We start from the raw sequence: 144179 nt of genomic DNA, 5'->3' as shown, positions 1-144179 counted from the left end.
CTGGAGCAAATCATACTTGGTTGCAATGTATTAACCCAGTGATAACTTGTTGTAGATGTGTTGCTAAGATCTTATTTAAGATATTTGAATATACATAAGTGATAGAGATATGTCTTTAATTTTGTTTCTCTGTTTTAACTCTTCCTGGTTTAGGTATCAGCACCATATTGGTGTCATAGCAAGAGTCAGTTAGAGTTCCATCTTCACCAATTTTTCCAAATAGTTTATATAGAATTGTAAACAATTGTTCTTTAAATGTTTCATAGAATTCACTTGTGAATCCAGCTGACCCTGGAGATTTTTTCTTAGGGAGTTCAATAATGGCTTGCTGTATTTCTTTTTCTGATAGGGTTGTTTACATAATTAATTTCCTCTTCATTTTACCTGGGCAACTTATATTTTTGTAAATATTCATCCATTTGACTTAGATTATCAAATTTATTGGCATAGAGTTGGGCAAAATAATTCTAAATTATTACTTTAATTTTTCTCTTCATTGGTGGTGAATTCACCTTTTTCATTTACAATAATAGCAATTTTTTAAAATCAAATTAGCCAGAGATTTATCAATTTTATTGTTTTTTCTCTGAAAATCAAATCTTGGTTTTATTTATTAATTCAATAGTTTCCTGGCTTTCAATTTTATTAATTTCTCCATTAATTTTTAGAATTTCTAATTTGATATTGATTTGGGGGTTTTTGATTTGTCCTTTTGCTTATATTTTTAGTTGCATGCTTAGTTCATTGATTTCCTCTTTCTCTAATTTATTCTTGTAAGCATTTGAAGATATAATATATCCCCTGACAGCTCCCCTGGCTGTATCCCATAAGTTTTCATCTGTTGTTTCATTATTGTCATTAATTAGGATGAAATAATTTTTTCTATAAATTGTTGTTTGAACCACTCATTCTTTAAAATGAGTTTATTTACTTTTCAAATAGTTTTGGGTCTATACCTTCCTGTCCCAATATTGCATGTGATTTTAATTGCATTGTGATCTGAGAAAGATGTTTTCACTATTTCTGCCTCTCTGCAATTGATTATTAGGTTTTTATGCCCTAGAACCTGGTCATTTTTTATGTAAGTGCCATGTACTGCAGAAGGAAAGTATATTTCTATCTCCATTCAGTTTTCTCCCATAGGTCTATCATGTCTAGGTTTTCTAACATTCTATTTACCTCTTTAACATCCTACTTGTGCATTTTAATGGTTAGTTTTATCGAAATCTGTGAGCAGGAGGTTTTGGTCTCCCACCAGTAGAGTTTTCCTGTCTCTGTCTTCCTGTAACTCCTTAGACTTCTCTAAAAATGTGGATGCTTTATCATTGGGTGTATACATATTTTGTAATGAAATTACTTTATTGTCTATGATACCTTTAAGGAGGATATAGTTTCCTTCTTTATCATTTTTAAAAATATCTATTTTTTTTGCAGTTGCTTTGCAGATCAGGAATACTACACCTGATTGTTTTCACTTCAGCTGTAGCAAAATATCTAATATTTCAACTTTTTACCTTTACTTTATATGTATCTCTCTGCTTCAAATGCATTTCCTGTAAGCAGCATATTGGGACACTGGTTTTTGATCTACTTGGCTATTTGCTTATGTTTTAAGGCATAGTTTATCCAATTCAAATTCAGAGTCACAATTACTACCTCTTTATTGTACTTCTTGTTATCTGCCCTCTGTTTGTATTTTTCCCCCTTTTTTCCCTTTATCCATATTCCTGACTATTCTGCATTATCCACCTTCAGTGTGTTTCCCTCCTATATCCAATCCTCCCCCCTTTCTCTGCCCTTTCCCTTTGCCCCTTATCCCTTCCCTTTCTTCTTTTAGTTCTCCTTTTCCTCCTCCCTCACCTATACACCTTTCAATATTTGAAAGGTATGATAAGTTTTTTTAACTTAGTTGAGTGTATGTATGTTAACTTTAAGCCAAATCTGATGAGAGTAAGATTTAGAGGGTTCTCACCTCCTCCCTTCTTCCCCTCTATTGCAGTACATCTTTTGTACCTCTTAATGTAATGAGATTTATCCCATTCAATCCCCTCCATCTTTCCATCTCTTTACAGTCGCCCTTTAAGGAGATAATTTTTTAAATTCTTTTCTAGGTTTTTTTTTTTTTTGCAAGGCAAGGGGGTTAATTGGACTTGCCCAAGGCCACACATCTAGGTAATTATTAAGTGTCTGAGGCTGGATTTGAACTCAAGTACTCCTGACTCCAGGGCCAGTGCTCTAGCCACTGTACCACCTAGCCGCCCCCCCTAAGGAGATACTTTTTAAATAACAATTCAATCTGAGTCACAGAAAAGTCATGAGTGTCCATCAATTCTGGCTAATTACATTCTGTCTAATAGAGTTATAATTTTCAAGATGTATTAAGAATCTTTCTGCCAGGTAGGGATATAGCCAGTTTCATTTTATTGGATAGGATTTTTTTTCTTTACCCTTTTTTAAAATCTTTTCATTTGTCTCTTGGTTCTCCTTTTTGAAGAACAAGTTTTCTATTAAGCTCTGCTCAGGAAAAGGAAAAGTTGGAAGTCTCCTATTTCATTAAATGTCCATCTTTTCCCCTGGAAGCAAGGGCTCAGTTTTACCAGATAGTGCATTCTTGACTGAATTCCAAGCTTCCTTGCTTTTTGGTGCATCATTTTTCCTTACCCTTTAATCCTGTAATGTTAATGAATCCAGGTCCTGTGTAATCTTTAATGTGGCTCCTTAGTATCTAAATTGTTTCTTTCTGGCGGTTTACAGGATTTTCTCTTTTTACTTGACAGTTCTGTAATTTGGCCACAATATTACTTGTCTATTTTATTTTTGGTCCCTTTCCAGAGGGGATTGATGTATTCTTTCAATAACTATTTTGCCCTCTGGTTCCATGATATCAGGGCAATTTTCCAGCACTAAATCATGTAACATTAAGTCCAGGCTTTTTATTTTTCTCTTCAATATTTTTAGGAAGCCCAATGCTTCTTAGGTTGTCTCTTTTCAATCCAATCTTGAGGGTTTGCCAAAGAGGTAGTTTACATTTTGTTCTATTTTTTATTTTTTTGCTTTTGTTTAACATATTCTTATCTCACAGAGACATTAATTTTCACAGGTTCCACTCTTTTTTTTTAAGAGAAGAATTTCCTTTATTTACCTTTTGCACCTTCTTTTCCAGTTGGTCTGTTCTGTTTTTGAAAGCATTTTCCATTTGACCTATTGATTTTTTGAAAGAATTATATTTTTGCATTTGTCCAATTGTATTCTCTAAGGATTTGTTTTCTAGTTGTAAGGTGATAATATTCTCTCCCAGGTTTTCCAATTGATTTTTAAACTCCTTCCTGATTTCTTCAAGGAATTCTTTCTGTGCTGAAGACCAAATCATATTCTCCTCAGAGATTCTAGTTTTCTCTGAGTTAGGGTCTTTAACTTCCAGGTAATTTTCTATGGACCCCATTTACCACTGGCTTTTCTACATTTTCCTGAGATCTTGTGTTGGGGAGGGGCTAGTTCACAGAAGTTTTGTACTGAGATCCCTAGAGGCTTTATTCACTGAGTTTTATAACTCCAACTGGGCCGGCCAGGAGGGGGGTATTAGAGGTTCTGCTCACTGGGCTTAGTAACTCCAAATGGGCTGGCCAGTAGGGGGTGCTGATTATTTTCTATTGAGTGTCTGTGACCTTGATTTAAGGCACTTTCCTTTGGCCTGGAGCCATTTAGGTGGCACTCCTGCATACTTTTATCTTTGAATGCTGTAGGCTATACAGTAGGGGCAAGGTAATTACTCTCCCTATTCAGCTGAAGGAGCTCTTCTCCCCACATCTGAGGATGTTTGTTCTGGGAAGAGTACTTGGCTGAAATAAAAATATGGAATCTAAGGTCCTCCAGACCAGAGGATCCCAGTGGACTGATGTCTGTAACTCTCCACACTGGAACTCACCCTCCAGCCCTGCCAGAGCTCCCCAGACCACCAGACCCACAGCCAAAGCTTTTCCTGTCCCAGTTGGCTCTTAGACTGGGGTTCCCACAGTCAAAGACTGCACAGCTATTTCCACAGACATACTGCACTAGTTTAGTCCTGGTCTCACTCTGACCTCCCAGGCTCTCTGTACTCTGCCCTAAGCTCAGCCAGGATCCCCAAAGTCAGACCTTGAGGTAGATGTTCTTCTAGCTTCTCTTTCTGTGTTTTGTTGATACAAATTTCTGTTAAGAGGTTTGTTTCCTATTATATATGGGTGAAGATCAGGAGAGTTTAGTACAGTGCTTGTCTTCTCTCCACCATGTAGGCCAGAAGTGGGAGGTGGTACCATAAAAATTATGTGAATTGGAATTGAGTGTGGAGAGGGGGCTGTTCTAAGCCACCAGCCTCACTTTTTCCTACAGAAACATTTTGGTCCAGTGGCCAGATATGAATCAGGATGGCTGGAGATGGCCCTGAGTGTGATGCAATCAGGGTTAAGTGACTCAGCCAAGGTCAAATAGCTAGTCAGAGTCAAGTGTCTGAGACCACATTCTAATACCCACCCTCCTGACTCGAAGGCCAGTACTCTATGCACTTTGCCACCTAGCTGCCTCACCTTGAAAGAGAGAATTTATGTAGGACACTGAGTTAATGAATAAAATTAATTGACTAGGCACCAGACTTTCTGGAGTATTTATTTTGAATGGAAAATCCCTAGGAGGTAACCACTACTTAGTGTACTACTCTCTTAGGTGCTTTCTCCAAAATATTTCAAAACTCTTAAAATTATGATTCTCACTAAATTTTTGAGAGAGATAACCCACAGAAAGATCCAGTGAGGTAATTCTCCAGCCCAAGGTAACCTGGAAAATAGTGGGAAAACTGTATTCCTGAGGGTTGGAGGGGCAGTACCAGGCTGAAACAAGGAGCTTCACCCTTCCTGCGAACAGCCCCAGGGTGCAGAAGCTGTTTCCTGACCTGTACCTCAGGGAGTACCAAGTATAACTTGGAAGATCTGCAGGGAGACCTCTCCAGAGCGAGCATGAAGCCCAGGCCCTCAGCATGGCTGAGGCACTCAGTGAAGCCCAGATCCCAGGAAATGGAACAGACTCATGGATTTGCCCAGCAGAATCCTCCAGGCAGCCATTCCCTGATTGTACAGCCCACTGAATGTAAAGGAGTGAAGGGAGACTGCTGAGATCTGTCCTCTGTCCCTGTAATAGGACTCTAGGACTGTGACCACATTCACAACTTGGTTGCATTCTAGGTCCTCAAAGATCAGGGGATCCCCCCCCCACACAGCCTCTGGGGCAGAATGGTGAGCTTGTGGTCATTCATAGACCAGGAGAGCAGTCATAGTCTCACACACTGAGTTCCTTGTGGGGAGTGTCCCAATAAAAACTCAAAAGCTCAAGAAATACCCCCAAACCAGGCCCAGGTTGGAGAAATGAGTAAACAGCAAAAAAAGGATGCCTGACCATAGACAATTGCTTTGAGTCCATGAAGGATCAAAATACTCAATGTGAAGATGAGAAAGTCATCATTTCTTGGTCTTTTGGCTAAGATCAAGTGAAGATGAGAAAGTCCAAGCTTCTGCCTCTAAAAACTCCAAGAAATAGAGAAATTGGGCTCAAGCTATGACAGAACTCAAAAAAGATTTTGAAAATCAAGTAAGATAGATAGAAGAAAAAGTAGGAAAAGAAATGAGAGAGAGGTGCAGGAAAAACATGAAAATGAAATCAGTAACTTAATCAAGGAGATCCAAAAAAAATGATGAAGAAAATAAAAAGTTAAAAAACCAGCTTAGGTCAAATGTATAAAACAGATCAAAATGTGGTTAGGTTGCTCAATGGATAGAGTACCAGCACTGGAGTCAGGAGTACCTGAGTTCAAATCCAACCTCAGAAACTTAATAATTACCTAGCTGTGTGACCTTGGGCAAGCCACTTAACCCCATTGCCTTTAAAAAAAAAACTAAAATAAAATAAAAATATAAAACAGATCAAAAAGGTATTGAGGAGAAGAATGTTTTTAAAAAGTAGAACTGGTCAGATGGAAAAGGAGAAAACCCAGGAATATTATAGCCAAGTTCCTGAACACCTAAGTTAAAGAAAAAAAAATATTACCAGCAGCCAGAATTACACAATTCAAATATCGTGGAACTGCAGTTAGGATCACATAGGACTTAGCAGCAATTACATTAAGGGCTTGTAGGGCTTGGAATATAATATTCCAGTAGGCAAAAGAGCTTGGAATGCAACCAAGAATCAACTACCAAACAAAAATGAACATACTGTTCCAAGGAAAAAGATGGACTTCCAATGGAACAGGGGAATTTCTAATGTTCTTGTTGAAATGACCAGAACTGAACAGAAAATTTGAACTTCAAGTATAGGACTCAGGTGAAACATAGAGAGAGGACGAGAAGGGTAAATTAGGAGGGACTTAATGATGATGAACTGCCTTTATTCCTGCATGGAAAGATGATACTGATAATACTCATAGGAACCTTCTCATTTAAAAGGATAAGTAGAAGTAGCTTTTATAGCTGAGGCACATGAGAGAGCAAGAGAATGGAAAAGTACACTAGGCTAAGACATTTCATATAAAAGATATTTCATGAAGCTTTTGCAATGGTATGGAAGGAGGGAAGGTGAGGGGGAACGAGGGAGCCTTCTTTCTCATTGGAAATGGCTCAGAGAGGAATTATCATGCACATTGAATAGGGTATAGACATCCAAAATAAAAAGAAGAGACATGGGGTAGGGGAGGTGGGGATGTGGGTGATAGAGGAGAGGGTAGGATCATAGGAGAGGCTGGTAAGATATAGCACATTTTCTCTTTTAAATTTTTGCAAGATGCTGGGATTAGGTGGTCTGTCTGGGACCACAGGGCTGGGTGATTACTGGGTCTTTGGGGTGGGATGTAGGCTTGGGGCCTCTTGACCCCAGGGCTGGTGCTCTGTCCACTGCACCACTTGGCTGCCCCACAGCACATTTTTGAAAGAGATGGAGCGAAAAGAGAGAGAAAATATAAGAGATAGTAGTGGGGAGAAATGATGGAGGGAATTAAAATCTGCAATAGCAAATGTAGAAATATATGGAAGTAACTTCTATGATGGACTTGTGATAAAGAAAGTGATCCACCCAAGACAGAGCTGATGGTATCAGAACACAGAAAGAAACATATTTATTTCCTCTTTCTTTTACTTTATTTCTCCTGAGGTCTTATATTTTTGTGGCAGAGGGATATTATGTTTACTCTTAAATAAGAATATTTTAGTAATGTCTAAACAAATTAAAAAAAATAAAAAGAGAGGAAAAAAACATGATAAATATAGGAAAATGGACAAGTTATCCTAATCATTCAATTAAGAGTACTTTTTAAAATTCCTATCATCTTCTGCCTGTGTTAATTTTGTCCCAACAATTAACAACAAAACAGAGGTTCTTCACCAGTCAAGCACTACACAATCCATACATGGAACTATCATCAATAGAAAATAGAAAAATTTTGAATGCTGTGGATAAGTTCCCTTACATTGGCAGTATATTTTCCAGGTATGTACTGTGAACCTTAAAATTGTAAAAATCCTTAAATATAAGGTTAAAATAAAATGACAGAATAATTATGGGTTACATATTTGGACTTTTATTCTTTAAGATCTTGTCTCTAAACTATAGTTGTAGGCCATTAAGGTACTGACAAATATGAACTGGGAGGGGAGAGAAATATTTATGAAAGAACAAAGATAGGGAAATTATTAATTTCATTTGTGGTCTGATAATGAAAGTTTCACAATATCACGTTGCCCAAATTATTCATCAAATTATTCATCCTTGTATATACTATTTGATATCTTGCTTTCACTTTCTGGCAGGACATGTCTTCCAGCATCCTGATCATTCATTGTCTTCCTGAGATTTTAATTAATATAGGGAGAGATGCCCAGGAGTTTGACTTCTTATACAGTGGCAAGGTGACTGAGATGTGAAGGCTGAGTACTCTCTAAATAAACCAGACATTTCACTAAGAATATAACTTTGAGAAATTTATTATACTTTGACAGTACTTACGATTAGGTTGAAGCATGCATTGCCAGACCTGATTCAGTGTTTGAATGACTCCTAAGCAAATTGTGGAAAATTAAAGTTTGCCTATCAAACTAAAGGTTTGTTGTGCCTACTTCATTCCTGAATGCCTGTGAAACATGAACAGTATATCAGTGACATGTCAGAAAACTGAATCTCTTCCATTTGAATTGTCTTAGAAATAAGATCACTTGACAAGATAAAAGTAGTAGATGCTAAGGTTCTTTCTCAAGCTTAACTGCCAAGCCTTCAAAATCTGCTGCAAAGAATGCAACTCAGATGGGATGGTCACTTTGTTCAAATGTCAAATACATGTGTGCCTTAAAGACTATTTTATGGAGACCTCACACAAGACAAGCAATCACATGGAGATCAGAAGAAACATGCCAGAGACATTCTCAAGATCTTTCTGCAGAATTTTGAAATTGAAATTAAATATGGTAGACTCTAGCAAAGCATTTTCCATCATGATCTGCCTGCATCAAAGATTCATGAGTGAATCAGAATTGCAGTAGCTCAAAAGAAATTTTAAATTTGCAAATTTAGAGACATTTCCAGCTCAAATGTTTTTATGGAGTATTTGTGCCTGCCTTGGGGTAGAGTCTTCTGATATAATATTGATCTGTTCAGTCACAGTTCAATACCCTATAATTTGATTCTAATAATATCATTTTGGTCCTATTGAAGAAGAAAGACAACCAAGAGCTTGGTGTTGAGGATGCAATGACAAATGAAACTATTTCTGCTCTCATATAACATATATTTTGTCAGATGAGACATATAAGTACATATATGTGTAAAAATATTCCAGACAATGGCAATTACTAAAATCTAAAAAAAAGATATTGTAAAACAATTCATTTATTGAACTTCTACTATATGCTAGGCACTGTGATAAACAGTTGGAGATAGAAAGAAGTGCAAAATACAGTTCCAAATATTCCCTGCTCTCAAAAAGTTCATAATCTAATCAGGGAGACAACTTGTGAACAACCACATAATAACAAGATAGAATGAATTGGAGACAATCCCAGAAGAAAGTCATTGAGATTAAGAAGGACCAAGAAAGGCTCTTTATGGTAAATGGGATTTTAAATAGGACCTGAAGGAAACTAGAAAAATCAGGAACTAAAGATGAGGAATGATAAATAGAAGGCATAGAAGACAATCAATAAAAATGCCATAGATGAAGTGTTTGAGAAAACAAACAAAAAAAACCCTCAAAAAGACAGCAAGAGAATCAGTGTCATTGTATTTCAGAGTATATGGAGGGGAATAAGATATCAGAAGACTAGAATAACATTTAGCATCCATGTAATAAAAGCCAAAAGTTTAAAAAGTCAAAAGGAGGATTTTTACATTCAATCCTGGAAGTACCAATAATAATAAAAATAATAATAATAATAATAATAACAACAATAATAAATACCAAATATTATGCTGTGTTTTTCAAAGTACTATCTTAACTTATTTTCACAACAAAGGGTGAGGAGAGTAGGTGCTTTTATTATCCCCATTTTATAGCTAAAAAGAGATGGATTAGGGTTGGCTAGATGGCAAAATGGATAAAGCACTGGCCCTGGAGTCAGGAGTAGCTGAGTTCAAATCCAGTCTCAGACACTTAATAATTACCTAGCTGTGTGGCCTTGGGCAAGCCACTTAACCCCATTTGCTTTGCAAAAACCTAAAAAGGAGAGAAAGATGGATTAAGTAACTTGTCCAAGGTCACACAGTTAGAACTTGCCTGAAACCAAAAATCTTTGGAGTTTATGGAATAAAGGGTATGAGGTGACATAGGCTTTAATTTTAGAAAGACCTTTTTGTCAGCTTAGTAGAAAATGGACTAGAAATCGGAGATTCAAGCAAGGAACTCAACTAGCAGATTATTGCAAGCGTCTTTGGATTACATGATCAGATTCTGAACCAGAATAGTATTAGTGTCAGAGGGCAGAAGGTAGACATAGGGAAGATGATGTCATTAGAATCAAGAATGCTAAATTCTGATAAATTTTATTTAGTGAGAATCCTCTCTAGTTGAATTCAATTTATTGAAAGCTCTATTGACTGAATAAATAACAATAATAGTAATAGAAACATAAACTAGGTGTGAACAACCCAATCAAGTAATATTTGAAGGGTGTTTATGCTTATCTTCTAAGAAGTAAAGGAATCTAATATGCAGAAATGAGGAAAAAGTACATTCTAGGCATGAGGGATGCTCAGTACAAAGGCATGGAGTTAGGAAGTGAATTTTCCTTGTGAGAAAAATGGATGTGGATGTGACTAGTTAGGAGTTTGAGTGGCTTAATTCACATACAATTCTTAGAGTTAGTATTGACTCGGGAACTATCTGAAATTCTCCCATCTATTTTATGCATAGGATTATCACATAGGTAAATCTGGATAAGAGTTGTGATATATAACCTTAGTTCAAGTAAGAATCTTTTCGGGGGAAATTGTAATGTTTGTTTTCAATTGGCTTCAAAAACTGTGACTTTGTACAGTTGTAAAGAGAAACACTAGCATCATTGAGTCTTGAGGGCAAACTGTGAAACATCTTGAAAGCAATTTGTGAGAAAAGTAAATGCCTGCCCTCATGCCCTTAAGACTTTCAATGGTTTATTGATTATCAGCATTCTTCTGTCACAATCAACTACATGTTTCAGAAATGTGAAAAACATTTGGAAAAATATTTTTTTTCATTTCTAGGTGTTGCCCTCTAGAACATGATCTGATTACTGGAAACAAGTAAATGGAATATGCTTGAAATTAGAGCAAATAAGGACAATAAAAAGGAGTTATGCTTAAATTCCCTTAGTTTCTCATGCAGTTTCAGATGTTGAGCTGGATTGATACTATATTACACATAGATTCCCACTGAAAACCCATTCAGTTGTTTGTTAACAAATTTTAATCAATAATCAACTAACAGTTTTTGAAGCCAATTGAAAACAAACATCATAGAAGAATGAGAAAACAGTAGTGATGTACACTTCTTCTAGCTTGTTGCTACTTTAAAAGTCTATCAGTTCTCTCATTTGTAAAATGACTTTTAATATGTCTCCCAGTTCTTAAATACTTTGATTATATAGCTTTAAATTTTTCTAAGCATGTTGTTGTTGAGTTGTTGTTCAGTAAATGTCAGACTCTGTGAACACGTTTTGGATTTACTTGGCAAATGCTGGAGTGGGTTTGCATTTTTCTCAAGCCCAATAATATATTTATATAAAAATATGTATGTATGTATGTATGTATGTATGTATGTGTTTATGGAATGGGATTAGACCTATGATTTTTTGGTTATAAGAAGTCCCTTGGGGTGGCTAGGTGATGTAGTGGATAAAGCACCAGCCCTGGAGTGAGGAGGACCTGGGTTCAAATCCGGTCTCAGACACTTAATAATTACCTAGCTGTGTGGCCTTTGGCAAGCCACTTAATGGCATTTGCCTTGCAAAAACCTAAAAAAAAAAGTCCCTTTACTCATTCAGTTCTTCACCTTTTCTGCATAAGGTAAGAAGCCTTCTGTGGGGAAACAGTTTAAGTTTCTTGCTCAGAAATTCAAGTCTTCTTAATTCCAATTTCCAAGGCTCCTCTAGATTCATTACTATGTATGCAATGCACATTATATATACACATATATATATATATATATGTATATGTATATGTATATATATATATATAAAACATATCTTCTCCATATATACATATAGTATGCATTCATTTATATTTCTCTATGATAGCATTGTACTATAAAAATGTAGATTGATGTCATAGGCAAGATCACTTAAATTCAAGTCCCTTTTCTCTTACATACTATATGTTTCTTTGAAAGGTCATTTACCTCTCAGATCTCTTTGACCCTATAAATTGAAGAGGCAATTACCAATTTGCAGAGTTTCTTCTGCAGAAACTCCCTCCAAATATCAAATTATACATGGAAAAAACATATATGCACAAAGCTGTCTATATTGACACATGTATATAACATAAAAATGTTGATAGATATATAAGTATGTTATGATTTTATACTTCTATTACTATCTGTATGTCGATATGCAAGTTTAGTGGAAATAAGCATTTACTTTGAATAATGGTAAATTAATTTGCTAAATATGTTTATGTAAAGTCTGTCAGTCAAGACAAGAATATATAGCATATTGCTAAAGCTGATATCTGTGCTATAAAGACAGGGAACCAAAGCATAATGATCAGAATAAAATTCAAGAAATCCTTTTGATGCATTCTGGAAAAAAAACCTTAGTTTAGAGAGACACATGCATGTTTATGTGTTTTTAACTGTTTTCTTTCACATAACTAATATGGAAATGCTTTAGTATTTCTGCGTTAATGTACACATAATATGTGTTACAACAAATTTATGTTTCAAATACTTAGCTTGGGAATAAAGTATTTTATTCACGTATGCATAAGACCCATTGTAAACTGAATCTCTGATACTCTGAGGCTTATAATCAGTGGTTTTAAGGTAGAGTGAATCTAACAAGATAGTTACTTCCACCACATCAGGAAATTGAGACCTGTGCTAAAGCCATACAAGTAACAAGTAACAGAGCCTACATGTTATGATGAGATTTTATTACACTTATTCTTAATGGATAAATGAATTATTTATTGCTATTGTCATACTAAATATTTTCAAGTTGAACTTCATTTTCCTCAACTACAAAATGAGGCAGTTGATCAAATGACCAAATTTAATTTGGTAGAGAGAATTATCTCATCACATAACTTTCAATATTTTCTAGATTTTAGATAAGTTAAAGTTGGGGAGGATGGTTTATATTATATAATTTCAAGTTCCTTTTTAGATATCTTCACTTAATTTGAAGATCTGGAAATTATGAAAAGGTACTCAAGACCCGATGTTCAAATGCCTTATTTTTAGGTGCTTTTCTACCACTGACTTATTCAACTTCAGGCAAATGATTTAAATTTAGTTTCTTTCATAGTTACTTCTAGGCTATTAACCAAGGGTAATGTGAACATTACAGAAGTTGATGGTAGAGGTTTAAGACCACATTTGATGTTATTAAAATGTGAATAGTGCTTGTAATAGCAGTTTTTGACACAGAAACCATGATTGATGTGTACAATATAATCCTAAACAGGCAGTGGTATAGTCATTGGTGTTTTGTATGTGTGAAATGAACCAGCCACAATATTCCTGGTCTATCCATTGTGCCCATCTGTATGATGGATGTCAGTCAGCACATGATCACCAGCTGCTGAAATCTATTGATCCATAAAATAGCTGAAATGAGCAGATTAGATACTCCAGTCTCCTTGCCAGGTTCAATACTTAAAATTTTAAAGACTTCAGAATACTTTAAAATAGAAAGTTTTGATAAGCCACTTAGTCAATTCTCCCTTTAGTTTTACAAAGAAGAGAAGACACTTGGCTTTGTATATAAAGTTCCAGAGGAAACATCTTTAACTTGAGAACAAAGCACTAATAATGAGCAATATTTTCTTTCATTTTTTTTAGCAAGCTGGCACAGTGGAGCCTAGAGTCAGAAATACCTGAATTCCAAACCATCCTGAGAACCTACTAGGTTTGTGACCTTTGTCAAGTCACTCAAAACTGTTTGCTTCAGTTTCCTCATCTACAAAACTGAAAAGAAAAATAACAAACCACTCCTATATCTTTGCCAGGAAAACCCCAATAAAGTCTTGAACAGGACTGAAATGACTAAGCAACAAATTTACTTCATTATATTTTTCCAATTACATATATATATATATATATATATATATATATGTATGTATGTATATATACATATATATATATATATATATATATATATATATGCATGTTTTAAAATTGGGTATCAGGGGCAGCTAGGTGGTACAGTGGATAGAGCACTGGTCCTGGAGTCAGGGGTACCTGAGTTCAAATTCAGCCTCAGAGGCTTAATAATTACCTAGCTGTGTGGCCTTGAGCAAGCCATTTACCCCATTTGCCTTGCAAAAACCTAAAAACAAATTGGATTTCAAATTCTCCCTCCTTTCCCTTTCCCCTCAGTGAGGAGGTAATTTGAGAAAGGATATGCATATTTAGTTATGCAACTTTAATTCTATATTAGTTATGTTGGGAAAGAAAAACAGAAAAAAGGAATTAGATTTTTCATTTTTTACCAAGTGTCTTTTGAAATTATCTTGAATCATTTTGTTGATCAGATAAGTCTTTCACAGTGGATGATCTTTACAATATTGCTGTGCTGTGTATAGTGTTCTCCTGGTTTTGCTCATTTCAACTTGCATAAATTCAGATATGTTTATTCTTTTTTTAATCATCAAAGTCATCATTCATTATATTTCCAAAGTACTACATAATAATCATACACTACAACTTGTTCAGCCATTCCCCAAGTGAAGGGCATCCCCGTAATTTCTAGTTCTTTCCCATTACAAAAATCAGTGCTATTGAGCCAGGAGAACTTTATATGGACTAACAGCAAAATTGTGAGATGATCAACTATAGTCTACACACCTCCTCTCAGCAGTTCAGTAATGAAGTACCATTTGGAGAGACCTGTTAAGCAAAATACCATGCACATCCAGAGGGAAAAAACCTATGGATTCTCTATACAGAGCAAAACATGCTATGTTCACTTTTTAAAATTTCTTTTATGTTTTTTCCCCTGTCTTTCTCATGTTTTTCCCCTTAGTTCTAGTACTTCTTAATTAGTGTAGAAATATGTTAGCTACAATTTTGCTTGTACAACTTATAAAAAAATGTATTCTGCCATGGAGAAGGGAGTAAAAAGGGAGAGGGTAGAAAATTACTAATCTCAAATGTTTGCCCAAAGATGAATGTTGAAAATTATCTTTGCAGAGAATTGGAAAACAAAGAAATTGGGAAACAAATTAGTGCTATTAATATTTTTATTCAACAGATCTCTTTGGGATACAGATCTAGTAATGGTATTGCTGATTTTAGAGCCCTTTGGGTATAGTTCTAAATTATTCTCCAGAATGACTGGACTAGTTTACAATTCAATCGACAACAAATTGATGTCTCAATTTTTCCACATATTTTTCAGTAATTGTCATATATTTTTTCTGTCACATTAGTCAGTCTGATAACTGTGAGTTGCTATCTCACAGTTATTTCAATTGGCAACTTGTTAATCAGTAGTGATTTAGAACATTTTTCCATGTGACTATTGATAATTTTGATTTCTTAAAATAGTTTGTTCATATTATTTTCCCATTTCTCAAATAGGCAATGTTTCTTATTTCTATAAATTAGGCTAAATTTTCTACATCTGGGGCAGCTAGGTGGCACAGTGGATAAAGCACCAGCCCTATCTGCATTCGGATCCAGTCTCAGACACTTGATAATTACCTAGCTGTCTGGCCTTGGGCAAGCCACTTAACCCCATTTGCCTTGCAAAAAAAAAAAAACAAACTTCCCTACATCTTTGAAATATGAGGTCTTTATCAGAAACTTTGTCAAAATTTTCATCCAATTTTCTGTTTTCCTTCTAATTTTGACTAAATCAGTTTTGCTTTTGCACATATTTTTCTAATTTCATGTAAACAGAATAATATATCTTGCTTCTCATAATGCTGCCTCTTCTTTTGTCCTCAACTCTTCCCTTATCCATATATCTCTAATTCCCATACTTGTCTAGTTTACATATATCACCCTTTATGTTTAAATTATTCATTGATTTCTTTTTGGTATATAGTGTAAGGTATAAGTCTAATCCTGATTTCTGCCTAAATTGTTTTCCCGTTTTCCCAACAATTTTTGTCAAAGGTTGAATTCTTACCCCCAAATCCACAAAGTTTTAATCTTTGCTTTTATCAGATGTTAGATTTCTATGATCACTTTTTATCTCTTCTTCTAGATCATTGCCTTATGGCAGAGGGGCTTACATAGTTCAATAAACTATCGAATTATTTGTGTGTGCATATATATATATATATATATATATATGCATGTATTATACATGTATGTATGTATGAAGACAAATACATCTGACAAAAGTTAATACCTTGGAGAATGAAATGGAAAGCCATTTCAATATCTTTGACAAGAAAACTCCAAGGAAGGGCCTAGAGTGCTTTGGTCCTTGAGGTCATGAAGAGTCAGAAGTGACTAAACAACTTAACAGTCACATAACTGGGCTATTCAACTTATCCACCACTCTGTTTCTTAACCCATATCAGATTGATTTGCTATTGTCATTTGGGAATTTATATTGAAATCAGAAACTTCTAGGATGCTTTCCTTTACATTTCTTTCATTGATTCTCTTGATGTATTTTATCTTTTGTTTTGCCATCTTATTATTTTTCTAGCTCCCTAGAATTATTGTTTGCTAATTTGGTATAGCACTTGAATAAATAAATTAAAAGGCAGACTTGTCATTTTTATTTTAATAGCTTGAACAATTGCTATTTCACTGATAATTTATAACTATCTGCATATGTGAAAAAAAGTCTTTTTTAATTATATTCATATAATAACTGGGTTTGTCCTAGTAAATAGACTCCAAAATATATTACTGTATTTCCCCACATATAACAAGTACTCTTTTTCAAAATCTTATACAGTTGTAGATTTTTTCCTTGCATTTCCCTCCTTTTCATGCTTGAATTTACATTGTTGTTGTAGATTTTTTTACTGCATTTTCTGCTTTTTCACACTTGCTATCTTTGAGCTCATTGTTTCTCGTTTGTTACCAGTATATTAGGTTATGTTTTGCCACTTTCTGTCCAGAAATGGCTCAGATGAGAGTTTTGTACAGTGTTGGGATCATATCAAGTTTGAGATCATTGTCAAGTCATTTTAAAAGTGTGGCATTTCAAATGCCATAGATCGAATTGAGGAAGAAGCAATATAAGAAGACAGTGATTCATCATCAAACACAGATGAGGACAAGTTGATGCATAGGAGTTTTGATAGTGATGAGGTGTGGTAATGAGTTTTATGATGAATAAAACTTGAGTTCATTTTTTTTTTTTAAATTTCAGGCCCTCAAATTAAGGTGCATCTCATACATGGGGAAATAAATAAATAAATACATTATATTGTCTGCAGTGACTTTTAAATGGTGTTTCTGTTTCTATCTCTTTTTGTTGGGTTTTGTTGGTCATGTATAGAAATGCTAAATCTTTATGTAGGTTTATTATATATCCAGTAATTTTTTGAAGTGTTAATTACTTACTGTTAATTACTTAATAAGAGTTTTACTTGATATTCCAGAATTTTTTAAGTATGCCAACATATCATATGCAAAGAATGACAGCTCTGTTTCTTCATTGTCTATTATTATTTCATTTTTTCTCATCTTATTGTTATAGCTAATATTTTTAAACAATATTGAAAAAAGTGGCAGTGATGGACATCTTTGCTTTATCCTTGATCTTTCTTGAAAGGCTTCAAAGTTATAGATAATGCTTATGCTTGGTTTCAATTAGATACTACTTGCCATTGATACCTATATTGTCCTAGTATTTTAGTTTGTCAATTTTTCTGCAATTGTTTTTTTTAAAAAGTAATAGTCAATTATGCTAATATCGAACCATCCTTGCATTTTAGTCTAAATTCCTGATATAGTGTACAATCTTTGTGATATATTGCTGTAATATCCTTGCCAGCAGGATATAGCATTGTAACTTGTTTTCTCTATTTTTGTTCTCCCTAAGTATCAAAACCATAATTGCATAATTAAAGATATTTTATAGGTTTTTTTATCTATTTGTTACTGGGATTCATTGCTACTTAATTTTTTGGAATAATTAGGTTTGAAATCTATCTGGCATTGGAATAATTTTTTCTCTTCTCTTTTAAAATTTAAAATTTATATATATATATATATATTTTTCATACATTTGCTAATACATATTTTCAAGTTGCAAAATTTCCTTCCACCCTCCCCTCCCACCCCCCTCCACTCAATGGTGAACAGTTAGGTTAGCATTGTACATACATACATATTTTGATAAACATGTTTAAAGTAATCTTTAAATTGTGAGTTCACAGCTCCACCAACAATGTATTAGTGTCCTAGATTTCCTACATCCTTTCCAACATTGATCATTGTCCTTTCTGGTCATATTGGCCAGCCTGAGAAGTGTGAGGTAGTACTTCAGAGATACTTCAATTTGCAACAAATTTGTTTTCTAAGGCAAGATAATTTAAATGTTTTAATTCCTTTTCTGTTAATCTGTTAATTTAGTTTTTTGTTTAAATATTAGTCTGCCATTTAAATTATCATATTTATTAGCATATAATTGGATAAAATAGCTCCTATAATTGTTTTAATTTTATCTTCATCTGTCAGCATTCACACTATTCATTTTTTATACTATTTGGTTTTGGTTTTTTTTCTTTCTTTAAATCAAATTTATCAGTATATTTAGGATAAAGGGAAAGAAATAAATGTGACATTTTTTTAAAAAATTGAATGTAATGTTCCTCAGATTCTGAAGGATTTTTACTTTCTTTTGTTTTGTTTTTCTTCCACTGCATGGGGATAGCATTGTCTGTAGCTAGTCTAATAGGTTTGTCCTAGTTCTCTGAACTGCTGAAAGGAGTTGCATACATCAGGGTTGATCATCTCACAATGCTGTCATTGATGTGTATATTGTTCTCTTGGTTTTCCTCCCTTAGTTCATTATCAGATCCTATAATTCATTCCATCCTTCTCTAGAGTTTGACCATTTATGGCTTCTTATAGAAAAATAGTATGCCATAATATTCATTAACCATTTAACCTTTCCCCAACTGATGGACATCCTCTCAATTCCAATTCTTTGCCACTACAGAAAGAACTGCTATGAATATTCTGCAACATGTGGGACTTTCTCCATTTTTTATGATTTCTTCTGGATATAGATCTTTAATTGGAATTGCTGGAACAAAAGGTATGAGCAGTTTTATTTAAATTTGTGCATATTGCTCTCCAAAATGGGTGGACCAGATCACAACTCCGCCACCAATGCATTAATGTCCCAAACCTCCCATAATCTCTCCAACATTGATCGTTTTCCCTTTTTTGCCATCTTAGTAAATCTCTTATGTGTGAGGTGATACCTCAAAATAGTTTTAATTTGCATTTCTCTGATCAAAAATGATTTGGAACATGTTTCATATAACTATATATAGCATTAACAGCACCTAACTATCTAGGAAAATTTCAAGTATAGATCCAGTTATATATATATATATATATATATATATATATATATATATATATATATATATATATATATGTATGTATATATATACATATATATACATACATATACACACACACATATATATATATATATATGTACATATGTGTCTGTTTTCTGAGAACTGACATTACTTATAATCAATGAGGTTCAAAATTAGTTTCTAGGGAATGAGAATTCTCAGCTGCAACAATTACCTAAATAATCTTTTAAAATAAATAAGAATTGACTTCTGGCCACAATGGCAGAGAGAAGACAGGCACAGTTCTAAAGTGTCCAGATCTTTCTCCATCTATGATATGAAACAAACCTCTTAACAGAAATCTGATTAACAAAACCCAGAAAGAAGAGCCAGGAGAAAGAACATCTACCTCAGGATTTGTCTTCGGCAGTCGTGGGTGAGTCAGGGTGCCAAGGGCAGATCAGCCACGGATCAGCCTGATTAGCTACAGGGATGGAGCCCATGAGCCTGAGAGCTAGAGAGCCAGATCTGTTTAATCAACTGATGGACTGACTGCTGGGACTTGGGTCAACTAGGGAGCAGAGCCATTGTTGTTGGAGCTTACTGACAGGGCTGGGGGGAGAGTTCTGGTGCGGACATCATCCCCGGGCTTCCCTGGTTGTTGGGGGCGGGGGGAAGAGGCTTGGCGGTCGCTTAGAGGGGGAAACATAATCACCTTATAAGGGAATGTTACAGAACTCGGCCCCTCATTGAGTAAGAGTTCATGGGAGGGAGGACAGAGGGGATAAAAGTGTCTGCTGAGAGGTGGGGGGGAGCGGGAATGTGATCACAGAAGAATAAAGACTCATTACCCACCTCAGGCGCTCTGTCTGGTTCTTCCCCCATCAAAGAGTGGGGGCCGGAGGTACCCCGAAGACTCATCACGCGTTGGACTGGTGAGTAAGAGGACGGACTAGCATAAAGAAGCCGGCGTTGTAAATAAAAACCCGGCAAGTGGTGCCGAAACCCGGGACCTGATTTTGCTAGGGAACGTCTGAATCCGCTGGTCGGATTCTCCAGACAGCCTCGGTCGTTTCTGACCGGGAGGAAGGAGAGGGCGTTTACTCTCAGATATTGCCTGAGGGACATATCCCTATTGTGTTGACTATGCTTTCTTTCTCCTTCTGCTCTAATCACGCTCCTTGCCGTGCTGGCCTGTCTGATTGTGCCCTGCTGCCTCCTTCTCTTTTGCCGAACGGGAACTTTCCAGTTCTGCCACCTGTTAGGATTGCAGCCTCGGCTAGTAGACAGCATGGGGGGCCAGAATAGTATTCCCGCCTTTGAGCCGGAGGAAAAAGAGGCCGTTGCAGCGCAGCTTTATAAACTCTGCGCTAAGCATGGCCGTAAATTACCTATCAAGACGTGCCGTGCTTTTGTTGAGAATATCTGGAACATCTGCCCTTGGGTGCAACATAGTGGGATCCAACCAGATAAATGGAAGGTGGTAGGGCAGCAGATGGCCTCCTATAATGACACCTGCCCGGGAAAACTGACCCCCAAGGATTTTACAGTGTATAAGATAGTGGATGCAGCCCTGCATCCCCAGAAGGTGACTTTGGCACGAACAATCAGCACTCAGGTGGGTAGCTCGTTGGCGGGATCGGATTCAGAGGGCTCAGAGGAAGAGGGAAGGCCACCCCCTCCCCTGTATCCGTGGGAGGAACTTAGAAGAAACAATGGCGGAACAAGGGGCCCCCAGGGAGAAGAAAATGCCGCATGCCCCTCCTTACCGAGACAGAATGAAAAGGGGGAGGGCGATGAATGTGGCACACTTAGAGAGTCAGGGCCGGAAGTTTCCGAGCGCGGGAAGGGAGGGGTGCAAACAGTCCTCAGGGGTGGCAGGAAGAGGAGCGTGAGTAGGTGGGACCGGGAGGCTGCTGACGAGGAGGGAGGAGTCCGCGCTGATTGGACAGCTGCCGCGCCCCAGGCTTGGCGGCCCAGCCAGGAAACAGAGGCAAAAATCCCCCGTGTTCCTTGTCCGCCCTTCAGAGATCCCCTCAAGGGCTCCGCCCATCCGGCCTACTTGCCGCGAGTGCCTCCATAGCCATAGAGAAAGGGGAGGAGGTGGATTGGGATGACTGGGGCCTCTACCCAGTATTTACGGACCCCCTTACCGGAGCCCGAGACTACCGCCCTGTCCCTTTTAAGATGCTTAAGGAACTTAAGGAGGCCGTGACTAAATACAGCCCAAGCTCCCCTTATGTAAAAAGACTGATGCAAAACCTCTTTGCTACGCACCCTTGGACCCCTGCTGACTTTGACGAAATTGCAGCCGCGTGCCTAGATGCCTCCTTATATTTAGCTTTTAAGGCTCAGGCCCGCAGAGAGGCCTCTAAGCTGGCAAAATCCCGGGGTTATACTCCCCTGGATTTAGCCATTGACCTCCTGTGTGGAACTGGAGCCTATACCGACCCTGCTGTTCAGGCCCAGTATGGCCAGTTTGAGCTAGAGACTGTTAAAGAAACACATGTTGCAGCTTGGGATAAGATTGGAGCCATGAAAGGGGGGAGAGCCACACAGAAGTTGGTTGGGCTGAAGCAGAGAGCAGATCAGACACCCCTCTCATTTGTGAACGAGGTTAAAGAGACAGTGACTCGTATAATGGGAGACACCCCGGGATCTGATCTACTTATGAAACAATTGATTAAAGAGGGTCTTCGCCCCAAAGGGATCGCAGCCATTAGCAGCCTTCCCCCTGACGCTTCATTAGAAGGAATTGTTGACAAATTGCTGGACATGCCCAGCGAGGATTCAATTCAAGCCTTAGTGACTGCCATGGAGAACCGGGAGGATAGCCTCCTGACCGCCCTTCGCGGTATGCAGGTGAGACCCACCTGTTTTGGGTGCGGAAAGCCAGGGCACCTCAAAGCACAGTGCAGGCAGCGGCCCCCCTCCACTTCAGTTCCGACCTGTTATTCCTGTGGAAAGCCAGGTCACATAGCCAGGTTCTGCCGATCCAAAGGGAAGTCGGGAAAAGGGAAAGGGAGGGGCCCGGCCGCGGGCCCCCCCCCCCCCGTGCTCGAAGACAGCGGCCCCATCACTGTGACTATCCCCGTGAGGGTTGACTATAGAGAAGGGACACAGCAGAGAGAGATCGGGCCTTGGGAAACCTCAATGATTCCCATTGAGCTAAATATTTTCCCAGCGCTCATCACAGGGGCTGAGAGATGTGTGGACTTAGTCACCCATACCCAGGTCATTTTTGGTCCCGGAAGTCCCACATCCGTAAGGGTCACAAACCCCCACCCCTTTCCCACCTTGGTAAAACAGGGCCAAGAGGTAGGAAAGGCGCTGCCCTTGCGGACCCCTCCCGCTCATGTGAACTGGGTCCACCCGGTCAGCTCTGGGCGACCACTGTTAACCGTCACGGTGGAAAATCAGAAGCTCGAAGGGATAATTGACACTGGAGCCGATTGCTCTGTCATAAATAGGGGACAGTGGAGGCGCGAGTGGCCACTCCTACAGAGCCCTCAAGCAGTGACGGGGGTGGGGGGCAATAGATCTGCCATGAAAGCAGCACACGCCTTACGGTGGTCAGCTTTGGAAGAATCTGGACTCTTCACCCCACTGTGCCTACCCGACCTCCCTTATGCATTATGGGGTAGAGATATCTTGAGCCAGCTTAACCTGACACTTGCCACCCCTGATAGCCTGCGGGGAAATTAATTGGGGCCACTCTAGAGATGAGCTTTTCCCCCAGAATAACATGGATTAATAAGAAACCTATTTGGGTTGAGCAGTGGCCCCTGACAAAAGAAAAGCTCATCGCCCTCACAGACATAGTAATGACCCTCCTGCACGAGAACAAAGTGGAACCGTCCCTTAGCCCGTATAACTCCCCCGTCTTTGTCATAAAAAAGAAAGGGGGGAGTTGGAGAATGTTGATTGATCTTCGGGCAGTAAATGCCAACATGGTACCCATGGGGACCCTCCAACCTGGTCTCCCTATGCCCACTGCAGTCCCGCAAGGGTGGACTATTATAGTGATTGATGTTAAAGACTGCTTCTATAGCATTCCCCTCCACCCGGAGGACAAAGAAAAATTTGCCTTTTCCCTCCCCGCGATCAATTTCCAAGCCCCCAGTAAACGTTATCAGTTCACCGTCCTACCGCAGGGAATGGCCAATAGCCCCACCCTGTGCCAGCTTTACATGGATACTCTGCTACATCCTATCAGAAAAGAATTCCCGAATTGCATGCTCATACATTACATGGATGATATCTTGATTACAGCACCTTCTGTGACGGGGGCTCGGGCTTGCTTGCAACGCACCACCCATGTCCTCCGCGAGAAGGGGCTTCACATAGCCCCGGAAAAGGTACAGATGGATTTCCCCTATGATTACTTGGGGCATAGGATTTTTCCAGGAAAGATTAGTAGGGCACTTCCTCCGATCAACATCGAGGGATATACTACTCTTAATGATTTTCAGAGGCTTGTTGGCACCATACAGTGGCTGCGTCCCGCTATGCCCCTCCCATCCTCCTTAATGCAACCTCTATATGATGTCCTTAAAGGCGACTCCCATCTGTCATCCCCTAGAAGTTGGACCCCCCAGGCAAGACAGGCGCTCTCAGAAATTTTCCGCAGAACCTCTTCCTTCTTGGTTCAATACGACCCGGAGTCGCCTGTCCTCTTCCACACACTGGGGGACAGTTACCTGGGCTGGGGATGTTTATTCCAGAGACATGGATGCCTTGAATGGCTATACCCCCGGACCACTAAGAGCATCATCCGGGACCGGTGGGAGGCCCTGGCCTTATTTTGCCTTCAGGCCTCAGAGCGATGCCAGCGTCTCTTTGGCCTCTTGCCTGTCCTCAACTTTACCCTCCCAGAGGAGGTGACCCACTCGCTAGTTGATAGATCTATCGCTTGGGCCACTGTCCTGACTACCCTCTCTCAGACCAGACTCACGCCACCTCCCGTGGTTAGAGTGTTCGCTGAACTGCACCTTTCCCGCCTGCACCCTCTAGTGTCCCCAGAACCAGTGACCGGCCCTAATGTCTTCACTGACGCTACCAGGTTGGGCCGTGCTGTGGTCCATGACCCTGCTAGACCCGCCACCTGGATTTTTGATACCCCCTTTGACTCCACTCAGAAGAATGAACTATATGCTATACTTCAGGCTTTCCGTCTCTACAGAGACACCCCTTTTAATCTTATTACTGACAGTATGTATTGTGCCATGCTAATCCCTCGTTTAGAAGATGCCTTCATTTCCTCGACTTCTTCCATTAGCCCACTCCTTACACAGCTGCAATCCTCCCTCCGTGATAGAAACCACCCCCTGTTTGTTCTTCACGTGCGCTCTCACGTTTCTTCCACCGGCCCCATATTCCAGGGCAATGCGGAGGCAGATAGGGCTCTCTTGTTAAACCTGTCCACACCTGCCCAGCTGGCACATGGTAAGTATCACTTGTCATCCAGGTCGCTCCGGCGCCTATACAGCATTCCCCGGAAGGAGGCTCGCCAAATTGTGCGCTCCTGCACTTCTTGTGCTCCCTTTAGACAAGCCCTCCCCGCAGAGGGGTCTAACCCACGTGGGGACGGCCCCAATGCTCTTTGGCAGATGGACATTACTCACCTGGGTCGTAAGTACATCCATGTCTCGGTGGACACCTTCTCCTCCTTCACCTTCGCCTCTCTACAGCCAGGAGAAGCGGTTAAACACGCTCCCTCACATCTATATGCCCAGATGGCTGTCTTAGGCGTCCCCTCGGCTATCAAAACCGATAATGGGCCTGCCTACATCTCGAGAGCCTTTGCTTCCTTTTGCAAAGAATTTTCCATTTCCCATTCCACCGGGATCCCTTACAATCCCACTGGCCAAGCTTTGGTAGAAAGAGCAAATCGCACACTCAAAACTACGCTTTTTAAACAGAAAGGGGGAGTTGGCAGGTCACTGACCCATTCAGACCTGTCTCAGGTACTATTTACCATGAATTTCCTACAAGTCAGGGATGACGGCACTACAGCCGCCCAGAGATTTTTCTCCCCAAAAGGACATGCTAAGAAAGAACCAACACTCCTGCCCTCTCCCACCAAGGCCCTACCAGGCTCTAAAGTCATGTGGAGAGATGAAGAGGGAGGTTGGCATGGCCCTGTAACGGTAAAGAACAGAAGACAGGGCCACCTGTCATTTCATCCCGAGGATAAGATAGAAGAGCCAGAAAGATGGCTCCCTGTTTACAAGATAAGAGACCTTGATTAATGCCCAACCCTACGGGGTGAGAGGAATTTCTTTCTTTTTCAGGCCTTCTGATCATCATAGGGATCCTTGGAGGTGCTCCATCTGAAGGAAATCTGACATGGGGAATACTCCGAGTTATTCCCTCTCCCCTTCCGGTAGCACGGAACTCCCCGATCTACCCTCGCCTGCTAGTGACCAATACATCGATGGGGCTCCCTTCTGCCTCGGTGGGGCCCCTCATGTGTGGCCACAGGGGAAGACATCGAGGATCCCATACCATGAAGGGATTGCCAGATGGCGGGAGGATACCCCCTTGAGGGTGAACAAGGACGCTGATTCTGGGAATCACCCTACTTGTTGTCTGTTTCTGCCGCCTAGCTAGGCGACAGAGGGGCTATATGCTTCTTACTCAGAAAGCCTTCATGGCCATGGAGACGGGGGAGGATCCCCAAGTCTGGCTAGCCGCCATGCATGACGTGTGACACCTAGGGGTAAGACGAGGTAAACCCCAAGACGGGCAACTTCTCCTGACCCAGCCACCTAAGACGGGCAAGGTCCTGGGTTGAAGGAGATGACCTAAGACAGGGTTCCTCGCCCCCGGCGGATCCCCAAGTCTGGCTAGCCGCCATGCATGACATGTGACACCTAGGGGTAAGACGAGGTAAACCCCAAGACGGGCAACTTCTCCTGACCCAGCCACCTAAGACAGGCCCTGAGGGTGTTGGGCGCCTAGGACGGGCAAGGTCCTGGGTTGAAGGAAATGACCTAAGACAGGGTTCCTCGCCCCCGGCTATCAGAGGCCAGTAGAAATGACACCGCTTAAGGCTAACCTCAGCACCGCTTAAGGTCACACCAAGTGATAACCTTGTAAAAGAGAAAGGGGGAGATGTTGGGGGCGGGGGGAAGAGGCTTGGCGGTCGCTTAGAGGGGGAAACATAATCACCTTATAAGGGAATGTTACAGAACTCGGCCCCTCATTGAGTAAGAGTTCATGGGAGGGAGGACAGAGGGGATAAAAGTGTCTGCTGAGAGGTGGGGGGGAGCGGGAATGTGATCACAGAAGAATAAAGACTCATGACCCACCTCAGGCGCTCTGTCTGGTTCTTTCCCCATCAAAGAGTGGGGGCCGGAGGTACCCCGAAGACTCATCACGCATTGGACTGGTGAGTAAGAGGACGGACTAGCATAAAGAAGCCGGCGTTGTAAATAAAAACCCGGCACCTGGTCAGGAGGAACTCTAAGCCCATGCCTCCAATTAGGGCTGAAGCCTCTTCCCAGAAAAGACAAAATTACAGACTACTTCTGCAGTAGGCACAGATCTGTGAGCAGAAGAACCAACTCAGCTGACAATAGGGAGAGGGATGACCTCACCCCAAGGTAAAACACACCGTTGATTTGAGACAAAAGTATTTAACAGCTTCAATCACTACCTTCAGGCCAAGGGAGAAGGCCTCAATCAAAGTCACAGACACTCTAGATAAGCCACGAGCACCCCCTACTGGATAGTTGGAGATATTACACTCAGTGAGCAAATCCTCTAGAACCCCTTACTGGCCAGTTGGAGATATTGCACTGAGTGAGTAAAACCTCTAGAGATCCCAACACCAAACTTCTATGAACCAGCCCCTTCCCAACTCAAGGTCTTAGCAAAAAGAAAAAAGGTCAGCAGAAAGATGGATCCATAGAAAATTTCTTGGAAGGAAAAGACCCTAACTCAGAGAGACCTAAAACCTCTGAGGGGGATATGATCTGGTCTCCTGCACAGAACGACTTCCTTGAACAAATTAGGAAGGAGTTTAAAAATCAATTGGAAAATTTGGGAAAAGAAACCCAAGAGAAGATTAACACCTTGCAAAAGAAAACAAATCAGTGGAAAATAAAACTGGACAAACACAAAATAAGAATAATTCTCTCAGATCCTCAATTGGGCAAATGCAAGTAGGAAATATTTCTCTCAAAACCTCAATTGGTCAAATGGAAAGCTTTTTCAAAAATAGAATTGACCAATTGGAAAAGGAGTTGCAAAAAGTTAAATGAAGAAAACCCCTCTCTCAAAAAAAAAAAGAATGGAGTCTGTAGAAACTAATGACTTCACAAGACATCAAAAGCCTTTTTAAAAAATAGAAAAAAATAGAAGAAAATATAAAATACCTCATCAGTAAAACCACTGACCTCAAGAAAAGATCCAAGAGGGGCAACATGAGAATTACAGAACTTCATGAAAACAAAGAAGAGAAAAAAAGCCTGGATTTAATATTGCAGTATCTAATGATGGAAAATTGCCCTGATATCATGGAACCAGAGGTCAAAGCAGTTATTGAAAGAATACATCGATCCCCTACAGAAAGAGATCCTAAAATGAAAACACCAAGGAATGTTGTGGTCAAATTCCAGAACTATCAGATAAAAGAGAAAATCCTGCAACCAACCATTAAATTTAAATAAGGAGCCACAGTAAGGATTACATAGGATGTGGCTGCATCAACATTAAGGCATTGAAGAGGCTGGAACAATATATTCTGAAAAGCAAGGGAGCTTAGAATGTAACCAAGAATTCACTATCTCGCAAAGCTGAGCCTTATTTTTCAGGGGAAAAGATGGACATTTAAAGAAATAGAAGAAGTCCAAAAGTTCCTGATGAAAAGACCAGAGCTAAATAGAAAATTTGGACATCAATCAGGAATTTCAAGAGACACATGAAAAGCTAAAAAAAAAGGGGGGGGTGAAGAAAAAAACTGTTATCTAATAAGATGAAATTGACTATATCCCAATGTGGGAAAAAGATTCTCATAACTCTTGAAAATTGTAAAGCAAGCAGAGATAATACACCTAACCAGAAGTGATGGACATTCATGACTTATCCATCAGACTGCTATCCAATGGGATGAAAGTGACTATAACCCTACTTGTGAGAAAGACTCTAATAACTCTCAAGAATTGTAACTCTATTAGGTAGAACATACTTATCTAGAACTGATGGATACTCAGAATGTTCTATGACTCAGATAGAATGCTTTAAAAACACTTCCTCCTTAAAAAAGCAGATAGGAAGGAGACAGTAGGAGGGAGAGGATTAAATAGGGTAAACATCATTACATTAAGAGGTACAAAAGACCTATGGTATTAGAGGGGAAGAAGGGAGGAGATGAGAAACACCTGAATCTTCTTCTCAGTAGACATGACTTAAAGTTAAGTCATACACATTCTCAATTAACGTAAAAAAAAAAAAACTTACCTTTCCAGTATTAAAAGGAGAAAAAAGGGGTGCAGAGACAGTGAGGGAGGAAAAGTGGAACTGACAGAAGGAAAGGAAGGGGAAAAAGTAAAAGAGGAAAGAAAAGGGTGGGGTGGATATAATAGTGCAAACACACTGAAGGGGGTGGTATTCAGAAACAAAATAGTGGGGAATATGGATAAAGGTGGGCAAAAAAGGGGAAAAATACAAACAGAGGGAAGATAGCATGAACTCTCCCTTAAACCATAAGGGAATAGCATAGTGAATTAAAACCAGAATTCTACAACATGCTGCTTACAAGAAACTCATTTGAAGCATATATATATATATATATATATACAGAGAGAGAGAGAGAGAGAGAGAGAGAGAGAGAGAGAGAGAGAGAGAGAGAATAAAGGTAAAAGGTTGGAGCAAAATATATTTTGCTTCAGCTGAAGTGAAAAAAAAAACAAGGGTAGCAATCCCCATCTCAGACAAAGCAGTTGCAAAAAGAGACAGTGTTAAAAGAGATAAGGAAGGAAACTATATACTCCTAAAAGGTACCATAGACAATAAAGTAGTTTCAATACTGCATATATATATACATATATATATACACATATATATACATATATACGTATATATATATGTATATATGTGTATATATATATATATACGTATATATGTATATATACGTATATATATGCACCCAATGGGTTAGCATCCAAATTCTTAGAGGAGAAGCTGAAAGAACAACAGAAAAACATAGACAGCAAAGTTCCACTAGTGGGAGATCTCATCCTCTGGGTCTCAGATCTAAATAAATTGAATCATAAAATGAACAAGAAAGAAGTTAAAGAGGTAAATAGATTGTTACAAAAACTAGATATGATAGACTTATGGAGGAAATTGAATAGGGATAGAAAAGAATATACATTTTTCTCTGCAGGACATGGCACTCATACAAAAACTGACCATGTATTAGGGCATAAAATCCTAATGATCAACTGCAGAAAAGCAGAAAGAGTTAATATGTCTTTCTCATATCACAATACAATAAAACCATATGCAATATTGGGCCAGGGAGATATAGACCCAGAATTAATTGGAAACTGAATAATCTCATTTTAAATAGTGTGTGTATCAAACAACAAATTATAGAAAGAATTATTTTATCATATTTAATGACAATAATGAAACAACATACTAAAACCTATGGGATTCACTCAAAGTGTCTGTCAGAGGAAATATTATATCTTTAAATGCTTAAATGAATAAATTAGATAAAGAGGAAATTGATAAAATAAAAATATGCAACTAAAAAATTAGAGAAAGAAAAAAATAAAAATCCTCAATTAAATACCAAATTAGAAATTTTAAAAATTAAAGGAGAAATTAATAAAATTGAATGCAAATATACTTTTGAATTAAGAAATAAAACCAAGAGCTGGTTTTATGAAAAACCCATAAAATTGATAAACCTCTAAGAAATCTGATAAAGAAAAAGAAAGAAGAAAATGAAATTGCTAGTATCATAAATGAAAAAGGTGACCTCAACACCAAAGAAGAGGAAAATAAAGTAATAATTCAGAATTATTTTGCCCAGCTCTATGCAAATAAATTTGACAATCTAAGTGAAATGAAAGAATATTTACAAAAATATAAGTTGCCCAGCTTAAATGAAGAGCAGATTAAATACCTAAACAACCCTATCTCCGAAAAAGAAATTCAACAAGCCATCATTGAACTCCCTAAGAAAAAATCTACATGGCCTGCTTGATTCACAAGTGAATTCTACAAAACATTTAAGGAACAATTTGTTCCAATTTTTCATAAACACATTGGAAAAATAGGGGAAGACAGAACTCTGCCTAACTCTTTCTATGAAACCAATATGGTGCTGATACCTTAACCAGAAAGAGTTAAAACAGAGAAAGAAAATTAGAGACCTATCTCCCTGATAAATATAGATACAAAAAGCATAAATAAAATTTTAGCAAAACAATTACAAGTTATCACTAGGATAATATATTTTGATCAAGTAAGATTCATCCCAGGAATGCAGGGTTGGTTCAATATTAGGAAAACTATTAATATAATCAATCATATCAACAACAAACCTGTCAGAAATTATATGATCATATCAATAGATGCTGAAAAAGCTTTTGACAAAATACAGCACCCATTCCTACTAAAAACACTAAAGAGTGTAGGAATTAATGGTCTGTAACTTAGAATAATAAGCAGTATCTATCTGAAACCATCAACAAGCATATATGCAGTGGTGATAGGCTAGAGATATACCCATAAGATCAGGGGTGAAACATGGATGCCCAATATCACCACTACTATTCAATATTGTATTAGAAATTGTAAACTTCAGCAATTAGAGAAGAAAAGGAAATTGAAAGAATTAGAATCGGGAAGGAAGAGACAAAACTCTCACTCTTTGCAGATGCCATGATGGTATACCTAGAGAATCCCAAGAAATCATCAAAAAACTACTGGAAACAATTACTAATTTTAATAAAGTTGCGGGATCTAAAATAAACCCTCATAATTCCTCAGCTTTTTTAACTATGACTAGCAAGATACAGCAGAAAGAGCTTGAAAGAGAAATCCCATTCAAAGTAACCTTGGACAATATAATATACCTGGGAGTCTGTTTGCCAAGGCAGACTCAGAAACTTTTTGAAAACAGTTATAAAGCATTTCTCACACAAATTAAATCAGATTTCAATGTCAATGACTGGGCAAACATCAACTGCTCATGGATAGGTAGAGCCATTACAATAAAAATGACAATTCTAACAAAATTTAAACTACCTGTTTAGTGCCTTACTAATCAAAATTCCAAAAAATTATTTTAATGAGTTAGACAAAGTTGTAAGTAAATTCATATGGAGAAATAAAATGTCAAGAATTTCCTTGGATTTAGTGAAAAACATGCAAAAGAAGGTAGCTTAGCCCTACCTGATCTAAAATTATAATGTAAAGCATCAGTCATCAAAACTGTCTGGTACTGGCTAAGAAAAAGATTGGTAGAACAGTGGAATAGACTAGTTGTGATAGCAGGAAACAATTATAGGAATCTGCTATTTGATAAAGCCAAAGAGTCCAGTTTTTTGGATAAAAACTCTCTCTTTGATAAAATCTGCTGGGAATATTGGAAGTTAGTATGGAAGAAACTTAGATTAAGCCAACACCTCACACCCTATACCAAGATAAGACTTAAACGGATACAGGATTTAGCCATAAAAAAACGATACTATAAGCAAACTAGAAGATCAAGGACTAGTTTACCAGTCAGACCTTTGGAAAGGGAGGAAGTTTATGACTAAGGAAGAAATGGAGACCATAACTAAAAACAAACTAGGTGATTTCTATTACATTAAATTAAAAAGCTTTTGCACAGACAAAACCACTGTAACTCAGATGAAAAGAAATGTAGTAAATTAGGAAACAATCTTTTCTACTGTTTCTGACAAAGTACTCATTTCTAAAATATACACAGAACTGGGTCATATTTTTAAAAAATCCATTCCTGAATTGTCAATTGGTCAAAGGATATGCAAAGGCAATTTACAGATGAGGAGATCAAAGCAATCCATAGTCATATGAAAAATCACTCTAAATCATTACTTATTAGAGAAATGTAAATTAAAGCTTCTCTAAGTTAACACCTCACACCTCTCAGATTTGCCAATATGAACAGAAAGGATAATTATCATTGTCAGAAGGGTTGTGGGATATCTGGGACACTATTACATTGTTGGTGGAGCTGTGAACTCATCCAATCTTTCTGGAGAGAAATTTGGAACTATGTTCAAAGGGCAATAAAAATGTACATACTCTTTCATTCATCAATACCACTACTGGGTCTCTATCCTATGGCGATGATGAAAAAGGGTAAAAACATCACTTGTACAAAAGTATTCATAGCAAACCTGTTTGTGGCGGCAAAGAACTGGAAATCAAGCAAATGTCCTTTAATTGGGGAATGGTTTAGCAAACTGTGGACTATGTATGTTATGGAACACTATTGTTCTATTAGAAACTAGGAGAACTGGGAATTCAGGGAAGCCTGGAGGGATTTGCATGGACTGATGCTGAGTGAGATGAGCAGAACCAGAAAAACTATACACCCTAACAGCAACATGGGGGAGATGATCAACCTTGATGGACTCCCTCATTCCACCAGTGCACCAATCAGGGACAATTTGAGGCTATCTGCAATGGAGAATACCATCTGAATCCAGAGAAACAACTGTGGAGTTTGAACAAAGGCCAAGGAATATTTCTTTTAATTTAGAAAAAAAAAATTGATATCTTTTTTTTCTGATCTTGCTATCTCTTCTTTATGTTTCTTCTTTGAGGATATGATTTCTCTCTCATCACATTCAATTGAATCATTGTATACCATGAAAACAATGTAAAGACTGACAAATCACCTTCTGCGGGGGGAGGGGGGAGAGAAGTAAGATGAGGGAAAAATTGTAAAACTCAAAATAAATAAAATCTTTAAAAAAAAATCCTTGTAAAGAAAGACCTCATGAGAGGCTCTGACTGATCTCCTGGCCTGTGTTCTGGTCTGTGGATTGTCACAAGCACTCTCCACTTTCCTGGAGTTATGGGGAGGGTTGCTGTTCTGTTATGGTAGGCAAGGAAGTAATATCAGTGGAAAAGTTGTATAACTACAAATAAACAAAATCTTTATAAATAAAATAAAATGAAATGAAATAAAATAAAATTAATAAGAATTAAAATCTGTTGTTTAAGTAATATAATCATAGGTAATTGAATCACAGGAAGAAAACACCCCTAGCTCTTAAAAAAAAGTCATTTAGTCTATGGGTAAATGTATCTAGACAGTTAAAAATTCGTCAAAAGACTAAAGTCATGTTTCTACTTTGGAAAGTTACAATAATTGATATTTGTGATATCTAGACAGTTAAAAATTACTCAAAGACTAAAGTCATGTTTCTACTTTGGAATATTACAAAAATTGAACAAATGCCATTTTGGGAGGGAATGGTGTAATACATTTTAGAAATATTTTTTCAATAAAACAGTTAATTTTAATTCAATTAATGGAATAAATTTTAGCTATGTGATATATTATCTTATGCAAACAGTGGTGTTAAATATGTTGAAGGAATAGACTTATTCTACTTGACTGAAGATACTAGAACTCAAAACGTAGGATGGACTTTACAAAGAAGCTTTAGTTTTAATGCAAAAGAAAACTTTGTAGTAAATAGAGTCATTCTATTGTGGAGTGTACTTTTTTTTGGTCCTGACTTCCCTTAAATAGATCTTCAAGACATGCTTGTTTGAATTTTGTTGGGGATCTTGTTGATGACATTTCTGGTTGTATATATTTACACTACCTGGTATCTAATGTTCTTTGAAACCTCAGAATCCTGTGATTCTTTGATCTTTCTAACTTGACAATTCCTTCCAATGAAAGAATTTGGTCTGTGAATCCAATTCCTCAGGGTAAATAGGAGGCAAAATGACTAGAGTAACAGGCTTGAAGTTACCTTCCTAAATTCAAGTCTAGCCTCATATACATACTGGCTATGAGATCCTGGACAAGTCACTTAATCCTGTTTAACTGCGTTTTCTTACCGGAAAAGGAATTGAAGAAGGAAATGGTGAATAATTCCAGTATCTCTGCCAAGAAAACCTCAAATGGGGTAATGAAGAATTTGACAACTGAAAAGTGATTGACCAACAACAAATCCACTCCCTCTTTTTTGTTTTTGCAAGTTAATGGGGGTGGTTAAATGACTTCCCCAAGGTCACACTGCTAGATCATTATTAAGTGTCTGAGGTCAAATGTGAACTCAAGGCCCCTTGACTCCAGGGTTGGTGCTCAATCCACTGCACCACAACAATGATTTTCCTTTGTTGTTTGCATCATTTTGCTTCTCTGTTAAACAATTTAGAGAATACTAATGTATTTGAAATGTTTTAAAATTCTTTTTGAAAAAATTCCAACAATAAAAAATGTGACCTCCACATAAGCTTGTCTACATCTCTTCACTGGAGGCTTTCAAACAATCAAAACCTGGAAGCCTTCTTGCCAGTTGTATTGCAGAAAAGATTCATGATTCTTAAGATCTCACTTTTTCTATCCCTATGATGTACTTTCTCTAATGGCATTTGTTTGGGATAAATGGAAGCACAAATTGATGTGAAATATATGTAACAATGGCAATGATGTCAGCATTGTCTATAGGACACAATATTGTGTTTGCCTTGATTAATCCCTACCCTTTGTTTTACTACTTTTTAAACAAATGGATGAAAAAGATTTTCAATATTAACTGCTTGCCAAGCAATGTGTTAATTTGGCTACTGCAATGTTAACAGGTATAGAAAAAAAATTTCTGCACACATCTTTTCTCCACAACTATTACCTAACTGCCCTTTCAATGGCCACCATAAAGATGATGATTTCTCATTCAAACAACATCATTTCTTACAGTAGTTTCAAAGCACTTTATAAATATGAAGTGATTATGCAAACCTCATACATGGGAATCACTTTATTCATCAAAGAAGTGCAGTCATTTGGAAGGTGAAATGTGACTTCAACTTAATGGATGAACAAGCTTGTTCATTTTCTTTGGACAATAAATGGATTATTCTTTTTTTCCTAATTAAGTAGTTACTGATCAAATATGTATACTTTGCAATTAAACACCTTCTTGCCAGTTTTAATTGTTGGAGAAACTAGGATTTATATACCAACTATTCTGGGAACAGAAATGTCAAAAATAATTTCCAGTGAATTCATAAAAATGTAGATGGATAAGAAGCCTACTTTATCTCATCTCTCACTTGAAAGCTATCATCTTGAATGAGTGATAATAGTCTTTCACTAAAGAAAATTTATTATGAAATAAATGAATTTGCTTTTTAGAAATCCCCACATCCACACTATGAAAGCATTTATTTCAGGATATAAAGGTGAAATAGGCTTTATAATATAATCTCACTTTTTTGAGCAAATGAAGGAACCAAGTACGGCCTACTGAGACAAAGTGATTTCTCCAATGTCAAAAAGGCAGCAAGTGACATAATATGGACTTGAACTCATATATTCTGACTCTAAATCTAGGGGGCTTTCTATAAGATCAAGTTACTAGGAGACCTAGCAAAACATTTTTCTTTTACATATTGGTCTTGATCTCCCCAGAATCCATCATTTTTCCCCTACCTACTTATCCATCACATTGCCCCTATCCTATGCCCACTGCCTTATCTTTGTTCTACAAATAATTACTGTTCATAATAAAATCACCCCTTTCCTTCTGACACATGTATTGTCAAGGAGGTTTGCTAGTTACACAGAACCTTAAACCAAAAAAAAGAGGACACAATATCAAAGTGATCAAAATAAGGGTTATACTGGAGCCATTTTTAATATAAGCAAACATACTTCAAAATGTCAAACAAAATTCATATACCTCAGAACTACTCAATAGCTTCAGGGCTTGACTTATCCTTTTATTGATTGTATGGAATTAAGAAAGTGTTAATAAAGCAAATTAAACTCATCAGTCTATACAGTTAAAAAATTCTGGTTATTAAACATTTACAAGCACATTCCTATATAGTTTCATAAACATTGCTAGAGCTCAACAGCAAAAGAAGGCTCAAGACTGAAATCTGTGTGTGATGATGGTGATATTGTTGGTATGATGGTCGTGACAATGAAGGCAATGATGACATGTGTTAGACGAATATGAGGTAAACGGTGATGATGTGTGGTAGATATAGGGCCTAAAAGAAGTCAAAATCTGATTTTTAAGCCATACCTCTTCCACATATTCACTGAATGACCCTGGAGAAGCCACTTAATATCTCAGTGCCACAGCCAACTCTTAAACATATCAGAGAATGTGCTGATTTAAATGGGTAGAGAGAGAGGTTTCCCAGAAGAAGATCTTTATACCAATGAAACTCCAGACCTTCAAAGAAATTAAAGGTAGCTTAGTTATACAATAGATATTAAGGCTGAACCTTGAATCAGGTAGATCTAAGCTCAAATCTGGCCTCAGAGTCTACTAGCTGTGTGACCCACATAAAGTCACAATAATTCTCTTGGCTATAGTTTCCTTCTTTATAAAATATGAATAATAATATTAATAATACCTACTATCCAGTGGTGCTAGGAAGATAAACTGAAATAATATTTATAAATTGCTTTGCAAAACATTGAGAACTATATAAATGCTATTAACTATTATTCTCAAGCATTACCATAATCATCAAACATAATGAAAGACGTTTAAAGACCCACAAATAATCAATAACAATTGTAGAGTGAAAATTCTGGCAAGATGGCAGATTAGGTCAGAAAATTCCAAATTCTCCTGATTTCTTCCACAAATGAGACCAAAAAAAAATCACATCAGGATGAACATAGAGCTGCAAAAAATAAACAATATTTGGGCCAGAATAGTGGTTCTTCAGGGAACAACTGGAGGAGACAAAAGGAAAGATTTCAGAATAGAGGTTCACCCTAAGTGAAGTATAATCACCATTAAGCTAGTTCCTGGAACTGCAAACAACTGAGCCCTGGGGGTATATGAGTTGGGAGGTAGCCTCAGGTTTAGCCACAGGAATTCTCATCTCCTATATAATTAAGGGTATTGGCCACCCGAAAATGGAAAGAGGGAGGTCTGCTGATAAGGGATGCCCAGCTCAGCAGTGAGGCTGAGACACAGTTTTAGATGAGAAGGAACCAATACACAATGAGTGAAAATAGAACCAGTGGGTTGACCGTGAATATAGGAGAATTTAGTTCTTGGTCCTGGGTCCAGTACAGAGGGGGGAAATTGAAGTTTCTTGCCACTGAAGGGCTGTCAGAGAGTGAGATCATTTGTTGAACAGTGTATGGAAGAAAGGAATGGAGAGATTGTATCTAAGAAAAAGCTTAAAAGAGGGACCTGAGGACAGAGGAACATCACCCACACCTCAGGCTGGAGATGAATATGAAAACAAGCTACTAAAAATCGTTTGTCTTTGTGTGTGTGTTTGTGTGTGTGTGTGTGTGTGTGTGTGTGTGTGTATGTAAATGAACAGGAAAAAGAGATCACAACCATATGAAGTTACTGAAGGAATATAGAAGATCAGAGTTCATTTTCATAGGAAGATATTGGAATAAAAAAAGCTTCTCCTACAACAAGGAATAATGTCAAATGGTAACCTTCTCAAAAAAATTCATAGAAAAACTCAAAAAAAGCTTTAAAAATCAGAGAGAATGAGAGAAAATAATAATGCAAGAAAAAAAATTTGGAAATAAAGTCAGTCAATTGAAAAGGGAGATCTAGAATGTTAAGAATGAAAATAACTCCTTGAAAATTCAGACTGGACAAGGGAAAGTCAGCGAAGTTATGAGACAATGAAATTTTAAAAATTAAAGAATGAAGAAATGGAAGAAAATGTGAAAAATCTCATCATATTAAACAAGTGATCTGAAGAACAGATCAAGAAAGGAAAACATAAGAATAATCAGTTTACCTGAAATTGCTGATAAAAAAAAAATCTTGATACAATAATACAAGAAATAGGACATGGCTAGGTGGCACAGTGGATAGAGCACCAGCCCTGGAATAAGGAGTACCTGAGTTCAAATCCAGCCTCAGACACTTAATAATTACCTAGCTATGTGACTTTGGGCTAGGCTCTTAACCCCCATTGCCTCGCAAAAAACAAAAAAAAAACCCCAATAATACAAGAAATAATTGAACAAAATCATCTCAGTGTTAGAAAAAATAGGAAAGTAGAGTTAGAAAAAATTTCACCAATAATCATCTGAAAGAAATCCGAATAGAAAAATTTACAGATATATCATAAGAAAATTCTGATGCCAACCGTAAGTAGAAAATATTGAGTACAATAAGAAAAAGAAAAAATCAAATATGGAAAAATATTTGAAAAACCATAACTAGAATTATACAAAACCTAGCACAGGTTAAATTAAAAGACCACATGTCTTAGAACACTTTATAGTAAAGAGCAAAAGAACTGGGATTGCAACAAAAAATATCATATCCATTAGTTAACTATAACCCTGAATGGAAAAAAATAGATATCAATGAATTGTTAGACTTTCATAATTTTGTTGCAAAAAAAATTGAAAAGGGAAAATTTTCTGTACAAGATTAAGAGAAATATAAGGTAAGCATCAAAAAAGTAATTGGAAGGAACTTAATATCTGTTTGCTTTTTATATATAGGAAAGTAAGCCATGTGTCTAAAATTTTTATTAGTAATTAGGTAGTTTGAAAAAAGATTTGGGTAAAGATGAATAGATTGTGAATCTAAAAAATGAAATGGTGGAGGAAAAAATAAAAAGAAATCATCTTCAACATATGAGGTGTGAGAAGAAAAACTCATACACAGAAATTGGATGGAGAAGGAGGGCTGGTAGTTCTCATCAGAAATGTGGTAAAGAGGAAACTATGCACAAATACACACACACATATCTAAAGGATATAAAAGTTTTCTAAATTCAGAATGAAATAGATTACGGGGATAGGGAAGGTACTAAGTTCAAGGGTGGTGGAAAGGGATAAGAGATGGGTATAGAAGGCTGGGTGGATTAATGGTAAGCAAGGAGGTATAGAAGTATGTGTAAGGGAGGAATTCTTGGAAGGGGAGTTTAAGATATAAGAGGGCAAGGTAGCATGTTAAAGTAAAGCACAAAAGTGAAGATGGTATTGTTTTTAGGAAATTTATAAGAAAATATGCAAATTTTTGTATAAATAAAGATTAGAAGTAGAATTTATTTTGAAAATAAAAAAGCAGGAGTCAGAGCCATAATGGTAAAATGGAAGCAGATATTTCCAGAAGCCCTCCCCCAGATCATTCCAAATGCCTTAAAATTATGACTCCAACAAAATTCTAGAGTGACAGAAGACACAAAAAGATGGAATGAAACAATTTTTCAGTCCAACAATTTGGAAGATCCAGGTGAGGGATCTGTGTCTCTAGGATTGGAGTGGACCATCTCCAGGCTTCCAGGAACACCCCTTGGGGTCCCTTGGGAGAGTTAGGTTCTTGGCAGCAGAGGAAGTTCCCAAACCCCTCAGTCCAGGGATCACCAAGGACAACTTGGAAAGTCAGTGGGAAAACATTGATGCACCAGAGCGAGAATGGAATCCAAGCCAACCAGGTCTCAGTACAAAACCAGCCAAGAAACTAGAAGTGGACTTAGAGAGACACCCAACAGCTGCTTCCAGAGTGTACAACAGATAACTGGTAAGTGTGTATGGGAGATTGCAGAGATCTCTCTCCTATCTATCCTTGAAGCAGGATTCTGCTGCTTTGTCCATGCTCAGATTTATGTTGCATTCAGGACCCCATGCTACTATAGCAGAACAGCGACCCACCCCATAACTCCAAGGCAGTGGAAAGTGCTTGTACCAATCCACAGAGCAGAACACAGGCCAGAAGAGCAGTCAGAGCCTCTCATGAGGTCTTTCATTTTAAGGGTTTTATTAAGATTTTATTTATTGTGAGTTTAACAATTTTTCCCCTAATCTTACTTCCCTCCCCCATCCCCCACAGATGACTCTTTGTCAGTCTTTACATGTTTTCCATGATATACAATGATCCAAATTGAATATGAACAAAAATAAATCATATCCTTAAAAAAGAAACATAAAGAAGAGATAGCAAGATAAGACAAGATACCAGGTTTTTTTTTCTAAATTAAAAGTAATAATCCATGGTCTTTGTTCAAACTCCATAGTTGTTTCTCTGGAAATGGATGGTATTCTCCATTGCAGAGAGCCCCAAATTTCCCTCATTAGTGCACTGGTAAAATGAGTGAGTCCATCAAGGTTGATCATCACCCCCATGTTGCTGTTAGGGTGTATAATTTTTCTGGTTATGCTCATCTCAGTCAGCATCAGTTCATGCAAAACCCTCCAGGATTCCCTGACTTCCCATCCCTCCTGGTTTCCAATAGAACAAGAATGTTCCATCACATACATATACCACAGTTTGTTAAGCCATTTCCGATTGAAGGACATTCACTTAATTTCCAATTCTTTGCCACCACAAACAGGGCTGCTATGAAGATTTTTGTACAAGTGATGTTTTTACCCTTTGTCATCATCTCTTCAGGGTATCGACAAAGTAGTGGTAATTGCTAGATCAAAGGGTATGCACCATTTTTGTTGCCCTTTGAGCATAGTTCCAAATTTCTCTCCAGAAATGTTGTATGAGTTCACAGCTCCACCAACATTGTAATAATGTTCTAGATTTCCCACAATCCTTCCAAAAATGATCAATATCATTTCTGGTCATATTGGCCAGTCTTAGAGATGTGAGGTGGTAATTTATAGAAGCTTTAATTTACAGTTCTCTAATAAGTAATGATTTAGAGCAATTTTGCATATGACTATGGATTGCTTTGATCTCATCTGTAAGTTTCTTTTGCATATCCTTTAACCATTTGTTATTTGGGGATTTTTTTTCAATTTGACTCAGTTCTGTGTATATTTTAGAAATGAGTCCTTTGACAGAAACATTAGTTGTAAAGATTGTTTCCCAATTTACTACATTTCTTTTGATCTTGGTTACAGTGGTTTTGTCTGTGCGAAAGCTTTTTTAATTTAATGTAATTGTTCTTTTAAGTGATGTTCTCCATTTCTTCCTTAGTCATAAACTGCTTCCTTTTCTAAAGATCTGACAGGTAAAGTAGTCCTTGATCTTCTAGTTTGCTTATAGTATTATTTTTTTATGGTTAAATCCTGTATCCATTTAAGTCTTATCTTGGTATAGGGTGTGAGGTGTTGGTCTAAATCTAAGTTTCTTCTATACTAATTTCCCATATTCCCAGCAGTTTTTATCAAAGAGAGTGTTTTATCCCAAAATCTGGACTCTTTGGGTTTATCAAACTGCAGATTAATATAGTCATTTCCTGCTATTGCACCTAGTCTATTCCACTGGTCCACCACTCTATTTCATAGTCAATACCAGACAATTTTGATGACTGATGCTTTAAAATATAATTTTAGATTAGGTAGGGCTAAGCCAATATCTTTTGCACTTTTTCCATTAAATCCCTGGAAATTGTTGACTTATTTCTCCATATGAATTTACTTACAACTTTTTCTAACTCTTACTTTTTTGGAATTTTAATTGGTAGAGCACTAAACAGGTAGTTTTGTTAGAATTGTCATTTTTATTATACTGGTTCTACCTATGCATGAGCAGTTGATGTTTACCCAGTTATTGAAATCTGATTTAATTTGTGTGAGAAGTGCTTTATAATTATTTCCAAAAAAGTTTCTGAGTCTGCCTTGGCAAATAGATTCCCAGCTATTTTATATTGTCTGAGGTAACTTTGAATGGGATTTCTCTTTGTAGCTCTTCCTGCTGTATCTTGCTAGTCATATATAGAAAAGCTGATGATTTATGAGGGTTTATTTTATATCCCACAACTTTCCCAAAATTACTAATTGTTTCCAGTAGTTTTTTGGATGATTTCTTGGGATTCTCTAGGTATAGCATCTTGTCATTGGCAAAGAGAGTTTTGTCTCTTCCTGCCCAATTCTAATTCCTTCTATTACTTTTTCTTCTCTAATTGCTAAAGCTAGCATTTCTAATATAATATGGAATTGTAGTGGTGATAATGGGCATCCTTGTTTCACCCCTGATCTTATTGGGAATGCCTCTAGCCTCTCCCCATTGAATATAATGCTGCTTGATGGTTTCAGATAGATACTGCTTATTATTCTGGCCATATATTCCTACACTATCTAGTATTTTAGTAGGATACATGCTGTATTTTGTCAAAAGCTTTTTCAGCATCTATTGATATGATCATGTAATTTCTGGTAGGTTTGCTGTTGATATAATTGAATATACTAACAGTTTTCCTAATATTGAACCAACCCTGCATTCCTGGGATGAATCCTACTTGATCAAAATATATTATCCTAGTGATGACTTGTAATCATTTTGCTAAAATTTTATTTATGTTTTTATATCTATATTTATCAGGGAGATAGGTCTCTAATTTTCTTTCTCTGTTTTAACTCTTTCTGGTTAAGGTATCAGTACCATACTGGTTTCATAGAAAGAGTTAAACAGAGTTCTGTCTTCCTCTATTTTTCCAAAGTGTTGATGAAAAATTGATACCAATTGCTCCTTAAATGTTTGGTAGAATTCATTTGTGAATCAAGCAGGCCATGTAGATTTTTTCTTAGGGAGTTCAATGATGGCTTGTTGAATTTCTTTTTTCTGAGATAGTGTTGTTTAGGTATTTAATCTCCTCTTCATTTAACCTGGGCAATTTATAATTTTCTAAATATTCTTCCATTTCACTTAGAATGCCAAATTTATTGGCATAGAGTTGGGCAAAATAATTCCAATTAATACTTTAATTTCCTCCTTGTTGGTGGTAAGTTCACCTTTTTTATTCATAATACTAGCAATTTGGTTTTATTCTTTCTTTTTTATAATCCAATTCAGCAGAGGTTTGCCAATTTTATTGTTTCTTTCATAAAACCAGCTCTTGGTTTTTTTTTATTAATTCAATGGGTTTTTTGGCTTTAGATTTTATTGATTTCTCCTTTAATTTTTAGAATTTCTAATTTAATTGGAATTTCTAATTTGTTTCTCTAACCTTTTTAGTTGCATATATAGTTCATTGATGTCCTCTTTCTCTAATTTAAGTAAGCATTTAACGATACCATATATAATCTGACAGACACTTTTAGTGAATCCCATTCGTTTTGGAATGTTGTTTCATTATTGTCATTATCTAGGATAAAATAATTAATTCTTTCTACAATTTGTTGTTTGATCAATTCATACTTCAAAATGAGGTTATTCAGTTTCCAATTGGTTCTGAGTCTATATCTCCTTGGCCCAATATTACATATGACTTTTATTACATTATGATCTGAGAAAGATGTATTCACTATTTCTGCCTTTCTGCAGTTGGTCATTAGGTTTTTATGTCCTAGTACATGGTCAGTTTTTGTATAAGTTCGATGTACTGCAGAGAAAAAGATATATTCCTTTCTATCCCCATTCAGTTTCTGCCATAAGTCTATCATATCTAGTTTTTCTAACAATCTATTTACCTCCTTAACTTCTTTCTTGATAATTTTATGATTCAATTTACCTAGATCTGAGAGTGGGAGGATGAGGTGGTCTACTAGTAGAGTTTAGTTCTGTCTTCCTATAGTTCTTTCAGCTTCTCCTCTAAGATACTGGATGCTATCCCATTGGGTGCATATGTATTCAGTATTGAAATCATTTTATTGTATAAGGTAACTTGTACTAGGATACAGTTTCCTTCCTTATCTCTTTTAACACTATCTATTTTTGCAGCTGCTTTGTCTGAGATAAGGATTGCTACCCCTCTTTTCTTTTCCCTTCAGCTGAAGAAAAATATATTTTGCTCCAACCTGTTACCTTTACTTTATATGTATCTCTCTGCTTCAAATGTGTTTATTGTAAGCAGCATATTGTAGGATTCTTATTTTTAATCCACTCTGCTACTCATTTATGTATGAAAGGAGAGATCATCCCATTCACATTTAAAGTTATAATTACTAACTCATTATTGCCCTCCATACTATCTTTCCTCTCTTTGTATTTTTCCCTTTTACCTCCTTTATCCATATTCCTCAGGATTTTGTTTATAAATACCACACCCTTCAGTGTGTTTGCCCTCCTATATCCACTGCTTCACTTTCTTTCCCTTTAACCTCTTTCTCTTTTCCCTTCCCTGCCTTTTTTATTTCCCCTTTTTCCTGCCCCTCCCTTTCTCTGACCCCCTCCACTTTTCCCCTTTTAATACTTTAATAGTAAGATTTTTTTAAGTTAATTGAGTAAGTGTGTAAATTAACTTTAAGCCAAGTCAGATGAGAAGAAGATTCAGGTGTTTCTCATCTCTTCCCTTCTTCCCCTCTATTACCATAGGTCTTTTTGTACTTATTAATGTAATGATATTCACCCCATTTAATCCCCTCCCTCCTATTATCTCCTTCCTATACCCCCTTTTAAAGGAGGAGGTGTTTTTACATCATCCTATCTGAATCACAGAACATTCTGAGTATGCATCACTTCTAGCTAAGTATGTTCTATCTAATAAAGTTTCAGTTCTTGAGAGTTATTAGCATCTTTCTCCCAAGTAGGGTTATAGCCAGTTTCATCCTCATTGGATAGCAGTCTGATGGATAAGTCATAAGTGTCCATCACTTCTAGTTAGGTATATTCTTTCTGTTAGAGTTACAGTTCTCAAGAGTTATGAGAATCTTTTTCCCATGCTGGGATATAGCCAGTTTCATCTTATTGGATAGCAGTTTTTTTTTTTCCCTTCACCACCTTTTACTAAGCTTTTCATGTATCTCTTGAACCTCCTGATTGATGTCCAAATTTTCTATTTAGCTCTGATCTTTTCATCAGGAATTTTTGAAATTCTTCCATTTTTTAAGTGTCTTTCTTTTCCCCTGTAAAAGAAGACTCAGCTTTGTGGGATGGTGGGTTCTTGGCTGCATTCCAAGCTCTCTTGCTCTTGGGAATACCTCGTTCCAGGACCTTCGATTGCTTAATGTTGATGCATCCAGGTCCTGCCTAATACTTACTGTTGCTCCTTGGTATTTGAATTGTTTCTTTCTGGTTGGTTGCAGGATTTTCTCTTTTATCTGATAGTTCTGTAATTTTGTCACAACATTCCTTGGTGTTTTCATTTTAAGATATTTTACTGGAGGGGATGTATGTATTCTTTCAATAAATGCTTTGCTCTCTGGTTCCACGATATCAGGGCAATTTTCTATCACTAGATCCTGTAATATTAAGTAAAAACTTTTTTTTCTCTTCTCTGTTTTCAGGAAGTCCAGTAATTCTCTTGTTGCCCCTACTCAATCTGTTCTTGAGGTCAATGGTTTTGCTGAAGAGATATTTTACATTTTCTTCTATTCTTCTAATTTTGTAGAAGAAGAAGAAGAAGAAGAAGAAGAAGAAGAAGAAGAAGAAAGTTTTCTTTTTTAACAGGCTCTTGCTGTCTCATAAAGTCATTAGTTTCCACAGACTCCATTCTTTTCTTTTTTTTGAGGCAGGAGTTTTCTTCATTTACCTTTCACAACTCCTTTTCCAATTGGTCAATTCTATTTCTGAAAGAGCTTTCCATTTGACCAGTTGATGTTTTGAGAGAATTATTTTCTTTTTGAATTTGCCCAGTTGATGATCTGAGAGCGTTATTCTCATTTTGTATTTGTCCCATTGTATTTTCCAATGATTTGTTTTCTTGTTTCAAGGTGTTAATTGACTTTCCCAAATTTTCCAGTTAGTTTTTTCTTTTTTTTTATTTCTTCAAAGAAGTCTTTCCAGTTGATTTTTTCTTTTTTTTATTTCTTCAAAGAAGTCTTTCTGTGCTAGTGACCAAATCATATTCTCCTCAGAGGTTCTAGTTCTCTCTGAGTTAGGGTCTTTTCCTTCCAAGAATTTTTCTATGGATCCACCTTTCTGCTGACCTTTCTTCATTTTGCTAAGACCTTGTGTTGGGGAGGGCCTGGTTCACAGAGGTTTGGTGTTGGGATCCCTAGAGGCTTTACTCAGTGCAATATCTCCAGCTGGCCAGTAGGGGTGGGGCTAGCTATTTGCTCAGTAAGTGTAATTTTTCCAGCTGTCCAGGAGGAGGTGCTGTTGCTTTCTCTGGATAATCTGTGAGCTTGATTGAGGCCTTTTTTCTTGGCCTAGTGGGAGTGACTGAAGCTGTTAAATACTTTTGTTTTCAATCAATGGTGTGTTTTACACTGGGGTCAGGTCATCCCTCTCCCTCTTGTCAGCTGAGCTGGTAATTCTGCTCACACATCTGTGCCTGGGGCAGAAGTCTGTAATTTTGTTTGTTCTGGGAAGAGGCTTCAGCCATAATGGAGGTGTGGCCTCAGAGTTCCTCCTGACCATAGTAGCCCAGGGACAATGTCTGCAGCTCTCCCACCCTGGAACTCCCTACCCCCCCAGCCCTGTTGGCAAGTTCCAGAAGGTCAGCTCCAACACCAATGCCTCTACTCCCCAGTTGACCCAAGCTCCTGAGGCCTACCTCTGCAGCTAATCAAGCAGGTCTGGTTTGGGGCCCTCAGGCTCTCAGGGCTCCAACCCTGTTGCTAATCAGGCTGATCAGCAGCTGATCTCTCTTCTGTGTCGGGACTCAGCCACGATTGGGGAAGACAAATCCTCAGGTAGATGATCTTTCATCAGGCTTTTCTTTCCAGATTTTGTGGATAAGATTTCTATTAAGAGGTTTGTTTGCTAGGGCAGCTAAGTAGCACAGTGGATAAAGCACTGGTCTTGGAGTCAGGAGTACCTGGGTTCAAATCTGGTCTCAGAAACTTAATAATTACCTAGCTGTGTGGCCTTGGGCAAGCCACTTAAACTCATTTGCCTTGAAAAAAAAACCCTAAAAAAAGAGGTTTGTTTGCTATCATACATGGGGAAAGAATTGTGCCTGCCTTCTCTCCACCATCTTGGCCAGATGTCTATTCAGAAGGTCTTGATAGAATTGAGGTCCCTGGTGGAGTGTCCCATAATCTCTTAAAGATTGGAAAAGTTCATTAAAATCAAGTCATAGACTGGATGAATGACCAAACAATAGGAAAAAAAAAGAATCTGACCTATGTAAAGTCCCATGGAAGATCAAAATACACAATAAAAAGATGACCAAAGTCACAGTTTCTTTATCCAAAATCTCTAAGAAAAATAAAAATTGGTCTCAGGCTAAGGAAAAGTTCAAAAAGGAATTTCCAAGTCAAGTAAGGGAGGGAGAGAAAAAAAGTTCAGAAAAGAAATGAGAGCAATTCAGAAAAATCATGAAAACCAAGCCAGCAGGTTTTTAAAGGAATTACAAAAAAAAATATTGAATAAAATAACATGTTAACCAGTTTAGGTCACTTGGATAAAGCAGTTAAAAAGTTCAATGAGGAGAAGACAACCTTAAAAAGCAGAATTGGCCAGATGCAAAAGGAGATTAAAAAGCTCTCTAAATAAAATAATTACTTGAAATATAAAATGGAGCTAAGGGATGCTGATGACTTTGTGAGAAATAGAAAAAAAATAAAACAAAACTAAAAGAATGAAAAAGTAGAAGAAAAAGTGAAATATTTGAAAAAGTGAAATATCTCATTGGAAAATCAAGACCTGGAAAATCAATTCAAAGAGATAATTTAAAAATAACTGGGCTACCTGAAAGTCATGACCAGGCAAAGAGCCTAGATTCATTTTTAATGACATTCTCTAGGAAATTTTCCCTGATATCCTAGAAGTAGATGGTAAAATAGAAATTAAAGGAATCTACCAATCATCTACTAAGTTTCCAAAGCAAATACTCCAAAGAATATTAAAGTGAAATTCCAGAACTCCCAAGTCAAAGAGAAAATATTGCAAGCAACCAAGAAGGAAATAATTTAACTATCATGGAACTACAGTCAGGATTACACAGGTTTGAGCAGTGTCTACATTAAAGGTTCTTAGAGTTTGTAATATGCTAGTCTGGAAGTCAGAAGAGCTTGGATTATAACCAACAATCACTCATCCAGCAAAACTGAACATCCTCTTTCAGGGAAAAAGACAGACATTCAATGAAACAAGGGACATCCAAATTTTCCTGTTGAAATGACCAGAGCTGAACAGAAGGATTGATCTTCATGTACAGGTTTCAGGGAAAGCATAGAAAGGCTCAATGGGAAGGACAAATGATGAGGGATTTACTAATGCTGAACTGTGTTTATTCTTGCATGGGAACATGATACCATTAACTCATATGAACTTTCTCATTTATTAGATGAAGTTAGAATGAGCATATATATACATATAGATAAGGCACAGGAGGGAACTGAATATTAAGGTATAATATACTATAAAGATGGTGTCCATGGGTGAGAAAGGAAAGTACTGGGAAAAAGGGAAAGGAAAGGTCAAATGGGCTAAATATTTTTTGTAAAAGAGCCAAGGAAAAGCTTTTGCAATGGAGTGGAAGGAGGCAAGGTGAGGGGGAATGAGTAAGTCTTCATTCTAATCAGAAATGACTCAGAGAAGAAATAATATACACACTTACTAGACTATAGAAATCTATCTTACCCTAGAGGAAAAAGGAGAGGAAAGGGATGGGAGAAAGGGGAAAGGGGAAGGGAAGGGGGAAGTTTAAGGGATAGAAGAGAGGGAAGATTGTGGGAGAGGGTAGTCAGATACAGCATATTTCTGAGGAGGTACAGTGTCAAACGAGAGAGAACAGAATAAATGAGGATATGGAAGAAAAAGATGGGAGGAAAGACAGCTAGCAATGGCAACTGTGGGAAAAAAGTATTGATGCAGCTTCACTGATAGACTTATGATAAAGGATGTGATCCTAGAGACAGAGCTGATGGTAACTGAACACAACTGATATACATACTTTTTCCTCTCACTTTTGATTGAGATTTCTCTATCTTTGTGGGGGTTAGGGGAGATTGTGTTTCCTTTTACAACAAGCCTATTATAGTAATGTGAAAATAAATAAATAAAAATTAAAGAAGCAGGAATAGTAATCATGATTTCTGACAAAGTGGGAGCTAAAATTGATTTAATCAAAAGGGAAAAATAGGGAAATCCCCTTATATGTCAGTAATATCAATAAATATTATTTTAGTAGAACTTAGAGATTTTATCTTCCTTCAGCAAAACAGAAGATAAGTAGAAATAAGCATAAACTATTTATCTATGAAAGTATGTGAACACATGTTAGTATGATTGTAATTTTTTATGAATATGTACATTTATATATTTGTATATGTATATGTACATATACAATATCAGGGTGTGTATGTGTATGGGCATATATATATATATATATATATATATTTGTATGACTATTGTCTTCTTGAGAGGGAGGAAAAAAATAAAATACAAGGGCATTTCAGAAAACAACAGGAAATCAACAATAATTAAGGAAAAGAGCGACAATTTTGAACATAATTTGTAATGTGTGTCATATAGAATTTCTTTAAATGGAAATTTATTATTTTTATTTTTAATCCTCTCATGTTCTACTGGGCATATGGCAATGTTTTTCTTTTGTTTTCTTATTTTGTTTTGAAATTCACAATTAAAAATTAATTACAAATCTTTTTTACATTGACTATTGTACATTCTCAAGGAATTAAAGGAAAGCAAAGACAAGATGGTGGAGTAAAGACAAGGACTCACTGAAACCCTTCCTCAAACTACTCCAATTATGTTTAAATAATGATTACTAAATAAATTCTGGTTTGACAGAACCCACAAAAGATGGAAATAATTGCCCCTCTCATGAAAACTTGGAAAATTTGCCAGGATTCTTGGAAGTTCGTAAAGAAAAATCTGTCACACCAGGGTGACAGTAGACCACAATACAGCACTGACTTCAGCAGTGTAGACCTCACCCCAACATACCAGAAATATTCCTTGGAAGTCAGTGAATTGGAAGCAGCAGCGGCTCCCAGAGTTCTTGGCCAATAAAAAAGTAAGAGAGTTGAAAGGAGATTATAAGGGTCTCATTTCTACCACTGAGGCAGAACTCTGTTGCTTTGTCCATAGGTCTGATCTAGGTCAAAGTTTCCGTCACAGACCAAGGAAGAGGAGAAATAGCACAATAGATCTTACTGCTACAGCAGAACAGGGACTCTCTTCCCAGTTCCAGAACAGACCAGCATACAGGTTAGGAGAGTAGTAAAGAACTTCTCCTTAGATCATACCATCTTAGTAGAACTGAAAACTTGCAGATACTTAGAAGTATCTTTGTATGCAACATCAAAAAAAAGTTTGAGACAATGTGCACCCCCCCAAAAAATTAACAAAGAGTTAAATGCAAGTGTAAAGCTGAGAACAAAGCAAACAAAGCAGAAAACATATACACTTGGAAAATTACTCTGATAATAGGGAGGTTCAAAACATGCTCAAACGAAGATAAGAAGATAACAAAGTCAAAATTTCTGCATCCAAAGTCTCCAAGAAAAATATAAATTCATCTCAGTTCAAGTAAGAGCTCAACAGGATTTTGTCAAGTACGAAAGGCAAAGGAAAAACTGAAAAAAGAAATGAGAATGATCTGGGAAAATTATGAAAAATAAGTAGGAAGTTTGGAGAAAGGGGTCCCAAAAATATAGGCCAAATGGAAAAAGAAGTACAAAAGGCCAATGAGGAGAAGGCCTTAAAAGGTAAAATTGACCCAAGGGAAAGGAGTTACAAAAGTTGAATGAAGAACATTAGAATTGTGAAATGGAAAGTTGATAACTTGTGAGATGTCAAGAACAATAAAACAAAACCAAAAGAATGAAAAACTAAGAAAATGTGAAATATCTCTTTGGAAAGACAACTGATCCAGCAAAAAAGATCCAAGAGCAATAATTTTAAAATTATTAGATTACCTGAAAGCTATTATCAAAATAAAAAAAAAATTCAAGATATCATCTTTCAAGAGATTATCAAGGAAAACTGCCCTGATATTTTAGTTCTAGAGGATGAAGTCGAAATTGGAAGAATTCACCATTTACTTCTGAAAAGAGATCACTAAATGACAAGTCCCAAGAATATTATAGTAAAATTTCATAGCTCCCAGCTCATGCAGGAAATATTGCAAGCAGCCAAGAATAAACAATTCTATTATTATGGAGCCACAGTCATAATCACACAGGATTTATCAACTTCTACTTTAAAGCACCATAAGGCTTAGAAGATAATATTCCGGAGGCAATGGACTTTTGGGTTAAAATCAACTGAGCACTGGGAAAGATAGATATTCCTTTTAATAGACTCTCTAACTTTCCTCATTAAAAGACCAGAAATGACCAGAAAATTTGATCTTCACATACAAGATTCAAATGAAACATAGAAAGCTTAAGGGCTCAGACCAAGCAGGCCTCTGCCTTCCCTCTCACGGCAGCCGCATGGAGCCTTTCGTGTTTCTACCACTGAGGGAGTTGGAAGTGCGGAGAGCGAAATCCAAGCAGGTGTGGGTGTGTCCATGAGCAATAAGGGGGTCCTGGGCAACCAGGGGAGGGGGTGGGGAGGACTGTAGGAGCAGTACTAGGATGACAAAAACAGCTCACGGGTGCGCACTTGCTTCTGCAGTGTGTGTGCCCGGAGCCACTGTGGCACTGGTGTAGATACTTATGTAGGTGCCCGCGTCTGCGCCTGCGTCTACGTCTGCGCCTGCGCAGCTCCTGCTTCTGCGCCTGCGCCTGCGCAGCTCCTGCGCAGCTCCTGATCCGAGTTTGCACGCTCCTGAGCTGGGGTAAGATTTCCCGGATGAAAGGAAGTGGAAATCCTTAGAGAGAAGGGAAAGGGGCGGATGTGAAGTGGCAACTGGCATTTCTCTTTTGTTGTATGAGACTCAGTGCCAAGCTTATGGAGAAAAAGAGATGAGAAACACAGTTCCTGACTTCAACTATGATATGAAAGTGGAGAGAAAAAGACTGAACACTTACTAAACTGCTTAGAGGATGCTCGGCAGGGCACAGTGGATAAAGCACTGGGCCAGGAATCAGGCAGACTCATCTTGATTTCAAATTCTGCCCCAGATATTACCTGTGTTGTCCTGGCCAAGTCACTTGTACCTGTGTTTCTTCATTTGAAAAAAGAATCTTTGCCAAGAAAACTCCAAAAAGGGTCTGGATTAGTCAGGTTGCCATTGCTGAACTACAGGAGGACATGGTGGTTTTTACAAATATTTAATTTGCTGGAATATTGGGGACTGTACCTACATCCATCTCTTAAAAGAATGAATTGAACCCAATACTTTTAAGGTCCTTAAAATCTGCACCCTCCTAAAAAAAGGAAGTGCTTAGATTAGTTCACCTATTGTCATTATATATAGTATCATCTATGGATCTGCTACATCATTGTACTAATAATAGTCCACCCAAAACTTAACTGTGAATTAGGTTACTCTCTCCAAGGACTCTGACATATTCTTTCAGTGTCTTCGCAATGTCAATATTTTTAATGTTCAGGTCTATTTCCAAATCAGGAGGTTGCTGCAAGTTTTTAGTTTAAAATAATTATTGTAGTTTTCATACAAAGTAGAATAGGTTGATTAAGAATGGCAAATACTAAATTTTTCCATTCATTAAAAAAAGACATACAATGCAATGCATGGAAAGAAGTCAAAAGATTAAGGGAGTCATATCTATATGTGAATAGAGAAAGAACTTTTGTTTTCAATTTTTTTTAATGACTGGAAAAAAAAAACATTTTTCACTAAAATAACTGTACATGGATGTTCCCAGACAATTGAATGGTGGTATGAGACACCTTAACAGGGAAAAAAATATAATCCAAAGCAGTTCTCTGGAATTTTAGAATGATTAAAGGAACTTTCAGTTTTGTATTATTTTTATATTTTAAATTTGGCATTTGAAACCAAAGTTGTAGTGCATGGATTTTGTTGTGATCCTTCAGAGTAATCAATTGGAGGAAACACTTTAAAGGACAATGCCATATTCTCACGAGAAGCCCCTGAGACATTTCTAGAATTGAGGACATAGATAAATGAGGCAATTGTGTAGCTGCTGGCTGCTTGAGTTCTGTTATGCCCATGAGGAATCATTATTCAGACTTGGCAAAACAAGTATGGAAGTAAAACAAAAATGTATTTAAAAAGTTACAAGACATAGGAAGGGCTAGGGGGAGAGAGAGAGAGAGAGAGAGAGAGAGAGAGAGACAGAGAGAGAGAGACAGAGAGAGAAGTATAGCCAATAGCCAAACAGCATTGGCTGAGCCATGGTGAACTCCCTTCCCCTCTATTGGACCTGGAATTAGGTAGAGAGTAAAGCCTAAGGAGATCAGGATAAAAATTTCACATTAACAGTGAATCAATGGTACATCAAAAATGGGGAAGTTCAACCCTTATGGACTTGCTCATCCCTTCAGTACAGCAACCAGGGTGAATTTTGGACTATCTGCAATGGAGAATACCATCTATATCTAGAGAAAGAATTATGGACTTGGTAACCCCATTGCCTAGCAAAAGCTTTAAAAAAAGAAAGAAAAAGAAAAAGAATTATGGAATTTGAACAAAGACTAAAGACTATTACCATCAAATTAGAAAAAAAACCCGTTATATTATTATGTAATTTTACTATCTCATGCTTGATTTTTCTTCTTAAGGACATGATTTCTCTGTCATCACATTCAACTGAGATCAATGTATAACATGGAACTAGTGTAAACACTAATAGAATGCCTTCTGTGGGGGATGGGGGGAGGGAAGCAAGAATGGGGGGAAAATTGTAAAACTCAAAATAAATGAAATCTTTCTTTAAAAAAAGAAAGGTAAGGGGGAGGAGCCAAGATGGCGACAAGAAGGGATCGACAAGAAGGGATCGAATCTTAGGAGCTCTCTGATAAAACTCATCAGCTAAGGACTCTAACTAAACTTTCGAGAGACAGAACCCAGAAAGGGACCCAGTGAGGCAGTTCTCCTACTCAAAGTAACCTGGAAAAGAGCAGAAAGGCTCTGCTCCCTGGGATTGGTGAGGCGATCTGCCAGAGGGGTGGCCCACCAGAGCCAAAGAACTTCAGCCTCCTGAAGGCAGCCCCAGGGCGCTGGGAGCCTCAGCTCACAGCAGCGGGGGGAGTCTCCAGAGCTGCACCCCGAGGAGCACCGGGCACAAGTGGGGGAACAGCTGGGGACCTCTGCCAGAGCGAGCACATGGAGCCTAGCCCTCAGGGCACACAGGGAGCAGCTTGGTCTTTCTGCAGCCCAGAGCTGGAAAGAGAAGCAGGCGGAGCCAGTAACCAGGAGGCCCCAGGGCATGAGCCCATTGAGCTGAGGGAGGGGAGTGAAGAGAGACTACAGAGCTCTGTCCTCTGCCCCTGGAACAGGACTCTGCGGCTCTGACCACATTCTAATCCCAATCGCAGTCTAGGCCCTCCCAGAGAACAGCAGGGTCCCCCTCCACCTTAGCCCCGTGGCAGAGGGAGGCGCTTAGGGTCATTCACAGACCAGGAGGGAGGACAGAGCCTCACACACTGAGACCCTTGTGGGAGTGTCCCAAAAGCTCAAGAAAAACCCCAAACCAGGCCCAGGCTGGGAAAATGAGCAAACAGAAAAACCAAAAGAAGACTATTGAGAAATATTTTGCAAATGAGCCCAAGAAGGACCAAAATACTCAGTCTGAAGATGAGGAAGCACAAGCTCCTGCATCTAAAGACTCCAAGAAAAACAGAAATTGGGCTCAGGCTATGACACAGCTCAAAAAAGACTTTGAAAATCAAATGAGGGAGTTGGAAGAAAAACTGGGAAAAGAAAGGAGAGAGATGCAGGAAAAACATGAAAATGAAGTGAGCAGCTTAGTCAAGGAAATCCAAAAAAATGCTGAAGAAAATAGCATGCTAAAAATCAGCTTAGGTCAAATGGATAAAACAGTTCAAAAAGCTATGGAGGAGAAGAATGCTTTAAAAAGCAAAATTAGCCAGATGGAAAAAGAGATAAGAAAATTCTCTGAGGAGAACAAATCCTTTAGACAAATAATAGAATTCAGGGAGATTGATGAATTTACCAGAAATCAGGAATCAATACTTCAAAACAAAAAAAAAAAATGAAAAATTAGAACAAAATGTGAAATATCTCATTGAAAAAACAACTGATATGGAAAACAGACTTAGGAAAGATAATTTAAAAATTATTGGAATACCTGAAAGTCATGATCAGGAAAAGGGACTTGACATCATTTTCAAAGAATTAATACAGGAAAATTGCCCTGATATTCTAGAAGCAGAGGGCAAAATAGAAATGTAGAGAATCCACCAATCCCACAGAGAAAGAGATCCCAAAAAACCAACCCCTAGGAATATTATAGCCAAGTTCCAGAACTCCCAAGTCAAAGAGAAAATATTACAAGCAGCCAGAAGGACACAATTCAAATATTGTGGAGCTGCAATCAGGATTACACAGGACTTAGCAGCAACTACATTGGAAGCTCATAGGGCTTGGAATACAATATATCGGAAGGCAAAAGAGCTTAGAATGCAGCCAAGAATGAACTACCCAGCAAGGCTGAATGTCCTCTTCCAGGGAAAAAAGATGGACTTTCAATGAACCAGGGGAATTTCAAAGGTTGCTTTTGGAATGGCCAGAGTTGAACAGAAGGTTTGATCTTCAGATACAGGATTCAGGTGAAGCATGGAGATTGGAGGAGAGGGGGGAAATATGAGGGATTTAATGAGGATGAACTGCATGCATTCCTGCATAGAAAAATGACACTGATAATACTCATATGAACCTTCTCAGTTAATAGAGCTGGTTAGAGGGAACTTTTATAGTTGAAGCACAGGAGAAAGCTGAATTCGAAGATAAAATATGGTGTAAAAATCTAGTCAATAGAAAAAAAGGGAAATGGAATGGGAGAAAGAAAAAGGAGAGGAGGAATAGTCCAAGATATTTCACATAAGATTTTTTTTATTACAATGAGCTATTGCAATGATATGGAAGGGGGGAGGCAAGGGGGTATGAGGGAACCTTTGCTCTCATCAGAGATGGCTAGGAGAGGAAACAGCATATATACTCATTGGGGTATAGGCATCTGGAGTAAGAAGGAGGGGGGGCAGGGGGAAGGGGTAGGGATGTGAATAAAGGAGGAGAGGATGGACCATGGGGGGGAGAGTGGTCAGATATAATACATTTTCTTTCTTACTTCTTGCAAGGGGCTGGGATTGGAAGTCATGCCCAGGACCATGGGGCCAGGTGGATTCTGGGCCTAAGGGGTGGTATGGGGGCTCAGGGCTTCTTGGCCCCAGGACCAGGGATCTGTCTGCTGTGCCACTCAGCGACCCTACAGCAGAGTCAGAGTGAAAGGAGAAAGAAAATATAGTACGTGGTAGTGGAGAAATACAAAAGGAGGGAGTTGCCATCAGCAATGGCAACATTGGAAAAATATGGAAGTAACTTTTGTGATAGACTTACCATAAAGAAGGAGATCCACCCATGACAGAGTTGTTGGTGTTGGAAGAAAGACTCAAGCACATTTTTTGTTATTATTTGGGGGAGGGTGCAGGGCAAGTGGGGCTGGGTGGCCTCCCTGGGGCCACATAGCAAGGTGATCTTTGGGTGTCGGGGGCTGGATTTGGACCCAGGTGTTCCTGGCTCAAGGGCCAATTCTCTGTCTGCCACCCAGCCACCCCTACTATTATTACTATTTTATTTTATTTTGGGTCTTTTTTTCTCTTTTTTTTTTTTTTTTGGTTTTTGCAGGCAGTGGGGATCGGGTGGCTTGCATGTTACACGGCTGGGTGATTGTTGGGTTTATGAGGCTGGATATGGGCTCGGGTGCTCGTGGCTCCAGGGCTGGTGCTTCATCCATTGTGCACCTGGCCATACCTACAATTATTACTATTATTTTTTTTAATTTTAATTTTTCTCTCCCCTTTACTTTTTTTCACCCAAGCAAATTTATCTATATTCATGGGGGAGGAAGGGTATTTTGTTTACTTGTAAACAAGAATATTTTATTAATGTAAAAAAAATTGTAGAAAATGAGAATAAAAAAATAAATTTAAATCTCAAGTTAAAAAAAAGGTAAGACGGAAAGTAAAATCATAATGGATTAAATGAGCATAAACTGCTTATTTTCATGTATGGGAAGATGATTGATAATTCATAAAATTTTCTCATTTACTAGAGCAATTAAGACTATATAAAGACAGGTCACAGATAGGAGTTGAATATGACGGAATAATGTTTTAAAAAGATGAAGCTAAGGGATGGTTTGGAGAATTTGGAGAATAGGAAATGTGGGGAGGTAGGATGGAGCAAACTATTTCACATAAAAGGCAAGAAAATGCTTTTTGCAATAAAATGGAATAGGGGGAAGGGGGGGAAGTGAATGACCCTCACATTAGAATTGGCTCAAATAACATATTCAGTCAACTAAGCATAGAAATCTATCTTACCCTATTGGAAAGTAGGAGTGGAACAGGAAAGGAGCAAATGGGGGGTGATAGAAGAGAGGGAAGTGTTTTTGAAGGAGTAGTCAAAATAGAAACACTTTTGAGGAGGGACAGAGCGAAAGGAGAGAAAATAGAATAAGTGGTGGTGGAGGAATAGGTTAGAGGAAAATGGAATTAGCAATAGTAATTGTAGTTAAAAAAAGTTAAAATAAGTGTCTTTGATAAAGACCTCATTTCTCAAATGTAGAGAACTGAGTCAAAATCATAAAAAATAGAATCCATTTCCCAATTGATAAGCTTTTGGATGAGATTATCAATGCAATCTATAATCATATTTAATAAAAATTATTCTAACTCATTACTGATTAAAGAAATTCATATTAGAACAATTCTGACATACTACCTTATGCCTATTGTATTGGCTAATAGGACAGAAAAACAAAATGACAAATGTTGCAGGAGATGTTAGGAAAATGAGACATTAATACACTGTTGAAGTAGTTGTAAAAGGATTCAACCATTCTGTACAAAAATTTGGAACTATGTTCAAAGGTCCATAGAACCAGGCATTCCCTTTGACCCAAAAATTACACTAATAGAATTTTATTTCTGAAAAGATGAAAAACAGGTTGGAATAGGACCTAACAGTTTAAGGATATTTATAACTCTTTCCTTGTGTAAAGAATTGGAAATTGAAGTAATGACTATCTGTTAAGGAGAGGTTGAATAAGTTGTCATATGTGATTGTGATAAAATGCTATTTTGCTATAAGAAATGATGAGCAGCATGCTGTCAATAAAACCTGGGAAAACTTTCATGAGTAGCTATAATGCACTGTATACAAAGTAACATCTATATTGTAGGGTGATCAGCTGTGAATGACTTAGTTTTACTCAGCAGTACTGTGACCCAGGACAATTATGGAGGGCTTATAATAATATTTTCCTACGACAAAGAGAGCTGATGGTGTCTGAATATAAATTGAAACATACTTTTTAATTTTAAAAAACCCAGCAATATTTGTTAATGATAAATTATGATGAACTTAGCCTCTCACAGTAGTTCAGTAATCAAGGACAGTTCTAAAAGCCTTGAAATGAAAAGTTAGTGCACAACCAGAGAAAGAACTATGGAATCTGAATGCAGAAATAAGTATACCTTTTTCACTTTTTAAAAATTGTTTCCTTTTTTCTTATGTTTCCCCCCTTTAATTTTGATTCTTCTTTCACAGCTTAACAAATATAGAAATATATTAAACATTATTGAACATTAATTGAACATTGAAGATTAATCACAGTCATGGGGAAGGGGGAGGGCTGGGAGAGAGGTAGACAAATATGGAACTCAAAAGCTTATAAAAAAGATGAATGTTAAAAGATATTTGTGCAATTAATTATAAAAATAATATAAAGTAACATTCTCAGGGGGAAAAATAAATTTAAAGGTTTGCTTCCATGTACTCTTTTAAACTGTTATGATTTTGCTTTATTCTTTCTCTCCACATGTGTGCATTCTATTTTATTTCTGATTTTGTTGCTTTCATTATTTTTATTTGGTATCTCTTATATGAATTTTCACTTAGGTTCAGTCTTCTTGTGCCACGTAAGAGGTCTTTCTATTTCTTTCTATTCTCCATATTGGTTATTTATTTTGAGGTTGTCATAGCTCATGACAGAATCAAATAACTCCACAGTTGAAAGAAAATTCAGTAATAACTGATTAAGTATTTGATCTGAATTTAGTCTAGATGCAAATCATACTCTCTAACACTGGGACAGTCATTTAATAAATCCATGCCATAATTTCCTAGTCTGTTAGATTACGTGGGGTGTTGAGGGAGAGAAATGTGATGTCCTTGTTTCCTATTAAACTCTAAATATATGATTTTAGGATCTATTCCAAACCATACATGAACAAAAATCTTTTTGAAAATGATTGTGCAGATCCTTATCTCAGACAAAGCTTCTGCAAAAATAGTGTTAAAAGAGATAATGAAGGAAACGATATCCTCCTAAAAGGTACCATAGACAATAAAGTAAATTCAGTACTAAATATGTATGCACCCAATGGGAAAGCATCCAAATTCTTAGAGGAGAAGTTCAAAGAGCTACAGAAAGACATAGACAGCAAAACTCTACTAGTGGGAGAACAATTGCAGAAAGCAGAAATAGTGAATACATCTTTCTCAGAACATAATGTAATAAAAATCATATGATACTGGGCCAGGGAGATAGAGACCCAGAGCTAATTGGAAACTAAATAACTTCATTTTAAAGAATGAGCGGATCAACCAACAAATTATAGAAAGAATTAATTATTTCATCCTGGTTAATGGCAATAAGTAAATTCATACAGAAAAATAAAAAGTCAAGAAATTCAAGGGGTTCAATGAAAAAAGTACAAAAGAAGGTGGCTTAGTCCTAACAGATGTAAAATTATATTAGAAAGCATCAGTCTTCAAAACTGTTTGGTATTGGTTAAGAAATAGAGTGGTGGACCATTGGAATAGACTAGGTGCAACAGCAGGAAATGATTATTGGAATCTGCTCTTTGATAAACCCAAAGACTCCAGCTATTGGGATAAAATCTCTCTCTTTAATAAAAATTGCTGCAAAAATTGGAAGTTAGTATGGAAGAATCTTAGATTAGACCAACACCTCACACCCCGTACCAAGACATGAGTCAAATGGATATAGGATTTAGACATAAAAAAAAATATTATAAGCAAACTAGAAGATCAAGGAGTAGTTTACCTGTCAGATATATGGAAAGGTAAGCAGTTTATGACCAAGAAAGAGATGGAGAACATCACTAAAAACAAACTAGATGATTTTGTTTATATAAAATTAAAAGCTTTTGCACAGACAAAAACCACTCTAACCAAGATCAAAAGAAGTGTAGGAAACTGGCAAACAATCTACTCAACTAGTATTAATGACAAAGGACTCATTTCTGAAATATACAGAGCACTGAGTCAAATTTTCAAAGAAACAAGCCATTCTTCAAATGACAAATGGTCAAAGGATATGCAAAGGCAATTTAAAGATGAGGAAATCAAAGAGATCCATAGTCATATGAAAATTGTTCTAATCATTACTTATTAGAGAATTGCAAATTCAATCTTCTCTGATGTACCATCTCACACCTCGCAGACTGGCCAATATGACCAGAAAGGATAATGATCATTGTTGGAAGGGTTGTGGGAAATCTGGGATACTATTACATTGTTGGTGGAGCTGTGAACCTTTATGGAGAGCAATTTGGAATTTCATAGAAAGGGCAATTGTTCCTACCATTTGATCTAGCAATACCACTACTGGGTCTATGCCCTGAAGAGATGATGAGAAAGCATAAAAACATCACTTGTACAAAAATATTCTTAGCAGCCCTGTTTGTATTGACAAATAATTGGAAATTAAATAAATGTCTTTCAACTGAGTCATGGCCTAATAAACTGTGGTATATGTATGTGATGGAGCACTAATGTTCTATTAGAATCCAGGAGGGATGCGAATTCAGGGAAGTCTGGAAGGACTTGCAAGAACTGATGCTGATTGAGATGAGCAGAACCAGATGAACATTGTAAACCCTAACAGCAACATGGGGGTGATGACCCACCTTAATGGACTTTCTCATTCCATCACTGCAAAAACAATGCATAATTTTGGCATCTGGTTGATGTAGAATGCCATCTGTATCCAAAGAAAGAATTGTAGAGTTTGAACAAAGACCAAAGACTATTACCTTTAGTTTTAAAAAGTTATCTTATTATGTAATTTTGCTATCACTTTTACTTTATGTTTTTCCTTAAGTATATATTTTCTCTCCCATTACATTCAACTTAGATCCATGTATACTATGGAAACAATGTAAATTCTATCAGACTGCCTTTTGTGAGTGGTGGGAGAGAAGGAAGCAAGATTAAGGGGAGAGTTGCAAAATTCAAAATAAATAAAATCTTTCTTTAATAAAAAGAATGAATGTTCCCTTTTTATTATTTAAGGTTAAGCTCAGAGTTCCAAGACAGATGACCCTGGGCCATTTCCTGAGCCCCAGTGCTATTTATAATATATATTATTCCATTCTCACCTACCTTTTCCCTTTGTCATGATTGCTTATAGAATTTGTAGTTTCTGATTTTGATATTTTAATGTTACCAGAAAGGTTCTTGCAGTTTTTTACCTTGTTTATTTATTTTGGTTTTGGTTTTGGTGTAGGTGATCCTTTACACTGGTATTTCATATTTTATGTTAAGATGTTTTGAGCTATTTTATTTTCTTGTCCTGTCTTATGGTATTATGTTAATTATTTTTGTCCTATTGTATTTTTCTGGGACACCTTTCATTCTTTGTTTATGCAGGTTATCTTCAAGATTAGTATATTTTGGGGCAGTGCATAGAGCACGGCCCTGGAGTCAGGAATACCTGAGTTCAAATCCAGCCTCATACATTTAATAAGCTGTGTGGCCTTGGGCAAGCCACTTAACTCCATTCCTTTGAAAAACCTAAAAGAAAAGATTAGTATATTTTGTTAGCATATTTTCTTTTAATACTATTATTTTTTCTTCTAGATTGTTCTTCACATATGTAGATTTGAATTCTCAATCTCCTTTTCATTCTTGTTTCTTTGGTGAGTCTTGTCATTGTATCTTCCAGTTTATATATTTCATTCATTATTTTTGTTTTGTAGGTCATAACTTCTGGTCTTATAATTTTCATTATTTTTGAAAATATGTTTTTGGCTTTATGATCTCAAATTTCACAGGATCTTATGTTTTCTCAAGTGTTGGATTGATTTCCTTTGTTTTTTACTATTTATTCAAAGATGCTTATACTGTTCTTCATCTATTTCTCTTAATTAACCAAAATTTAAAAACTATTGTTGGGGGAAGCTAGGAAGCATAGTGGATAGACCACTGGCCCTGGAGTCAGGAGGCCCTGAGTTTAAATTTTGCCTCAGACACTTAGTAATTTTCTATGTGACTTTGGAAAAGTCTCTTAGCCTCACTGCTTTGCATATTAATAAATAAAGATGTAACTATTATTAAAAGTGTGAAAAAAAGGAAATATTTGCTTTCCTCTCCAGTTTCTGAAAATGCTGGCTTTCACTGTTTTAAATAATGCTAGCTTTTATTATTAGATATACACTTCAACTACCATTTTAAAAATGTTATCAGTCTTTTTAAGAGTTTTGCTTTTGGGGCAGCTGGGTGGTGCAGTGGATAGAGCATGGGCCCTGGAGTCAGGAGGACCTAAGTTCAAATCCAGTCTCAGATACATAATAATTGCCTAACTATGCATGTCACTTAACCCCATTGCCTTAAATTAAAAAAATAAAATAAAATGAGTTTTGCTTTTTTAAGAATTTTAACATAATTGTATTTTTCTCAATTTTACTATATCTATGTAATGAAAAATGTGCATTGTGAGGAAATTGGGGGTGTTAGGTTCCATAAGAATGTGAAAGGAGATTGTTAGTTTACATTACAAAGACTGGAGTCTGGCTATAGTTGTTCCTATGGGCAGGTATGTGAATCAAAGACAAAAGATTTAAACTCAACCTGATCAAAAACTAAGATTAGATCAGGTATGCCCATCTAGTTCTTATTTAAGTTAGGGTCTGAGTCTTTCTCCTTTGGGCATTAGTGTTCACTACCCTGTGCTCATTAGTATAATAAGCGGGGCAAGAAAAATGTATGGATGTGAATATACCGATTAGATCTGTGACCCCAGCCAATGATTGCCTAAAGGGGCAGGAAATAAAGCCTTTCAAAGTGCACATAAAACCTAGTATTTCCAGGATTTAGCACCCTTCTCCCCTTGAGAGAGGAGGTCCTTCTTTGCAAAGATGTATTAATAAAAGACCATTTTAATCACTCTGGACTAAGAATTCACAAGCCATATATAACATGCATTTTATTTTCTATGATTGTTTTAATTATTTTTAATATCCTTTGATCTAGGTATGAAACAAACAGTTGGAGAAAATATGTTTTGGGAGATGAAGCACTGTAATTGTATTGTTAAGATTTTAACTAATTGGTATTAATAGTCTGTATAAGAACACAGTTCTATTCAATATGCCTAGTTTATGTATAAGGCTCATAAAAGGTCATAAAAATGATAACATCAATTTCAGTCTCTGCTTACTTTTGCTAACATTAATTTTATCCTGGAATAACTAGGAAAATAGTTATATCTTTTTTTCATAATCAAATATGCTTTTATTTTTATAGCATATACAGTCAACCCTGTTGGAGACTATATTTTTCCTTCTCCATGCATATCCAACATTTATGAGAATCACTACTCAACTCCAATACATAAATATACCTATCTCCTCCCTTACCAAAGGTGAAATATGCTTCAATAGTATCAAATTTTTTCTTCATCTACTTTGAGTCACCATTCTTTACCCTCAACTAGATGACACAGAATTTAGATGTTTGAGTTTGGAGACTGGAAAACCTGAGTTAAACTTTGTGGTTAGACATTTACTAACTGTAAGAGCATAATTAAGTCCTTTTACTTCTCTGTGGCCAAATGCCCTCAACTGTAAAATGACTACAACAATAGCACCTACCTGACAAGGCTACTCTAAGCATTAATTGAGTATCTGGGACATAGGAAGCACAATGAATTCTTGTTTTCTTCTTAACTCTGACACATTATGGCTCCACCTCTATACTAATCTTTATCCCTCTCCCACAACATCATATTTAATAAAATAACAAATAAATCAGTATTTTTCTGTAATTGCATTCTATGAGAGGATTCCCTTCACCTCTGGACTTCTCCCATTAGAAATAGAATGTGTGGCAGCTTTTTCTCATTGAGTGTTTTTTTTTTTCAAAAACCTGTATTTTAAGGAAATACACACACACACACATCAGTCATATCTTCATTCCTCTATAACTTCCACTCCTGATTCTGCAGTCTTTGAAGAGTACCCTTTCCTTTCTTTCTTTCAGTTTATTTCTGTGTTGTCTTCCTTGAGGATAGAAACTGTACTTCTTTCTACTTATATTTTTCTACCCAATCCTTAGTATAAAGTACATGAAAGATAGTTAATTCTTAGTAAATTCTTGGTGAATGACAAGAAATTAAAGATCTGAGTGGAAATTTTAAAAATCCTATATGCTATCATTTTCTCCTCCAGATTTTTAAAATTTCCACTCAGATCTTTAATTTCTGTCTTTAGATAATCTTTTTATCTTTAGGTAAGCACCAATAATATTTATAACAATTTTACCTTATAAATGTGATATAATTATTTAATTTCATCCTTTAGCTTTTTCTTCATAATTGTATTATTTAAAATGCATGTGTTTTTTGTTTAAAATATGCACTACTTGAGCATTTCAAACATCTCTTGTTAAAAATATTAGTAAATTTTAGTCTAAGCTTTGTAGAACACAATATTTTCATTTTACATGAATATCTCCTTTGCTTTTTGGAATATTTTAATAATCTTTGGTTTCTTTTTTGTCCAGAATTGTCCAGTGCTGTTTAAACTTACATTTCTTCATTGCTAAAGATCTTTCTCTTTGATGCTTGAAAAATTTGGTGTTTGATCTTGAAATTCTGAAATTTAATTAAGGCATGCCCTGGCCTTTCAAGTTTGTTTTGTTTTGTTTCTTTTTCTCCACAGATCATCTTCAAGCAGTACATTGGCATTGCTTTTCACAACTTTGGGGCAGGTTTCTCATATTATTTACTGCAAAAAGTTTAAGCTTTTAAAGTTTTTCATTATAAATGGAGTTTTATGATCTTTAATTATCTCATGAATCCTATATTTAAAATCAGTTCCTCTACTTGGAAATATATGAATACCAGTTTTTTCAGATGAAAAGGTATGAATCTATTGTCAACTGTAAAGAATATATATATATATATATATATATATATATATATATGCTAATTACTTAATGGCACCATCAAAATAGCAGAGGTTAAATGCAAGAACTTAAGCAAGAAATTCAAAACTACTGATGTTTGAATGCCAATGATTTTGTTGTATAGATAGCAAGGAGCTAGATCCCAGGACAAATAATAATTGTATAGTGCAATTTGTTTAATTTTTTTTGTCCCTTAATGATTTTATAAACCAGATATGAACTCCCTGAGAGCAATATTTGTTTTGCCTATGGATATCCATTTCTCAGCACAAAGTAAAGGCTTAATATGTGTTGGTTTATGGATAGTTTAATGAATAACAGTTAAGGAATAAATTAGAAAAATGTTAAATGGTAAATTTAAGTAATATACAATGAAAAGATTTACCCAGGTAAAGGGAGTGCATGACTCCTTGATAAATATTCATGTTGTAATAACTCATAAAAATACACCATAATTGTGTTCTTGATGAATCTCTTGAAAAAGAGAGTCAGATGATATGATTTTTTCCCATCAAAATTAAAGCTATTTAAATGATTGAACAAGTATAAGTTCTAAGGGGAAGTATTAAAATTTAAAGAAATAACAACATTTAAGAAGTCTTTATATAGTACCCATTATGCTGTAGACTGTGTAAAGCTCCAAGAATACAAAACAAGGCAAAAGACAGGCCCTAGTTTCAAGGAGGTCAGTCTACTAGTAGAAACATACAAAAAACTAAGTCAAAACAATATGTACCCAAGATTCACTGGAGAAAACCAATAGAAGGAAAGCATCAGAATTAAGGGTGGATCCAGAAAGATTTCTTGTAGAAGATGAGATTTTAGTTGACTTAAAGGAAACTAGAAGATATAGATAAGGAGGCAGAAAATTGCAGTCAGGGGGTGAGGCATTGATAATGAGAGATGAAGTTTCTTGTTTGAGTGACAGGGAAGAGACTGATTGTCCTGTATAGCAGTATGTAGATTAGAATGCCATATAAAGGATGAAATTAGGAAGGTGCTTTTAGGAGAAGGGTCAGGTTGAGAAAGGTTTTGGAACAAAACAGAGGATTTTCTATTTGAAACTGGAGGTAATAGGAAGTCCCAGGAGTTTGCTGACCTTAGAGACACTGTCCATATCTTGTCTGTAATGTTTATTAATTGTATCACTTACCTTCTTAGAATATCACTTTTCTCATATTTAAAATGTGGATGATCATACCTGTAATACATATATTATAGCATTGTTGTGAGATTGCAATGAAAAATGTATGCAAAATGCTTGCAAACTTCAAAGTACTATATAAATGATAGTTAATATTAACGATCCTTATTCCCTAATAGTAGGAATTGAGAGCTGGGATTAGGGTTAAGTGGTAATTAGGAAATATTAGATTTGGTCTTTGATTCAGCTTTATTTGTTTATTTTCTGAATTCTGTAGTTTCAGTAATATTGCTATTGTTTGTCAGTACTAGATTCAAGTTCATGTTGTTGTCACCGATCATTGTGGTATGGATTAAAATCATTCCTTCATTTGTTACTGATCCAACAAATATTCATGTAAAAATATGAAAAATCACCCCATGGGGGGGTAAAAAGAAGACATAGTACCAACACTCATGACTATAAGCACTTGGAAAATATCTACTATGAAAATTTTAATCATCATTCAATTTTAAGATGCTCATATTCTAGAACTAATAGAAAATAAATAGAGCCAATGTGATAAACTATGTTTACACAGATCTTAGGCAACAACATACAAGGAACATCATTCTCTGCCCTACCTATACAGCACCACCTGTCACATCCACTGAGGAAAGTCATCTACCAATCTGTCCTGAAACCCCTGTCAAGGATCTTTCTAAATGAGCTCTATGATATCCCCCATATATTAAAAATAAAGCTACTTGCTTACTAACAGAAGAAGAGGCTCTCTGAAATTGTTTTTCCTATAATGGAAGTGGATTTGTACTGATCTCTTATCCAGGCTTTTGGCAGAACTGTCATGCATTTTCAAGAAAGCTGCTTAGTGCTAGAGAACTTGTTTTCATCAAGTAGAACAAATTTTCTGTTAAAGAATGGATTGGACTCAGGACCTTAGGGCTCATATTCTAGAAGTATCCTTATACCACACAAGTAAACTGTATCTTTGCCAAACTGTTAGGAACCAACTTATGAATAAAGTTTATTTGTAGACTTTTAGAAAAGAACATTTGCTTTTTCCAATCATATTTCTTCTTGTATACTAACACATGCCCAGCATTATAAAAATATCTAGAACTCTATGTGTGTACATGTGTATATATGTATGTATGTGAATGTATATATGTATGTAAGTGTGGGTGTGTGGGCAGTATGCAAGTTGGAGGGAAGAGACAAAAACAATTAAAACAATTGGCAAAGAAAGATATTTTTAGATTACAGCACGGTATCTTCATAAGTGTATATATATATGTATATATACAAATGCATCAATATCTTCATATATTTATATAGATACATATATAATTTTAATATTCATTTTTTAACATTTTGAGTTTCAAATTTTCTCCCTCTCTCTTGTCTTTTACTCCTCATTAAGAAATTCAGTAATTGGGGCAGCTAGGTGCCATAGTGGATACAGCACTGGCCCTGGAGTCAGGAGTACCTGAGTTCAAATTTGCCTTCAGACACTTAATAATTACCTAGTTGTGTGGCCTTGGGCAAGCCACTTAACCCCCTTGCCTTGCCAAAAAAAATCCCTAAAAAAAAGCAAATTAAGTAATTGCTTATCTATCATACATGTAATATCATGCAAAATGTTTCCATATTAGCCTAAGTGCAAAAGAAAGCATGCCATGAAGTTATAAATGACCCCATTCTTGTCCTTGTGCTTCTTGATTTCTCTAGACCTGATGTTTTACTGAATTTAGTCTTCATTAACATGTGTACCAGAGAGAAGACATTAAAATATACTTAGGAAAGTTACATTAGTCATATCTGGTGCCAGAGAAACCTTTGTATAAACCTAGCCCCTGTCACTTGCTAAATCTGTGCCCTATGTCTGAGGAGATGCTGAGAATGAAATGAAATACTATCTGTAATAGCACCTAGCAAAATTCAAAGCACTCTGTCAAAGTTAGCTATCATCATTATGATGATGATGATGATCATCATCATCATCATCATCTCTGAGAAAAGGTTAAATTTTGGGAAAAAGTTAACACACTACCTGAAATGATTTTATATAATACATTATTCACAGATTTCATTTTTCCATGATGTATATGTCTTACTGACAGAACTAATCAACAGTTTAACTATGTATCACTTGATCTCTAATTGACTAGACATCTCCATGCAAACATTTTCTAAATGTATCCAAACTCAATATCCAAAACCTAATACAGGACCTATCTTTCCTACTGAAATCAAAGCATCCATTTTTCTTGTAACAGATCATCTTCGATTCTTCATTTTCTTTCTGATAAGTCTTATCAATTTCATCTTCTCAGCATCTCTCATAACCATTCTTTTCTATTTCCACCACAGTTTTGCCACAAATAATTTATTCCAAGTCATCATTACTTCTCTTTTAGGCTATTAAAATAACTTTCTAATTGATCTCACATCATTTATCACTTACCTCTTCACTCTGTCAAGTTTGTATAATGAAATTTAAAGTTGGGCCATGTCCCTTTCCTCCTCTGCTGACAGATCTTTCATAATCTGGCACCTTCACAGACTGACTGCACATTACCTCCCCCTCACAAACTCTATGCTGTAGCCAAAATGGTCTACTTCACAATATGTAGCATATATATTCAGCTTTTAACTCATTAGATCCACACAGCAATCCAAGAAGACAGCTATTGTTATCATTTTTGATGCAGACAGAGGATAAATGACTTGTAACTAGTAAACATCTAAGGGAACTCATCTTTCTTAATGAAATTGAGTATGCTTCTCTTCATATACAACATTCTACCACTTTTCTTTCTGCCTTTAGATGGTCTGTCTACTTGACATGGTATCCTGAAATGCTTTCTCTCTTCATTTCTAACTCTTGGAATCCCTTGCTCCTTTTAAGACTTAACTTAAGTCCCACCTCCTTAAAGAGACCCTGAGTGATTCTTCCAGGTTTTATTTCCCTTCTCTCACTGTGCATTTTTTTGTTTTTCTTTACTTTGCACTAAGAATATACTAACTCATTAATAGATTGCAACTCTTTTAAAGCAAGATCTAATTTTTGTATGTCTATACCAGTGTCTAGCATAGGGAGTATCACATAATAGACTCTTAATAACTGCTTGTCTATTGTTTGCTCATTTTATCTTGCACTCTTTCCTTATAATTTAATAAAGACAAATAGATTGGTAAGACTACAAATAATCTGATAGCCCAAATAAGAGATTGAATATAATTAAGTAATTTTTCAAACCTTGAAAGTGTGGTAGATGTTTAAATAAGATAGTCACTGTTATACAACCAAGAGTCAAGGAGAGAACTGAGGAATTCCTAGTATCTTACAACAACCAACAACCAATAAGCAATGAACTAGAGAAAAACACATGACTGGAGTTCCAATAAATGAATAAAACTCACTTTGTAGATGCTCAATGAGGCTTGGAGATAATCAAATGACCTCCGATACTCTATCTGAGCCTTGAGGCAACCTGTCTCACAGAGTAGCTTGTTAGCAAGAAGAATACCCCAACAGCCTCTCAGAACTTGGGGCATCAATGCCTGACTGCCCAAAGATGGCAATTCCCTTAGAATTCTGATTAACCAGATTCATGATTACCAGTTTAGGAAAAAGAAAGCCAAGATTAAGCAACTCATGATTTCTTCCCAAGGCTACACATTAATTATTTCTTGTTCTTAAATGCAGTACAACAAGGAATGTGTACTAATATGAAGAAAATTTTCTTTGTAATATATACATAGGATACTCACCAAAAATAAATAAATAAATAAATAAGGCCAAACTCACACTTTCTTTTTCTATGCTCAAAACTGGTTAACACTTAACTGAATCCTCTGGTTCCTCATCAGTTTCAATTTGAAATGAAATTGCACAAACTGTATATACTTTAACATGATTGACAGCTGTCTGATCACATCCCAAGCTACTGATGATAAAGAATTTCAAGTAAGGACTAAATAAAAGCTTTGCATAGAGAGAGAGATGATTTGTGACATCCTGCCTAGCATATGCTATATCATCAGTTATACAATCAGGTAACATTTGAATATATAAAATATATATTAGGAATCATCTTTAAAATATACATCAAAGGTTATGGAGGCAATTGAGATAGAACACTAGGTATATAGTCAGGAAAACATGAGTTCCAAACTGGCCTCAGACATTATGTAAACCTGGAAAAATCACTTGATTTTTTTCTGCCTCAATATCCCCCACTGGAAAAATGTATATAATAATAGCACCTACCTCCACAGATTGTGGTGAGGATCAAATGAAATTACATTCATAAAGTGTCTATCTTTACAGTAGACTTTACATTGTAAGGTGAATGGTAGATAATTGGCAGCTTATATTTTTCTTCCTTTACCCTACCTCCCCCCACTTTTTTTTTGTCAGAGCTTCTATCTGTTTTTATAGGACTCTTGTTATAGGAGGAAGACAAAGTATATTAATGGAAAGAATACTGTCTGGAATCAGAGGATCTGAATGCAAACTTTGCTTTTGAAACTCACTACCTGTATAGCTTTAGGAAAAATCACCATTCTTCCCTGAGAGTTTTGCTTCAAGATACAGCCCCATCTGTGATTCTGTGACTCCAAAACTAAAGACCATGGCTGAAACTGTTCTTTCACTCTTCTTGATCTATAATGTCTTCTGTACATCTCTACTTTGCCTCCATCACTCCTTCCTTTGTGTTACATATACTACTTTGTAGAAGAAGGTAGCTACCATTTATAAAGCACTTTAATGTTTGCAAAGTGCTTTACACATATCAACCCTCTCTAAACAAATTAGGAAGTAGGAACTAATGTTTTCCCCATGTTGCAGAGAAGAAGACTGAGGTAAATGAGGTTAAGTGATTTCCCAGAGTGAGCTAGCTCCTTTTAAAGTCCCTTTAGAGCAGATTTGTCACTTTTAATCATGGTATCACCATCATCTGGACAATACTTTACTTACAACCTAGTAGGTGTTAAATAAACATTTGTATTTAAAGGAACTCTAACTCCAAAATATCTGTTGTGCAGTTCTTGTTCCCTCCTTGGACAAGCCACTGAAATTTTCTAGAAATTAATCCTCATCCACAAAATAAAGGGTTAATTGTGATCTAACAATACTCTTACTTAGGTCTGTATCCCAAGGAGATCATAAAAAAGGAAGACCCACACATGCAGAAATATTTGTAGCTGCTCTTTTTTTTTGTAGAGTCAAAGATTTGAAAATTGAGGGGATGCCCACTAATTGGGGAATGAAGGAAAAAGGTAAGGTGTATGAATATTATGGAGTACTACTGTTCATTAAGAAATAATGAGTGGTTGGAATTTAGAAAAACCTGGATAGACTTGCATGAACTATTGCTGAGTGAAGTGAATAGAGCCATGAGAACACTGTGCATATTATCAGAAATGCTATGAGATGATCAACTGTGAAGGACACAGCTCTCCTCAGCAGTTTATTGATCAAGGACAATCCTAAGAGCTCTATTATGGAGCATGCCATTCACATCAAAAGAAAAAATGTTGAATCTTAATGCAGAGAAAAACACACTATGTTCACTTTTAAAAACATCTTTTATGTTGTTGCTTTTTTTCTTCATTTTTTCCCTTCGTTCTTCATTCCCAAAATGCCTAATATGGAAATATGTTAAGCATGATTGTACATATGTAAATTATATCAAATTTATTACTGCCATGGGGAATGGGAGGGGAGGTAGTGTGGTAGAAAACTATCTTTGCATGTAATTGGACAAAATTAAATAAAATTTTAAAAAATTAAATAAAAAATAAAGTGTTAGATCAGATGAGTCTCTTCAGAGGTCTCTTCTACCTCTAATCTGTGATTTAATGATGCAAGCTATAGTGATAGTTCTGGTTCCCTTGTTTCTTTTTCATATTCTGCACACACACACACACACACACACACACATGTTGATCTAAGTACAAATCAAGTAACAAAGAATTTTATGTATGAAGTTAAAAAAAGTAAGAAGCAAATACATAGACAATAACATACATGTTGTCCAAGAAAGACTACCTTGGTTTGGTAAGTCATAAAAATGATGAAAGCAATCACAATACACTTGATTGATTTATCTTTTCATGGTATTGTAAATTTGATGACTATCCCTGGCATAAAATTTCCAAAGACAAAAGGGAGTTATGGCCAGTCCAAGAGATAACAAAGATAGAGATTGTTGAGGTTTGGGGCCTATTTGATATAGGAAATTTTTAGTAGTAATGAGAGAAAGTCCCCAAAAAACAGGAACTGGAAGTCCAAGTAGGATGCAAAGGGTGGACTTGGAAACTAATCAATGTAGGGACCAATCATAACCTCAAAGGAATAATGGAGTATGTCTGCACTTTGATCAGAAGATTGATGGACTATAGATACAGAATGAGGCTACCATTGTCAGTCATAGCAATGTGTCTATCAATTTTGATGAAATTAATCTTATCGCATCATTACAATGGGAGTTATAGGCAAGAGAAAAGTAGTCATTGAGAAGTGATAGTAATATAAAAATAATGAATAACATATATTGAGACCTCTTAACCATTATATGAGGGAAGATTTTATAAAGACATCTACTGCTGATCAATATTCACCTCCACTCCATTCTATTTTTCTCTACTTGCTGAATTGATCATACTTCAAATACTGTCCCATTTTGCTTTATTTTCTATTATTAAACCTTCTTTCCTCTGACTTTCTAACATCCTTGCTTAAGCTTTCATGAAAAGGTAGATGCATCTCCAAAATGTTTTCAACAAGTAGCTATATTTTTTTTTTTGATGGGGAGGGGACTACCGTTATTCAAAAAAAAAATTCTGTCACTTTGTGTAGAAAGGTGCCACTCCTTAGATATATGTACTCATGAACAAAAATAATCAATGAGTTTTGTAATTATCTATTTATAAGTATATCTATTCCATTTATTTATTTCACTAGGCTATTTATTGACCTGTCCACTTTCTACTTTGAAATGATTTCAATATAGAAGCAAAATGTATTGAAGTAACAAATAGTAACTCAAAACTTTATTGAGAAATTCTGGGAATAGTTTATCATGTTAACAATGCAAGAGATGATTTTGTGGAGTCTTTCATTTGAAGATTCCCAAGTGTTTTCCAAACATTAATTAATTAAGACCCACAACATCTCAGCAAGAGACAAAAGATTGATATGCAACAGTAAGAAGTGTCAAGCAGTTCTATTTCCTATTTTTCATCACTATTCTCAGCAATATGTTAATAGAATAATATTTGGGTTTATTTATTTATTTTTAACTCATTCACTGAATGGATTTTCAGTTAATCATAATATTTTACATATCACTTTTAATTAATTAATCAATTAACAATTGTCCTTGTGGTCATTCTGGTTGAAAATAATAACAATAATCTCCAAAGTGAGTTAAGAATTTTTATTCACAAGGAAATCAGCAAGATTCTCATTCAAACCTTAAAATAATTTCCAAACTAAAAACAGCACATGGGACAAATTAGAAGTGAAAGACTGTCTGGATCCTTCCAATCTAAACCACTGACAACTGTAATTATTCTCTTTCCATGCAACCATCAAGACTAAATTCTTGCTTTTTTTAAAACTTCTACCTGTTATAATTGTATCAGCTCCTTGATGTGATTATGCACTTGTATTGATAAATAGTAGATTATTATGTTTCAGTTTACTAAATGGCTTCTATAGCTACTTCATATTCTTAGATTTTTAAGGTATCTTTGTATGAGAGATCATAACTGCTTTGTTTGAAAATTTTATTTGGATAAATTGATAATAAGTGTTTTATTAAATTGGGAAATAAATAAGCTAGTAAATGAAACAATCTCAGGAACAGTTTTGAATAGGGCATGGTTCAATAATAGGAAAACTGTTAGAATAAATAATTATATCAATAACAAACCCATCAGAAATCATATGATTATATCAATATATGCTGAAAAAGCCTTTGATAAAATATAGCACCCATTCCTACTAAAAACACTTGAGAACATAGGAATAAATGGATTGTTCTTTAGAATAATAAGCAGTAGCTTATCTTTCTGAAACCATCAGCAAGCATTATATGCAACAGGAACAGGCTAGACACATTCCCAAAAAGATCAGGGGTGAGACAAGGATGACCATTATCACCACTACTATTCAATATTGTATCAGAAATGTTAGTCCCAGAAATAAGAAAAGAAAACAAAATTGAAAGCTTTAGAATTTGGATGGAAGAGACAAAACTCTCACTCTTTACAGATGACATGATAGTATACCTAGAGGATCCTAAAAAAGTCTAAAAATGCTAGAAATAATTAACAACTTTATTAAAGTCACAGGATATAAAATAAAGCCTCATAAGTCCTCAACATTTCTATATATAACTAGCAAGATGCAGCAGAAAGAACTAGAAAGAGAAATCCCATTCAACATAACTTCAGACAATATAAAATAACTGGGAGTCTACCTGCCAAGGCAGAATCAGAAGTTTTTTTTTAAAACAATTTCAAAATACTTCTCATACAAATAAAATCAGATTTCAATAACTGGGTAAACATCAACTGCTCATGGATAAGTCGAGCTAATATAATAAAAATGACAATTCTACTAAAATTAAACTACTTGTTTAGTGCCCTACCAATCAAAATTCCAAAAAAACTACTTTAATGAGTTAGAAAAAGTTGTAAATAAATTCATATAGAGAAATAAAAAGTCAAGAATTTCCAGGGATTCAATGAAAAAAAAGAGTTTAGAAGAAGGCTTAGCCTTACCAGATCTATAATTATATTATAAAGAATCAGTCATCAAAACTGCCTAGTATTGGCTAAGGAATAGAGTGGTGGTTCAGTGGAATAGACTAGGTGCATTAGAAGAAAATGATTATGGTAATCTGCTGTTTGATAAAGACAAAGAGTCCAGCTATTGGGAGAAAAACTCTCTTTTTTATGTTTTTGCAAGGAAAATGGGGTTAAGTGGCTTTCCCAAGGCCACACAGCTAGATAATTATTAAATGTCTGAGGCCAGATTTGAACTCAGGTACTACTGACTCCAGGGCTGATTCGCTATTCACTGTGCCACCTAGCCACCCCCAAAACTCTCTCTTCATTAGAAACTTTTGGGAAAATTGGAAATTAGTATGGAAGAAACTTAAATTAGATCAACACTTCACACCCTATACATACATAGATAAGATCAAAATGGATACAGGATATAGACATAAAAAAACAATAATATAAGCAAACTAGAAGATCAAGGAATCGTTTATCTGTTAGATCTATGGAAAGGGAAGCAGTTCATGATTAAGGAAGGGATGGAGAACATCACTAAAAAACACTAGATAATTTCTATTACATTAAATTAAAAAGCTTTTGCAGAGATGAAACCAGTAAAACCAACATCAAAAAAAGGTAGTAAATTGGGAAACAATTTTTACAAGTAGAGAACTCATTTCTAACATATACAGAGAACTGAATCAAATTTTCCAAAAAAAGCCTTTCCCCAATTTACAAATGGTCAAAGTATATGCAAATGCAATTTACAGATGAGGAAATCAAAGAGATCTATAGTCATATGAATAATTGCTCTAAATCATTACTTATTAGAGAAATGCAAATTAAAGCATCTCTGAAGTACCACCTTACACCTCTCAGACTGGCCAATATGATCAGAAAGGATCAATTTTGGAGGGGAGAAGACAAATCTGGGATACTAATACATTGTTGGTGGAGCTGCGAATTCATCCAACCTTTCTGAAGAGCAATTTGAAATTGTGCCCAAAGAGCAACAAAAAATGTGCCTGCCCTTTGATCCAGCAATACCAATACTGGGTCTATATCCTGAAGAGATGATATAAAGGGGTAAAAACATCTCTTGTACAAAAATATTCATAGCAGCACTGTTTGTGATGGCAAAGAATTGGAAATTAATTGAATGCCCTTCAATTGGGGAATGGCTTAACACACTGTACTATATGTATGTCATGGAACACTATTGTTCTATTAGAAACTTAGGAGGGATGGGAATTCAGGGAAGCCTGGAAGGGTTTGTACGAACTGATGCTGAGCAACATGAGCAGAACCAGAAAAACATTGTATACCTAACAACAATATGGGGGTGATGATCAACCTTGATGGACTTGCACATTCCACCAGTACAACAATCAAGGACAATTTTGGCATATCTGCAATGGAGAATATTATCTGTTTCCAGAGAAAGAACTGTGGAGTTTAAACAAAGACCAAAGACTAATTATTACCTTTAGCTTAGCTAAAACAACTGTTATCTTATGATGTAATTTTGCTATAATAAATTATTTTTCTTCCTTAAGGACATGATTTCTCTCATCATTTTCAACTTAGATCAATGCATAACATGGAAACAATGTAAAGACTAACAGACTTTCTTCTGTGGGGATGGGGGGAAGGGAAGCATGACTAGGGAGAAAATTGTATAGCTCAAAATGAATAAAATCTTTCTAAAAAAAAAGTAACCTAACCTAGAATATCTAGGATCATTCAAAACTAATATGTTAGGCCAATACATTTTAAAAGCTATCAGTTTCTAATGTTAAAAACAGTATAGTATGTACCAATATTTCATAACTGTGAAAATGTTAAAATCAGTAAAAATTCAGAATGGTGGTTAGAATAGGACAAAATTTAAGCAGTAAGTACCAAGTTTTGATGAGTTAGAAAGTATAAGACTGAATTAGTAGTTTTCCAAAGCTTGAATGTGTTTGTCTTATTTCTCAAGTCAGACAGAGTCAACACAGAGAGAAGAAAACTTGAACGAAGTTGGCTGTCGTATATCATTAAATCAATTTCTCTATTTGAATGCCTGCAATGATTCTTGAACATCATACATAACGCTAGGCTCACACATTATTTTTTTAAAATAAAATTAAGGAAAAACTCCTAGAATATTAGAGACGATCTAGTTTATATTCCTCATTTGCTAAACAGCCTATAAAGACTCAATTCATTGAACAACAAAGATTAGATTACAGCATCTAATGATTCTTCCATTTTTATCACCTTTTTTTGGCAAATTTAGCAAAAATGACCGTATTATTATTTCTTGATTCCCTTATTTCATCTATTCTCCCCTATATCAAATTATATATAAACTTTAATAGAAGTCTTTACTTAGTGCAGTTGCTATGGAGAGAAAAAAAGATAACATTTAGCATCCTACATTCTAGTGATCTGATCCAAGGTGACAAATGGTCTGGCAACATTTCTTTACTCAAAACTGTTCTGACTTGGCAAAAATCTACGAAATTTTATATCCCCATTCTTAAAAGTTTCCAAATCCAAAATAACATCTATATGACATTTAAACATTGAGATAGAACCTCAATAGAGGATACATTTCATATGTTTTAATAATTCAAAACTAAACTCAAAAAAGGCACCATTTTCAAAAAGCAGAGTAAAGAACTCATCTTTTTAGGATTTGCGATTAATCATACAGAAAAGGTGAAACTAAATCTTAGCACTGTTTAGGGAAAAGAGAACTTTGGCAAGTAGATAAATTGTGTAGAGAAATTGAAGTGATAATTTCTACTGCTTCTTTCACTTATTTAAGGAATACAATATGTCCTTGAAATCTAAGTACAGTTTTAAAGGTATTAAAGCTTACTTGAGAGAGAAGAGTCTATGCTCAAGTCACAATGCTATTTAAGATGAAATCTTTCAAAAACTTTAGAAATATGAAATATTGACTTATTCAAGCAATATTACCCAATAAATTTGCTAGGTGCAGTAGTGGATAAAGCACTGGCCTTGGAGTCTGGAGTACCTGGGTTCAAATCTGGTCTCAGACACTTAATAATTACCTAGTTGTGTGGCCACTTAACTCCATTTGCCTTGCAAAAAACTAAAAAGATAAATAAAAATAAAAGGTGCTATAAATTTGCATTAGCGAAGGGAATTTCCTCATTGAGAATTCTAGAATTCTAAATCAATTTAAAAAAAAAAAAACCCTTTACAAACAAAACATAACAAAAAACCCAAATCTCTGGAAATGGAGGAGAGATTAACTAAAACAATCAAAAATTTGCTGAAAAGTATCGATTGCCCTAGGTACCAGTTGATAAAGAAAGCAAGAAGATTGTTCTAGAGACTAGTACTGAGATACCATGTTATTTGTAGACAATGATCAACTCTCTTTCAGGTGTAAATTCTTGCTTGATTTGCTTGAGACAGAATTAAGTAACTTGAAAAGATATTGGATCATAAGAAGAAAAGACTGTAGAAAAATAACAGAACAAATTCAGAATTTGTGAGTTATAAAATCATGGTCAAGAATTGCTGAGTGATATAATATAGAAGAGAAAAGAAATTAAATGAATTATGCAACTTAAGGGGAAATAAGTAATAAGAGCAGATAACTCATTTATCAATAAGACTTACTATTTTAAGACATTTATTTTTTTATTTTTTTCTCAAGGAAATGGGTTTAAGTGACTTGCCCAAGGTCACACAGCTAGATGATTATTAAGTGTCTGAGGCCACATTAGAACTCAGGTCCTCCTGAATACAGGGTCAGTACTCTATCCACTGTGCCACCTAGCTGCCCTAAGATATTTATTTTTTAATTGCCAATCTTTTCTTTTTCTTTCTCCCACTCCCACTCCCCCCTCCAAAGGAAAGTAACAAAAAACACTTATGGTATATAAAATAAAAAAGAAAAAATTTCCACTTTAGTCATTTCCAAAAATGTGTCACATTCTGCTTATTAGTCCATCAGTTCCCTGTCATGATATGGGCATCCTTCTTCATTGGCAGTCCTCTAAAATTATAGTTGATTAGTGCATCTATGAGAATGCATAAATCTTTCAGAATTGTCTTTTGTGATATGGAAATTTCACTTCATTCTGCATCATTTCAAACAAGTCTTTCCAGGTTTCTTTGAAGCTAATTCTTTTTTTAAAATTTTGTGCCACACAGTAGCGCAGGCTATATTTATGTATTATAATTTGTTCATCCTTTGCCTCAATTACTGTATACCTTTCATCTTTTTTTAAATTTTTGACCATCACAAATAAGATGCTATAAATATTTGTGTGTTTGTGTGTGGGAGGGGTCAATGTCATATTTCTTTGATCTCTTTGTGGAAAAGGCTTACTAGTGATATCACTTAGGTCAAAGAGCATGCAATGCAGTAATTAGTATGTTAATAAGAATCAATAATTATTCATTATTGTTAATATAGTTTGCAGAATACAGTTTTCATGTTATAGTAGACAACAAATAGTCTTGGAGTCAAGAAGTACTGAGTTTCTGTTTGAAACATGATTGTTTAACTCTTAAAATTGCTATTCTCCCTGTTTTCTCTCTAAGAGAACAGCTTAGTTTTGAGTTTTTTTTCAGTTATGTCACAATTCCCATTTTTAGTCTGATAGAGTCTACTGACACCTTCTCAAAGTAATGTTTTCAAAATTTTTTAAATAAAATGCATAAGAATAGAAAGGAAATCAATTGCATTGAAATATAATTATCTATATTTTTTAGCAAATCTTCATAGTCCAAATTGAGTCACTGTTCTAAGGCTACTTGTTGATTTAAATTAATTGTGGAAATTTTTACTGCAGGAGTTCCATACTCTAATAAAGTCATAGTTTGAAATTCTTACAAAAATGTTCATATGATATTACCGATAAAAGTGAATTAAAATAGATTGCATATTTATGAATTAATTAGCAATTATTTGAGAAAAATAATACTGTTTTTTTTTCAAAGTTAACAGGATGAAAAATTTATTTGAAGGACTAAGCTACCAAGGAAAAGATAGAAAAACTAAGCACTGTGACCAGACATGAAAACCAATCAAGGTAAGAAAGAAACAAAACTCATACATGTTTTGTGCATATTCCCTGGTATATATTACCTATAGTATATGGATGAATCCAGGGGTGGCTATGGAAGCTTGAATTCTTGTTGATTTCTGACCCAGGGTTCCTTCCCATGAATGATTCCAACATTTTGGAAGTGGATGGAGAGAAAATGGGAAGAATATAAGTGAAATCCAAGTGTGAGGGTGAAATAGTCTTTCAGAAGAGCATAATATATATTATTGAATAATCAATTTGTGATAAACTAGAAAGAAATCCCTATTGTCATGCCTCATGGGTCTGTCAGACTTAAACTATCCAAAATTTTGAATCAATGACTTACATGAAATCATGCAGTAATCAAATTTCTTTATTATATATAACTGAGAATAGAGAATGGGAAGGAGAAAAGAAATATAATAATTCACTGATTGATAGCAAATCAAAAACATCAAATACAATAACGATAAATATCAATTTTCACAGTTAAGATTAAAGAAAAAAGTAAACTTCACAAAAACAAGAAGTGGCATATGGGGCAAAGAGTTACCAGAGAGCAACTTATGTGAAAATCATTTGTAGGCTTAGTGGACTATTAGATAATTAGTGTGACATATGTCATAAAAAGTCTCAAAATGTTTAATGAAATTGTAGGCTATGTTAGTAAATAAAAAGCTACTGAATTAAGAAGATAATAGTGCAAAATTTGGGGGTTTTTTGGTCACCCACGAACATTTTAGAAATTGATTATTTGGCACAAATTCAGAGGAAAAAACAAGAATGAAATATAGTCACTAAATAATGTTATATGAGAATGAATTGCATGAACTTAAAATATTTAACCTAAAAGTAAGAAAATTTAGAACACTATTACGATTACCAAATATTTTTCTTCTGAACATAATCAACTCTATTATTTCACCAAACTCTAGTAACATTATCAAAAGTTAACAATCAAGAGGCTGAAAAATGTTAACTTTAACATACACTATACATATGGTTTCCCCCTCATAGAAGATGTATGTGTTTAATGTCAATCATAGGTTTTCTGAAAGGAAAAGGAAGTAAGCCAGTGTATGTGTTGAGAGAAGTAAAATGTAAAAAGTATGGAACTTTTGGAAGGAATATAGCTATAAAGGGCTTTAAATTGAAAACAGATGGTTATAAGTTCCTCAAGGACAAGGATTTTTTCTTTTACCTTTCTTTTTATTCTTAGTGTCTAGCACATAATAAATAGGTGCTTAATAAAGTCATATTGATTAACTGAAAGGCAGAGAATTTTATAGTTGATTCTACATAGAATAGGGATCCACTAGAGTTTATTGAGTAAGTTTAAATATGTTCTGTAACTCTGGGAAAATCACTTTGGTAGTTGAATGGGGAGAGGTGGATAGGAGTAAGAAAAAACACAAGGTAGGGAAACATTTATGACAAGATTATAGCAATAATGGGGGCGGCTAGGTGACGCAGTGGCTAGAGCACTGGCCTTGTAGTCAGGAGTACTTGGGTTCAAATCCGACCTCAGACACTTAATAATTACCTAGCTGTGTGGCCTTGGGAAAGCCACTTAGCCCCATTGCCTTGAAAAATCTAAAAAAAAATTATAGCAATAATCTAGTTGAAGGATATTGAGGGTCTAAGATGTATGAATGAATAAATAAATAAAGAACTTATTCAACACTTACTTCATAGAAAACACCGGGTATATAAATCACAAAGTAGGACCTTGCTATCAATGAGTTCACAATCTTTTGGGAAGGATTATACACATACACATACACATACACACACACACATACATTTATATGTATATATATATATATATATATATGTATGTATGTATGTATATATGTATATATGAGGTTTCAGTTCAGGTCAGATGTAATGGTTATATCACCCATAGTGGACATTGGCAAAGTCAGTGGTAATTATTCTTTTTAAATTTGATTTCACTAATAACATCACATCACTTTTAAAGTTGAATCCATTTGATAGAGTCAAAGGTTTTAGTAATACAAATTTTATTTTCTGGGTCTTCAAAAAATACAAAGATGAGCAGTTGTCAAAGGAACATTTCCACAGCAGTTGTTTCTTAGGTTAATTGCTGTGGATATAGGACCTTGTGTTCAAGGTCCTGGGTTGTCTCCATCAAGAGATAGCATGGTAATTACAATGATTGTTCAGCTCTAGATGTTTTCTCAGGGTAACTTTCTGCTTCATTTAGAATCCCCCAACTGCCTTCCTACTGCCCTGATGATTGGCAGTTTGTGGAGAGCTGCTTTCCTGGATAGAAAGAAGGGATAAGATAAATGTAGTGATGGTGGAAATGTCAGAATATAGCACTAGACTGGATAAATGATATGAGTGTTAATAAGAAGTCACACATGCCACTGTGGGTGAATCTGGGTTACTAGGAGGATATGACAATATGTTGGAGTAGGAAGAGTGGTATTAATGAACTCTGCACTGGACAATTTGAATTTCAGATGTCCAAGTGATAGGTAATGATGAGGACATGGAACTCAGGACAGATCTGTGCATCATTTGTATATATGATACTTATAAAAATGGAGCTTAGCAAATAAGGTGGTATAGAGAAAAGAAAACAGATTTCAAGGAAAATGCTTTAGGGGACACCTGATTTGCAAGGATAATCTGATTTGAGAAGCTGAAAAAAAGACATAACGGCAGTAGGAGTAAAATATTAGAAGAAAAATAATAGAGAACAATTTTACAAAAAAGTTCAAAGAGAATAGACTTGCTAAGATGAGGGGGTGATTAGAAGTTTCAAATGGTGTTGAGAAGTAAAAAAAGAATGAGTACTTAGAAAAGGCTATTAGATATATCAATTAAGAGACCATTGGTAACTATGGGGGAAATTATTTAATTAGAATAATGAAGTCATTTTGCAAAAGGCCTGCAGAAGAAATGAAAGTATAATAAAAAGAAGTATCAAATGTACATAACTCTCCCAAGGAGAATAGCAAAGAAAAAAGGGATGAGATATAGAATAATAGCTAGAATGAATAATTAGATCAAATAAAGTTATTTTTATTAGGGATTGGGAAGACATTTATGCATTTGTAAACATCAAAAAATGGAGAAACATTTAGCTTTAGAAAAAGAGTGGATACTAATAGAAACAATCTTCTAGAGAAGATGGTAGGGCAGGAAACAAAAATTGCTTGTAAAGAGTCTTGATTTACCGAGAAGAAGGGATACTTCTTCATATGAGAAAGAAGTAGATAGGAAAGAGGGAGATGGTATAAGAAGAGGAGAAGAGGAGAGAACTGTTGGCAAATGGCTTATTAAAGAAAGAGATTAGCTGAGAAGTTAGAAAAATGAAATGTCAAGTTATGTTGAAGGATGAATGAAAAGGTCTTGTACAGAAACAATAGTGAATGGGAGAGAAAAATGAAGTGGTCAGGGTAAAAACAATTGGTTGTTGCAATGGGAGCCAAGTTGAGATTATGGATATATAAAATGTGGAAAATCCTATCATCCTAATTTCATGATTTTCTCCAGGTCCTTTTAGTGAATAGTATTGAAGGAACCAGATGGTTCCTATAGTTGGGTTTTAGCAGAGGGTGACTGGCAGTGGGATGAGGGGATAAGAAAATAAAGTGTAGAGAATAACATATAGTTAAATTATTTCCCTAAAGGCATGAGAAAAGGAAAGGAGTAGAGCATCACCAATTCAGGAATGATAGCCTGCAAAACAACTGAGGAATTAAAGGAATGAAGGTCACAATAAAGGAAAACAAAAATGATTAGGAAACATAAGACAAGGTTAAAAGATAAAATATTATGATCAGATGGGGAATATGGGAGATAAAGAATATGGAAGCAGAACATTTGTGGAAGATGGAAACATCAATAATATAATCATCTCTATTTGTAGTTAAGGGTGTGTTGGAGGAATTAGTAACAAGAGTTGAGTAGACTGAGGAACTGAGAAGTTAAGTTGTTGAGGAAATATCACTATGCATGTTGATGTCCCTTGATATGAAGGCAGCTGTTGTAGCGGAAAGAAATCCTGTGATTCAGTCTGAAACGGTTCAGATATTTGCAAGAGATTATTGTTGGCTGTGTCCCAAATACATTAAGACTTACAGTAACTGTTCAGGTGCTGAAACAAGTTAAGGTTATATCCTATCCCTCAATCCTGATACTACTGTAATTAACTGGAGTCACAGTCTCCCCTTTCCAGTAAGTCTGGTGCAGCCATTTCTAAAGATTCTTAGAAGAGCCATCTATAAAAGGATCAAAGTATTTGCTGACTGAGGTTTGCTCTGGCCTTTCTCTCAGCACTCTAAGCATGCAGAATGCTACTGCATAACTCTAGAAATCTTAGAATGTTCTTTCTGGAGACCAGGCATTTTTCTGCCTGAAGAGGCACATTAATTTTTCCTTTTTTGGAGTAGTACATGTATGTCTGTATCTTCTGTGGTGTTAGACCTCCCCTTCTGAATTCCTTGTCTATCCCTCTTTCTGTGGTACTAGGGTGCTGCAAGGGGTAGTACTGACAGGGGAAAAAAAGGAGACACTTATGAATTGGTTGTTTTAGATATCTATTTATCTACTTAGAGGATGGTTAGAAAGGAAGAAGAATCTAATAAAAAATAAGGGATGCTTTAAATGTAGTGTACAGTCAAAAGAATACTGAAATTTGATTTAGAGGAACTAAGTTCAAATCCTTATGTTGCTCTTCACTACTTGTGTCTTGATAAGTCATTAGGCCTCAGTTGCCTTATATGTCAAATGGGAAGACTGTATTAAATAACTTTTGAGGTGCCTTCCAGGTCTAAATGAATAATTCTATGGAATTGTTTTGTTCACATTCTAGTATTTTCTGGAATTGACAAATAAGATCAAAACCATATTTTATTTATGAATTTTGTTATATGTTCATGCTCCTTCCTCTACCACCACAAGTCTACAAGATTTTATTAAGTTTAACTATAATATTACTTCAAAAGATGTCCTCATTTAAGTAACCCCAGGAGTATACCATTAAAATACCTCAAATTAGTTGAAAGACCAAATGATAAAAGGTAGTAATAAAGCCACTGGATACAGAAAATGTATTCATATGACAAAATGTATTTATCTATTTGGTTGTGAAACTTGGATTAGAACAAAGACTTGTATTCAAGGCTTTACAGGAAATTCAGAAAACTAATTTAGGAATGAGACATTTTACTCTGCTTTGAAGCAAACTGGAAAAAAAATGAAAGTATACACAAGCACACACTTTAGCAAACAAAGCAGTCACATTGGCAGAGTCACTCATGTGAAGGCAATGTGGCAAAGATCTCTATGGGGACTGAGCAGGGAAGTTTTATGCCTTAATAATAACCTTAACTATGGGATGAGCAAAGATTATTAATGTTAGTTATGGGAAAGGACATTTTTAAACCGAAAGAATTATAAGGGGGGAAATTCCTTTTGATTCCTAAGAGGTTTTATACATTGAGGGAAGCTAGATGGCCCAGTGGATAAAGTATTTGATTTGAATTCAGGTCAATTAATCTTTGTAATTTTAAATATGGCCTAGGACAATCAATCTTTGTGACTCTAGGTAAGTCATTTAGCCCTATTTGACTCAATTTCCTCATCTGTATAATTAACTGGAGAAAGAAATGGCAAATCACTCCAGTATCTTTACCAAGAAAATTCCAAAATGGAGTCACAAATAGTTGGACATGATTGAAACAACTGAATAAAAACGAAATATAAATTGAGTGATAGTTTGAACTTTTAATCAGAGTTCCCAGAAATGAATGTTAGCCTAAAGCCTTTGCAATTGTTTGGCAATCTTTGTCTAATGAAGAATAAAAATTTATTTTCATAACAGTGCCAGAACAAGTCAGGATAGAGAAAAAGCACAGACTATCTTTCATAGTTTATTTGTTCATAGTTTTTTTTTATCATTATATCCTATGACACCTTTCATTTAAAACATTATCTTTCCTTATCTTCATTATGTGTATTTGTTGACCATCACCTTGGTTCTCCTCCTTTCTATTTATCCCTTCTCTGTTTATTTCACTCATTATTTTTCTTCTCCCAGAAATCTGTCTCTACAGAAATTTTAATTGATTAGAAAGGTAATGAAGAATTGCCATTAATGGTGATGGTTCAGTATTTTTAGTGGATCTGGCCAGAATAGTTGGGTGATTTTCATTTCCTTCATTCATGTATAATAAGAGGGAAGGTAGCAGACGATGAGAGCTATCCAACGCTGAGAATTGGCAAGAAAATATGATAAGGCAGCAAGATATTCAAGAGAGGGGTACAGTGTAGAGTTGAATTGGTTCCCATTGGATTCAAGATGAGAAAGAACTACAGATAGTGTAAGACCTAGTATGTGATTATGTGAATATATATACATATATAATAAACAGCTATACATGACATCAATATTTGAATGCCCTTCTAAAGACAGTTTGTTCACATTTTATGAAGTTTTGAGGGAAGGAGATGGTATGCAAGATGATGAAGATTGTGCAAAGATTTGCACTAGTATTAATGACTTATGGGTGGTGCATTCCATAGAGCACAAGACTTGCAACAGGGAAAATCTGACTTTAATATATCTTTCTCTGTCAGGTGGTGTCTGACCCTGGGCAAGTCATTTAACCTCTCTCAGGCTCAATTTCCTTATTGGCAAAATGAAGATTAGGAACTAAATGGCCTCAAAGATTTACATACACTTATCAATTTTTTGATACCATCAAAAGACCAGTGACTGAAGCAATCCAACTTGAGTGCTACTGTCAGATATTAGAAAGCATGTTTGTTTGTTTTTTTTTTTCATGCAAAGCAAATTACCCTGAAATTATCCATCCTTCCATTCCTTTCTGCTGCAGGGACACCTTTGCCAAGGCATGTATTACTGGAGTCATTCTTTTGGAGTAGGAGGGGGAGAGAACTCCTTTCTCAAACTTCTCTAGGAAGATAAATTGTATTTCTGTTTTCGAATGTGACTAAGATAATTTCTGTTGCTTTATTATTCGTATCAAGCCCAATCGCTATTTTACTACCAGACCTTGTGTCACAGAAGGAAACCAAGTGGTGGTTTAGAAAACTGTCTCTTAACTACAGGTTATGTTAGAGAGATTATGTGATCTTATTAACTTTCTGCTTCTACTCAGATGAGAATATTACAATAAAAGATGTTAATGAGCATAACTATAGGAATTAAAAATATAAATTATAAAGCATAAGATTTTATTTCTATTGAGTAATAAAACGTAGTGAGGGATACTGTTTCTTTCTTACCGCTATTGGTACAATGCATAACTGAATTTCTAAACCTCACGTCATTTCAGATGTTCTTATTTCTTTCAACTTAAGTAAAAGAACCTGAGGAAGGAAAATACATAACCATTAGGAAATATTCATTTAGAATCCAAATCCATGAGAGATATTATTAATGTTGTAAACTTTTATTCATAGGTGACTTTTATTTTTAATTGATATTTTAATACACAATCATATTTAATCATCATTGAAAGCATGTCTCATGAAAGGTAATGAAAGCTCTATAGAGTTAGCCTTCTAGATATGAATGTGTTAAAATAATCTAGGGATTTGCCAAAAATTAAGCTATGATTTTTAATAGAGATTTATAGCAAATATCAAATAAGCTATAAACTATGTTATCAGTTTCATATTCAGAAGTAGTTGGGCACCTGTCACATACTGTAAATAAAAATAATTGAAATAATTGAAATTGTGTGCAATTATAACATCCTCATAAAAACCAACCATATAGACAAATTTCTGAAAATTATATAGCTTACTAATGATTTAATATTTGAAGTGAGGTTGGTGGCTTAACCTGGTGCTCCCTAACTTACATCTAAGTCGCTTGTATGTCATGGCATCACCTCTATGTGAGTAGTCAGAACTACCCTACTGCTGGAATTGGGTAATACAGTCAAGCTTCCTCTTCCTTCCTTCCTTCCTTCCTTCCTTCCTTCCTTCCTCTTTCTCTTTCTCTTTCTCTTTCTCTCTCTTTCTCTTTCTTTCTTTCTTTCTTTCTTTCTTTCTTTCTTTCTTTCTTTCTTTCTTTCTTTCTTACTTTCTTTCTTTCTTTCTTTCCTTTTCTCTCCCTCTCTCTTTGCCCTCTCTACCTCTCTTTCTATCTATTTCTCTATCTCTCCTTCTCTCTCTTTCTCTATCTCACTTTCTTTCTGTCTCTCTATTGCTTTTTCTATATCACTTTGTTTGTTTGTTTGTTTCTCTTGTTCTCTCTGTCCCTCTCTATTATTATCTCTGCTTCTTTCTCTGTACCTGTTTCTCTGTAGGTCTGTCCCTCTTCTCCTCCTCCTCCTCCTCCTCCTCCTCCTGCTCCTCCTCCTCTTTTCCTTCCCACTCAACAATCTTATTTTTGGGTGCTCTCTGTTGAAAGGAATATGAATTTTGGTCTCTTAAACCTGGCTAAATAACTTGGAGTGTGTAGGCCTCAAGTCACTCTGATTCCTAAACTGACCAACAAGAGTTCTCTAACCAAACCCTATTTGCTCCCTTTTTGGAACCCTGATCCACTTGTAATGAATATAAATAAAAGTTCTTTCTCTTTTGGCAAGAAACCCTAAGTGTCTTCCCCAATCTTTTTTGCAGACAGCCCCAAATCATCCCTGATTGTTACACTGAAGGAATGAATGAATTCATTAAGGTTGATCATCACCCCCTTGTTGCTGTTAGGGTGTACACTGTTTGTTCTGGTTCTGCTCATCTCATTCAGCATCAGTTTATAGAAATCTCTTAAGGCTTCCCTGAATTCTCATCCCTCCTGGTTTCTAATAGAGCAATAGTTTTCCATCACATACTTATATCACACTTTGCTAAACCATTCGCCAATTGAGGAACATTTACTTGATTTCCAATTCTTTGCCACCACAAACAGTGCTGCTATGAGTATTTTTGTACAAGTGATGTTTGTACCCTTTTTCATCATCTCTTCAGGGTAGAAACAAAGTAGTGATATTGCTGGATCAAAGGGTATGCAAACTTTTGTTGCTCCTTGGGCATAGTTACAAAATTTTCTCCAGAAAGGTTGGATGAGTTCACAGATGCACCAACAATGTAATAGTGTCCCAGATTTCCCACAACCCTTTGAACAATGATCATTATCCTTTCTGGTCATATTGGTCAGTCTGAGAGGTGTGAGGTGGTACCTCAGAGAAGCTTTAATTTGCATTTCTGTAATTTGTAATGATTTAAAGCAATTTTTCAAATGACAATGGGTTGCTTTGATGCATTTGCATATACTTTGACCATTTGTCAATTGGGGAATGGCACTTTTTAAAAAAAATTGACTCAGTTCTGTGTATATTTTAGAAATGAGTCCTCTGTCCAAAACATTAGTTGTAAAGATTGTTTCCCAGTTTACTACATTCCTTTTGATCTAGGTTACAGTGGTTTTGTTTGTGCAAAAGCTTTTTAATTTAACGTAATTAAAATCATCTAGTTTGTTTTTAGTGATGTTCTCCATCTCTTCCTTAGTCATAAACTGCTTCCCTTTCCATAGATCTGACAGGTAAACTAGTCCATAATCTTCTAGGTTTCTTATAGTATTGTTTTTAATGTCTATGTCCTGTATCCATTTGGATCTTATCTAGATATAGGGTGTGAGGTGTTGGTCTACTCTAAGTTTCTTCCATACTAACTTCCAATTTTCCCAGCAGTTTTTATCAAAGAGCGAGTTTTTATCCCAATAACTGGACTCTTTGGGTTTATCAAACAGCATATTACTATAATCATTTCCTACTATTCATCTAGTCTATTTCACTGGTCCACCACTCTATTTCTTAGCCAATACAAGACAGTTTTGATGACTGATGTTTAATAATATGATTTTAGATCAGTTAGGGCTAAGCCCCCTTCTTTTGCACTTTTTTCACTAAATACCTGGAAATTCTTGAGTTTTTATTTCTCCATATGAATTTACTTACAACATTTTCTAACTCATTAAAGGATTTTTTTTTGAAATTTTGATTGCTAGGCACTAAATAGGTAGTTTAGTTTTGGTAGAATTGTCATTTTTATTATACTGGTTCTACCTATCCATGAGCAGTTGATGTTTGCCCAGTTATCAAAATCTGATTTAATTTGTGTGAGAAGTGTTTCATAATTGTTTTCAAAAAGTTTCTGAGTCTGCCTTGGCAAATAGCCTCCCAGTCTTTTATATTGTCTGAGGTTATTTTGAATGAGAATTCTCTTTCAAGGTCTTCCTGTTGTGGTTTGCTAGTCATATATAGAAAAGTTGAGGATTTATGAGATTTTATTGCTAATTGTTTCCAGTAGTACTTTTGGATGATTTCTTTGGAATTCTCCAGGTATACCATCATGTTATCTGCAAAGAGTGAGAGTATTGTCTCTTCCTTCCCAATTCTAATTCCTTCAATTTCTTTTCCTTCTCTAATTGCTGAAGCTAACATATCTAATATGATATTGAATAGAAGTGGTAATGTTGGCCATCCTTGTTTCACCCCTGATCTTTTGGGGAATGACTTTAGCATCTCCCCATTCAATATAATGCTTTTGGATGGTTTCAGATAGATACTTCTTATTATTCTAAGTTACAGTCCATTAATTCCTAAACACTCTAGTATTTTCTAGGAGGAATGGGTGCTGTAATTTGTAAAAAGCTTTTTCTGCATCTGTTGATATGATCGTATAATTTCTGATAGGTTTGTTGTTGATATAAATGATAATACTACCAGTTTTCCTGGGATGGATTCTACTTGGTCAAAATGTATTATCCTAGTGATAACTTGTTGTAATCATTTTGCTAAGATTTTATTTAACACTTTTGCATCTATATTCATCAGAGAGATAGGTCTATAAGTGTCTTTCTTGTTTTAATTCTTCCTGGTTTAGGTAAAAGCACCATATTCGTTTCATAGAACGAGTTAGGCAGAGTTCCACCTTCCCTTATTTTTCATAAGAGTTTATATAGAATTGTAACCAATTGTTCCTTAAATGTTTGGTAGAATTCACTTGTGAATCCATCAGGCCCTGGAGATTTTTTCTTTGGGAGTTCAATGATGGCTTGTTGAATTTCTTTTTCTGACATATGGTTGTTTAGGTATTTAATCTCCTTTTCATTTAAACTGGGCAACTTATATTTTTATAAATATTCATCCATTTCACTTAGATTGTCAAATTTATCTTTTGGCATAGAATTGAGCAAAATAATTCCGAATTGCTACTTTAATTTACTCCTCATTGGTGAGAAGTTAACCGTTCTCACTTATGATACTAGAAATTTCACTTTATTCTTTCTTTTTTGAAAATCAAATTGACCAGATGTTTATCAATTTTATTGGTTTTTTTCATAAAACCAACTCTTGGTTTTATTTATTAATTCAAAAGAATTTTTTGATTTAAATTTTATTAATTCTCCTTTAATTTTTTAGAATTTCTAATTTGGTATTTAATTGGGGGCCTTTAATTTGTTGTTTCTCTAATTTTTTATTTCCCGATTTAGTTCGTTGATTTCCTCTTTCTCTATTTTATTCATGTAAACATTTAAAGATATACTATATCCCCTGAGAGCTGCTTTGAGTGAATCCCATAGGTTTTGGTATGTTGTTTCATTATTGTCATTATCTAGGATAAAATGATTAATTCTTTCTATAATTTGCTGTTTGATCCACTCATTCTTTAAAATGATTATACAGTTTCCAATTAATTATGGATCTATTTCTCCCTGGCCCAATATTGCATATGACTTTTATTGCATTTTGATCTGAGAAAGATATATTCACTATTTCTGCCTTGCTACAGTTGATCATTAGGTTTCTATGTCCTAGCACATTGACAATTTTTGTATAAGTGCCATGTACTGCAGAGAAAAAGGCATATTCTTTTCTATCCCCATTCAATTTCCTTCATAAGTCTATCATATCTATTTTTCTAACCATCTATTTAACTTACTTAACTTCTTTCATGTTCATTTTATGACTCAGTTTATCTAAATCTGAGAGCTTGAGGTTGAGGTCTCTCACTAGTAGAGATTTGCTGACCATGTCTTCCTTTATTTCTTTCTGCTTCTACTCTGAGAATTTGGATACTATTCCATTGGGTGCATATATATATATATATATATATATATATATATATATATATATATATATTCAGTATTGAAATCACTTTATTTTCTATGGTACCTTTTAGGAGGATATAGTTTCCATCCTTATTTCTTTTAACATTGTCTATTTTTGCAGCTGCTTTGACTGTGATAAGCATTGCTACCCCTGCTTTGTTCACTTCAACTAAGAGCAAAAATCTATTTTGTTCCAACTTTTACCTTTATATGTATCTCTCTGCTTCAAATGAGTTTCTTGTGAGCATCATATTGTAGGATTCTGTTTTGTAATCCACTTTGTTATTCACTTATTTTTTAAGGGAGAGTTCATCCCATTCACACAGTTGTAATTACTAACTCTTTATTGCCCTCCATGATATCTTCCCTCTGCTTGTATTTTCCCCCATTTACCCCCCTTTTTCCATATTCCCCAGTATTTTGTTTCTGAATAGCACCCCCTTCAGTGTGTTTGCCCTCCTATATCCACCCCATCCACTTTCTTTCCCCTTTCCCTTTTCTCTTTTTCCTTTCCCTTCTGTTAGTTCCACTTTTTTCTCCCCCTCCCTGTCTCTTCCCCCCCTTCTCCCCTTTTAATATTTGAAAGGTAAGATATTTTTTTAAGTTAACTGAGTATGTGTATAAGTTAACTTTAAGCCATGTCTGATGAGAAGAAAATTCAGGTTTTTCTCATCTCCTCCCTTCTTCCCTTGTATTACCATAGGTCTTTTGCAACTCTTAATATAATGAGATTTACCACATTAAATCCCCTACCTCCTCTTGTCTCCTTCCTGTCCCCCTTTTTAAGGAGGGGGAGCTTTTAATATTTGAAAGGTAAGATATTTTTTTAAGTTAACTAAGTATGTGTATAAGTTAACTTTAAGCCATGTCTGATGAGAAGAAAATTCAGGTTTTTCTCATCTCCTCCCTTCTTCCCTTCTATTACCATAGGTCTTTTGTAACTCTTAATATAATGAGATTTACCACATTAAATCCCCTACCTCCTCTTGTCTCCTTCCTGTCCCCCTTTTTAAGGAGGGGGAGCTTTTAAATCATTTTATCTGAGTCACAGAAAATTCTGAGTATCCATCACTTTTAGTTAAGTATATTCTATCTAATAGAGACACAAAGGTTGAGAGTTATTACAGCCTTTCTTCCAGGTAGTGTTATAGCCAGTTTTATCCCACTGGATAGAAGTCTCATGGATAAGTCATGAGTGTCCATCACTTACATCTAGTTATATTCTCTCTATTAGAGTTACAATTCTCGAGAGATATGAGAATCTATTTTCCAATACTGGGATATAGCAATTTTCATCTTATTGGATAGTGGGGGGGGGTTAATCCCCCTTTTTTTACCTTTAAATATGTCTCTTGAGTCTCCTGTTTGAATTCCAATTTTTTTTTTTATTTTGCTCTGTTTTCATCAGGAAAAAGTTGGAAGTCTCCTATTTCATTGAACATCCATCCTTTCCCCTGGAAGAGAAGGCTCAGTTTTACCAGACAGTAAATTCTTGGCTGCATTCCAAGCTCCCTTGCCCTTTGGAATATTGCCTTCCAGGTCCTTTGATCCCTTAATGTTGATGCAGCAAGGTCTTGTGTAATCCTTACTGTGGCTCCTTGGTATTTAATTTGTTTCTTTCTGGCTGCTTTCAGGATTTTATCTTTTATCTGATGGTTCTAGAATTTGGCCACAGTATTCCTTGGTGTTTTCACTTTTGAATCCCTTTCATGAGGGGATTGCTGTAGTCTTTCAATAACTATTTTGCCCTCTTCCATCACTAAATATTGTAATATTGAGTCTGGGTTTTTTCCTCTTCAATGCTTTTAGGAAGCACAGTCATTGTTAAGTTATCTCTTTAGGATCTATTCTCAAGACCAGTGGTTTTGGCAATGAGATATTTTATATTTTCTGCTATTTTTTAAATTTTTTGTTTTTCTTTAACAGATTCTATATTTTCTCATAATGCCATTAGTTTCCACAGATTTCATTCTGTCTTTTAGAGAAGAATTTTCTTCATTTACTTTTTGCAACTTCTTTTCCAATTTATAAATTCTATTTTTGAAGGAGTTTTCCATTTTCCCAGTTGAGGTTTTGAGAGAATTATTTTCTTTTTGCTTTTGTCCAATTGTATTTTCTAAGAATTTGTTTTCTTGTTGTAAGGTGTTAATTTTCCAAGTTTCTTTTCCCATGTTTTTTCCAATTGATTTTTACACTTCTTCCTGGTCTCTTCTAAGAAGCCTTTCTGGTCTGGAGACAAATTCATATTCTGCTCAGAAGTTGTAGCTCTCTCTGAGTTAGGGTCTTTGTCCTCTGAGACAGACCTTGTTGGTAGATGTTGTTCTGCTTTGCTCTTTCTGGATTTTTTGGAATTGAATTCTGTTAAGAGGTGGGATTCATATTCTGAGGGAGAGCCAGACTTCAGCACAGTGCCTGGCTTCTTGCTGGTCTTTCTTTATCATCCTAGGATCTTGCCTTGTTGGGGTGGGCTGGTTCACTGACTTTTATTTTGAAATCTCTAGAGATTTGCTCCTTGGGCTTAGTAACTTCAAGTGGGAGGGCCAGGAGGGGATGCTAGATGCTTTCTTTAGAGTGTCTGTGGCCCACTCCCTAGGTCTGGGGGATTGGGGGAGTAGTATGGTATCAATTATCCTTGGACAATGTGGTTTGGACCCTTGGCCTATTTAATTAATCTCATTTTGCTCAGCACTGAGCTGCTGCCCACACCTGAAACTGGTGGGGGGTAGGGAGGTTGCTACTATGTTTGCTCTGGGAAGAGTCCTTTTTTCTCACAGGAATAGGGGGGATGGCTCAACTAGGAACAAAGGGATTCTGCTGAAAATACAGGCACAAGGCCCTGGTCTTTCCAGATAGGGGAACTGAACAGACTGATGTCTATCTGCAGCACTGGAACTTTCCCACCCACTGTGCTTCTCTCCTGCCTGTTCACAAAACTAAAGCTTGCAAGGCTGTTCATAGATTAGTCATGGGTCTCACCCCAATACCCCTGGACTGGCTTTCTGCTCTCTGCCACCAGTTCATCCACAGTCCTCTAAGACAGACCTTGTTGGTAGATGTTGTTCTCCTTTGCTCTTTCTGGAATTTTTGGAATTAAATTCTGTTAAGAGGTTTGATTCATATTAATTCTGAGGGAAAGCCAGGAGACCTTAGCACAGTGCCTGGCTTCTCTCTGCCATCTTGGCTGGAAGTCTCTTCAATTCTTATTTTAAAAATATTTTAATGGGAAGAGAGCATTAATAGTTTTGAAGAATTGGGAAATTTTTAATGGAGAAAATAAACAATTGAGTAGTATCTTTTTTTGGATATATTTTTACTTTTGTTATAGTTACATACCTCCTACAGTCATCCTTTTCTAAACTTTTTAATTCTATATTTTTCTATTGTCCTGCATCATCCCCATAACAGAAAAACATCTGATTTGGTTATAAATGTACAAAAGGATTTAACATATTTCTTTCTTAGGCATGATGTGAATGAAGAATCAGAATTAAATGGAAAGAAACATAAGAAAGCAAGAAAAAAGATGAAATAAATTATAAAATTGAAAATATTATTCTATGCCTTGCATTTAGACTTCATAGTTTTCCCCCCTCTGAGTGTGGATGGCATTGTCTATAATTGATCTTTCAGAATTATCCTTGCCCCCTGAACTGTTGATAGGAGCTGTGTCCATCATTGTTGATCATCTCATAATGTTGCTATCGAGGTGTATAATGTATTCCTGGTTCTGCTCACTTCCCTCAGCATCTGTTCATGCAAGTCTTTGCAAGCTTTTCTAAAGTCCCGTCACTCATGAATATCAGTACTTCATAATACAAACTATAGCTTGTTCAGCCATTCACCAATTAATGGACAATCCCTCAATTTCCAATTTTTGCTACCACAAAAAGTGCTGCTAAATGTTTTTAGCCATGTTGTGTTCCATTTTTTTTATATTCCCTTTGTGATTCAGAATTAATAGAAGCAGTGCTGGATCAAATGGTTGAAACAATACTTAGAACAATTCACAACTCCACTAACAGTACCTTAGTGTCCCAGTTTTACCATATCCTCTACAGCATTTATCATTTTCCATTTTTCTCATTTTAACTAATCTAATAGTTATGATGTTGTGTCTCAGAGTTGTTTTTGAATTTGCATTTCTCTAAACAATAAGGATTAAGAGCAATTTGCATATGACTATAGACATTTTAATTTCTTCATCTGAAAATTGCTTTTTCTTATTCTTTGACCATATCTCAGTTGGGGAATGACCAATATTTTTATAAATTTGATGCAATTATCTATATATTTTAGAAATGAGTCCTTTATCAGAAACATTAACTGTGAAGTTTTTGATTTCATTCCTTCAAATGTTGGATGATTTGGTTTTGTTTCTACAAAAATTTTTTAGATTTAATGTAGTCAGAATTACAAACCTTGAAATTTATAATGTTCTCTGTTTCTTGTTTGGTCATAAGCTCCTCCTCTCTCCTATTGCTTTATGGCATCATTGTTTATGCCTAAATACTATACTCATTTAAATCTTATCTTAGTAAAAGGTGTTAGATGTTTGCTCTATGATAGTTTCTGCCATATCATTTTCCAGTTTTCCCAGCAGATTTTGTCAATTAGTGAGTTCTTATGCCAGAAGCTAGACTCTTTGGTTTTCTCAAATCGGAGTCATTTACTAATGCTTCTCCAATATCTAATTTATTCCACTTATCCCCCTCTCTATTTCTTAGCCAGGAGAAGTTGTGATGACTTGTCTATTTATAATAAAACTTTAGGTCTGATACCTAATATTATAGTCCACCTTCATTTACATTTTTTATTAATTTTGTATATATTTTTAATATTTTTTCTCCAAATGAATTTTGTTACTATTTTTTCTCTGTAAAATAATATTTTGTAGGTTGATTGGTATGGCATGAAATAAGTAATTTAATTTAGATAGAATTGTCATTTTTATTATATTAGCCCTCCCTACACAAAAGCATTAAATAATTTTGAAATATTTTGGATGTGACTTTATTTGTGTGAAAATTATTTTGTAATTTTGTTCACTCACTTGGCTTCTGGGTTTGTTTGAGAAGGTGAATTCACAAGTATTTTATATTATTTACAGTAACTTTAAATGGAATTTCTCTTTCTCTTGATATTGAGTTTTGTTGATAATACATAGAAATACTGATGACTTATGTGGATGTATTTTATATCCTGCTACTTTTTTTTAAAGTTGTTAATTGTACAGTTAGAATGAACTTATATTGACAAGGCATAGGAGAGAGTTGAACATTAAGGTATAATATAAATATGGAATCAATGAACAAAAAAAGGAAATGTTCTGGGAGAACTGGAGAGGCAAGGGAAAATGGGCTAATATATTTCACTTAGATGAGTCAAGGAAAAGCTTTTGTGAAAGTTGGGGAAGGTGAGGGGGAGTGAATGAAATTTCATTCTTTTCAGAAGTGGCTCAGAGAGGAAATAACATGCACACCCAATAGGGTATAGAAATCTATCTTACCCTAGAGGAAAATGGAGAGGAAAGGGAAGGGAGAAAGGGCTTGAGGGAGGGGAGGGGAGTATAGGAGATAGGAGAGAGGCAAAATCAAGGGAGAGGATAATCAGATGCAGGGCACTTTTTGAGGACTAATTGAAAGGAAAGAGAGAATAAATGGGAATGGGGAGGAATATAAAAGAGGGAAATTCAGTTAGCAACAGTAACTGTGAGAAAAGCATACTGAAGCAGCTGTTCAGATGAATTTAACAAAGACAGAACTGATGGTATCTGAACACAGACTGAAGAACATCTCTTTTTCTTTTTCTTTCACTCAATTTTTCTTAAGCTTCTCTAACTTTGTGGGGAAAGGAGGGATTGTGGTTACTCTTACAAGATGATTTTAGTAAAATAAAAATAAATAAATGTAAAAGAAAATGAAAAAAGTTAATTATTTCAAGTAATTTTTAGTTAATTATCATCACATCAATTGCAGAGTGAGGGTCTTGTTTTCTCATTCACATTCTAATTCCTTAAAATGCTTTTTCTTCTCTCATTGTTAAAGTTAGCAATTTTATTTCACTGTATTGAAAAATAATCAATAATCGTGATAATAAGCATGCCTGTTTTATCCCCTGAACTTATCATGAATACTGCAAGTTTATGCCCATTTATATATATAATATATATATTATATATATATATATATATTATATATACATATATAATGCTTGCTAATGATTTTAGATAGATACATTTTTAGGAAAACTGCAAATATGCCTATGGTCTCTAGTGCTTTTTTTTTTCCTCTAGTGCTTTTAATAGGAATTGGTTTATATTTTGTCAAAGACTTTTTCAGTAATTATGATTTATGACATAATATGATTTCTTTTATCTTGATTATTGACATGGTCAATTATGGTAATTGTTTTCCTAATAATGGGACCATTCCTGAATATCTGGTATGAATCTCACCTGATCACAGTGTATTAGCATTGGGATAACTAATTATAATCTCTTTGATAAAATTTTATTTATAATTTTTGCACTGATATTTATTAGGTAGATTGCTGTATAATTTTCATTCTCTTTTGGCTCTTCCTAATTTAGGCATTAGTACCATGTTGGTTCATAAAATGAATTTGGCAGAATTACTTCACCTATTTTAGAATAGTTTATATAGAATTGGAATTAATTGTTCTTTAAATGTTTGACAGAATTCACTTGTAAATCTATCTGTCCCTGGAGATTTTTTCTTCAGGAGTTCATTTTAGCTTATTCAAAATTTCTTTATGAAATGGGGTCACTTAAATATTTAATTTGCTTTTCTGTTAATCTAGGTAATTTATATGTTTTGTAAATCTTTATCTGTTTCACTTATATTCTCAGATTTGTTGAAATACAGTTGGGCAAAATAACTCCAAGTTATTACTTAATTTTCTCCTCATTGATGGTCAATTTACCCTTTTCCTTTTAGATATTGGTAATTTTATTTTCTTCTCTGTTTTTCTTAATCAGATTAACCAAAATATATCTAATTTACTTTTTTCCCCATAAAACCAACTCAGTTTTATTTATTAATTCAATAGTTTTTATACATTCAATTTTATTAATTACTCCTTTGATTTTCAGAATTTCTAATTTTGTAGTTAATTGGTGATTTTTAATTTTTTCTTTTCTAGATTTTTTTAGTTTCATATCAAATTAATTGTTCTCCCATTTCTCATAATTCTTCCCCTTTCATTGTTCTCTTATTCAAGTAATCATTTAGAAATATAAAACTTTCAGGCTGCTAGGTGGTGTGGTGGATAGAGCACTAGCCCTGGATTCAGGAGTACCTGGATTCAAATCTGGTCTCAGACACTTAATAATTACCTAGCTGTGTGGCCTTGGACAAGCCACTTAACCCCATTAGCTAGTAAACACCTAATACATACATACATATATATAAAACTTTCCCTAATAACATCTTTGATTGCATCTCACAAGTTTTGGTATATCTCATTTTTGTCATTGTCTTGGATGAAATTGTTGATTATTTCTATGATTCATTGTTCCGATCATGGCTTAAAATTTGGTTATTTAGTTTCAAATTAATTTTACCTTATCTTTCTAAGACCTTTAATTGCATATAATTTTATTGTATCATGATCTGAATAGGAAATGTTTAAAATTTCTGTTACTTGGCATTTTGATTGTGAAGTTTTTATGCCCTAACACTTGGTCAGTTTTTAAAGAAGTACAATGTACCACAGAGAAGATATGTTCATTTCTATTCCCACTCAGTTTTTTTCCAGAGGTCTATCATATCTAACTTTTCTAAAATTCTATTCTTCTCCTGAACTTCATTCTTTTTTTATTTTATGGTAAGATTAATCTAATTATGAGAGCTGCAATTTTAATTTCACCATTAATATAGTTTTGTGGTCTATGTCTTCTAATTTAGCTTCTCTTAGAAACTGGACACTACAGTACTTGGTACATATATGTTTAATATTAATATTACTTCATGCTATATGCCTTTTAGGAATATGTAGTTTCCTTCCTTAACTCTTTTTATTTCATTTACTTTTTCTTTTTTCTTTGTCTAAGATCAGAATTGTTAATCCTATTTTTTTTTACTTCAGCTAAAGCAAAATTTATTATACTTTACTATTTTATTTTTACCCTGTGTATTTCTGCTTCAAATATATTTCTCGTTAAAGAAAAAGTTATTATAGGATTTTTGTTTTTAATCTATTCTGTTATACACTGCTATTTTATGGAAGATTTCATTCCCTTCACATTCACAATTATGATTACTAAACTGTATTTTTCTACATCCCATCTCCCCGTTTGTTCTTTACTCTTTCCTTTCCACTTATTCCTCCTCACTATTGTTTTGCTTTTACCTCCTTTCTCCCTCAAATTGTCCTCCCTTCTATCACCCCCATTCTTTTTTCTACTCCATTTCCACTTTTACTTTTTTATTTATGTTTTATTTTGCTTCCCCCCTCACTTTGATTAACCCCACCTTCCCCTTTTTTCCACTCCCCTATTTCCCTTAAATTAGGATAAATTTCTTTTTTAATGTTTAAAAGAAATGTATTTATTTATTTTCGAATTTTACAATTTTCCCCCAAATCTTGCTTCCCTCCCCCTCCCCCACAGAAGGCATAGTCTTTACATTGTTTCTATGCTATATATTGATCTAAATTGAATGTGTTGAGTGAGAAATCATAACTAAAGGAAAAAAAATAAAATATAAGAGATAGCAAGACTACATAATAAGATAATGGTTTTTTTTAAATTGAAGGTAATAGTCTTTGATCTTTGTTCTAACTCCACCATTCTTTCTCTGGGTACAGATGGTATTCTCCATCATAGCTACCCCAAAATTGTCACTAACTGCTGCACTTATGAAATGAGTAATTCCATTAAGGTTGATCATCAACCCCATGTTGCTGTTATGGTGTACAATGTTCTTCTGGTTCTGTTCATCTCACTCAGAATTAATTCATGCAAATCCCTCAAGGCTTCTCTGAATTTCCATCCCCCTCCCTAGTTTCTAATAGAACAATAGTGTTCCATAACTTACATATACCACAATTTGTGCAGCCATTCCCCAAGTGATAGACATTCCCTCAATTTCCAGTTCTTTGCTGACACAAATGGAGATTCTATGAATATTTTTGTACAAGTGATGTTTTTACCCTTTTTCATGATCTCTTCAGAATATAGACCCAGTGGTGGTATTGCTGGATCAAAGGGTATGCAAAATTTTATTGCCCTTTGGGCATAATTCCAAATTGCTCTCCAGAAAGGCTGAATGAGTTCACAGCTACCCCAACAATGCATTGGTGGAGTAGGATAAATTTCTAAACCCAATTGGGAATGCATCTTATTCCTTTTTTGAGACAAAATTATATATTATTGAGAATAAAATTTACCATATGATCACAGTCTCCTTTCTTCACCTCTACTAAAAATGTTCTATGTGCATCTTCAAAAGGTATTATTTATCCTCTAATGTTTCCATCTTCCTCTCCCAGTATAACCCCTTTTTATGTATTTTTTTTTATTTTCTTGTAGCCACACCCTCTATTAAAGTACACTCATTTTTCATCTGTCCTATTGGAAGTACAATTCTCAATGGTTATAAATATCATCATATCATCATATCATAAGCACTTTTGATCTACACCTTCTGTCCAAGCACACTTCCTTCAAATGTTTCATTAGAAATACAGTTCTCAAGAGCCATAACAATCATAACAGCATCATCAATTTATACCCATATTCTCTGTCTAAGTATGCTCCTCTCAACTGTCTTAAGAGAAATTCAATTCTCAAGAGTTGCAAGTATTGTCTTTTCATATAAGAATTCAGATGGTTTAGTCTTATTGACTAACAATTCTTTTTTTCTTTCCTTTTACCTTTTCATATATCTCAATGATCAAATTTTCTTTGCAGTTCTATTCTTTCAATAAGGTAATTTGGGATATGCTCTATTTCATTTTAAGCCAATCTTTTCCCCTAAAATAAAATGCTGAATTTGGCAGGTTAGTTGATCTTGATTGTAATTCAATCTCTTCTGAAATCCAGAATATCATATTCTAGGCTCTCCAGTCTCTTAATGTTGAAACTCATAAGTCTTGTGTAATTTTGATTGTAGTTCCCTGGTATTTTAATTGTTTCTTTTTGGCTGTCTCCTGTATTTTCTCCTTTAATTGAGAATTATGAAATTTGTTCACAATATTCCTGGAAATTATAATTTGAAATCTCATTCTGGGGGTGATAAATGGATTCTTTCAAGGACCATTTTATCTTCTTGTTCTAGAGCCATCCAAACTTACTTTTCCATTTTCTTATGCTTTATTTCCTCCTTAACAGGACTTTTGCAATAATATAAATTGGCTTGATCCAAAAAGAAATAAAAAAAAACAAAATAAGGACCAACTCACTGGCAAGTTAAGCTTATGCAGTTTTCTATCCCCTAGCTAGGAGGGGAGAAGAGAGGCAATTGTAGTTGAGAAGTAAAGGAAGGGTCATCAGAAGAATAACTAAGCATACACATGGGGTTAGGTCTACCCTGCTGCAGGGGCATGGCTCCCACCAGCAGGAGGACACACTTCACACTGGTCACATTGGTGGTTCTGTCCAAACTGGTTTTTAGTCAGAGGAGGACTTTGTAGGTTTTTTTCCCCTCTCTTTCCTTTCCAAAGCAACAATAAAACTCCAAATCTGGGGGAACTCTTCCTCTTTCCTTTCCCTCTCCTCAAGTTGTTTCCTTTCTCTGACCCATCCTTTCCTCCTCAGCCTCAGTGCTGACCATTTTATGATTGTCTCTCTTTCTCTAAGTCTCCCAACTCTCTGAGCTGACACCCTTTCCCTTCCTTCCTTCCTCCTGTTTTCTTTATGCCAGCCTTTCCCCTTCAATATTACTTGTTAGGTTAAGGGGAGGATTTGATCCCTTCCATCCTTACTTTTAAAAGTTTTTATTGAAACAATAGACAATATATTTTGGTTTGCTATTTAAGTGAGAGCTCTGGGCTAACTCCTTTGGTTACTAAAACATAAAATCATACTGTTGGCTAAATTTGATCTGTGGGTGCATTTTGAAGAGTCCCGTTCTAGGATATTAGGGTAGTCTTCCATGATAATTTCATGAAAGATTTTGTCCTTACTCATTTGGATTTATTTTTTGAGGTTGGTCTTTTCTCCAAGATGTATTTTACAGTTTCTTCTCTTTTTTAAGCTTTTTTGGTTTTGTTTTTATGGTATCTTGGAGTCTCATAGAACTAATTTCCATTTATCCAATTTTAATTTTTAGGGTTTTATTTTTGTCAGTTAGCTTTTGTGTCTCCTTTTCTAGTTGATTAATTTTACTTTTGGGTGAGTTGTCTTCCTAATTAAGGGAAAGAGATACATAAGAGATAATTTTTATAGTGTTCATCTGATTCTGGAGGGTTCTGTGTGTGTGGGGGGGGTCTTTGGTTTTATATTGTTTTTCTTCCTGTGGATGGGAATAACATAGTCCATGGCCAGTCTAATACATTGTCTTAACTCTTTGAACTGCTGAGAGGAGCTGGTTCAAAGTTGTTCATATGTTGTTGTTCTATTGGATCTACTCCCTTTGCTCAGTATCAGATCATATAAATCATTCCATACTTTTCTAGAGTTTGACCATTCATGGTTTCTTATAGACCAATAGTATTCCATATTATTCATGCACCATAACTTCTTTAGCTATTCCCCAATTGATGGGCATCCTCTCATTTTCCAATTCTTTGCCACTACAAAAAATGGTTGCTATGAGTATTTTGGAACATGTAGGACTTTTCCCATTTTTAAATAACTTTTACTGGATATAGACCTAGAATTGGAATTCCTGAGTCAAAGGATATGACCATTTTTATTACTCTTTGGAAATAATTCCATTTTGCTCGGAAGCATGGGTGGATGTGTTCACAACTCCACCAGCAATGCATTAATGGCCTAATCTTCCCACAACCTCTTCAACATTGATCATTTTCCCTTTTTTCTCATCTTGGCCAATCTGATAGGTGGCAGATGATAACTCATTGCTGTTTAGTTTGCATTTCTCTAAATAATGTTTTGGAGCATTTTTAATATAATTATATACAGCTTTAATTCCTTCATTTGAAAAATTATCTATTCATAGCATTTGACCATTTATCAATTGGGGCAGAGAGTATACTATTTTCATTTTTTCATTTTTTCTTTTCTTTTCTTTTTTAATGGTTTTAATTTTCCAAATACATGTTGTAAAAGGTTTTTAAAACATTCATCCATATGTCTATGCAAATTTCTACCACTCATCCTTCCCTCCTCCTTCCCCTCAGTGGCAAATAGTTAGGTAATATTTTACTTAACACATTTGTGTTAAGCATTTTTTGCAGGTTGGTCACTTTGAGTATGAGGAATTAGGATTAAATGAAAGAAATACATAAGAGATATATTTATTTTTTAAAAAAAGGTAAATGTAGTGTTCCTCAGATTGTGAAAAAGGTTTGTTTTGTTTTGCTTTGTTTTTCTTCCTCTAAATGGAGACAGGATTGTCCATAGCCAGTCTAGTAGGGATGTCCTAGCTCTCTAAATTGCTGAGAGAAGCTGCATCCATCAGGACTGATCACCTTGCAATGTTGTTGTTAATGTATATATTTTTCTCTCAGTTCTGCTTCCTTCATTCAGCATCAGATCATTTAATTCCTTCCATGTTTCTCTAGAGTCTGATGCTTTATGGTTCCTTATAGGACAGCATAATGTTTTCACTTTAAAAAAATATAACAGTGAGTTTCAAGGAGGGATGGGTTTTTTTGCTTGTTACTTTATAAAGTCAAGCAGTAGCTAGAAGTCAAAGGATTATCTTTAACTGATATTAGTTGTAAGATAATCTGTCCTTCTATTAGATTCTCAGGAAGATGAGCATTAAAAATAGCACTATTGTAAAAGAAGCAGGACCTTAAAAATGTCAGATTTATGCTTTGATAAAGATACAATCATTTAATTTGATTTTGATTCCTTTTTGGTAAACCAAGAATATTGATTAATTATATTTAACACTTATTGAATTTTTGGAGTTTGGTTTATCTTTTATTATAGTTTATCCTCCATTCCAGTGGTTCTTGGGCCAATATGCAAAATGTAGTATAACTATACTATGATACTTCCATCGCCTCTAATAAAATCTATTTTGCTTATTTAATACTTCTAAATTCACTGTTGCTCATCCACCTTGAGTTTAGATTCTAATATAGAAAATTCCAGCACCAATTCTTGATAATTCTCTGCTGGCCTGAAGAAAATTTTATTGGGTTGACTATGTCATGGGAGTCATAATTTACTGAACCATAAATTATTGATAGATTTTCACTTCATAATCATAATTCAGTGGCAAGTACAATACACATGGAATCAGGAGACCTGGGTTAGAGTCAGTCCTCTATTTCCTTATGAGTTTTAGAACTAATCTAATGCCATTTAATGTTACTGAGACTCAGTTTCTTCATCTTTAAAATTAAGAAAATAATAGTTTTATTCTATGTCATAGAATACTTGTGAAGATCAAACTGTCTATACTATGAAACAAATATAAATCTGAACTGTTACATTATTATTACCATTTAGGTCCAAACATCAGGATTTAAGCTTTCATCTTCAAATTTAGGTAGTGAAATATGGAAGTCAAAAGTTTGCATTTTTAAATACATGTGTATTAAATAAAAGATAAAAAATAATGGCCCTCTCTATGGAATAGAAAAATTTCAAATGCACCATATATTTTTATAAACAATTTCCAAGAGAAAGTTCATTTGGAAAGCTAATTCACTCAAAATGATTCCAAGAGGCAGAGTGCCAGTTTGAGAATAGTTATTAAGATAAAATATTAATGGAAATGACCTCAATCAATAAGATGGTATGAGCTCTTTCAGATATCTAACTTGTCCTTCCCTGCTATACATTCAAGATGCTCTCAGAAGCACATTAGTGGTTTGGCACTTTAAATTGCCAAATAAAGGAAACAAGTCACGAGCCCTAATAATGGTCTTGAATGCCCAAGATAATAAATGAATCTTTATCCAACCTTGAGGGAGAAGGAGAGAAAACATGAGCATTTTACTTTTAGCAGCAATTCATTTTAGGAAGATAGGGAAAAATTAAAATGATTAATGCAATATTTGACTAATTTTTCTTTTTATAAGCCTAAGGACTATTTATCCTTATTCTTTGAGCAAGGAACCCTGTTTATATTGACTAAACTCTAGAGTTATATGTAAATAAACTCTGTCTTCACTAGGAAATAGACAAAAAAACTATTGATCACAAATCTCTAGAGATATAGATTATTTCTATAATGGCTTCAAAATTGGACTATTACTTCTTAGTGTAGTAGAAAAGCCCATGGTCTAGGAATCAGGAAACTTCATCTGAATTCTTAGATATGTTAGAGATGAACTGTATGACCCCCATTTAGTCATCTGAACTCCCTATTCATCACTTCCTGTCTTTGAAAAACAAAGGGATTGAACAAAATGTTCTCTATGTCCCCTTTCCAAACCTTACATTATAGGATTCTATAGATCTATTGAAATTATTTTGTCCATTTTTATCACCGAAGCAATTGTTTTAGCTAACTGGCAGTGAAAAGACAGTTATTAAGAAAAAAATCAGATTACACTTTCTATAGACCTATAATTTAATGGATATAGTTCCTTATAAATACATACTGATGAGGGGAGTAAGAAAAGCTATACAGAAACATCTGTACTGAATGATAATCGGAGATATTGATTGATAGTGCTTTAAAAAGCATTTTTCATAATTTTCTCATTTGAGAATCATGGAAGCCCTGTGAGATAGGTAACATACTTATTATAATAACCGCTTTACAGATGAGAACTTTAGGATGAGAAGTGTGTGACTTCCCTAGAATCATACAGCTACTAAATATCTAAGTCAGATTTTGAAACCAGACCTTCCTACATATTAAATCCAATATGCTTTCTACCTAATCATTCTGCTTCCTTGTGAATCTAAAAGTGTAGCCCCTGACACCAAGGTAATTGTATTAAATGTCATCTAGTTTACATATGTTTAGTACATTTAAAAGGATTCTGTTTACTCTAGACTGGCACATTTATAAAAAAGTTCTAATTCTCATTACCCTTCTAAGTAAAAACAGTGCCAAGCCTGATTATTGTTGCCTCTCAGAATTCCTGAAGTTCTAGATAGGTCTCAATTACTGATATAGGCATCTATGATGCTTTTCCTCTTAAAGAGAAAATAAAAACTGAGAGTAGATAGCCAATGGATTTAATTAGTCCACCCACCATTATATTCTTTTCTCTGCATGTATGAATGATAATTTCTATATTACCCACAAGACTTAAAATTAAAATTCAAGAAGTAGAGGAATGTATTCTATTCCCTGAAATCTAGAACTGGGTTGAATCCAACTCTCCGTAGTTTGTTTGTTTTGCTTTTAAATTTCTTGCTGTGTTTCACAATAACATGGGAGTGATTATGTTACTGGTTGTAAGATTTCTCAGAGATGAAAATATTTTCAATGACTGGCAAAAAGTGAAAAAATCAATAAAATATAGAAAGAGGAGAGAGCTTAATTTTTTTCCATGGTTCCAGTTGCAAGAAGTATACTTTTTTTTCAAATAATATCTTTTCTTTAGGGGAGGAACTGCCTAACTGCTAAAAGTTTGTTATATATTTTATTCATTTTTGAAAGACAATAGGGTTAAGTGACTTGCCCAAGGTCACACAACTATGTATTATTAATTGTCTGAGATCACATTTGAACCCAGGACCTCCTGACTCCAGGGTTGGTACTTATTCGACTGTGCCACCTGACTGCCCCAGTATTTTATTTTTAATAGCATTTTCCACAAATATATATTAATATAATTGTTGCATTCATTTTTATGAATTTTTGAGTCCCATATTTTTTTCCTTCCTTCTCTTTCCTTCTTTCTTCCTAAAACCGTTTTCAAATTGATAAAGGTTATACATGTGCTATCATGTAATACATAGTGATAAAGAATTGGAATTTGAGGGAATGTCCATCAATTGGGGAATGACTGAATAGGTTTTGGTATATGAATGTTATAGACTACTATTGTTCTCTAAAAACTTATAAATGGTTGGATTCTAGAGAAGCATGGAAAGGAACTTATGCTGAGTTAAAGGAGCAGAACCAAGGGAACCTTGTACACATTAGCAACAACTCTGTGAATTGATCAACGCTAAAGAAAATCCTCTCAGCCTCTAGAGAGCTAGGACAATCCTGGGAGACCTGTTATGGACTATGCTATTCACATCCAGATGAAGAAAAAACAAAACAAATACAAAACAAAACAAATCAAAAAACTGCAAAATCTGAATGAACAATATGTTCACATTTTAAAATTTTCTCTTGTGTTATTCATTCCTATCCCATGGTTTTCTTTCTTTTCCTTAATATTAATTTCTGATATAGAAAATGATCAATATGTGAACATTTAAAAACAAAAGTACATGTACAATGTTCACTAGACTATTCATCACTATGGGAGAATAGGGGAAATGTAGAGTGGAAGGAATTTAAATAATATATAAATAAACATTTTAATGAATGTTGAAATATTTTTATAATATGTAATTGGGAAAATAAAATATCCATCATGTACACTCTCAGATGAATATAGAAATTACACAATTGGAAGGTAGGAGGGAAAGAGCTTAAGTAAAGAGGTAGGGGCAGAATGAGGGAGGAAGAAAACAAGCAAAACACTTTCAAAGAGGGAAAAGGTGAAATGAGAGAGAGGACAAGCAGGTGGAAAAACACCTTTAGTAATAAATATTTTATTTTTTTAAAGTTTGTTTCTAATGGATATTGTGAAATATGTGAAATAATTTACTCCATTCTACCTCTATCTTCTTTCTGCACCTAGGGTACTCCTCTTTCTTATTCCTTAATTATTTTTATGTCATCCCCTCAAATTATACTCATACCCATATCTTGTCTGTGTGTGTGTGTGTGTGTGTGTGTGTGTGTGTGTGTATGTATGTTACTTCTAGCTCTTCTATTAGTGGTACACTTTTTTCAAAATAACAAATATCATCTTACCCTTGTAAGGATGTAAACTATTTAGATCCATTTAGTACCTTATGATTTTTCCTGTTTATCCTTCTCTTGGTCTTGATTTTGAAAATAATGTTTTCATTCAATTCTTGTCTTCTTGTGAAGGGCTGAAATCCTTCTGTTTTCTTGAGTGACCATTTTTTTCCTTGAAATGTTTTACTTAATTTCACCAGGTAATTTAATAGAATGTTTCATGACCTCTAATCCTTTAATATTGCATCTGCTAAATCCTTTATAATCCTGTTTATGATTCCCTGGTATTTGAGTTATTTCTTTCTGGATACTTGCAGCAATTCTTTTCTTGACCTGATATTACTGTAATTTGGCCATAATGATAAATGGAATTTTTATTTTAAAATCTCTTTACTGAAGTAATTCATCACTTCTTTCAATGCCTCTTTTGCCTCCTGGTTCCAGGATATCAGGACAGTTTTTCCTTGTATGCCTTTAAAAATATATATTTTTCCAACCATATGCAACAGTGGTTTTCAACAATCATTTTGTTTTGATTTCAACCAATTTCTGAGTTTCATATTTTTCTCCCTCTTTCCCTTCTCTCCTCCTTCCCCCTGACAGAAAGTAATTCAATATAGCCATTATGTATAGCCATGCTAAACACAGATTCATATTAATCATATAATAAAAGTAGCATCAAATCAAAATGGGAAAAAATTAGAGAGGGAAAAATAATACATAAGACAACTTTTAAAAATTGAAAATAGTAAGCTCTGGTTTTCATTTAAACACTACAGTTCCTTCTATGTTTATGTATGATATTTTCTATCACATCTTTTAGAGTTATTTTTAATTATTGTTTTGCTAGAATTAACAAGTTTATCATAGTAGATCATCACCCAATGGTGGTATTAGTGTTAACAATGTTCTTCTGGTTCTGATCATTTCACTTAACATCAGTTAATGCTAATCTTTCTAGGTTATTCTAAAGTTCCAACCCACATGAGTTCTCAATGGGCAACCCCCCAAATTTCAATTCTTTAACACAATGAAAATATCTGCTATAAGTTTTTTGTACATAGGTTTTTTAAATTTTTTTTAAATTTATTTTTTATTCTCATGTTGTACAAATGTTTTTCTTTACATTAATAAAATATACTTGTTTACAAGTAAACAAAATACACCTCCCCCTATGAATATAGATAGACTTGCTTGGGCAAAAAAGTAAAGGGAAGAGAAAAAAAATTAAAATTAAAAAAAATAATAGTAATAATTGTAGGTATGGCCAGGTGGCGCAATGGAAGAAGCACCAGCCCTGGAGCCACGATCACCCAAATCCATATCCAGCCTCATAAACCCAATAATAACCCAGCCATGTGACATGCAAGCCACCCAATCCCCACTGCCCTGCAAAAACCAAAAAGAAGAAGAAAAAATGACCCATAAAAAATAAAATAAAATAGTAATAATAGTAGGGGTGGCTGGGTGGCAGACAGAGCATTGGCCATTGAGCCAGGAGCACCTGGGTCCGAATCCGGCCCCAGGCACCGAAAGATCACACTGCTATGTGGCCCCAGGCAGGCCACCCAGCCCCACTTGCCCTGCACTGTCCCCCAAATATTAATAACAAAAAATGTGCTTCAGTCTTTGTTCCAACACCATCAACTCTGTCATAAGTGGATCACATTCTTTATGATAAGTCCATCACAAAAGTTACTTCCATATTTTTCCAACGTTGCCATTGCTGATCGCAACTCCCTCCTTTCTTATTTCTCCACTACCATGTACTATATTTTCTCTCTCCTTTTACTCTGACTCTGCTGTAGGGTCGCTGAGTGGCGCAGCAGACAGATCCCTGGTCCTGGAGCCAAGAAGTCCTGAGCCCCCATACCACCCCTTAGGCCCAAAATCCACCTGGCCCCATGGTCCTAGGCAGGACTTCCAATCCCAGCCCCTTGCAAGAAGTAAGAAAGAAAATGTATTATATCCGACCATTGTCCCCCCATGGTCCATCCTCTCCTCCTTTATTCACATACCCACCCCTTCCCCCTGCTCCCCCCTCCTTCTTATTCCAGATGTCTATATCCCATTGAGTATATTTGCTGTTTCCTCTCCTAGTCACATCTGATGAGAGCAAAGGTTCCCTCATTACCCCTTGCCTCCTCCCTTCCATATCATTGCAATAGCTCATTGTAATAAGAAAAATCTTATTATGTGAGATATCTTGGACTATTACCCCTCTCCTTTTTCTTTCTCCCATTCCATTTCCCTTTTTTTCTTATTGACTCCATTTTTACACCATATTTTATTTTCGAATTCAGCTTTCTCCTGTGCTTCAAGTATAAAAGCTCCCTCTACCTGCTCTATTAACTGAGATGGTTCATATGAATATTATCAGTATCATTTTTCTATACATGCAGTTCATCTTCATTAAGTCCCTCATATTTCCCCCCTCTCCTCCAATCTCCATGCTTCTCCTGAGTCCTGTATCTGAAGATCGAACCTTCTGTTCAGCTCTGGCCATTCCAAAAGGAACATTTGAAATTCCCCTGGTTCATTGAAAGTCCATCTTTTTCCCTGGAAGAGGACATTCAGCCTTGCTGGGTAGTTCATTCTTGGCTGCATTCTAAGCTCTTTTGCCTTCCGGTATATTGTATTCCAAGCCCTATAAGCTTCCAATGTTGTTGCTGCTAAGTCCTGTGTGATCCTGACTGCAGCTCCACGATATTTGAACTGTGTCCTTCTGCTGCTTCTAATATTTTCTCTTTGACTTGGGAGTTCTGGAACTTGGCTATAATATTCCTGGGGGTTGGTTTTTTGGGATCTCTTTCTTGGGGGGATTAGTGGATTCTCTCCATTTCTATTTTGCCCTCTGCTTCTAGAATATCAGGGCAATTTTCCTGTAGTAATTCTATGAAAATGATGTCAAGGCTCTTTTCCTGGTATTCAGGTATTCCAATAATTTTCAAATTATCTTTCCTAAGTCTGTTTTCCATATCAGTTGTTTTTTCAATGAGATATTTCACATTTTCTTCTAATTTTTCATTTTTTTTTGGTTTTGAAGTATTGATTCCTGATTTCTGGTAAATTCATAAATCTCCCTGAATTCTATTCTTTGTCTGAAGGATTTGTTTTCCTCAGAGAGTTTTCTTATCTCTTTTTCCATCTGACCAATTTTGGTTTTTAAAGCATTCTTCTCCACAATAACTTTTTGAATTGTTTTATCCATTTGACCTAAGCTCTTTTTTAGCATGCTATTTTCTTCAGTATTTTTTTTTTTGGATTTCCTTGACTAAGCTGCTGACTTCATTTTCATGTTTTTCCTGCATCTCTCTCCTTTCTTTTCCCAGTTTTTCTTCCAACTCCCTCATTTGATTTTCAAAGTCTTTTTTGAGCTCTGTCATAGCTTGAGCCCTATTTCTGTTTTTCTTGGAGTCTTTAGATGCAGGAGCTTGTGCTTCCTCATCTTCAGACTGAGTATTTTGATCCTTCTTGGGCTCATTTGCAAAATATTTCTCAATGGTCTTCCTCTTGTTTCTTTGCTTGTCTATTTTCCCAGCCTAAGCCTGTTTTTGGGGGTGCTTCTTGAGCTTTTGGGACACTCCCACAAGGGTCTCAGTGTGTGAGGCTCTGTCCTCCCTCCTGGTCTCTGAATGACCATATGCACCCCCCTCTGCCATGGGGCTGAGGTGGGGGGGTGCCCTGTTGTTCTATGGGGGGGCCTAGACTGGGATCAGGATCTGAATGTGGTCAGAGCCCCAGAGTCCTGTTCCAGGGGCAGAGGACCAAGCTTGGAGTTTCTCTTCACTCCCCTCCCTCAGCTCAATGGGCTCATGCCCTGGGGGCTCCTGCTTACCAGCTCAGCCTGCTTCTGTTTCTGGGTCTAGGCTGCTGAAAGACCAAGCTGCTGGCTGTGTGCCCCAAGGGCTGGCCTCCACATGCTCCCTCTGGCAGAGGTCCCCCGCTGGTCCCCCACTGTTCCCAAACTTTGTGCTGGTGCTCCCCGTGGTGCAGCTCAGGAGACTCCTCCTCTGCTGTGAGCTGAGGCTCCCAGCACCCTGGGGCTGCCTTCGGGAGGCTGAAGTTCTTTGGCTCTGGCAGGCCTCCCCTCTGGTGGGCCGCCCCTCCAACCCCAGGGAGCAGAGCCTTTCTGCTCTTTTCCAGGTTACCTTGAATAGGAGAACTGCCTTGCTGGGTCCCTTTGTGGGTTCTGTCTTTCGAAAGTTTAGTTAGAATCTTTAGTTTATGAGTTTTTTTCAGAGAGCTCCTAAGACTGGATCCCTTCATGTTGCCATCTTGGCTCCGCCCCCTCCATGTTTTTTTTTTTCCATTTTGTTTTTTGTGATCTCTTTGTGATACAGACCTTGTACTGATAATGATGGATTAAAGGGCGTGTACAATTCTATTGTCCTTTGGGTATAATCTGCACTAGTAATACATTAATGAACCAGTTGTCCTACATGCCCTTAAACATCAATCATTTTCCTTTTTTGTCATAATGATCAATCTGATAGGTGGTACTCCAGAGTTGTTTTTCTTTGTGTTTTTCATATCAATAATGATTTAGATCATTTTACCATATGACTAGAGATAATTCTAATTTCTTCATCTTAGAATTGCTTTTCATATCCTTCAACTATCATATCAATTGGGGAACATCTTGTATTCTAATAAATTTGACTCAGTTCTCTATACATTTTAGAAATGAGTGTTTTCTCATAAACACTTGCTGTAAAAATTATTTCCCAAACTTCCTGCCTTCCATTTACTCTTGCATTTGCATTGGTTTTATTTATGCAAATACTTTCCAATTTAATATAATCAAGATTATCTATTTTGCATATTATAATATTCTCTGTCTCTTCTTTGGTAATAAACTTCTCCCCTTTCCATAGATCTGACAGGTAAACTATGCCACATTCTCCTAAATGGTTTATGATAACATCCTTTATGTCTAAATGCTGTACCCATTTCAACCTTATCTTGGAACAGGGTGTGAGATCTTGGTGTAATTTCTTCTGTTCTATCTTCCAGTTATCACAGCAATTTTTATCAAAGAGCGATTTCTTATTCCATAAGTGTTTATCAAATAACAAATTTCTATTTCTATATTCATTTACTATAGTTTCTTTTGAATCCAATCTAATCCACTTCCAATCACTGTATTTCTTAACCAGGACAAAATAGTTTTGAAGAATGATGCTTTATTACATAATTTTAGATCTGGTGCAGCTAGGTCACCTTCTTTTGCATTTTTCATTAATTCCCTTTAGTTACTATTATTTCCTTCATTTCTTAAAAGATACTGTCCAGGTCTTCTTTTTGAATATAACTTTCATAAAGTCAAGTGATTCAGATGGCTTGCCTTCTGAGGCAAGGATTTTGCATTTCTTTCTGTTTTATCACTTTTGAATTTATTTGATGGATTCTTGAAGTCTCATAGTCATTGGCTTCCATTTGCCTTATTCTAATGTTTAAGGAATTGTTTTTCTCTGTTAGCTTTTGAATCTCCTTTCTCATTCTTCAATTGTACTTTTTAAACAGTTCTTTTCTTTTTCAAAGCTATTGATTTTTTCCCAATAATTCTCTTCAGAGATCTTATTTCACTTCCCAGTTTTTCTTCTGCATTCTTATTTGATTTTCAACTCTAATGTGTTCTTTCTGAGCCTGAGAACACTTCCTATTTTTCTTTGGGGTTTTCCCCATTGATGTTTTGACATTGCTTTCTTCTCACTATATCTTGATTGTCCCTGTCAACATGATAGCTTTCTATGGCCATATTTATTTTTTGCTGTTTATTGTTCATCTTTGTCCTTTTCCTTTGTTTTAAATTTGAACTCTGTTCCCAGAATGTAACGGCATTGCCTAAGGCTCCTTTATTTCCTAGTGGCTGCAGGCTCTGACTGTTTATTTGGTGTTGCACTGATGTTGCTCTGAGGCCCAAAATGACCCTGCTGTCTGGTGAAGCACCGAGGGGTGAGTTGGGAGTGCCTGATATTACTGGAGAACTTAGGGTTACCTAGTTCTAAACTGGGGTCCTAGGGCATCTGCTGAGACTGGTTGGGTGATTCTGCATTTCCCTGGGTTTACAATGAAGCACATGGAGTTCTGAACTCTAGGGGCTGCCTGTTTGCCCAGGGCTGTGCTGAAGTCAATGGTGGTCTCAGAACTTGCTCTGTTGAAACACATGGAGGGTCCTGGTGTTGTCATTTTTCCTGTTCTACCATAGTGGAGTAAAGGAACTCAGGTTTGCTTGCTGAGGGGGCCCTGCTAGAATGCTTTCTGTCCTGGACTACCCTCCTCTTTCACCCAAGTAGAACTGACCGTTTTTTATTGATCTTCCAAATTTCTTAGATTAAAAGATTGCTTCATCCTGTCTTTTGGCTGGTCCTGTTATTCCAGGACTTGTTTTGGGGCACCATTTTGGTATTTTTGAGATGAACATGGAAGAATTCTGGTGATTTACTGCTTATTTTTCCATCTTTTCTCACAGACATCTATTTTGGTATCAAATAATTATGATTACTAATTAGAACTCTTGTAGGAAAATGTATTTTTAGAAATAGGTTATTCCATGGGCTGGACAAGAATAACTGAAAGAAACAAACCTGAAGTTGGGAGACCAAATAAATTGCCTTATGACCTCTAGAAAATAACTTGATCTTTCTGGGTCTGTTTTTTTAATGTATTGGAATGACATTAGAAGTGATTCTTGCCATTATAAGGATTTCATAATGGAATTTCACAGTTTCTTCCTTAAAAACAGTCTTGAATCGGAGCATTTGAGAAGTTACTATTTACATTTTTTTTATTTTTCCATGAATTCATCATGTCAAAAAAAACCTGGAAACACAAATCCCCTCCCCATCAAATTTAGATTATTGCACAAGGGGAAACTTTATCTTGTTTTGGTCATCATGAAAAGTGCTCCCTTTACTAATGAAAATCTCTCAATGAACAGTTTCTAATGGATTATATAGAATCTGCCCTTTGCTCAGTTTGTGTGGGAAAGCTTTTTCATTTTTTGGCTAAGATACATTCAGCTCAAAACTTACATAATTCCAAGAAATACTGGCTCTCAGGACCTCAACTTCTTCATGATAAAATCAGAAGTCTGAACCAGTGATCCCTTAGCCACACCTAACCTAGTGGATGAGATTGCTAATTTGCTTAAGTGTATGAGAGAAATTCTTTGCCTCTCAGGAAAAAGATACCACTCCACCTAAATGAGGCTTATCTAATGATCAATCATTCTACTAATGTTTGGAGAAGGCTTTAAAACTTCTGATATAAGCATACAGGACTCTTAATTTGGAGCTGGGAATAATTTCATATGTTACCAGTCTAACCACCTCATTTTATATTTGGGAAACTGGAGATGGATGATGCAACTATAGTATTATACCTCCTCTTTTCTTCTGTTTATGTAATGAGAGTCAATAGATAACTTTTTTAATGAGAATCTAGTTTAAGTTGTCACCTCTTTTTTTAACCCAATCCCCAAAACATGCACATTGACCTCTTCTTTTTCTTGTAGCATAGTAGAAATAATATATATCTAAACTGAAATGAAATGGATTTCTTCCAAACATTGGTACCTTGTCTTCCTACTTTCTTCACAGGAAAACAGAGGTCACTTGAGCACTCTAAAGTCATCCAGTGTTTTAACCTTACCCACATTTTGAATTCCTGGCTTTGACAATTGCTCATTAAGATCATTGGATGTTATAAATAGGTGAAAACATGATGGGGCTGAGAGTAGAGCTAAGGAACAAAATGAAAGCAGATGTAATAAATCATGTTTAAATAAACATCCTTATAAGTAAAGTAAAAGTGAATGCAACATACATTTTTAATAGCCTGCTATGTGTCAGGTACTTTTCTAAATCCTGGAAATAAACAAGATAAAAGAAAACTTGCTTTTAAGCAACTTTTATTTGTCTATCAGGTAGTGAAGAAGATGCAAAGATAAATAAAGTTTGGCTCCTATTATCCAGCAACTTATATACCTCAGTGATAGGAATAACATATATAAATATAACTTAATAGTTCCTGATATTGACAATTGGACCATTTCTCCAGAGATATAGTCTATAGTTAATTTCTCTAGATTAAAATAGATAATCTCAATGAGTTTCTTTAGGAAAATATCTATCCCCTTAGAGGAAAGTCAGTAATGAACCTCTCCAACTTAACTCATAATAGTCTCTAAATGTTAGGCATGTAGTCAACCAGATCTCTACTTGAAGGTAATGGTTGATCAACAAACCATTGTAACTTCTTTGCTGAGTTTATTATACAGGTCTTGGGAATCTTGGTTTTCTTAGCCTACAGAGTCTTTGATAGCCTCCTACAGGAAGAGTTTCATAAATGGTAGCTACTCCCATGATTAATGAATTGGTTCACCTTCTTTTAGACTGTTTGGGAAGGAGTTATCCCTTTGTGCAGGGCAGTAAAGGAGAGCATTTGAGTCTGCTCAGTCTTTATCCTTTTTCTCCTCTATTGCATAGAGATATTAGAAACATAGCAGGTTGGAGGTGAGGGATTAATTTCTGCCCTTGGGAACTATTAATAGTTTCCTAGCAAAGAAACACATGGCAAACAGATACTGCTTGAAAGATGACTCTTTTGACTCTCAGGTTTCAGCCAATGATTATTCTTCAGTCCTAAAGATGACAGCCTATTTACTGAAAAGACAATGACAGATATTAGAATGGTGGATTCTTGAGAAGATTTGAAGTCATATGGCAGAGGCAAACATTCTCACTCATGCATTCAGAGAGGAAGGTTTCTGGAGAAGTTCAGATTACTGGTCTCAGCCTTAGAAAGGTGGTAGTTCAACTTCTCACCAATATTAAAATAGTGCACAGAGGCAGAGAGATGGTAAGTACATGGCTAAGGGATGAAGGATGTTGAGCATTGTAATTTAAATATTGAATTTACAATAAGGAAGGCCTTATGTCAAATGCTACCTGGGACATTTACTTACTTCTCTGATCCTGGGGAAAGCCATTTAAACTATTTCAATCTATGGCTTTATCAGTAAAATAGGTATGCCTATGGATTCTTCTTCACAATGTTGTTTTGAGTAATAAAATAAATTTTTGTATTTATAAATTAATTATAACATTGTAAACTCTCAATATTATTATTATCAATATTGTTATCATTATGATAATTATCCTTTCCTCTTCTTTTTCTCCTTCAGCGTTTTCAAGTTGGGAAGCTTTGGAATTTAATCTTCTAATAAAGTATGTGGTGAGTGTTTGTGTGTGTGTTTGTGTGTGTGTGTGTGTGTGTGTGTGTGTGTGTAAGTGAGAGAGAAAGAGACAGAGACAAAGAGAGATAGATACAGAAAGACAAAGACAGAGACAGAAATACAGGGAGAGAGAGAAAGGAGGGGGAGGGAGAGACAGATGAGAAAGAGGGAGAAACAGACTGAGGGATGAGAGTAGAGTATGGGAGTTGAGAATGTTTGTATAACTGAGTCAATTCTTCTTATAATCTAGTCCTCTTCTAAAAGAGGAGACATATCCTGGGCAAATAGTTTTGAATATTACCAGTAACTCCGAGTATGATAACTTCTGAATCCAATCTTATATTTAGAGAAGGTTAATTTCCTCAGTAGCACATATCATATCAAAAGAAGATTGTGTATGTGGCATTAGGATGATAAGAGACTACTGTCACCCTGGGTACTGACAAGCAGAAGTCAGTTTTGTACTAATCCATAGCTGGGAGTTATGAAGATAGTGTAGGTCTGTAGATAAAGATGGGTGTGAAACAACAGATGTGAATTCACTATGTTGCAATAGTCTTATTCTGGGGCCAGTACTATAGTATCATAAAGCTGATCTCCTGTCAGTTTGCCTGTATTTTCTTAATTTTGTAATGAGACTTCCCTTTGAGCAGATAGAATACACAGTAGATGGACAGGAAATCAGAGAAGGGGGTAAAAGGGTGTTTTCCTTGGTGGGCATATTTCTAATTGTCTCTAAGAAATAATAAAAAGGGGGGCAGCTAGGTGGTGCAGTGGATAAAGCATTGGCCCTGAAGTCAGGAGTACCTGGGTTCAAATCTGGTCTCAGACACTTAATAATTACCTAGCTGTGTGGCCTTGGGCAAGCCACTTAACCCCATTTGCCTTGAAAAAAACCCCTAGAAATAATAAACAAGTTCTGCCTCCTGTATGGAAAAATGGTATTCGAAATAATTTCTCATTTTTCTTCTTCCTGTTTTTAAAACTAAATGCAAGAGCAGATTTGATTTTAAAATGCATATTTGAGGGCTACTGGATTTTTCCCCCTTTTCTGCCTCAGTTTCTCAATGTACAAAAATAACTAGCTTATACTGGCAAGGTCTCAGAATGTGAAAATTATTCCTTAAATTCTAATGTTCATAATCTGAGCAATAGATTGTTGTTCTATTTTGTCTCCTGGATTTATATAAACAAATTGCCAAAGGAGGTTCCTGGCATTCCTAAGTCTTTTCTGAGTTATCATAGCCTAGAATAGTGTTTACTTTTAACTCACAGTCTGATTTTCAGATCTTTAAGAAACTTTAAGATATTCAATGAATCAATCAAAACTATTAAGAACCTAGTATGAGCTATGCATTGTCTTTGGAGCTAGAGAATTAAAAAAGAAAATTCTGCCCTCAAGAGGCTTTCCTGGGAGGGGAGAGGAGAAAAATATATTCACAGCCATATTAATATAAAATAAATGCAAAGTGATCCTAGGAGAGACTAAGGAGCAGATAATTAGAGGATTTAGAAAATGTCTCTTAAAAGAAAGGACATTTGACATGTGCTTTGAAGTAAGTTTAACTTCCAAGAGTCAGAGGTGAAAGCAACCATATTCCAGGATTGGATAATTCTGTACAAATAGCAAATATAGGGGATAAAATGTTATGTATAGTCAATAGTAAGTCAGTCTGGTTAACCAAAGAATAATTAGTATAAATGGAACTCTAACTTTATTAAGGTTGCTGATTTATATGAGTATTTTTTTGCTTTGTTAAAAGAAATTACTTAGACAAATATTTTTTACCTAGGAAAAATGTGGGAGCATACTAATTATGACCTCTCATGTATCTTCTTTTCTTCTTTATTGGGAACTGGGTATCTTTTGTTTGCAGCATCATTATAACATAATTAATAGATTTTAAAAATTAACTAACAGGCGAGCTAGATGGTGACCGTTTAAACTACTATGCTCTCTCTATCTCTTGCAGATTTGCAGAAGACATGCAATATTTACGAATACAGTTTATGAAATATTCAGTCATTGCATCATACATTATGTGCTCTTCACATTCACAAGGATACTGCACTGAATTCTGGAATAAATACAAAGATTATGCTTTTGGCTCCACCATGGAGCTGAGATAAGTAACTGCAAGCTGAGTTTTGATACACATTGCATAATGGGATTCTGATCTGAAGTAGCTACTAGGCTTTCAAATTAATCTATTGAAGTTCCCCCCCCCCCCCCACCCATCTACCCTATTTGTGGAAGTTTGTAAGTACTCACTATAATAGGTAGTCATTAGACATTTTCAAAGCATGCAAGCTGTATACCTTGAAATAGATAAACACATATATTTAAATAATCAAAACCTATAAATGTCATTTGAAAGTTAATGTGTTTTTGATGTTTTAATTGGAAAACATAAACCAGTTGGGGGAAAAAATCATCAGTAGACCAGCTTGCAGAAAAGCAGTTTTTTTAACTTAGCCTTAAGCAAGGAATTTGGTGCCATGATATTTGTCTGAGAGTCACCTCCAATTTTAAAATGTATTCTTTAATTTTTAGAGTTATTCTCAATTTATGTTCATTTTTATTATAATAAGAATATTTTTCAAATGAGTCTTCAGATTCAACCATGAAAACTTCATGGTATATTAATTTAAAGAAATAAGCTTTTAGTTCTGTCTGTCTACACAAGCAATATAGGTAATATTAATAGACAATGAACTGGATTTACTCAAGTTTAAAAAAAAACAAAAACTAAAACTCTCCATTTTTTTCTCAGTACTAGTGGAAGAAGTTTTACTAGAATTATACAAATAATTTAATTTTTTAACTTCTTTAGATGGAAACTAATTCAGATCATAGCTAAAATTAGCTGATTAGGTTATAGGTGATCCAACATATCACAGCATCATTTCACAAGATGATTGAGTTTTCTTAGCACTCTCTAGCTAGTGTGTGTGAATATGTGAATGCATGAGTACATATAGAAACATCTAAGACTTTTGCTACCACCTGCATGTTTTCTGACCCATGAAAATTAAATGCTCACATAATTGGACAAACCTTCAGTTCTCATCCTGATGGTGAATGCTGTTGTTAACATATTAAGAAAGGAGATTCATCAGCACTATGAAGTCAGGAAGGACTAGACTCAGCCCTTTATATTGGTGTGACTGCCCATGGCTCTGCTCAATAAAGGCAAAGGTATTTAAAGAAAAAGGCAGTGAACTTTTTTTCATTGCCTTTATGAAACTGCAGATCCAGTGTTGGAGTAGGAAATTAATAAAAAAGAAATCCAATGGGAACTTTAGACAGAAAAGGAGAGCAGCTGTGCATAGGTGAATGGAGGGAATGGAATCCTATGGGGATACCTCCTCCCCACTACCTTTTGTAACTTATTCACTCTTTTTTTCCTGAATACATCTTTTAGGAAGAGAACGTATCTAGGCATTTTCTATCTGTTGTATCCTCTTAGTATTTCTTTGTATCTTTTACTAAACTCATAATTTGTCTGTGGTTTCAGTTTGTAAAACACCCACATGAACCTGTTTGTTGATGAGACAAGAGCTACTTGTCTTTCATAGAAGGTTTCCTTTCCAAGAAAGACAGTTTAGTTTGCTAGAAAAGGGAAAAAAACACAAATGTTTAAAATGCTCTTATTAAGCACATACTGTGTGCAAAGAAATACATCAAACACAGAGGATAAAAATACAAAAGTAAGACAGTTCCTACTCTCAAGGAATGAATATTTTAAGAACAAGAAACAATACCATCATCATTATCATTAGCAGCAGCAGCATCCACATACATAATCATTAAATGGCAATTGAAGAGCCATGTGACTAAATGGAAAGACATAATTTACACCCATTGAGCTTACAATCATAAATTAAAAGTATATAAATAAATAAATATATATATATATATAGCTAGAATCCACTATCCATACTGAGCTTTTTTAATCAATTGAAAAAATGTACTTAATGAATACAATAGGGGTATTATTGCTTTATAGCTCTATCTCTATTAATATTAACATATAAATTAATAACATTATGATGATGATGATGATGATGATGATATTTTAATTTACCGGGATAATGGCTCATGGAAAACTTCATAAAATGATATAGAGTGAAAAATGTGTCCAATGACACAACAATTTAAGCAAAGCCAACACCTGAAATTCAACAAAAATTGGATCAATGGCAATAAGTATTCTTGTTTTGGGAGAATAGATTATGAGCCCTTTTTTTGCAAAAATGTGGAGGGATAAGGATGCAAAATTTTGCCTATAATTTCAGAAGGAGGTGTTTCATCTGCAGGTTTTAGTCAGTTGTTTATTTTTAATTTCAGAAATATTATCCCATGTAAATTTGTGGCAAAGAATGTACAAATAGATTCATTGTCAATATTGGGAAATGTTTGTATAATAAAAAGAGATAATTAAATCATATATATATATACATATATGTATACGTGTGTGTATTGCTTCAGGCAACTTAGAAGAGTGTTGTCAAATTCAAATAGAAATTAGAGCCACTAATACATAAGAATTCCATATTGATTTAGTTTTAAATGTATTATTTTTATGGTTTTGTATTTTTATTTACTCTATTAAATTTCATTATTGAATTTTAATTTGGTTGGGCTGCCCTCCATAGTCATCTGAGATTGTTTGAAAAGATATGTTGGAAGTTTTGAGTGTAGAAGAATCATCATTTAGAAATGGAAAAAATAAATTCTTCAAAGCAAACTAGTCCTATTCCTATCTGAATATTAGTGTCTCCCTCTAACATCCCCAATGAATGGCCCATCATTAATTAATGTGAATTGCTCCTAAATATGTGTCACCTGTTCAGAAAACTTATAGGTCTTTCTCTTTCTTACTTTCTCTTAATGCCCTCCATCCTGTACAATTATACTTTCAAAATCAAAAATAAGAGAACTACCCAAGTTTTATAAATGAGTCACATTTAGTGATAACTCTCACAGTTACCTCAATCATTTTACTTTCTTAAGAAAGCAAGTTAAAACAGATACATAGTTACAAAATCTTTTTTTTGAGTACCAGTTAAACTCACTGAGCCTTAGTTCTTCTAATCTATAAGGTTCGACATTCTTGTGTTGACTTCCTTGCAGTAATCTTGTGAAGAAATACTTTTCAAATGGGAAAAATCACAACTGTTAGTTGTTATTACTATAATTAATTTCAATATAAAAATTTTGATTGTTTTTATGTATTATTGGACACTTCTTCTAAAATGCAAAAAAGGTGATATATAGAATAATGTGGTATTGTGTGTGTATATGTGTGCGTGCGAAAGATAGACAGAGACAGAAAGAGAGAATCAGACAGACACAGAGGAGAAGCACACAACCTGACACATAGAGGAAACAGAGGAGAGAAAGACAGAGAGAGAGAGAGAGAGAGAGAGAGAGAGAGAGAGAGAGAGAATATTATTAATATTAGAGAGCAACTAAAAATCCAAAATCTATCATCCTATAGAATTTCAACTTGTAGAATGATTTTATAGAACAATCTTGCAGAATATGGGTCACAAACACTATCATATTCCCTGACCCAGAAATCTCTTTATGAGATAATATAAAGAACTAGGAAAAAAAATCTGAACTGTTTTTGCAGAGGGGGTTAAGAAAAGCATTATTTATAAATACAAAGAACGTGGAAACACTTTAAATATCCAACTATTGGTGAAAAACTGAATAAAGCATGATATATCAATAGTTAAAAACCTGTAATCCCATTAAAATGATAAATAATAAGAAATCTGGAGAGAATTATAGAAAATTATGTGAAACATAAAAAGTAAAACCAAAAGAACATATACATACTTTACTATAAAGAAGAAAAATGCACACATAGATATGTAAGCAGAAAATATTTGGAAATAGTTTAGATAACAAATAATCTATAATGATTACTATATAAGCACAATTTCACGTTTAAGTGTAAAGAGCTGCAAATATATATTTATTTACTTTTATTATTAGGTATACAGTTAATCTCATTGTAAAAATATTTGAGTAAACTGAAGTTACCTAAAAAACCTATTTAAGGAGATAAATGATAAATTGCAGGCAGTAGACTTCAATATATGTTTGTTTGTTAACTAAAAAATCTATGTTGAAAAAATTAATCTTTACTTTTCACTGGACAAGAGCAATGCTACCCAGTTAGGTTGGAGAAAGAGAGATATTAAAATTTTTTTTCCTTTTTCATCAATAAAAAAATGCCCTTTTGCAGAGACATTTTTGAGTGCATGTGATTGTTATTCATGGAAACTGTCAGTATTCTTAAGTCCTCCCAGAAACATGAAAGGTGAGTGACAGAGAGGAAACCATTATCTTGGCAAGGTAGATCTTAGCTGGTAAAAAGTCAAACTAAAAGGAAATCTGAAATAAAAAAGTAAGAATAAGGCTATTGTTGATGTATTCTTATACCTACACAGTCTCTAAATTTTATTTGTTGTAACTGGCAATTCTTCCATGATCTATAAGAACAATGCCTCAAAATATTTAATAAAAAAATCTAAAAAGGTCATATAGTCATTGGATCATTCATTAATATGTGAAGTTTTAAAATCTTTTAAAACTAAAAATACATAAATAGATGCTAGATTTTTGTCTAGATTGTATTGATGTATTGCTCAGAATTGGACATCACTGCTCAAAATGTTCCCAACTCCAGGTTTTCCCCACCCATCATTATTTATGTCCTAATCAAGTTGCCAACTTTGAAGAACTATATAAAATATCTGTCATTATCATCATCATCAACATCATCATATCTGATTAGAGTTCCCATAGAAATAACTCAAGAACTATTTGCTATCTTATTTTTCTTTAGCATTTTGTATTCTTTAGACTATTAAAAGATGGATAACATTACTAATTTTTGTGATTATATAATAATATTGAAATATAAACACCTTTAGTAGTTCACCAAAATCCTTTCGGTTTAACTCAAGCAGGATTTTGAGTATCATAAGTGTTTTACTGCATTACCACAGAAAATTGGGCTTTTTCCTACTGCATCTTGATAAGGCATCATTCCATATACTTTGATAATCATAAGTGTTCAATAGTATATCTATAACTATAACTGAATTTTTCTCATCGTCATTATTGTCAATTTTATTTCTATATTATTTCTTACATCTATCCCCTTTATACTATACACTCACCAAACTAATTCAGGCCTTATCACCCTCCTTTGGCATAGTGGCTGACAAATCATAATCACTTAATCAACTGTTGATTGATTGATTTTATATAGCCTAAAGAAATAGACTTCTCAATATTCTTTATCCAATATCTCCCTTCTCTAATTCATCTTTTAAAAAAATTATCAAATTTAAATTCCTATAACAAAGATCTGACAATGTTACTCCCCCTGACTCAATAAGTTCAAGTAGCTTTCTTTTATTGGGTTAAAGTATAAATTCCTTAATATGACTTTTTAATTTCTTTCAATTTTTATTTTATCCTATTTTTCAGGACAAGTGTATAGGGACTACTAGGAGCATACAGGTATACCCTAATGTCTTCTTCCCTATAAAAGGTGGGTTTGCATTTCAATTTAATTGAATTATATTCTATTTTAGTGTAAAATATGGATTGTTTTATCTAATAAGTGTATAATTGATTGATAAAAGAACCTGTAGAATTAACACTAGCATGATCTTTTCCCATATCAACCCATGATGAGAATTGGGGATTGGGGATAGGAAAAGGTTCAGGGAGTAGCTGCAGGAGGTCATATGTTATATTAAATCCTATCAAAAATAAATTTGATTAAAATTTGCTTTCTTCAGTTTAAAAGATCAATAATACAATATTTATCAATTAATTGATTTATGAATATATTTTAAATTAAGAAACTAAATTCCATAGCTACATACCCACTAATAAATTGTGTTAATGGGATTTGGCAGACTTATTAAAATATTGCTCTTTTTTCATACATTCCAGCCAAACTCATCTTCCTGTTCTTTTTTCTCTGAGTTTTTTCAGACCTGTTATATCCTAGAACTTCTGTTTCATAAAGTATGTAGTTTCTTTCAAAACTTAAACCAACTACTACCTCCAATAGAAACCCCTTCCTCACTTCTTCAAATGCAGACTCCCTCCAACTCAGAAATTACGTTTTTGTTCATTTTATATATACATGCTATTTTCCCCCAATAGAATATAAGCTCCTGGTGGGTTGAAATGCTTTACTATTGTCTTTAAACCACACTGCATAGCACATTTTCAGGCAAATAATAGCTTGATAAATACTTACTGAAAAATTATGATTGTGATTATTATTCTATTCTTCCATCATATTTTTATTGCAGAGAGATATGGTCTGATGAAAAGTCATTACCCTACCTCTATTATTTTAGATTTAATGTTCTACATACTATTATTATAGAGGGTTAAAACGATTGTTATTTTTATTTGAAAAAGAATATTGGAATATAGGCTATATATTGAATTGAACCAAAAATATCTCCTGGTCAATTCATTTGCAGAAATTAAAACAGGAATGCTATAAAACTCATTCTATCTCCTTATGGCTATAATATCTTCTTAGATGTCTTGGCATTTTCAGAGCTTTCTACTCCATATAATTTGGAGATCATGAGACTTCTTTATGATGACAAATATAAAAAAAAAACACTGTTCTTGATTTTACATGGGCCATGATCATGTCATAGTTGTAGATATATTTTTCTTTAGTTAAATTTGATTTAATTTAAAAGGAATCTTACTGATAACTTTTTTTACATTAATTAAATTTCTCTTTGATTTCCTCCTCACTTTCCAGAGAGTCATCTCATGTGACAATGAATATTTTTAAAGGAAAATAAAACAGGAAAATTTAGGAGAAAAAAATAAACAAAACTAATCACTCTATTAAAATAATCTGAAAATACACATAACATTACCCTGTGGATGTCCCTCTTCTGCAAATGAGAAGAGGGATTTGTCTTCTTATAGCTTTTATTTGGGGCTTTGTTCTTTTTAAATGTACAGTATACACAAAAAATTGTTTTGTATTCATCATTTTTACATGGTTACATTTGTATATATTGTCTCCTTGATTTGTTTTTTTTTTACACATTGTTATGTCCATTTGTTTTTCATTCTTTTTTTCCATTCATTACATTTGCCATTTCTTACAGTTCAGCAATGTGCCATTATGTTCCTGTATATGTTGAAGTTTTATCTCATTATTGTCTCCAAGACTATTCTACCAGTTAATTTAATAAGTATCGAAGTAATCAGTGAAGAATAAGTAAATAAGAATTCAGAATTAAGAGTGTAAGGGGGAACATGAAAACTACACAAATATTGCTTCTGAACTCAAGATCACATCCATCAAAAGTAAATGAAACCAATGAGACGCTAGTAAATGGCCTTCATTTCTGCAGATGAGCATCAGACATGCATTAGAGAAACATTATACTAATAAGGCAACTTTATGATAGTATTGATAACTTTGAGATGACATTAATGTGCCAATGAGGCATCCCTAAAGTGGTACAAATAAGCCTTAGTCCTATAAGAATGAGACCCCTAAACTCTCAAGCACTTCCCCAACTGCTATTGATCCATACTGCTCAGGGACTCCTTACTCCTCTCCACAATGACTCTTTGTAGCTATTTCCCTCGTGGCTGCCTCCCTCTCCCACCCTATTTTCTGTACAATCCCCTCTTTAGAATCTGTGCCTTATTTAAATGTGACTGATGAATTCCCATGATCATAGCTGATATTTATTAACAAGTATCCAGTAAATCTTAGTGGCTATGACCAAATTAGGACATCCTCATGGATCCCATTCCTTTAGGCTTAAACCAGATACTTGGTCTGGGACTTAATTTGCTATCAAATGTGAACATGCTGCCATGAACATACTAGTGGAAAACAGGATAGGCAAAGGAACCCATGTCCTTTTACATAGGAGCCTTCTCTTATGGTTGAACTTAATAGAAGGATGTAACAAGTTTTCTTTGGTTATTCCTCAGTTGATACCTATTTTGTTTTCAATTCTTTCCTACTGAAAAAAGTGCTACTATAAATATTTGATTATTATGATGATTTTCTCTTATCAATGATATCCCTTTGTATATATCTAACCCTAAAATCTCTGGATCAAAGAGTATGAACTTATTAGTCAATTTTTTGAAAATTCCAAATTGCTTTCTAAAATGGACATACTAATAAAAAACATATTGGCAAAATTTTTGCAGTCTATACTAAAGTTTTAGTTCCATAGAAGTTTATTTGTTGAATAATCAAGGATATTTTTTAAGTCTAAATTTTCAGTATATGATTTTTTCATTCCTTGGCTTCTAATATACTTCTAATATAACTTCTTTATAATTCTAGCTACTCTATTGTTGTTGTTGTTGTTGTTGTTCTAGTTTCTCTTATGAGAAGACTATCATGAACCCTGACATGACTTCTAACTTAAAAAAGTAATACTTACAATACCATTCTTGAATAATTTGTGGCTTCAGAAATATATGGAAATTAGGGCACAATTTCAGTTTAAAAATCAACAGATATGCCATAATTTCTAGCCTTACAGTTTCTAGTCATATATCTAATGTACCTAACTGTGAATAGAAATAAGAATTTTTAGAATAAATATAATAAAACCTAGCTTCCATTTAAGTTTAAATCTTAAAGGTAAAAGTATGACCTGGAAAGCACCAGGGACCAATTCTATTCTACCCTGCAAACCTGTCCTAATATGGAGGAGAATATATCATTGCAACTGAGCAGCTAAAAGTCCTAAAACCAAGGAATCTTCTATATTTCTAGATGATTGCCAACAATAGCAAGCCTATAGAGTAAAATGAAAGTAACTGCAAATGATATAAGCTTGCTGTAGTATAGGTTTATATATCATATAATCTTTCATACCTATGAGTTCCCCACAAAACACATGCCACAATTTGTTGGATAAATAAACAAGTGAAGTATAGATTTGAAAATATGTTCCTTGGGGCAGCTAGGGGATGCAGGGGAGAGAGCACTGGCCCTGTAGTCAGGAGTACCTGAGTTCAAATTCGACCTCAGACCCTTAATAATTACCTAGCTGTGTGACCTTGGGCAAGCCACTTAACCCCATTTGCCTTGCAAAATCCTAAAAGAAAATGTGTTCCTTAATATTCTAATACTTACAACTAATGTATGATTAAATGTAATTAGCCTATGATCTCTTTGATGTGGGCATTGTTTCAATAGATAAGGGTTGTGAATGATCTATTCATGATTTCTTATAAAGGCAAGCTAAGTTAGTCTGTTTTAATAAGTAAATATAGTTTTAAAAGGCACTAGAAAAATAATCAAGTAAATGTTCATTTAATGATTAATCTATAAGGAACAATGTTTCACTGAATTTTTGAAAGCAATGACAATTTTTAGAGATCTGATTTGACTCATTTTCTTTTATTACCAGCTATTATGTGTCAGTCAAGATAGGAAATTTGGTCTTCTTAACTACAAGGCTCACCTTAAACTACTGCATTCATTCATTCATTCAGCAAGCAAGCAAGCAAACAAAGAAGCAATTCAAAATAAGAACAGTATATTAAACACTGCTTATGAACCAAACCTAGGTTGTGCTAAGAGGTAAGAATGCAATTTAAATCAACTTGCTGTTAAATTTCCCATGTAAGAATTTATACCTAAGAATTTGGCAAATATTAGAAATCTGGGCTTCAGTTATTATTTTCTTGATTATTTCTAAATCCAAGAAGTGATAGAGAAATGTTAATGATGTAGAGTAACCTCAAGGTATGTTGTGCATACCATCCCCTCCCTGAGAACTGATTGCTAAATATTCATCAAAGCAGTCTTGATCCTTGCTTTCAAGAAACCTACATTCCACTGGGGGAAATAATATGCACATACATAGGTAAATATAAAGTAAATATAAATAAATGGGGCAATGTCTGATACCCACTAACACCATGCATGTATATCCATCTATATATTTATATGCATAGCTATAAAAATACACCTTGATTTTTTCAGATAAAACTAAAGGTTTGCTCACACCCTAAATGCAGCAAAGATATTCAATCAATAAATACTTATGATATACATACTACATGTTATATTATGCTTTGAGTATGGATATGGGCAAAAAAAGAAAGTATCCCTTTCTTGAAAGACTTTGTATTTTATCAAGGGCGATAACATGCACACTGATGGGTATATCTAAAATCAATAAAAGGTAATTTTGGGGGGTGGAATCCCTAGTAATTCAGGGTGGGAGCAGATGGTCATGGCCTCATGTAGAAAGTAAGGCTTTGAGGCAAGTAAGGATTCTATAAGGTAAAGTTGGCAGGTAAGTCCTTTATAGGCAATGGGGACAGCATAGACAAAGTCCCAGGGATGAGAGATGAAGTGACCTGTTTGAGAAATGGCAAGAACAATACAACAGATTCTAGAATGTGTTAAGGGAAGCAATATATGAAAAGCCTAGAAAGTAGGTTGTAGCCAAATTATGATGTATTTGATGATAACTGGTAAGCAATCGCCTCGTTTTGTTTTGTGTGTAATGTGAATTTTAATTAGGTGACACTTCCCCTGACAAGGGAGGGCAGAATATTATCTCTGTGCAAAGTAAATTCTGTTTTCTGACTGTTGACTACCCCTAACCTTTTTGACAATCTGTACACTGTCACTTTGGCATCCTTGCATGCTTGAATACATGTTCCAAGGAAGTACCAGACACAAATGTGGACTGAAAAAGTAATGTGGGAAAGAATATTTTACCAGCAATTACATATTTACAATATGATGATTGAGATTTTTGTTACCTTGGTGACTTTTTGAGACTTCCTGATAAGAGAACAAAATGAAATTTTATTGTGAGAGCAACCAAAATAGAAATTAGACAGCTTAACATAGTTTCCACTAAAGTCCCCTTTCAATACACAATTTTGACAAAATGTGACCCTGATTTCTTGAAGGTTATATAAATGAAACATAACCTCTGAAAGGTCTTGACAAGCAGGACATATCTTGAGGAACAGACCCAGTGATAGATTGTCTTTTGAAACACAGAATGGTTATGTTTGAAGCATGTGATCACTAGGTTTTTAGAGAAAGTCTTTCTTCATGCTAGACTCCACTATGCACTGGGGCTACAGAGACAATAGCAAAACAGTCTTTGACCTCAATGAGTTTGCATTCTAATGGAAAAGTTAACGGATATATAGATAAATATAGATATAGATGTGTATGTATGAGACATATAGCAAGATATCTACAAAGCACAAAGAAAGGAGATGCAAAGTAAGTTTAGCAGTAAAGATGTGGGGGGATGAGGGACAAGGAAAGTTAAAAGGATGTTTTCACTAAAAACTGAAGAAAGTCAGAGGCTCAAAACACAGAGCTGAACATAGATATAAGCCATAAAATTTCCAAGAGACAATTAGTTAAAGGCTTTCCCCTAATTTAAGCATTCACAGTCATGAAATATTGATTCATGAAATTAATCAGTACTAAAATTGATCAAGATCATATTTATTTAATACACTTGAACTATCCAATCGGAAGCATCTTTATGTTTATGTAATAAATATATTTTTTTGTTATTGTATTTGAAAAGCAAGATAGTTGAAAGGTTAGGATAAAATAAAAGCGATAGGCAGTTTGAGGTGATGATGTGCCTTTTCTCTTTTCTTTGGAGGTAGAGTGGCTATTGCATGAAAGGAAGGAAGGAAGGAAAGAAGGAAGGAAGGAAGGAAGGAAGGAAGGAAGGAAGGAAAGAAGGAAGGAAGGAAGGAAGGAAGGAAGGAAGATAACCCAAGGAGTTAGGTTTCATTTTAGCAGACAAAGGTTAAGCAACTTCCCCTTCATTATAAAACTTCATTATGAATTTTCTGAGTCCATTTTCAAACTCAGATCTCCATGACTCCTAGGCTTTGTACTTTGTATATGGTGGTGTTCAGATTCATTCTAATCAAAGAAGACTAGCTGTGATTTCACAAAAAAGGAGAAATGACTTCCTGATGTGTCTGATCAATGTAGACAGCAAATCTAGATAATTAAGGCCAAAGCAGGGGTTCTTGTTCCTCAAATATGCTTTTTCTCACTTTTGTATGGATGTGATATTTTGGAATCACACTTCACATTGTTGTTACCTTCAAAAAATACTTCCATTTGTTCCCCTTTCTGAACATAGAAGTGGAAAGACAAAATTTCTGTGTTTTCTGGAGGAAGCAGAATTTGGAACTTTTTAAATCAGTTATTCTAAAGGAAAAATGTAGAATTTCATAAGTACTGAACTTACAATTTTCAGGAAGGATAATTTTGCACCCTAGAAAATGAGATGGGGATTGAAAAAGATTACCTTTGAAATTTCATGGTCAATTCAATTTGGTACCTGCCAGCCTAGCATTCATTTAAACATGAGGTTTTGCATTCTGACCTTTCATAGATATATTTTTATATTTAAATGAAGAAACTGGCTCATCATAATTGATATTATTCTTAGTAACTTCATTTCTTCCACTGATCTTCTACAAATTCTGTAAAGTCTGGCCAAGAATTTACTTTTTCTGAGAGTAACAGAATGGTAGAAAAATGATATTTAGTGTGATATTTTGCTTCTGATCTGGCCACATCCCCCTTGTTTTTTCTCCACTTATTTCATAAACAATTGATTGAATAAATTTAAAAAAAATTAAGCACTTTCTATGTGGAAAACACAGTACTAAGGATCTAATACACTGGGGATCCACATGGATAGGCCAAATATTCTCTGCTCTACAAGAGCTCACATTCAAAGAAAGGAAATACTATCAATGGAAGTTTTCAGCTGTAAGTCAGAGGGGAAAAAAGACCTATAGTCTTATTGATGCAATGAATTATGAGAGAATTATGGATGTGGCAGAAACAAAATACTGTAATCTTAAATGTTGTTAAATCTTGTCAAATGGATGGGAATTCCTCACCTTTGAGATGTAAATGGACTCCCATTGTTCTATTGTTTTATATTAAATTTGGATCCTCTTTCCTCAACCCCAACCCCACTGTCCACATAAGTGTGGAGGGATTTTCCTTTTTGTCCTCATTGACCAGATAAGGGGAAAGGCTCTAAAACCTGAGCTGGATCTCTTCTCAGGTGGGTTCATCCAGATGGCCTGGTCAACTCTGCTTGACCTCTAATTTCCTGTGCTTATCTGGTTAACCCTAATCCCATCACCAACCCCATGATCATAGTATTATGGCTAATAATCATGCTGCATGTTTCATATCATTTCCTCTCAAAAAATTTGTCCATCTCTGATGTTGAAACAATTTACAGTGTCACAGATTTTAGTTCATGCACTATATTTTCTAGGTCTTTCATAGTTAATGATTTTAGCAACTAAGCAGTCTTCAAGCTCCATCACCACAGGGACTGTTTCCCAGGATGAGAGCTGAAGGCAATGATTTGGAAGTATTGTTATTGCTTTTTTAACTAAACATTATATTTGTTTTTCCAACTACATGCATTGGTAGTTTTTACTAATCATTTTATTCCAATTTTACAATTTTTCTCCTTCTCTTCCTTCCCTTCCCCCATCTGCCAGGAAGCAATCTGATATATGTATTTGTAAATATATTAAACTTAGACCGATATTGAACGTGTTGTGAAAAAAGAATCATATCCAAAGGAAGAAGGAAAACATAAGTTAGAACAAAATGACATTAAAGAGTTGCCATTCCTAAGGTTTTTAGGGTCAAGTTTTGGGGCTGTGTCCATTGATGTTGGAGGGGAGGATATGATCAAGGTGATGGTGGTGTCCTGACTTGCCTGGCACATGATTACAGCAGCCATAGGGTGCCTCATTGTTTCAGCTAGACTGGGTTCCTTGTCATGTGGAGTAGCAGTTGCTTGGCATTTGGTAGTAATATTTAGCCTCTTTAAAGAGCCCCTATCATCATCCTCTTCTTGGTAATAATTGATCAGGAGTTGTTGCTTGTAATGATAAGGAAGATGAAACTCTTCTTCTCAATGCTGTCTTCCCTCAATACAATTAGATGGGATGAAATGAAAGCAAATGAGGTGTTTTTTAAAAGTATTGTTTCCCTAGACCCTTGTGTTCAGAATCCTGGAATAACTACATCATAATATGAGGGAAGATAGTGATCATGATGGTAGTGGTTGTTGTTTGATGCTTTATACTTATGGCTTCCTTTATGTTCCTCATTTCACTACAATGCTTCTTTAGCTGGATTGCTTTCTATACCCTGTGTAAGGCTCTTGGTTCACAATTGATAGGGACCATTGGCCCTTTCTCCATAGGATTTGCTACCTCAAATAATATTTATGGGATATTTCCATGATATAAATCTCTCTAAATCAGTATTTATAAACATATTTAATTGTATTGACAGAAATAATAGACCATGAACATAAGCAAAATTCAATATCATAGTGGGGTGGCTCAGTCTCTGAGTCAGATCAACAGAAATGTTCCTTTGTGGAAATATTTATACATGTTGTTTGAGTGAAACCAAGTACAAAGAATCAGTGAAAACTCTCATAAATGGAACTTGAAATAAGCTTCCTCTGTTGAGTGTCTGATAGGAAATAGAGAATGTTCCTAAACCTTAGAACCATCTTCTTTCTCCCCAAGTTTTAGTGAAACTCCTTAAGTAGTTGAGAAGTCAGGAATACTTGAGTTCAAATCCTTTCTCAAACACTTGCTAGTTGTATGACTATGGAAACGTCATAATCTCTATCAGTCTTAATTTACACATCTATAAAATGGAAAAAATATTCATACCTATTTCACAAAATTGTCATGAGGGTCAAAAAAACCCTGTAAATTGCTTCACTAACCTTAAAGTAGTAGGTGATTGTCAGTTATCATTATTATTATATTGCTGTTTAGAAATGAATTAGTGCATGTGAGACAAAAAAAAAAGCACAGGACAGAAAATGCATGCTTATGAAATTTTGTAGCACTGGATTTTCTGTTTCTTCTTCTTTTATTGTTTTGATACCCTTTTTCCTAAAACCTATATTTCCCTTCTCAAATCCTATGCTATAATTCTCTCTAGCCTATGCTATAAAATTCTCCCTTTGGGCAGTATCTCTCTTTTTTATATATAGTTAATATTTTCAGAGTAAAATGTTGTGTCATCAGGCAATCACATTTAATTTTTTAAATGTAGACAAGATGCCAGAGCAATGTCGAGAGAGAGAGGACAAGATGCCAGGGCTCAGTTTCTGAGTGGAAAGGAATATTGATTGGGTTAGGAGGCTAACTGAAGGGGAGCAGAGCTTTCTTCTTAGGATTAAGTAGAATAAAGATCCTTGAGAGAGGAGACATGGTAATTTTGGAATTTCTTAAAATTATGATGGGTCTTTGTTTTCATTCATCTGTAACTTTGCTTGATTTCAACTCTGAAGAACAAAATGCCTCTCTCAATATGAGTTAATCATTTCCTATCTCATTATCATTCTGCCAACTCAAGCTTAGATGCTCAACACCTTAGCTTGCTCAGGCTCCCAAATATTAATTTAAGTCAGAAATTGGAAATCCAGCTAACTCACTTCTCATCTGCATTTCTACTTGTTTTCTACTTCAAGGACCTAGATTTTAAGGCTATAGAGGGTAGAAACTGACTTTCATTTTCTTATATGTATCCCAAGCATTTAACACAGTTCCTGGTTCATAGTAGCTAGTAAATAAATGTTTATTGAACTAAATTTAAATTGAATGAAGTCTCATTCTTTTTTCACATGTTTTCATGGATCCTCCAAAGTGATCTACCTTACTCTACAGATTGTCTGCTTTTTCTTTTAATGAGCAATTCAAAGATAAAATGCACTATGTACACTCAATCTGAATTTAAAAACACACACACAATTGAATACGTTCTATTATTTTGCTTCACATTGCTATTAATTCATTTATTCAACAGACCTTGAATGAGTAATTGAGTCAATAGTATTTACTCTTCTTTGTCCTGTGGGATGTAGGTGATAGCAAAAAGCTACCAAAACAACAGAGAAATTATCAACTTCTTTAAATTTCCCCTCTTCTCTTTGTATCTGGTACTAATTTGATGCTTAATGAATACTTATGGAATTGAATGTTTTCTCCTTCTTGATACATGACCAACTTACACGTCTTTTTAGTGAAACACATACAAAGGGATGTCTTAGACCGCACTTCTTGATCAAAAGTTGTTACTGCAAACATGATGCTGCTTGGTTATGCCATCTCTGTATCTTTCAGTAAAATATAAAACAAGGGAGAGAATAAAAATCCAACAGTTGGATTTTTTTTCAAAATCTATTCAGTTTCTATAGATATCTATTCTCAGAAATACTTTTCATAATCTGAGAGAAAATTAAATTTATTTCCATTTTTTGGTCATCCATCAGCTTGTATTGCATTACTATTCTTATTAAATGCATATTTATTGATCAATACCTGTTCTTACTCTTATGAAATATAGAAAATACTACATAAATACTATAACACACAATTATAACATCATATAATATAATACTATGAAAAAATAAATAAAACCTATCCTCAAGGAACTAATAAAATAATAGCCTATTTCTGACTTTTCCAACATGAGCTTCTTGATACAGAAAAATATTCATCAGTTGTTTATTTAATCATAAAATTGTATGCTCATGCTTTCATTTGTTTGCGTCTTTAACACTGTACCTGGCATATAATAAATGTTTGTTGGTTTGGATAATATTTCTGAAATTTTCCCATTCTAGTTCTTCCATATTTCTATCAAAAAAATAATCAACAGGAAAGATATGTTATTTTTTCCCCTGATAATGCTTGATATAAATTTTATGGTACAAGTTTAAAGAGGATATAAGTTTATACTAAATGAATCTTGTTTTTCAGATTATTACCCTAAGGTCTGGTTGAATTGCCATATTTAGTTCATTTGAGAAAGATAACTATGCAGGCTTCTAATATTGTAAGGAATCTGTCAAATATATCAATCATTTAATGCAGTTTTAAATGCCCTTATGTGACATCATTGCTCTTTATTTTCTAAGTATCTTTTAAAAAATGATTCAAAACACTGTAAATAACTATGTATCAAGTCCTTGTTTCCATAAATTCTGCTTTTTTTGTTTTACTCTCCCTGGCATTGAGATATTCCATTTTCATTCTGTTTTCAAATCCAGGATTGTGAAAGTTCATTAAACACTTGGAAATCTCATCCAGTTATTTTCTAGTTGTGGTATTTTCAGTTATTCATTAATTTCCCTGTCTTTTTATTTACAACATTTACTAGGCTATGATTAAAGAAGCTATGATCAAGAGGAAAGAATAATGGGTTTGCAGCGAGAAAACCAATATGATCTGGGGTAGACCATAGCCCATTATCTCTTTCAAATGATTAATATTAATATTATTTGCCCTACTTTGTTCAAAAGATTCTTGTGAAGACTAAAGAAAGGGAAAGTACAATATAAACCTTAAAACATGTTATATTGTCACATTATTTTTAAAATACATGCAAATTATAAAACCAAGATTTAACTTTCTTATTTGAACATGCATTTTCATTGAAACATTGGGAATTTTAGTTATTGCACTTATTTGAGATAATGTGAGAGAGAATGATATCAAGTTTAAACTATAAATCTATTTACCTATGGGAAAATCTTCTGGTAGACTTCATAATTCCACTTATAACATTCACTACTCTCATCTTAGTTTTTTTTTTTCCATACTGACAAAAATAGGATAGAATTAAATTGCTTCCAGATTTTGTTAGTAGACTATTATCAATATGTTAATCTAAAAGCAATTAACAAACACTTAAAATATGCTCAACTCTATGCTAAATGCTAGGGATACAAAGACAAAAGTTTAATGGCCCCTGTTCACAAGGTAGTGTAGTCTTCAATATAAAAATTCTAAGAGGTAGAGGAGATGAGGGATGCATCTCAAATGTGGTTGACAGAGTTACCTTCAAGAATGGCAGAAGAAGTCCCAGTAAAATTTAATTATCCTCATCCTCAGATTCTTGTTGTTCATTCAGTTCAGTCATGTCTAACTCTTCCTGGACCCATTTGGATTTTCTTAAAAAAGAAACTGGAATGTTTTACCTTCTCCAACTCAATATACAGACGAGAAAACTGAGGCAAACAAGGTCAAGTGACTTGCCCAGGGTTGTGTAGCTAGTGCATGTCTGAGACCAGATTTGAACTCAGGAAAGTAAATCTTCCTGACTCCAGACCTAATACTGTATCTACTGTACCACCTAATTGTCTGGCAGGTTTTTCTTTCCATAGGACTTGTAATTTCTCAAACCTGAGGTAAATAAATTGTGGACTGCTTTTCCTTGGAGTTCAATAAGCTTAGGAAATTGGAAAGGGGAGCTATACTCACTCTCTGCCTAGGTACCTGAATCTTCAGTATCTCATTTATCCATTGCCTTAGATAAGGAAACTCCTTTTCTCCTGGCATGGGGTCAATGCTAAGGCAAGAGTCTGGAGATGAAACACACTATGTGAGAAATATTGAGAAGACAAATAGACTGGAATCTAATATGTGAAAAGAGGAATAATGAATAATAATTATGGAAAGTTAAGAAGGCACCAATTTATTAAGGTCATTAAATACCAGAGGAAAGTTTAATTTTATCTTTGAAGTACTAAGGAACTTTTGGATATTATTGAGTATGGGTATATGTGTGCTTTAGAAATATCACTTTGGTATCTTTGTATAATGGACTGCAGAATGCAAAGGCTTGAGGCAGGAAGACCAATCAGAAGGTTATTTCAATAGTTCAGCTGAGAAGTGATGAGATCTTGATCTAGAATGGTACCTCCTATGGGCTTAAGGAAATTGCTCAGCTAAGTCATTTTGTGATGTGCTTATAAAGATTCTTGTTGGCTATGCTTCCCTTTTTATGTAAATATTTCAATGATCTGTGATTTTTTTTTCATTTTGCTCTGATATCAGACCAAATTACCTGTGAAATGGCCCAAGTTAGGGCATTTTTTGTTCTTTGCCCTTCATTCTTGAAGAACATCATAACATCAGGGAAGTGATGTCATGTCTAGTATATGAATTGGATTTGAGTGAGAAATTGTGTTAAGTCACCAGTCTCACTTTCTCCTCCAGAGTCATCTGAGACCAGGGTCCACATATGAATCAGGATGACTGGAGTTTGCTAGGGATGTGAGTCAATCAGGATTAAGTGACTTACCCAAGTTCACACAGCTAGTAAGTGTCAAGTGTCTGCAGTTGCACTTGGGTCCTCCTGACTTCAGGGCCAGTGCTCTGTCCACTGTGCCACGTAGCTGTCCTAGACATTTATTAATCTCTGAGTATGTGGCAGAAATTCTTCTAGCTGTTAACCAGGTATAAAGAATGAAACAATAGTTGCTACCAAAGAGTTTGTATTCCAGTGGAGGAGATAATTCCATATTTAAATATGTATACAGAATAAATATAAAGTAAGTAAAAACAAAATGTATTCAAAGTTATTTGATGAAAGGCAGCTCAAGAAAGTGAACATAGTCATTAGAGTGATCAGGGAAGGAATCAAGCAGAAGATAGTGCTGAAGTGTATTTTAAAGAAAAAGATTCTGAGAGAGGTAAAGAGGAAGGATATTTCCTGGCATGTAGGACATTCAGTGGTACAAAGGTTATTTTGTCATTTATTTCAGGAAACCAATGATGTAGTTTATCTGGGCTCAGTATCCTAAATTCAACAAAGGCAATTATTTCCTCTTAGGGCTACAGCTCCCTCTTAGCCATTTTTGTCATGCTTTTTCCAGACCACAGATCATTTTCCTTAGTGGAAAAAAGAAAATGGAGTAGATGAAAGTTTGAGTATTTCTACCAATTCCATTGTGAATTGAGTATGTCCTCATATGCAATTTTACATTCTCTTTCTCTAAGTTGGATAACATATAAGGAAAGCCATTTATTGATGAGGATATTGAGGTCAGTGATTGTGTAGAATTGAATCAGAACCCAAATCAAAATGTTCACTTTGAATTAGTGTGAACTACATTAACCTACACAGTTCCCCTTTGACATATGATTGGCAGAAAACCAAGAGTGTTGTGAAATGATTGCTCATAGTAAATATAGGAAATTCAGTTGGAATTCAAATATGATCATCTATTACATATTGTAGGTTATTAAAAAAATTCAACTTGGACCCCCAGTCAAGCAGATTTCTTTCATGCGTGTATAAATATACTTCATCATAAGAGGTTATAAAAGTTCAGACTCCCCTTATGCATGAATTCATCTAGGTGGTACAGTAGATATAATCTTGAACCAGGAGTCAGGAAGGTTTACCTTCCTAAGTTCAATTCTGGCCTTAGATATGTATTATCTATGTAATCCTAGGCAATTCACTTGACCTTGTTTGTCTCAGTTTCTTCAACTGTAAAATGAACTGAAGAAGAAAATAAAAAAAAAACAGTCTAATATCTTTGCCAACAAAGCCTTAATTGGAGTGATAAAGAGAGAGACACAACTATACAACAAACAACAAGCCTTGACTAATGAGAATAGTGCTTTATTAAGGTTCTGATATACTAATGTATGCCAACAGATTACTGGAAAACATTTTGCATAATAAATATAAATTTTAATTTTAAACATATATATGTATACACACATATAATATATATACATATATATACATATATGTATATATATATATATACATATATATATATATATATTTGCCAGGCAACAATATAGATTTATGTATATTTTACATATAAGGAAACTGAGGCTATTAAAGCTCAAATAATTTTACATATAAAGCTATCTATTTTCCAAATCAGAATGAACATTGATCCTAAGAATGCCAATGTCACTTTTTTTCTTTTGTCCAGACTTGTGACTGCATTTTTATATGAAGCTCTCTCTACCACTGTTCATCAAACTTACTGCAAGTTAAAGTCTTAAAGCCCTTAGAAGGCTAATTTACTTAGGGGATACAGAATTTTTAAGTGTCAAAGGAAGTTATTTCATGATGCATCAGAAAGGCTAACTCTCCTATACCACTACTATAATCAAGTAAAATTATTGTAAATGAAATATGAAAGTATAGTTTTACTTATATATTTTAAGGCACAAGTTGATCAGCTCTTAGGCTGATCAACCTTAATTTTCTAAGTTGACTATAACAAATAAAAAGTTACCAAAGAAATTTGACTTTAATTTCTCATCTCATAATTACAAATAAATAAAATTAAAAAGCCATTGAAAATAACAATATCTTGATATTGATAACCATGTGTAAAATATATGTGCTTATCATTTTTATGAAATAAAATTTGTACCATGTCCAGAAAATTAAAGAAAATTGACAGAACTTATATTAATTTTATAATACTCATTACTGCCAATGACTGACAACCATTTTACTCTGTCTTGATATATACTAATGTTCATAGTATGATAAATAAACTGTGTTTAGCTGAGAAACCAAAGAAGGGCTTGATTTCATTGAAAATCAATTTGAAACTGCTCATATTAAACTGAAGAATAAAAATCTATGTCAATACACAAGCAGTCAAAGGAATTGAATGAAAATTTGCTTAATGAAGTAAAAATGTCAGTAGTTTGGCCAATCCATTGAAGTTTGATATAGTTCATAAATCACTGTAAATCTGATTAGTTCTAAATCAGGGTTTTTCCTTTCTTAAGAGTAATGAGGTAGTATGCTATAGAAAATAAATATCCTGAACCTAGAATGAGAAAGCCTGGGATCAGATCCTACCTCTGAAGATCTCTATCCATCATGTTTCTGAACCTCAAACTTCTATCTGTAAAATGAAGGATCTATGTGAAGATCATGATTTCTGAAGGACTTTCTGATCTATTTTGTTATCTGATTTTAACCCCTACCTGTCTCAGGTTATCTACCTATTAAAGACATTCTTTCCAGTAATACCATTATATCAGAAAATAGTTTTATACTACTGAGTATTTCAGGTGGATGAATGGCCAAATAATATTAGAATAAGAGTTCAGAACTTTAAAGAAGAGTTTGAATATATTATATTGTTGAGGTTACTATAATCTTCTGATATCCTCAAAACTCTCTTTTAAGGTTTCCTACCATTGTGTCTTTGTTCTTTATCATAAAATTGTACCTGAAAATATGCCTTATAGTTTTCAAAACAGTTGTGACATCAACTTTCATGAGTAGAATGCCATAAGTATTATGACATTCATTTTAAAGGGGTAGTGGGAAGAGGGAAAGAACATTTATTAAGTTCCTACTATGACAAGTGCTTTACAATTATCTTATTTGATCCTTACAACAACCTTGTGAGGTAAATATTCTTATTATTCCCACTTTAAAGATGATCAAGCTAAGTCAGATGGAGATGAAATGATGTTTCTCACAGAGCTATTAAGTGTCCAAAGCAACATATCAACCCAGTGCTCTATTCACTGTATGATACAGCTAAACCCTGAAAATATTTTTGTGTTCATTTGTTAGTACCACCTAAACTTCTTGAGAGTTTATCCTGCTTATAGAGGATTATATCTTTGTCTACATTTGTCTACAACCATCTAAGTTCCATGAGGGGTGGGGTTGTCATTGTATCCCCAAAGCTAAATTAAATTACTTACCCAAGGTCATACTACTAGTAGGTGAGCAAAAAATGTGTGCTGAATTGATTAAGAGTAGAGAAAGTGTTATTTACCCATTGTTGCAATGCAAGTCATTGTCAAAAGTGAGATTGAGACCCAGTTTCTAATGAATCCAAATTCACTGTTCTTTGACCTCAACCTAGTGGTTCACCTTGCCCACCAGAAACAGTGTTACTTGCTCTTCCTTCATTCAATGCCTATCCATTCCAGAGTCCCACTTAATTCAGTTCAACTTTTTCATGAAGTCTTCAAAGTTCACATTCACCTCTCCCTTAGTAATTCAGCATCAACAATACCCAATTAAATTATTCTTAAAATATTTTCTGCATTAATTCTCTCTAATTAGAATATAAATTTATTGAGAACTACTGTGTTTCATTCTTTTATAACTACAATAGATATTCTTTTGTAACTACAAAGAATATCTCTCCTTCTCCTCCAATTCAAAGTGATATTGAAAAAATTCCAATTAAGTGACTTTGGGGGAAAGGTGGAGACAGTCCCAAGGAGAGAAGGGTCTTTTGATGGCTGTCATATGTTATATTCAAGAATGTAACCAAATACAAG

This window comes from Macrotis lagotis, chromosome 3 (assembly GCF_037893015.1).
Source record: "Macrotis lagotis isolate mMagLag1 chromosome 3, bilby.v1.9.chrom.fasta, whole genome shotgun sequence".
Taxonomy (NCBI): Eukaryota; Metazoa; Chordata; class Mammalia; order Peramelemorphia; family Peramelidae; genus Macrotis; species Macrotis lagotis.
This window is presented reverse-complemented; position numbering follows the sequence as displayed.